This window comes from Leucoraja erinacea, chromosome 4 (genome assembly GCF_028641065.1).
Source record: "Leucoraja erinacea ecotype New England chromosome 4, Leri_hhj_1, whole genome shotgun sequence".
Classification (NCBI taxonomy): domain Eukaryota; kingdom Metazoa; phylum Chordata; class Chondrichthyes; order Rajiformes; family Rajidae; genus Leucoraja; species Leucoraja erinaceus.
The window spans coordinates 9,261,748-9,405,926 of record NC_073380.1 but is presented as its reverse complement, the minus strand read 5'-3'; the positions used below and the strand labels follow the sequence as shown (position 1 = coordinate 9,405,926).

General features: G+C 44.9%; 1 protein-coding gene across 3 annotated transcripts; it reads left to right on the top strand.

The window, feature by feature from the left end:
• The first annotated feature begins 23,551 nt into the window (after positions 1 to 23,551).
• Positions 23,552 to 142,802, top strand: cnbd1 (cyclic nucleotide binding domain containing 1). Of its 3 annotated transcripts, none has more exons than XM_055633641.1 (13): positions 23,552 to 23,684; positions 27,053 to 27,125; positions 28,397 to 28,504; positions 36,500 to 36,634; positions 81,073 to 81,218; positions 84,610 to 84,728; positions 104,664 to 104,789; positions 104,914 to 105,046; positions 109,607 to 109,716; positions 118,377 to 118,527; positions 119,500 to 119,567; positions 127,149 to 127,208; positions 141,852 to 142,802. In XM_055633641.1, exons 1-13 carry the CDS (start codon positions 23,621 to 23,623, stop codon positions 141,966 to 141,968), a joined length of 1,410 nt encoding a protein of 469 aa, XP_055489616.1. In that variant the 5' UTR covers positions 23,552 to 23,620; the 3' UTR covers positions 141,969 to 142,802. The 3 variants fall into 3 exon arrangements, with proteins under 3 accessions (XP_055489616.1, XP_055489615.1, XP_055489617.1); XM_055633640.1 differs by having other exon boundaries at positions 104,664 to 104,798; positions 141,852 to 142,799; XM_055633642.1 differs by lacking the exon at positions 36,500 to 36,634 and having other exon boundaries at positions 104,664 to 104,798; positions 141,852 to 142,800.
• The last annotated feature ends 1,377 nt before the right edge of the window (positions 142,803 to 144,179 follow it).

Below are 144,179 nucleotides of genomic sequence, written 5' to 3'. Positions count from 1 at the left end.
TCATTCATTACTTTAAGGCAACTCCTTATGTTGTTAACGTCTTTCAGTGCCCCTTTATGGGGAAATGTTTCGCTGTGTAGTGGGGCAGAGTTCAAACAGAACTTTCTTCAAGGACTCTATCCACTGAGAATCAAAAGGGTTTGCAGCCAAAAGGACGATCTCATCCTGGCTTAATGTCTTAATTTTTACAGCAAGAAGGTTAAGTAGCAAATCCTCAACAATAACCTTACTGTCAACAGTCTTGTCGATATCAGGCTTTACTCTAGACCGGCCAAGAATCAGGAGCAATGCCCGCCATCTTCACCAGCCGGTTGCCCGTGGCCGATGCACCGGCTCCCCCGCTGCCTCTTGCCCGTCATCACAACCATCTCAGTCTGAGGTGGAAAAGCGTTTGATTTGCGTTAATGTTCAAGTTTAATCATTCCAAGTCATCTGAATGCTGTCGGGTTAGGAAAAGGGGAAGTACAACGAGACCTGGGTGTCCTAGTTCATCTGTCACTGAAAGGAAGCATACAGGTACAGCACTTAGTGAAGAAAACTAATGGTATGTTGGCCTTCATAAAGGGGGGAGTTGAGTATAGGAGCAAAGAGGTCCTTCTGCAGTTGTACAGTGCCATGGTGAGATCACACCTGGAGTATTGTGTGCAGTTTTGGTCTCCAAATTTGAGGAAGGACATTCTTGCTCAGATTCAATTTTAATTGTCATTGTCAGTGTACAGTACAGAGACAACGAAATGCATTAATTGCTATTGATGGAGTGCAGCGTAGGTTCACGAGGTTAATTCCTGAGAAAGTGGACTATCGTATGATGAAAGAATGGAGCGACTGGGCTTGTATTCACTGGAATTCAGAAGGATCAGAGGGGATCTTATAGAAACATATAAAATTATTAAGGATTGGACATGCTAGATGCAGGAAACCTGTTCCAGATGTTGGGGGAGTCCCGAACCAGGGGCCACAGTTTAAGAATAAGGGGTAAGCCATTTAGAACTGAGATGAGGAAAAACATTTTCACACAGAGAGTTGGGAATTTGTGAAATTCTGTGCCTCAGAAGGCAGTGGAAGCCAATTCACTGGATGAATTCAAAAAAGAGTTTGATAGAGCTCTTGGAGCTAGCGGAATCAAGGGGTATGGGGAGAAGGCAGGAACGGGGTACTGCTTGTGGATGATCAGTCATGATCACATTGAATGGCGGTGCTGGCCCAAAGGGCCGAATGGCCTACTCCAGCACCTATTGTCTATGTATCTATGTACCACTGAATAACATAATCAAACAACTATCAACACGACTGTCTACAAAGTCCCCTCTAAATTATACACCATCCAAATTTGGAAACATTACACTATATCTTCATTCCTACTGGAATAAAATCCTGACAGTTTCCACTTTACAGAACTGTCCCAAAATCCTGCAGCAGTTCATGGAGGTATCCCACCGCTACTGCCTACTAAAGAGCCACTATACATCCCCAAATCATGTGTAAAAATAAAGAAAATTGGATAAACATTTTTTTTTTAAGGATTTTCTGTAGCATTAACACTATTGTTGATTAAATGGGGCCTTCCAAGCAATTTAAAGCTGAAAGATGTATTAGTGTGCAGCTATCTGTAAAATCCATCTATTACCACATATTGACATCTTGGGTTCATATTATATTATTGCCTCCCAGTTTGCAACCTTGCAAACCTTGCAAATGTATATATGCAATCATTGATGGTTTATAGTTGAAGCTTATCTTTGATGAGCGAAATAGAATCAAATGTATTTGAGAAACAATCATTCCAAGACAGCAGCAGTATTATTTGTGTTCACTTGCAGGCGATCAGTAAGCCGCTAAAACAAAATCAGTATCATTCAGTTTCCAGATGAAGAGACATCAAATAGCAATGGTTCGTTAAGCATTTGATTTTATTTGTGGGACAGACATTTGAAGAATGCAGTTGTTTTTTGATGCCATGCAATATAGTGGCACTCCGATGAAAAATTATCACGGTCATTGGCATCTACTGAAGTGTGATAAATTCAGTTTGAAGATGATAAAGTTCCTTAAGAAATCCAATTACAATTCAAAATCTAGCTCCAATTGAGTAAAAGAACATCTGTTTCAAAACTTAAGCCATGATTCGTGTAGCTAGAAAATGCAATAATAATACACAAATGATCAGCCGTGTTTCAATTCTAGTAAAAATGTAGAAACAAAGTCGGCGAGGTTCACGTGCATCTGATGTTCCCGATGTGGCTTACTGCCAGTGGCGGAAAACCCGGGGGGGGCCAGAGGGGACACGCCCCCCCCCGCCCCATGTTTTGAGAGGTGGGGGACGTCTACCCAAATTTTTTGTAATCTGGATTTTAAAACCCGGAGAAATCTCTGCTTTCCGCTATACTGGGGGTGGGACTGCTGATCAAGGGCGCGGATTGGATGAGAGAGACGTCGGTCAGCAGGCAATGGGGGCGGGACTTGATGATTCAGCGCGATCATTGGAGGAGGGAGACGTGCCCAGGTCATAGGGTCACAACGGCAGCCCTGGCCACCAAAGATCTTTGCTGGAAACCAAAGGTCCTATAGCGGAGCTATAGGATCTTTGCTGGACACAGACTTGTGCCTCATCCGCAACCAGGATCGATCTCGGCCGGCTCTCCATCGATCCAATCGCTGCCGAACCTCCACTGGATCATCCCTGTCCCCACCCCACCACTGCTCCCCCCCCCCCCCCCCCCCCCCCCCCCCCCACGCCCGGGGGTGGCCAGAGACATCGGGCCCACAGCCAGCGCAGAGAAGCAGCGCTAAATCCAGCTCAACTCTGCCTGTCCCTCCCTGCCTGGACTTAAGGGAAATATGGCCCAGGCTTACAGCCAGTGTGGAGAAGCAGCGCTAGCTCCACGGCTCCGGACTGGTGTCCCGTCAGTCCAGGCAAGGCTGTAGGTTAACCCAGCGAGACGGGCAGAGGTGAGCTGCATATAGCACTGGGTTGAGCCCCCAAAGCCTTGCGCGTGTGTGTGTGTGTGTGTGTGTGTGTGTGTGTGTGTGTGTGTGTGTGTGTGTGTTTGTGTGTGTGTGTGTGCGCGCGCATGCACGCGCGGCCGCCAGGAAATTCTGTCCCCCTTGTCCCCCAATCCCCTCCATATTTTGATAGCGAGTTCCATCGCTGCTTCCTGCACATCAACGAGACAAAGCGTAGACTCGGCGACTGTTTCGCCGAACACTTATGCTCCATCCGCCAAGGCCGACTGAGTCTTCCAGTTGCTCATCATTATAAATCCCCTTCCCATTCCCATACTGACCTTACTGTTCTGGACCTCCTCCATAGCCAGAGTGAAGCCACATGCAAACTGGAGGAACAGCATTTCATATTCCACTTGGGTAGCTTACAACCCAACAGTATTGTAGATGGTTTATGCATGCAACCTATAATGTAGCTACCTCATCACCATTAACACGCCCTCTCACATCAGTATAACTGATCTCCTCCCTTCTCCTCCTCCCATTTTGTCCTGGTACGCCTGAAGGCTGGGTGCAGCCAGTACTGGGACGTGTGTGCCATGTGCTATATTAAAGACTCTAGTAAAGGTTACAGTGTGTCAGACTAGACTTTACATGGTGTCAGATAGTTAGTTAGACTCGCGTCTCCCGTTTTACCGGTTTTATTTTATAATTTGCCCGGTATTCCCTATCAGTTCTGATGGCCTCCTCGTGCAGGAAACCCTCTCCCCTTGTCTTTGATGCGGACATTGCGGAGCGATGGAATACGTTTGTGATGGACTACACTCACTTCGTCAATATTGCGCACAGAAATGACCCTGCTGCGGACCGTGCCTCCCTCCTGCTTAATCTAGCAGGTCCCGATGCCATGAAGAGAGCTCGAGCTTTCGTTTATGATCCAGAGGTCCTGGATGCCAACGGCCAGATCGCCGTGCCAGCTGAATCTGCCGCCGACCCGGTATGTCTTTTACGTAAATTTGCCGAGATTTGCAACCTGCCCTCCAACCGCATATTGGGGCGATCTAGGTTTTTCTCGCGGAAGCAACAGCCAGAAGAACCTGTCGAGTGTTTCATCGCTGACCTGCGCTATCTTGCTCAGCGGTGCCGTTTCGAAAATATGTGTGACCAGCTCACGAGGGACATTCTAGTTACTGGCATGTTAGACCAGAAGTTACATGCTGATTTGCTGCAACGACCAGACCTGACACTGACTCAGGCAATGCATGCGTGTCGCATCGCCGAGGTGATAACCCCTACACATGGGGTGAGGGGATCTGACAGCCGCACTGTCAATCTGACTGGTGTTACAGGGCCACGACGTTTGCAGGACAGTTCCCGCCCTACACCGAGGCCCGCCTGCCCATCTCGGGACCCGCGGGCACCTAAGTGTCCCAATTGTAACTATGCCCACCCCGTGCAGTCTCAGTGCCCGGCTTTCGGAAAATCCTGCAATTTCTGTAAGAAATTAAATCATTTTGCTGCCGCATGCCGTTCCCGTGGGAAATTTCCACCAGCTACTAGGCAAATCCTAAACAACCTTCAGCAACTTGATAGTGAGATTGACTCTCTGTCTACTGCAGACACTGCCCACGACTCTGCGATCGAACATTCCATGGGAGAGTCAAGTGTTTACACTCTCCTTCACAGCCTCTCTAGCCTCCCCGATCCTTCTGTGCTCATTACGGTGAATAACAAGTCATTCTCTGCGAAGCTGGATACGGGTGCAAAAGTGAATGTTATGTCAACATCACTGTTCAACAAGATAAGAAAGAATGAGCTGTTGACTGCCGATCGCTCCGTTTTGCGTGCCTATGGGGGAGAGGAACTAACACCTGTGGGGAGGGCCACTTTCCACTGTGTGCTGCAGAAATCATCCTGTGACCTGTCGTTCTTTGTTCTGGGTTGCGACTGTGTCACCTTGCTGAGCAACCAGACCTGCCAGGATCTCGGTCTGGTGTCTTTCGACCGGACAGTTCACGAGGTTCAAGCTGTGATGGATCCGCTATCCGCATATCCAGACCTTTTTGACGGTAAGCTGGGGAAACTGCCGCTAGTGTACAAGATTGCAACTGACCCCTCTGTGGTGCCTGTAATTCGCCCGCCGCACAGAGTGTCATTCGCCATGAAGCACAAGGTGGAGGCTATGCTATGCGGAGGGCGCTCAGCATCACCAAGGACTGCTCTCACCCCAACCATGGACTGTTTACCCTCCTACCATCCGGGAGGCGCTACAGGTCTCTCCGTTGCCGAACCAGCAGGTCGAGGAACAGCTTCTTTCCGGCGGCTGTTGCACTCTACTGGGGGAGAACAACGTACCAGTGGGGGGGGACACTTTTCACTGTGTGCTGGCGGCGACCTGTCGCTCCAATGCCCCCCAATCCCCCCCCCCAGACCCAGGATCCCCCCCCCCCCCCCCCCCCCCCCCACGGACACTTATTATTTTTATTCAAATCGTTTGCTATGTCGCTCTTCAAGGGAGATGCTAAATGCATTTCGTTATCTCTGTACTGTACACTGACAATGACAATTAAAATTGAATCTGAATCTGAATCTAAAGGACATGGTCGATATGGGTGTTCTGGCGTCAGTCAGCGAGCCCACCGAGTGGGTCTCCACCATGGTCGCCACAATGAAGAAAGGAAAGAATGAGATACGGGTGTGCATCAACCCCAAGGACTTGAACTTGGCTATCAAGCGGCCCCACTACCCAATGCGGACCGTTGAAGACGTCGCCGCCCAAGTCGGACAAGCAACGGTGTTTTCCGTCCTCGACGCCAGGAGTTCATTTTGGCAAATACCCCTGGACAAACGCTCCTCTGACTTAACAACCTTCGGCACACCCTTCGGCAGGTTTAAATTCTTGAGGATGCCGTTCGGCATCAACTCCGCTAGTGAGGTATTCCAGCGCTCCATGGAGCAACTGTTTGCAGGTCTGCCCTGTGCAATTATTGTGGACGACATTCTGGTCTACGGCAGAGATGTGGCTGAGCATGACCGCAACCTCCGCAGAATCCTGGACCGCGCCAGGCAGGTAAATCTCAAGTTGAACCCGTCCAAATGCCGTTTCCGTGTACCTGAGGTCCCGTACGTTGGCCACATTTTCACGGCCAAAGGGTTGAAGCCCGACCCGCAGAAGACGAGCGCCATCTCTGAACTGCCTGCCCCCACTGATATTGCCGGTCTACAGCGCTTCCTGGGCATGCTCAACTACCTGGGAAAGTTCATTCCTGACCTCAGCGAGCTCAGCGCACCCCTGAGACAGCTTACTAAAAAAGAAATTGCCTGGTCCTGGTTCCCACACCACCAGCAGGCTTTCGACCTGTTAAAGAAAAGGCTGATCAGCACACCCACTCTGAGGTTCTTCGATTTAAAGCGTCCGGTGGTAGTGACGTGTGATGCCTCACGTTTTGGTCTGGGTGCTGCTTGTCTGCAGCCGCACAATGATGGATCGCACATGGTTCGCACAATGATGGTCCGCACATGACGGACACGGAGCAGCGCTACGCGCAGATTGAGAAGGAGCTGCTGGCAGTTGTGTTCGCTTGTTCAAAGTTTCGAGACTTCCTGTTTGGCAACAGTTTCACTGTCGAGACGGATCACCAACCTCTGGTGACGATCCTAAACAAACCTATCCACGTTGCTCCCGCAAGGCTGCAGCGGATGATGCTGCAGCTGCAGCGCTTTGACTTTAAAATCGTCTACAAAAGGGGCACCGAGATGCATGTGGCTGACGCGCTGTCCCGGGCCTCCCGGACCTCACGCGACCAGCACCCCTTCGAACAGGATGACCTACAGGTGCTGAACGCGAATTTCGTCCCTGCCAAGCAGCTCCAACGCCTGGCTGCGCACACCGCCGATGACCCCGATCTTCAGCAGCTTGCCGCTGTCATCAGGCATGGATGGCCCGTCAAACGCACCTCTTTACCTGCTGGCATTCACCCCTTCTTCCTGGTTCGTGATGAGCTGGTGCTCATCGATGGCATTATCATCAAAGGCCACAAAGTTGTCGTCCCTGCATCCCTCTACGACCTGTACTTCAATGCTGCCCACATGGGGCATCCGGGGGCTGACGCCACTATCTTGCATGCCCAAGAACAGTACTATTGGCCTGGCATGGCGAAGTACATCAAGGCCAGAGTGGCCTCCTGCCCGGACTGCAATTCTCTTGCCCCGCATCAGCAGCGTCAGCCGCTGCTACAACAGCCTGCCCCTGACATGCCATGGTCCTCGCTGGCTGCCAACATTTTTGAATGGCATGGAAAGCACTACCTCGTTTTGGTGGATTCTTACTCTAATTGGTTCGAGGTGGACCTTCTCCCTGCCATCACCTCGGAGATGGTCATCAGCTAGCTCCGCCGCCACTTCGCCACTTTTGGATCCCCTGTCCGGCTACAGACTGACAACGGCCGCCAGTTCACCAGCGCTGAGTTCAAAGCCTTCGCTACAAAGTGGAACTTCGATCACTACACCAGCAGTCCGGAGTACCCGCAGAGCAATGGCCTGGCTGAGCGCGCTGTGCGCAGTGCAAAGCACCTGCTTGAACAGTCCTATCTCTCTAATGATGATTTCTACCAGGGGCTGCTGAACCTTCGGAATGTATCCAGGGACTGTACCATTAAATCGCCTGCCCAAAGGCTTATGTCCCGCGTTATTCGCCCCCTGATGCCGATTGCCCAGCAAACTCTGGTGCCCAGGGTCCTGCAGCCTTCTGCCGTCCAGCAGCGCATTGCTCAGAACCACGAAATTCAACGCCGCTCGCACGACAAGTCCAGCCGTCCTCTCTCCCCACTACTGCCAGGCCAGGTCGTCCGTTTGCAGACGTCTACCGGTTTCTCCAAGCTCGCTACCGTGGTGGGGGTCGACGATTCGCCGCGTTCCTACTTGGTGGACTATGAGGGCACTGTCTACCGGCGCAGCCGTCAGCACCTGTTGGCGGTCAGAGAGCCGAAACCTCCTCCTGCTGCTCCTTATTCTCCTCCGCCTGCGGTGCCCCCCGCCCGTAACGTGCCCCCTGCCCGTAACATGCCTTGGTCGGTTCCAGTTCTCCGCTCTCCGGTCCGCTCTCCTCCTGCCCGTCTCTCTCTCTCTCTCCGCCTGCCGCCCGTTCCTCCCCTTCCCTCTCTCCTGGTTCTCCAGTTCCTGCCGGTTCCCCCTTGCAGCCGGGGTCCCCGCCGCCCTTCTCTTTCTCCCCTGCTCCTGTTCCCGGTCTGCCCTCTCTTCTTTCGGGTGGGGAGGGTGAGGGTGCTGTGCGCACCCGCTCGGGTCGGATCGTCAAACCTCCGGATCGCTACGGAGACTTTGCTTAGTTTTGCAGGTCCTGTATAATCAACCTGCTGTTCTTATAACTTTGTTTAAATTGTATGGGAAAGGATGTAGATGGTTTATGCATGCAACCTATAATGTAGCTACCTCATCACCATTAACACGCCCTCTCACATCAGTATAACTATGATCTCCTCCCTTCTCCTCCTCCCATTTTGTCCTGGTACGCCTGAAGGCTGGGTGCAGCCAGTACTGGGACGTGTGTGCCATGTGCTATATTAAAGACTCTAGTAAAGGTTACAGTGTGTCAGACTAGACTCCTTGACAAGTATGAACAATGAATTCTCCAGTTTTAGGTAACCTCTAACAACCCCCTGCACCCTCCCCTTTCACACCCACACCAACCTGGATTCACACTTATTTCTCCCCTTCCCCTCTATCTACATTCCTTGCATTGCTTCACAATTCACAACTCCAATCCTTTTGTCTTACACCTTGTTTTTCATCTCTTGTCCTGGCATCTGCCTATCATAAAACTCCTTTCCTGTGTCCACCTATGACCTGCCGTGCTTTGTCCTGCACCACTTTTCTCATAGCTTTTGTCCCATCTCCTCCATAATCAGTGAGAAGAAGGGTCCTCACTAGAAATGTCACCAAATGATCTCCAGAGATGCTGTCTGACCCATTGAGTTACTGTCTTTTTCAAAAGTAGTCTCCTTCATCTCTGGCAGGCAGGCATCAATTCTGGCTCTGCTCCAGGATAGGAGCCTGAAATATCTGTGCAATACTTAAATACTTCGGTGTTACAGAAAATACTGAATTTTGGATGACCATTTTACCACCATTTAAATGGTTAAAATTGTGAGAATTTTGCTTTGCAACCATTCAATAAAGAAATAAAATTATTTAAAAATTCACTGCATAACATTTTCTAATGCAACAATAGACAATAGGTGCAGGAGTAGGCCATTCGGCCTTTCGAGCCAGCACCGCCATTCAATGTGATCATGGCTGATCATCCCCAAATGTTCATGATTTGTGTGGTAGATGTACCTTAAGTAAGAAATTTGAAGAATGCGGAACAAAAGTAGAGAATTTAATTTAAAAGTAGAGAAAATTGGGTGGCATAGTGGTAGAGTTGCTGCCTCACAGCGCCATAGACCCAGGTTCGATCCTGACAATGGGTGTTGTCTATATGGTGTTTGTACATTTTCTCTACGACTGTGGGTTTTTTCCGAGTGCTCCAGTTTCCTCCCACAGTTCAAAGATATGCAGATTTGTAAGTTAATTGGCTTCTGTAAGTTGTAAGTTAATTGGCTTCTGTAAGTTGTAAATTGTCCCTAGAGCGTAAGTTAGAACTAGCGTGCAGGGTGATTGTTGGTTGGCGTGGACGATGTGGGCCGAAAGGCCTGCTTTCATTAAGTATCTCTAAAATCGAAAGTGATGTCTTAAATTGGGGTACAGATTAACCATCATCTAGCTAAGTGGTGAAACGGGAAGAAGGAGCTGCAGAACACATTTCTGTTCAAGTATTCCTAAATTTATGTTCTATCTGCCCGGGGAAGTAAAACAAATCTCTTAACTGTATTTGCAATAGAGTATGGAGACTCTCCTAGTCTCAGAGTTAATTGTAATCTACCAACATCAAATAAAATGGATTAACTGTTAATTTATTATGTTTGTGCTTTACAATTGGCCATTACATTTGTCAATAGTACAATGTTGACCATAAAGCATTTTGTTATGTCCTCTGGAAAAATATGAAAGTAGACATATGAATATGTACATTCATTTTTAATACAATTTAGCAGGAAAGCTGAGTGTTCTTGTTCACGTTTCTATGATGGCATTTTTTTAAAAATTTGTAAAAGCATATCCTGTTTCTATGAAATATCACCAATGGAACCAACAATTATTCTCAATAGAAAGCGATTTATTCTACGTCAATATTGGAAGATGTTCTATGTTCTTCGTGGATGTTTATTTGAAATTACTGCAGAATAGGAACCGCACAGAAACATTTCTCACATTAGGGTTCAGGGCGGCACGGTTGGCTTACAACCAGGTTCGATTCTGTCAATACAGAGTTTGTACATTCTCCCTGTGACCTGCGTGGATTTTCTCAGAGATCTTCAGTTTCCTCCCACACTCCAAAGACGTACAGGATTATAGGTTAATTAGTTTGATATAAATGTAAATTGTCCCTAGTGTGTGTAATATAGTGTTAATGTGCGGGGATAGCTGGTCGGTGCGGACTTGGTGAGCCCAAGAGCCTGTATAATTAACATAATGATAAATTAACAAAATTACTGCTACTTCTGGTGATGATGAGCACAAGATCCAGCATTACTGAAACCTACGCAAATCAACGAACTCTGTACAATTCCTAACAATTAGGACATTTAAATTGAGTGAACCATATTTAAAAAGAGAAAGCTTTTTATTAAGAGTCACGAATGTTTAATTATCAAATGCACTGGGACTGGAACAATGAAATTCTTATTTGCAGCAGCTTTACAAGAATATTAAACAATTATAATAAACACAACGACATAACAATTTGGCTGCCAATAATTGGGGCGGCATAGTGGAGTAGTGGTAAACCTACTGCCTCACACCACCAGAGACTCAGGTTCGATCCTGACTACTGTTGCTCTCTCTCTATGAGGTTTATACAGGGCCCTCCATAATGTTTGGGACAAAGACCCATCATTTATTTATTTGCCTCTGTACTCCACTATTTGAGATTTGCAATAGAAAAAGATCACATGTGGTTAAAGTGCACATCATCAGATTTTAATAAAGGACATTTTTATAAATTTTGGTTTCACCATGTAGAAATTACAGCAGTGTTTATACATATTTCCCCCATTTCAGGGCACTATAGTGTTTGGGACACAGCAATGTCATGTCAAAGAAAGTAGTCATGTTTAGTATTTTGCTGCATATGATTGCGTGAAGTCTGCAATTCATGGACATCACCAGTTGCTGGGTGTCTTCTCTGGTGGTGCTCTGCAAGGCCTGTTATTGCAGCGATCTTTAGCTAATGCTTGTTTTGAGGGCTAGTCCCCTTCAGTTTTCTCTTCAGCATATACAGGGCATACTCAATTGGGTTCAGATCAGGTGATTGACTAGGCCACTCAAGAATTTACCATTTTTTTAGCTTTGCAAAACTCCTTTGTTACTTTAACAGTATGTTTGGTATCATCGAGAGGGATAGACAGAGTTGATGTGGACAAGCTTTACATTTTGAGAATAGGGAAGATTCAAACAAGAGGATATGACTTCAGAATTAAGGGACAGAAGTTTAGGGGTAATATGAGGGGGAACTTCTTTACTCAGAGTGGTAGCGGTGTGGAATGAGCTTCCAGTGGAAGTGGTGGAGGCAGGTTCATTGGTATCATTTAAAAATAAATTGGATAGGCATATGGATGAGAAGGGAATGGAGGGTTATGGTATGAGTGCAGGCAGGTGGGACTAAGGGGAAAAGTAGGGGCCGTAGGGGAAAATGTAGGGCCGAGATGGCCTGTTTCCGTGCTGTAATTGTTATATGGTTATATGGTTATTGTCTTGCTGTAGAATGTACCGCCGGCCAATGAGTTTTGAGGCATTTGTTTGAACTTGAGCAAGATAGGATGTGTCTATACACTTCAGAATTCATTATGCTACTACCATCAGCAGTTGTATCATCAATGAAGATAAGAGAGTCAGTACCTCCAGCAGCCATACATGCCCAGGCCATAACACCCCCACCACCGTGTTTCACAGATGAGGTGGTCTGCTTTGGATCTTGGGCCGTTTCTTCGCTCCTCCATACTTTGCTCTTGCCATCATTGATAAGTTAATCTTCGTCTCATCTGTCCACAAGACCTCTTTCCAGAACTGTGGTTGCTCTTTTATGTACTTCTTGGCAAACTGTAACCTGGCCACCCTATTTTTGTGGCTAGCCAGTGGTTTGCATCTTGCAGTGTAGCCTCTGTATTTCTGTTCATGAAGTCTTCTGCGGACAATTCCGGACAACTGCGGTCATTGACAATTCCACACCTGACTCCTGAAGAGTATTTCTGATCTGGGGGACAGGTGTTTGTGGATTTTTCTTTCGTATGGAGAGAATTATTTTGACATCAGCTGTGGAGGTCTTCCTTGGCCTGCTAGGCCCTTTGCGATTAGTAAGCTCACCAGTGCTCTCTTTCTTCTTAATGATGTTCGAAACAGTTGATTTTGGTAAGCTTAAGGTTTGGCTGATGTCTGTAAAGGGCTTGTCCCACTTACGCGATTTATTTCGGCGACTGCCGGCATCCGTCGTAGTCGTAGCAGGTCGCCGAAAATGTTCATCATGTTGAAAATCTAGCGGCGACTCTTTGGGTGACTACTCTCAACCATACAGGCGTCACCCTGCGATCATGTGGGGACAGCCTAGTCACCTGTAGTCACCAAAAATAATTGTGTAAGTGGGACAGGCCCTTAACAGTTTTATTGTTGTTTCTCAGTCTCATAATGGCTTTTTTGACTTTCATTGGCACAACTTTGGTCCTTATGTTGATAAACAGCAATTAAAGTTTCCAAAGATGATGGAAAGACTGGAGGAAAGACTAGGTGCTGAGAGCTCTCTTATACCTGCATTAAGGAGGCAATTAAACACACCTGAGCAATTACAAACACTTGTGAAGCCATGTGCCCCAAACATTATGGTGCCCTGAAATGGGGGGGGGGCTATGTATAAACACTGCTGTGTTTATACATTATACATTAAACCAAAATGTATAAAAATGGCCTTTAATAAAATCTGACAATGTGCACTTTAACGACATGTGATTTTTTTCTCTTACAAATCTCAAATTGTGGAGTACAAGAGGCAAATAAAAAAATGATGGGTCTTTTTCCCAAACATTATGGAGGGCACTATACCTGCTCTCTGTGATTGCATGTGTTTTCTCTGGATGCTCTGGTTTCCTGCCACATCCCAAAGACGTAAAGGTTTGTAGGTCAATTGGCTTCTGTAGATTATCACTAGTCTGTAGGATGCGAAAGTGGGGTAACATAGAACCAGTATAGCAGTGATCAATGGTCGGCATGGACTCGATGGGTGGAAGGGCCTTTACCATGCTGTATTTCTAAACTGTATCTTTAAACAAATAAATATGCACTCAATTAAGTTATACTGGCTGGGGAGTGCAAGCCAAAGTATATAATGCAAAGTCTATAGTAGTTGGGTGTTGTGGTTAGGGTTGTGCATGGTGCTGGTTGATGAGAAGAAGCTGTTCTTCAATCTGGAGGCAATGGTTCTCAAGTTCCTGTCCATATGGTAGTAGCGAAGTCAGGGCACTTAATCACCATGGACGTGAGTCCAACAATCAGTAGTCCTTGAGGCAAGTCACCTCGGCCTTCTTGGGCACCGGAATTATGAATTTCATTTTAAGGCAGATGGAGACCTCCTTTGTAAGTGGTAACAATTGATAAATATTTGATTACTCAATATGTAGACCAGTTTTTACATTGATTCAGTAAATTGCTTTTCACCTGTGACTCTTGCTGCACAATAACAAACTTCATAAAAGGAAATCAACATCCAATTGAATCTAATAGGATTATCTGTGCAATCATTTTATGTGAAAGAATTATTTCTATTCTTAGCATTAACATTTGCATTTTATGTCCTAATCAACCGTACGTTTAATTGGACGTTAATCACATTTTTTTAGTAACAATCCACTGCTGGAAAATAGCTAGGAATTTGTACTTGACTTTAATTGTAAGATCAATTAATGAAGGAGAATAGCAGCATTATTTGCTGCACAAAGGGAAGTTGTTAAGTTCCATTGTCAAGGGACATAAATACCCAATGTACTCTTATATCTGCATAAGGGCAAGTTCTGAGAAAGAGGATGTTTGACTTGGTTTATTATTATTATTGTCATCTATGCCGAGTTATGGTGAAAAGCTTTGTTTGCATGCTATCTAGTCGGATTGCACTGCAATTCATGACCGCAATCAAGCCATCAAGCCATACACGAACGAGTACAATACATGGAGCAAAGGGTAAAATTCCAGCATGAAGAATTCGTGCTCCTCGCATTTTAAAGATATAAAATCAAACATATGCCAAGCGCTGCATGCGACTACGCTGCCGTAAGGTGCTAGTCATAAATTTGTGCACGTTATTCCAAATTGATTAGTAGGACTGGGTGTTACAATCCCTAAGATTTCACTACAATTGACATTCTTGGGTATGACCACTAGGTGAATTTGCTAACAATCAGACACATCTTCAGTTGTGTACCTCAATGTCACTGGGTGTTTCGGCCTTATATCACAAGACACCCTCAGTCGAGGCAGGCCCACCTGGGAACAGGTTCATCAGACTTGGGTGTGTGTCTTATTGATAGCCTCTAGATGGTCACGTGGCAGCCCAGACAGCATCTTTCCTCTTCAGCTAAAGCCAGTGACTGCTCCGTTCGGTGGCATTGGCAAGTTCTTTTATTGCCCTCCTTTGTGCCTGCCCTTTGACTCCTACTTCCCTCAGGAGCCTTGCGGTGGAACTGGCTACAAACACCCTGCACCCCACCTCCACTGGACACACCCTTACCCTCCAACCTCTCTCCTCTGCCTCTGCTACAAGGTTTGAATATCAAAGCTTTTTCCTTTCATAAGCCTCGTCCACAGCCTCCTCCCATGGGACCGTCAGCTCAATGATGAAAACACGCCGACAGGAGTTGGACCAGAGAACGAGGTCTGGTCACAGGTTGGTAACTGCGATTTCAACTGGGAACGAAAGCCTCTGGCCTAGGTCAACACGCATTTCCCAGTCCCTGGCTACGTTCAGTGGGCATGAGTTGAGAGGCGAGGGGTTAGTCCTCCGTATCTCTCCTTCCCGGATAAAGGATGGTATTTGCGGGAATGTTATCTGGGCATTGATAGGCATTGCGTTGGTGGTAACTCTTTTGCACTCGAGTTCAGCTGCCAAACACCTCAGCACCTGGTTGTGTCGCCAGATGTATCTGCCTTGTGTTAGGCTGCTCTTACAACCGACCAGGATGTGCTTGAGGTTTGCTGGAACTGCACACAGGGGGCAGGCTGGACCCTCTCGCAGCCAAAGATTTAGGTTTGTGGGAGAGGGAAGGACGTCATATGTGGCTCTGATAGTGAAGCTCAACTTATTTGACTCCATGGTCCACTGCTCTCTCCATGTGATCTTCTTCCTCTCAATGCCATCCCACGTCATCCAGCGGCCTTGTTTGGCTTGGGATATGGCTTTGGCACACCTGGCTGCTTCTTCCTGGTGCCGCACCTCCTCCACCACCAGGTGCCGATATCAGCTGGAGTAGCCTTTTGCCAGGTAGGTTTCATTGCTCCCAGGCCAAAGCCCCCTCGGCCTTGTTGGACATGGCCCACTATGTCCCGGTGTTGGAGGGCGGATTTTGCGTCCAGTACCACTGCTGCTGGAGTCCATTTCTTCCCTGTTGCTAGGGTTGGAGCGGCACCTCTTATTATTGGGTCCTGGGATTCTGTTAGTGTCACGTCCAGCCTCACTTTGGCACATTTGTACTCCTCCACCAGGCTTCAGACTGGCAGTGAGAGGGCTCCATTCCCATAGAGCCCTATGCTGCTGAGACATCTCGGTAGTCCAAGCCACTTCCTCACTTGTAAGTTCGTCAGTCTCTCCAGCTGGTTGACATGGGATAAAGTGACCTCGTAGATGGTAATTGGCCACATGAGTCGGGGCAGTAGACCAAATTGAAGGCACCAAAGCTTCAGCTTCCCTGGGAGAGCAGTGTTGTTGATTTGCTTGAGGCCACTGATTGTATCCTGCCCGAGTTGTTCCACCTGCTCTACATCTTTGAGGTATGCGGTGTACCATCGCCCAAGGCTTTTGACAGGCTTCTCCAGGACAGTTGGTATTATCTCGTTATTGTCACCTTTCGTCAGTGAGCCGGCCTTTGACGATGGAAATACTGCAGGATTTGCTGGGTTTAATCTCCATTTGTGCCCATTTGATGTAAATGAGCATAAATTAAATTTTGGTAGTATGTAGAGAATTACATTATTCAAAAAAACATGTGTATCACATAGATACATATCGCAACGTTTAAAAAACATTTAGACAGATACATGGGTAGGGCAGGTTTAGAGGGAAATGGGCCAGGTACAGGCAGGTGGGACTAGTGCAGTTGGGACATGTTGATCAGTGTGGGCAAGCTGGGCCGAAGGGCACGTTTCCACGCTGTATGACTATAAGAATAAGCAAATATATAATAAACAAAATAATCAATAAATGAATAACCATAAACAGCAGGTGCCTGTATAGAACATTAAAGCTATTAAAGTATTACAGTTGCAGAGTAAAAGTGCAAGATCCACAATGAGATAGGAGGGATGATTGGTACTACCCCCTTAGCTTATGGGAGGAACGTTCAGTAACAGGGAAGAAGCTGATCTTGAATCTGGTGGTACAGGTGCACAACCTTTTATCCGAAAGCCTTGGGACCAGACACTTTTCGTAATTCTGAATTTGTCGGCCTTCGGAATGGAAATTTTTTAGCGTAGATTTTAATGGCTGGCTCAGAGGTAGAGTGCTCGGCTCATTTCCGCAAGGTCGCGAGTTTGCGCCTTGATCCCGGCAGTTCCTCGGTCGCGAGGTTGAGTCTTCAATGTAGTTTTTTCTTGCAGAATAAATGTCTGTATGAAATGCAGTGTGTTGAATGAATTCCTGAATTTGTAAATGTGACCGCAGCATTGAATCACCTCTCGCACTCATGTCACACTAGCGGGGCTACATGCCCTAAGGCGACATTTTCACACTCTTATATCCGTGTGCAGCAGAGGCGACGTGCGTTTGGCGGCAAACGTGAGCTTTGGCGTGCCATGTTTAGGGCCAAACGTGAGCTTTGATGAGCTTTGGTGTGCAGACGACATCCTGGAAAAAATGTCCGGTTTCTTCCAGGTAGGCGATATACATATACCCTCCCGGGCAATATACCCTCCACTTCTCTTTTATGAAGGGGATTTAGTTCCCCTTTCTTCCAGGACCGACCGGAGGTTCCGCTATCACCTCTGCGGGCCACCCTCGGTGAACGCTCACTCAACTTTGTCTTGGGATTCCTACTCTCCCGCGCAATGTACCATCACCTTCTCTTTTATGAATGGGGATTTAGTTCCCCTTTCTTCGAGGACCGACCGGAGGTTCCGCTGTCAACTCTGCGGGCCGCCCTCGGTGAACGTCCTGTCTCCCTGTCCCTGGGATAGCAGGGGGCGATCAAACAGCACAATACCCCCCTCCCCCTCCAGAGGGATCCGCTCCCCGATGGGCCGCTACGGCGATAAGTGGCAGTTCGCCCACAGCACGAGCTGCGCCAACCCAAGAACAAGACGTACCTTGCACACCATCAGCTTCTGCCCATACGGGGAGCGTGTTCCTCTGGAGTTGGAGCGGGGCTGGGCTGGGGTTGCTGATCTGGGATCTCCGTGCTTGCAGTGGGCCTGGGGGTCGGTGTCCCGATGAGGGGGCACAGCTCGGGCTGTGAGCGAACTGCCACTTGTCGCCGTAGCGGCCCATCGGGGAGCGGTTTCTGGTGGTCCTGATGTCTCCGGCCAGTTTGCAGTTTTCCTCTGGAGTTGGAACGGGGCTGGGCTGCTGCTGGCTGTGGGTCTCTGGGATCTCCATGCTTGCAGTGGGCCTGTGGGTCGGTGTCCCGTTGGTCCTGACATCTCCGGTGACTGGCACTATATGCTGGCATCGCCGACGTGAAGACAATGCAAAGCCCCCGCGCCGGTGCAATGAGCGGGGAGCTGGAGAGGGGAGGGAAGGGGGTCACACACATGGCCGGGAAGCAGAGGGGTGTAGGTGGGGTGAAACTGAAGGGAGTGACGATATGCTGCTGTCTGCCCGCTGAGTTAAAAAGTTCCCACGCAAGACTCACAATACACTGAGTGGGAACTTTTTAACTCAGCGGGCAGACAGCAGCATATTGTCAATTATTAACCCTTCCGCGTAATATACCCTCACCTTCTCTTTTATGAATGGGTATTTAGTTCCTTTTTCTTCGAGGACCGACCAGAGGTTCCGCTGTCACCTCTGCGGGCCACCCTCGGTGAACGTTTTCAAGGACCTTTCTTCAAGGATCGAAAAAAATGTCCGCTATTAGGAGGTTTTCGTTATTTGGATCTTCGGATAAAAGGTTGTGCACCTGTATGTGCTTTCAAGGTTTTGAATCTTTTGCTCGATGGGAGAGGGGAGAAGAATCACTTGGAATGAATGTACTGATGGTAATTGGGTGGGGAGAGTGAAAATTGGGATTAAGAAGAAGCTTTACTGCGCCAGAGCTTTGATTCATTTTCCCATTTCATTTGATTAGTGCTTGTGAGGTACAAATTGTCCGAGAATACAATATCCCTTCAAAACTAAAACTTAGGTTTCAGTCTGAATTATAGCCAAGGACAGAATTTAAAAAATGCATTTATGAGCAGTTCCAGAAAAAGTGGAAAGTTCCTCGGGTGCTGTCTGTGTGGAGTTTGCACGTTCAACCTATGACCATGTAGGATTCGTCCGGGTGATCTGGTTTCCTCCCATGTCGCAAAGATGTGTAGGGTTGTAGGTTAATTGGCCCCTGTAAAACTGCCGCTAGTGTGTGGGGGATGCAAGAGTGGGATTACGTAGGACCAGTGTGATCGATGGTTGGCGTGAACTTGGAGGGATGAAGGGTCCATTTCCATGCTGTATATTTCAATCAAACATGGAACAATGAAATTCTTACTGGCAGAAGCATAACAGGCCTGTAAACACAATATACATTGACGCATTGAAGAGTGAAATACATTTCCAGGCACTGTTAGATATTAGTCAGCTTTTCTCTTTGTGTTATCTCTTCAATTTCAGAGTTGTTTTTGTCTAAGGAACTGAGGGAGTAAATTGACGAGCCAATGCATTCAAATAGGTCATGGTTAATTAGTATCCTAACTAAATGTGAATAATATCTGATTTGTTTTCCTTTTAAATGACCACTGATATTACAAAGCACAGAATAATTAAAAACCCTCCAAATCTCGCTGATGTACTGGTGTAGGGTGTCAATTTATGTATGCCAATGGACAAGGATAAATGCTTAAAGGAAGGTAAAATGGAAATTCTTCTACTGGTTATCTAGGTTGAAGAAAAAATATTTTATGCCACTTAAATTTTCAAATTAAACTAAAGCCACCGTTTCAAACTGTGGTGTAAGTTATGGTACCTGAGTATACTGAAATTAAATTTGGCCTGTTATAAGATTGGCTTCTGAATGAAGACGAATTTTACTCTGAAGGAGAGGCGAAGACATGAAAAGTCAGGCATTTCAATTGTGAAAATAATAGTGCATTATATTTTGTATAACAAAATGTTATTTCTGAGAACATTGCAATGGAAAAATGGAACATCATTTTAAGTAAGGGTATAGCAGGAGAAGCAAGATAATCATCACAGTAACAGTTTTCTGAGGACACAAATAGTGCAAAAACAAAGTAAAATGATCGATGAAAATCAAATCTTGTGCAAAAATGTTTTATTAATACTACAACCACAATACTAACTTGCATTTATCTGGCAGGCTTAATAGAGTAAAATATCTCATAGCAGTTTATATTAGCATATCAATAAATAAAAATGGTGCTTAGGCACAAAGGAGATGTTGAGCCAAAGTTTAAACTGCAGTAAAAGGTCAAAAAGGAGAGTATAGAGAAGCAGTTAAAGGACGAATAAAAATAGTTTGAAGAAGGGTCCCAATCTGAAACTTTACCTATCCATGGTCTCCAGGGATTTTGCCTGACCCACTGAGTTACTCCAGCACTTTGTGTCTTTTTCTTTTGTAATCCAACATGATGCAGTTGCATGTTTGTACAATAAACCAAGGCAGCTGAAGGCACAGCCACTCATACTGAAGAGCTTAAATTCACGGATGATTCGGAAATCAAAATTAGAGAAGTGCTATAGTGAGCGAGGAGTTGACAGAGATTTGCTAACAAATATGAAAGACTTAAAATCAAGAGGCTGCCTAACTGGGTTCCCAAGTAGATTCACGAGCATGGGAGCGAAGGAGTAATGAGATGAAGTGTGTTAGAACAAGGACTGCAGAGCAATAAATGAATATTGACAGGAGAGAGCTTGAAAAGTCACATCTAAAGATTACAAAATGTGTGAAGCTATGTTTCATGCCATATACTAGATACAGAACCAAAGATGCATACAGAGAGAAGAAACAAATCTCAGTCAGTGAGTCACAAATATCCCAAAACATAAGCAATTATAGAATCACAGCCACAGTCAGGCAATAATTAGTTGCATATTATATATCTTATAGAATATCAAATCTCTACCTCCTTTAAATTTTTAAATGCGATCCTTAATCTCTCAATTATTTTTCATTAAAAAAAATCAGAAATATTAAAAAATGTATAAGATTTGTAAAATAATTAATTCAAACCAACAACTGGAGTATCTCATTAGATTAAAATTCTATGTTACACCTGGCCCTGGATGAATCATTTGCCTATTCCATATCCTCATCATTGCATCCAATTTGCTGAAATTTTCTTCCAATCAAGTTTATTTGTACTTTCCCATTTTTTCCTTTAATTTTATTTAATTAATTAATTTAATTCTTTATCACTTGTCTCATATAATTGCCATTCCTCTGAGGTTGCTTCCATATATGTTTCCTTCTCTGCTCTAAGCAAAACAAACTCAACTTACCCATTGGTCCATCAAATTCCCTGTATTCCCGAGTGGTGGCGCCATCGAGTGTGGCAGCCTCGCCTGCAGCTGTTCGTACTTTCACCCTTTTTTTAATTTTTAGTCCGTCAAAAAGTTTTGTTGTGGAGGTCTTTTAGTCGTTTTATGGGGGGGGGGGGGGAACTGGTTTTCACAGTCACTACCTGGGTCCAGGATGCGGCTTTCCTCCGAGCCGCATCTTCGTCCCCTCCTTGCGGCCTACCACCTGGATTGGCGTGGCCTTTCCTGCCGGAGACCGGCCAGAGTTTCAGCTTCAGCGCAGGTGCAGCACTGAGGTACCATCGCGGAGCGGCCGATGCCTTACTAGGGTCGCCGTGTTGGAAGCTCCCGAGTGCTGGGACTGCTGACTTTGACACCGTGGAGCTGTGGTCTGTGGAGCCTCCAGCCGGGGGTGGCGCTGACTTTAACTTTGCGGAGGCCTGGGGTCTTTCACCGAGGTCGCCAGTGTTGGAGCTTCGCCTAGCTCGGCCTGTGGACTTCGGGAGCCACGGTCTCCGATAGGAAGTGGCCGTTTCAGAACTCCAAGTCTCTGAGAGTGTTCTTCCGACGACGGAGTACCATCATCCAGCGAGAGGGCCTGAAACATTTGGGCTGTCTGTAGCGGCGACTACGGAGGCCTCAAATAGGCCACGACCATGGGTGAACATAGAGGAGTGGACTGAACTTTTATTGCTTTCCCGCACAGTGGGAAACGTTGATTCCGCTGTGGGGGATGTTTTATGGTTTATGTTAGATTCTATAGTGTTGTGTTTATCTTATTTGTGTGCTGCATGGCAACTCAAATTTCACTGCACCAATTGGTATATGTGACAATAAATGTCCTTTGTCCTTTAAATCTCCTCTACACCCTCTCCAATGCATTCAAGTCCTTCCTACAGTATGGTGATCAGAACTGCACAGAGTACAGCAGCTGTTGCCTAAATAATTATTACTATTCTCTAGATGTTCATTTGACAACTTTATAGAATGGAACAGTTCTCTCCCTTGGTGAACAATGAGATGCAATGGCATCTTCACTGCTCATAGACAGCTCAGCATACAAAGTGAACTCTCCTTTCATTGGACAAGTTATTAGGGGCTGAATTTCATCTGCACTAATGTTCGGAAAATTGTTTGTTTCTTGCACGTCTGTCAGACCGACATGCATAATATTTCCTGGGATGCTGTTATGAATATTACTGACCACTAACTCTAACCTGAACAATTAACTATTTTTGTAAATAGGCATGTACAGTTCCTTGTATCTTATATGGACTATATTTGATTGTTCTAAGACGTATGGTGTTACGGTTAGCAATTTATTGTTTTTTTTTGTTTATAGTCATAAAGTATAACAAAGTATAGTCATAAAGTATACAGCATGGAAACAGGCCCTTCGGCCCAACTTGCCCACGCCGACCAACATGTCCCATCTACACTGGTCCCACCTGCCTGCGTTTGGCCCATATCTCTCTAAACCTACCTTATCCATGTACGTCTAAATGTTTCTTAAACTCTGCGTGTATACATACATCTACATTATCTACGTGTATTGTCTTAACAGGCCTGTTATATTGTTGCAAGTAAGAGTTTCATTATCCTGTTGTTCGTAGAAACAGCAATTAAAAACTCTTTGGTGCAAACCAGCATCTGCAGTTCCTTCCGACACTATTAAAGACTATAGATAGGCACCAAATGTTCAAGTAGCAGGTCAGTCAGCCACTGTGGAGAAAATGAATAGGTGACGTTTCGGGTCAAGACCCTTCTTCAGACAGTCAGGGGAGAGGGAACCGAGATATTGGTGTGAAAACGACAGATCAAAGCAGGATGACAATGAACCTAGTAGGAGAACTAGAGGGGGATAGCAAGAGTTAGGTTGACAAAAATGCTGGAGAAACTCAGGGGTGAGGCAGCATCTATGGAGCTAAGGAAATAGGCAACGTATTGGGTCCAGACCCTTCTCCAGCATTTTTGTCTACCTTCGATTTTCCAGTATCTGCAGTTGAGTTCCCTCTTAAACATTATTAACATTAGTATAGGAATGAACTGCTGGTGTTGGTTGACATCGAAGATGAACACAATATGCTGGAGTAACTCAGCGGGAGAGGCAGAATCTCTGGTGAGAAGGACCCTTCTTCAGACACCGAAAGTCACCAATTCCTTCTCTCCAGAAATGCTGCCTGTCCCGCTGAGTTCCTCCAGCATTTTGCACCTATTATTGACATTAAATTGGTTCACCCAAGCATTGGGGTGGGATGATTGCAACCTTGACGTGGTCGACCCTGTTTCGACTCATGCAATCAACCCGACGTGCACAAACAAAATATCAAATTGAACAAGTTGACCTACAACTATAGGCTGTGCACGCCATTCGCAAGAAGATGAATGAACCCAAGCATTTCCAGAGGAGGTGACAATTGAGGCAGAAAGTCATCTCCTTGCACGACCTTCGCCCACTCACCGTGGAAGGGTCTCGACCCGCAACGTCACCTATGCGTGTTCTCCATGAATGCTGCCTGACCCGCTGAGTTCATTGCAACATGTTGTGCCTGTTTTCGGTGAGTCCCGCCCGGGCCTGGCCTGGCCCTCGTTGCTCAGCCCCGGCCGCGTTGCCATGGAGACGGGCGGCGGAGGCAAATGGCGGCCCTGGTGCCCAAAGATCCCGCGGCCGTCTGCAGGATCCGCTCGGCGCCGACCGCCGGTAAGGGCCGGCCCAGGGGACATGTCCCTGCGGCTAGGGAGGGTCGAGGGGTAGTTGTGCCGGTGACAGCGATAGTGACAGTGACAGCCAGCCCGACAGAGGCTCCTTGCTCCAGTTCTTCCCCCGAGGAGGCAGGGGTGGAGTGGGGAAAGGGGCAGCGGGGGTCAACATTGGGGGACGGGGGCAGAGGTTGTGTCAATAAAAGTCCGCTCTATCATCTCTAATGTCAACAGAGGGGGCAATGGTGGGGGAGAGAGTCCAGGGGTTGTCGACAGAAGGGCAGGTGTGAGGGGGGAAAGGGGCAAGTGTGAGCAGAGGTGAGGGAGAGGTGTGGGGGAGAGGGGGCAGGGTGTGGGGGAGAGGGGGCTGGTGGGGGGAAGGAGGCAGGTGTAGAGGGGGGCACTGGTGGGGAGAGGGGGGCTGGTGTGGGGAGAGGTGGGGGGAGAGGGGGGCTGGTGTGGGGGAGAGGGGGGGCAGGTGTGGGGCAGAGGGGCTGGTGGGGAGAGGGGGCTGGTGTGGGGGAGAGGGGGAGAGGGGTGTGGGGGGAGAGGGGGCTGGGTGGGGGGAGGGGCTGGGGTGAGGGGGAGAGGGGGGCAGGTGGGGGGAGAGGGGGCAGGTGTGGGGCAGAGGGGCAGGTGTGGGGGAGAGGGGGGTGTGGGGAGAGGGTGTGTGGGGGGAGGGGGGCTGGGTGGGGGGCAGAGGTGGGGGGAGGGGGAGGGGGGGGCTGGTGTGGGGGGAGAGGGGGCAGGTGTGGGGGAGAGGGGGGGAGGGGGGGGCAGAGGGGGCAGGTGTGGGGGTGAGAGGGGGCAGGTGTGGGGGGCGAGGGGGCAGGGGGGGTGGGGGAGGGGGCAGGTGTGGGGGGAGGGGGATGGAGTGGGGGGCGAGGGGGGAGGTGGGGATGTGGGGGGGAGAGGGTGGGGAAGAGGGGGGGCATGTGTGGGGCGAGGGGGGAGGGGGGCAGGGGTGGGGGAGAGGGGGCAGGTGTGGGGGCGAAGAGGGGGGCAGGTGTGGGGGAGAGGGGGCATGTGTGGCGAGAGGGGGCAGGTGTGGGGGGCGAAGGGGGCAGGGTTGTTAACAGAAGGGGCAGGTGTGAGGGAGAGTGGCAGATGTGAGGGAGAGGAGGTGGGGAAGCGGGCAGAGGTTGTCAACAGAAGGCAGGTCTGGGGAGGGGGCAGGGGTTGGGGAGAGAAGGCAGGGGGTGGGGGAGAGAAGGCAGGGGTGGGGAAAGAGGGGCAGGGGTGGTCAGCTGAGGGGAAAAGGGCGGCGAGAGGGGACAGCAATGGGGGAGAGGAAGCAGAATGGGAAGACGGTCAGTGGTGAAGAGGGGTCCACAGTGGGGAGCGTGGTGGGGGAGGGAGCAGGGATGGCGGGAGAAGGGACAGGGTGTTTAAGAGACGGATGGCTGTGTGGAGAGTTTCAGCAGTCGAGAGGAGCAGTGGCGGAGAGAGCGGGCAGCAGTAAAGAATGAGGGAGGAACTGGGGCAAGGGTCAAGAGAGGAGCAGTGGTGGAAGGAGGGAGGGCAGTGATCGAGGGAGGTGGCAGTGACAGAGGGAGGAGGAGCAGAGGTTAAAAAGAAGGGCATCAATTCTGACAGCCCACAGATCAGCGTGGAATGATGTTCAGAATGGCCTGCTTGTGAGATATTGCAAAAGTCAGATCACTTTCGGTCACTCGCATCAAACAAGTGAACATATTTTAAAAATATGTGAATTTGTGAAATATTTTCCAGGAGTAATACATGTCATGTTCATTCGACCATCAAGCCAAAAGGAAAGTCTAAACGTTGTTGGAATAATAATAATAATAATAAATTTTATTTATGGGTGCCTTTCAAGAGTCTCAAGGACACCTTACAAAAATTTAGCAGGTAGAGGAAAAACATGTAAGGGGAATGAAATAAATAGTAGAGACATGACTAGTACACAAAGTAAAGACAGAATTCAATTCAAACACAATATGAGGCAATTAATGCACTGATGAAAAGGGAGGGGGACGTGGGGCTAAGGATAGGCAGAGGTGAAGAGATGGGTCTTGAGGCGGGACTGGAAGATGGTGAGGGACACGGAATTGCGGATCAGTTGGGGGAGGGAGTTCCAGAGCCTGGGAGCTGCCCTGGAGAAGGCTCTGTCCCCAAAACTGCGGAGGTTGGACTTGTGGATGGAGAGGAGACCGGCTGATGTGGATCTGAGGGACTGTGAGGGTTGGTAGGGGAGAGGAGGTCAGTGAGATATGGGGGGGCCAGATGGTGGAGGGCTTTGTAGGTGAGGATCAGGATTTTGTAGGTGATCCGGTGGGAGATGGGAAGCCAGTGAAGTTGTTTGAGGACTGGAGTGATGTGATGCCAGGATTTGGTGTGGGTGATGAGTCGGGCGGCTGCGTTCTGGACCAGTTGGAGTCGGGTGATGTAGGTGGAGCTGATGCCAAGGAGAAGTGAGTTGCAATAGTCCAGTCGGGAGGAGATGAAAGCATGGATGAGTCTTTCAGCAGCGGGAGGTGTGAGAGAGGGTCTGGGTTTGGTGATGTTGCGGAGATGAAAGAAGGAGGTTTTAATGACATGGCGGATGTGAGGCTCAAGGGAGAGGGTGGAATCAAAGATCACGCCAAGGTTGCGGGTCTGGGGAGATGGTGAGAGTGGGGTTATTGATTTTGCTGAGTGTGGCTTTGGAGCCTATGAGGAGGAATTCTGTCTTATCGCTGTTGAGTTTGAGGAAGTTAAGTTGCATCCAGGTTTTTTATAGCTGATTGATTCTGAATGTTGACCTGGCTAACTTTGCTGATTAAGTTTGTATTATTTGCTCTTTAAATTGATAGAAAATAAAGTTTCTACGGGGGAATGCTAGCCTGGCTTCAAACATTATGCGAATTATCAAGAAATAGAAACAAAGAACTGCAGATGCAGGTTTACAAAAAATACACAAAGTGCTGGAGTAACTCAGCGGATTAGGCAACATCTCTGTAGAAAAAGATTAGGTGATGTTTTGGGACCTTTCTTCAAACTGAATTATCAAGTTCCTTAATTTCTGCAGAGTTAAATTGTCACTGCTTGTAGTTATCAGTTTTGATGGTGGGATGGCTGTTTGTAAATTCTACAGCTCACACAGTGTTGGGATCATAGGCCTTAACCCATTGCTATTTTATGAGTTCAAAATTATATGTGCTACATTATTAACTCCCAGAAGATTTGATGGAGCTAAAAATATAGCTTCAGCGACTCTCATGAAAATTATGTCTCATTGCTTCTGCAGCTCTGCTTGAAATATATTTAGAAAAATTGTACAAAAGTAGGACTTTAATTGTAAGGATACAAAGCTTACCATGGCCATAAATATGGAGGATTTCAAACTAAAAACTGCTCTGTTTCTTCCAGGAACAAACTATTTTTTAGGAATTGACTATGAGAATGTGCAGAAATTATGCAACATCAGTGGTCTACAGAGCAGGTACCATTCAACATAGTAGAATTGAATTGATTATATTTTGTGAACTATTTAAAAATCTCAATGGGAATGTATAAACCCTCTATTTCTTGGCATTTGTGCAAAGCTCATATTAGTTTGTCTGCCATCAAGAGATAGTGTAAGTCAGCTGCACTTGTTTTCTAACTCTTAAAAACCTCACTCTGTCCAAGTGTTGCACCAGCTGTTATAATATTTTCTTGTGTGATTTTGTGTTAAATTGTGTTTGATAACTTGTATGAATCCATTGTTTTAAAGAGGCACCATTAAGCCAATATCCATTGTGCAAAGTACAAGGAGAAAGGGGTGGATTTAGGAAACAGCTGCAGGTAGCTACAGATATTGACAGATTAAAAAAGGCAGAAGCATATGGAGCCAGGCGAGGGCAGGGTGAAGGTAGAGCAGAAGCTGGTAGGAGATAGTGAATTTGCGAGAGACTGCTGATGCTAGAATCTGACAACGAAGGTAATAAGTGGATCCAGATAAGGGAGGGATGGTGGGCAGAGGATACCAGTAGGTAAGGGGATGAGAGCTCTTCATGGGTGACTGTCAGGTGGAATCTGGTGGGGAGAGGGGAACTTGGGTGGCTCGGTGGGTAGGAGTTGTGGGTATGAACATTGACTTTAACAATTTCAGGTAACCACACCCCGTCATCTCACTAAAGGATGTTAAGCCTGAAGCATGGCTGCTTTTTAGGACAACTTATTTCAATCTATTAAAATTTCATGTTACATGATATCATTTAAAATAGATGCAAGTAAATCTCATCCTAATTATCATGTTCATGTGGTCATAAGGAATAGGAGTAGAATTAGGCCATTCGGCCCATCAAGTCTACTCCGCCATTCAATCATGGCCGATCTATCTCTCCCTCGTAACCCCATTCTTTTGCCTGTTCCCCATAACCTCTGACACCTGCACATCAAGAAAGTTCAACTAAATACTGAGATAACTAAACTAATTTTCTTTGTTCCCTGCCACAAACTCTCTCACAATTTATTCACAACAGTGCATTGCTTGTGTCTAATACAAATTCAAAGATCATTATATATATATTTAAATTGAATTGATACTAATTGCCAATATGTTGTGTTTCACTGTATGATAGTTTCTGCATGTTTTCCTTTAATTACCTTACTGGAACTTTATCTGGATTATGTATTTGTCTACTGATTTGAAAAATGGAAGGCTTGTTTGATTTATTTCAGATACAGTTAACGAAAGCTTCAAATAACCGTGTTTTATTGACTTTTTAGAGATAATCCGCAAAGTACACCAGACGCTCACTGCGAATTCCTACAACAATATCGAAAAATATTCATTCAACCAAAACCTGTGTTACCCAAGATCCCTGTGTTTGCAAGGTGAGAAATTTAAATGGGTTTTGCAGTCATCCAGGAAGGCAATTTTATCATTTCAAAAAGGGAGGAGCTGCAGTTTCTTCCTAACCCTGAATATTGCTTGGAGCCTCCTGGTTTATTTCTCCAATAGATTAGGACTGCTAAAATGCAAAAATAGCTCAAGGCACAATTTGCATTTGCAATTTCACTTATGAACGAAGTGTATCAAATACGACTCAATGTCAGATATTTGTAGTGTGTCTAGCCTATTTATGAATGTTGTCAAAAGTAATTTTCAGGCCCAAGAATATTGAAGACCGAAAAAGGTGAATTTATTATGGGGAACAAGGAAATGGCAGATGAGTTGAACAGGTACTTTGGATCCGTCTTCACAAAGGAGGACACAAACAATCTTCCTGATGTAGTGGCCAGAGGATCTGGGGTGACGGAGGAACTGAAGGAAATCCACGTTAGGCAGGAAATGGTGTTGGGTAGACTGAAGGGACTGAAGGCTGATAAATCCCCAGGGCCTGATGGTCTGCATCCCAGGGTACTTAAGGACGTGGCTCTAGAAATTGTGGATGCATTGATGATAATTTTCCAATGTTCTATAGAATCAGGATCAGTGCCTGTGGATTGGAGGGTAGCTAATATTATCCCACTTTTTAAGAAAGGCGGGAGAGAGAAAACAGGGAATTATAGACCAGTTAGCCTGACATCGGTGGTGGGGAAGATGCTGGAGTCAATTATAGAAGATGATATAGCCGCACATTTGGATAGCAGTAACAGGATCGGTCCGAGTCAGCATGGATTTACAAAGGGGAAATCATGTTTGACTAATCTTCTGGAATTTTTTGAAGATGTAACTAGGAAAATGGACAAGGGAGAGCCAGTGGATGTAGTGTACCTGGACTTTCAGAAAGCATTTGATAAAGTCCCACATAGGAGATTAGTGGGCAAAATTATGGCACATGGTATTGGGGGTGGAATGCTGACATGGATAGAAAATTGGTTGGCAGACGGGAAACAGAAAGTGGGGTAGTGACAAGTGGGGTACTGCAAGGCTCGGTGCTGGGACCGCAGCTATTTACAATATTCATCAATGATTTGGATGAAGGGATTCAAAGTAATATTAGCAAATTTGCAGATGAGCCAAAGCTGGGTGGCAGTGTGAACTGTGAGGAAGATGCTATGAGAATGTAGGGTGACTTGGACAGGTTGGGGGAGTGGGCAGATGCATGGCAGATGACATTTAATGTGGAGAAATGTGAGGTTATCCACTTTGGTAGCAAATACAGGAAGGCAGATTACTATCTAAATGGCGTCAAGTTGGGAAAACGGGAAGTACAGCGGGATCTGGGGGTCCTTGTTCATCAGTCTATGAAAGTAAGCATGCAGGTACAGCAGGCAGTGAAGAAAGCGAATGGCATGTTGGCCTTCATAACAAGAGGAGTCGAGTATAGGAGCAAAGAGGTCCTTCTGCAGTTGTACAGGGCCCAAGTGAGACCACACCTGGAGTAATGTGTGCAGTTTTGGTCCACTAATTTGAGGAAGGACATTCTTGCTATTGAGGGAGTGCTGCGTAGGTTTACAAGGTTAATTCCCGGGATGGAATATGCTGAGAGAATGAAGCAGCTGGGCTTGTACACTCTGGAGTTTTGAAGGATGAGAGGGATCTTATTGAAACATATAAGATTGTTAAGGGTTTGGACACGCTGGAGGCAGGAAACATGTTCCCGATGTTGGGGGAGTCCAGAACCAGGGGCCACAGTTTAAGAATAAGGGGTAAGCCATTTAGAACGTAGACGAGGAAACACTTTTTCTCACAGAGAGTTGTGAGTCTCAGTTGTAGAATTCTCTGCCTCAGAGGGCGGTGGAGGCAGGTTCTCTGGATGCTTTCAAGAGAGAGCTGGATAGGACCCTTAAAGATAGCGGAGTCGGGGGGGATATGGGGAAAAGGCAGGAACGGGGTACTGATTGGGGATGATCAACCATGATCACATTGAATGGCGGTGCTTGCTCGAAGGGCCGAATGGCCTACTCCTGCAACTATTGCCTATTGTATAACAACTACAGATTTATCATTTTGTTAATTGCCTAGGTTTTTGTCATGCACAAGTAAGGTGATGCAAATACAAAGGTTACTTGCAGTATGAAGAAAGCTAAAAATATTATTAGAATAAATGTGCTTTACAAATTTGACTGAGATATTTCCATGTACTCTGGTCTTTCATAAGAAATAATTTTTGGTCTCAGTTTGCACAAGTGATGAGATCATCACAGTGTGTGACTCCCTTTTAAGGCTTTACTCTCAAATTGTTATTTTTATAGCAACTTGCCACCCTTGAGATTTTCTCATAGTTTAACTCAGTCCATCTCACTGCTTTGCAGCACTTTTTTGTGATTTCAAGGTACTGTCCATATATGGTTGTAGAAACGAGGAGTTGCAGTTGCTGATGTACACAAAAATCACAACGTGCTGGAGTAATTCAGTGACTCAGGCAGCATGTCTGGAGAACATAGGTGATGTTTTGGGTTGGGACCCTTCTCCTGACTGATAGTGGGGGAGGAGAAAGCTGGGACAGGACAAAGCCTGGCAGGTAATAGGTTGATACAGGTATGGGTTGTTTTGATAGGCAGATAGTTGGACAGAGACCAGAGATGAAAAGACAAGGTGTGAGTCAAAAAAGATTGAGGGCTTGCAAATTGTTGAAGTATTCTATTTAAGGTGCAAGGTTGATGGGGTGGTCAAGAAGGCTTTCGGTACATAGGCCTTCATCAATCGGGGTATTGAGTATAGACATTGGGATGTTGTGTTACAGTTGTACAAGATGTTGGTGAGACTGCATTTGGAGTATTGTGTTCAGTTGTGGTCACCTTGCTATGGGAAGGATGTCGTTAAACTGGAAAGAATGCAGGGAAGATTTACGTGGATGTTGCCAAAACTTGAAGGCCTGAGCTATAGGGAGAGGTTGGATGGGCTAGGACTACACCTTGGAGGGCAGTCGGCTGAGGGGTGATCTGAGGTGTATAAAATCATGAGGGGAGTAGATAGGGTAAATGCACAGTGTCTTTTAACCAGAGTTGGAGAATCAAGAACCAGAGGAAATGGGTTTAAAGGTGAGAGGGGAAAGATGTAACTGGAACCTGAGGGGCAACTTTTTGACAGAAAGGGTGTTTGCTATATGGAACTAGCTGCCAGAGGAGGTTATGGAGGCAAGGGCTATAATAACATTGCAAGACATTTGGACAGGTAAATGGATGGGAAAGGTTTAGAGAGATATGGGCCAAATGCAGACAGGTGGAACTTGGGTAGATGGGGCATTGCGGTCGGCATGGGCAAGTTGGGTCAAAGGGCCTGTTTCTGTGCTGCATGATTCTAATTTGTGTTTTCTCTATGGGTATCTGGTTCTGTGTCACATTTTCAACACTTGTATTTCTGGGTAGTAAATATGATGATTTGCACTTCCTGTACTCTGGTAGCCACTGTGCTTTAATTATAGTCACTGTTAGAAGCATAGAATATGGGTGCAGAATGAGGCCATTTGGCCCTTCGAGGCAGCACCGCCATTCATGTGATCATGGCTGATCATCCACAATCAGTAACCCGTGCCTGCCTTTTCCCAATATCCCTTGATTCTGCTAGCCCCTAGAGTTCTATTTAACTCTTTTAAATGCATCAAAGTGAATTGGCCTCCACTGCCTTCTGTGGCAAAGAATTCCACAAATTCACAACTCTCTGGGTGAAACGTTTTTTTCTCATCTCAGTTTTAAATGGCCTCCCCTTTATTCTTAGACTGTGGCCCCTGATTCTGGACTCCCCAAACATTGGGAATTTTTTACCTGCATTTAGCTTGTCCAGTCCTTTTATAATTGTATATGTTTCTATAAGATACCCTCTCATCCTTCTAAATTCAAGTGATTACAAGCCCAATCTTTCCTCATATGACAGTCCCGCCATCCCGTCCTCAAATTAGCAGATCAAAACTGCACACACTACTCCAGATGTGATCTTACCCTGTACAACTGCCGAAGGACCTCTTCACTCCTATACTCAAATCCTCTCGTTATGAAGGCCAGCATGCCGTTATCTTTCTTTACTGCCTGCATGTTTACATTCAATGACTGGTGTACAGGGACACCCAGGTCTTGTTGCACTTCCCTTTTTCCTAATCTGACACCATTGAGATAATAATCTGCCTCCTTGTTCTTGCTGCCAAAGTGGATAACCTCACATTTATTTACATTATACTGCATCTGCCATGCATCTGCCCACTCACTCAACCTGTCCAAGTCACCCTACAACTTCCTAGCATCCTCTTTGCAGTTCACACTGCCACCCAGCTTTGTGTCATCTGCAAATTTGCTAGTTTTACTTTTAATCCCATCATCTAAATCATTAATATATATTGTGAATAGTTCCGGACCCAGCACCGAGCCTTGCAGCACTTCACTCGCCACTGCCTGCCATTCTGACAGCGACCCATTTGTCCCTACTCTTTGTTTCCCATCTGCCAATCAATTCTCTATCCATGTCAATACCTTGCCCCAAATACCATGTGCTCAAATTTTGCCCACTAATCTCCTGTGTGGGACCTTATCAAAGGCTTTCTGAAAGTCAGATCCACTCCATCTACTGGCTGTCCTTCATCCATTTCAACTTGTCACATCCTCAAAAAATTTCAGGAGATTAGTCAAGCAGGATTTCCCCTTCATATTCCCTTTAATATAGCAAAGATGAGCGGGAAGCCAGAGCATTGGGAGACTTTTAAAGAGCAGCAAAAGATAAATAAAAAGGCAATATGGGGAGAAAAGATGAGATACAAAGGTAAGCTAGCCAAGGATATAAAGGGGGATAGTAAAAACTTCTTTAGGTATGTGAAGAGGAATAAATTAGTTAAGACCAAAGTTGGACCCTTGAAGACTGAAACAGGTGAATTTATTATGGGGAACAAGGAAACAGCAAACGAGTTGAATAAGTACTTTGGATCCGTCTTCACTAAGAAAGACACAAACAATATCCCTGATGTACTAGTGGCTAGAGAATCTAGGTCAGTGGTTGGCAAACTTGTTCTGCATAGGGGCCGGGACATATGTCTGTGAGCGGATGGCAGGCCACATCTATTACGTGCACACATGGATCCCGCCCGCATCCCAACCCGGATGGCAGGCATGAAATCATGTGTTCACAGAAGGTAGACAAAAATGTTGGAGAAACTTAGCGGGTGAGGCAGCCTCATGCAACCCTTGCATGTTTCTCCCTCTGAGTTTCTCCAGCATTTTTGGCAGCGCCTGCAGTTCTTTCTTAAACGTGTTTACAGAAGTTGCGCGGCAGTACCGGCGGCTTTGCGCAGGATGCGGTACAGCCAGAGCTCAGCCGCTGCTCGGGGAGCCTGGCCGCTGCTCAGGGCGCTCGGCAGGCCAGATGATTATGGGGGGAAAATCCGACTGCGGGCCAGATGATTTCTGTTTACGGGTCGCATTTGACTCGGGGGCCATAGGTTGCCGACTCCTGATCTAGGGTGATGGAGGAACTGAAGGAAATTGACATTAGGCAGGAAATGGTGTTGGGTAGACTGATGGGACTGAAGGCTAAATCCCCAGGGTACTTAAGGAAGTGGCTCTAGAAATCGTGGATGCATTGGTGACCATTTTCCAATGTTCTCTTTATTCAGGATCCGTTTCTGCAGATTGGAGGGTAGCTAATGTTATCCCACTTTTTAAGAAAGGCGGGAGAGAAAAAACAGTGAATTATAGACCAGTTTGCCTGACATCAGTGGTCGGGAAAATGCTGGAGGCAATTATAAAAGATGAAATAGTGGCACACTATTTGGATTATAAGCACATTTGGATAGCAGTAACAGGATCTGCCCGAATCAGCATGGATTTACGAAGGAGAAATCATGCTCGACTAATCTTCTGGAATTTTTTGAGGATGCAACAAGTAAAATGGACAAGGGAGAGCCAATGGATGTAGTGTACCTGGACTTTCAGAAAGCATTTGATAAGGTCCCACATAGGAGATTAGTGGGGAAAAAAATAGAGCACATGGTAGTAGGGTACTGACATTGCTAGGAAATTGGTTGGCAGACTGGAAACAAAGAGTAGGGATTAAAGGGTCATTTTCAGAATGGTAGGCAGTGACTAATGGGATACCACAAGGCTCGGTGCTGGGACCACAGCCATTTACAATATACTTCAATGATTTAGATGAAGGGACTCAAAGTAACATTAGCAAATTTGCAGATTACACAAAGCTGGGTAACAGTGTGAACTGTGAGGAGGATGCTATGAGGATGCAGGGTGACTTGGACAGGTTGGGTAAGAGGGCAGGCAGATGCATGGCAGATGCAGTTTAATGTGGATAAATGTGAAGTTATCCACTTTGGTGGCAAAAACAGGAAAGTAGATTATTGTCTGAATAGTGTCAGGTTGGGAAAGGGGAAGTACAAAGAGATCTGTGGCTCCTGGTTCGTCACTCACTGAAAGTAAGCATGCAGGTACAGCAGGCATAAAAAAAAAAGTTAATGCCGTTGACCTTCATAACAAGAGGAGTTGAGTGTATGAGCAGGTCCTTCTGCAGTTGTACAGGGCCCCAGTGAGACCACACCAGGAGTATTGTAAGTAAGTAATTAATTAAGTTGTATTTATATAGCACGTTTTAAGTCAACTCGCATTGACACCAAAGTGCTTTACATAAATTAAATAATAAGTTCCATTACAAACCATAGAAAAAGGTTAAACAAAAAAAAGAAGATAAAAAAGAATAAAATGGACACAACATATTATAGAGTTCAACACAAACATCCCCCCGCAGCAGAATCAAAACTTTCCACTGTGGGGAAAGGCACCAGAAAGTTAAGTCCCCTTCCTCTGTGAAACACCCGAGGTCGGGGCCCATTTGTGGCCGTGCAGCCAGTCCGATGATTTTCAGGGCCCTCTTGCCGTGAAGATGGAACTTCGTCGTCGGGTGAAACATTCCTCAGCGGCTTGGAAAAGTCTGGAGCGGCTGCCTCCTCCCTGGAGACCGGGGCACTCGTAGTCCTCAGGCCGTGCCGGCTGGAGCTCCGACCCCAGTGAACTCGATCCCTGGCTCTGCGGCGCTCCAAATCCAGCGCCGCCCGCGGCCGGACGCCCGCAGCCCCAGCTCCGCGATGTTGGGATCGACGGCCACAACACTCCGGAGCCTACCGCAAGGCGACCCGGCAAGGCATCGCCCGCTCCGTGTTGGTATCCCAGCGCTGCGCCACCGCCGCCGAAGCTGTAGTCCCGGCTGGTCCCGACAGGAAACGCCGCTCCACTCTCGATGGTAGGCCGCGAGGACGGGGCGAAGAAGCAGCTTGGAGGGATGCTGCCTCTCCGACCAGGTAGGTGACTAAGAAATAAAGTTTCCCCCTTCCCCACCCCCACCCCCCACATAGAAGACCTCCACTAACATTTTTTAACAGGACTTAAAACGGGACTTGTGTGCAATTGTGGTCTCCAAATTTGAGGAAAGCCATTCTTACTATTGAGGGAGTGCAGCGTAGGTTCACTGGTAATTCCCGGGATTGCGGGACTGTCATATGTTGATAGAATGGAGCGGCTGGGCTTGTATACTCTGGAATTTAGAAGGTTGAGAAGGGATCTTGTTGAAACATATAAGATTATTAAGGGATTGGACATGCTAGAGGCAGGAAATATGTCCCCTATGTTGGGGGAGTCCAGAACCCGGGGCCACAGTTTAACAATAATGGGTAGACCATTTAGAACGAGATGAGGAAAAACTTTTTCACCCAGAGAGTTGTGAATCTGTGGAATTCTCTGCCTCAGAAAGCAGTGGAGGCCAATTCTATGGATGCTTTCAGGAGAGAGTTAGATGGAGTTCTTAAAGATAGCGGTGTCAAGGGATAGGGGAAGAAGGCAGGAATGGGGTACTGATTGTGGATGATCAGCCATGATCACAATGAATGGCGGTGCTGGCTTGAATGGCCTACTCCTGCACCTATTGTCTATAAATGTATGTTTTGCTTTAAACAGTGTAATGATCAAGAGGCCAAAGAAAAAGGTATCAGATAAAGATGTTGAGAGGCATCTGGAGAAACGATACATGGATGATGTACCTCGTCATCTCAAAGAAGATGTTAAAACCTTAAATGGAATACTTAGTAAACAGTAAGTATCATTATTTTGAAAACAAGTAGATTAACAGTTCTGATTTTAAGGTAACCAGTAATTAAAGGCAGATGAATTAAATTGTTATTATGACCCATGTAAAACATGCAAAGACTGGTGGGGAGGTCGATACCTGTGATGGACCAGGCAAGTTGAGGATCCAATTACATAAGGACGAGCAGATATCCAGTTCCCTCAGTTTGACAATAAGTTGAGAGAGGTGGTGGGGTTGATTGCCGAACTTAAGGGTCGAGTTGTTTTTGTACTTGATCAATACAGTTTTGGGTATACAGGGAGTAGAACAGAGGACTGAGTAGACAACCATGAGGTTCAGGGTAGACAAAACTTTATGAATGACATTTGCTGATCAGGAAGGCGAGAATCCAGTTGCAGATAGAAACCCCAAGAACAATCTTGAAGTTTAAGAATGAGCTTATTCATTATTATTGTGTTAAAGGCTGAGCTATAGTCTATGAATTGCATCTTGACCTAGGTGCTCTTCTGGTCGAGGTGTTCCAGAGCTGAATGTAGTGCAAGAAAAATAACGTCCTCCGTAAACCTATTTTTTTCTGTATGCAAATTAAACTGGGTCTAGATTGTCTGGAAGACTGGTGCAGATGTGGGTCAGTATCATTGTTGCAAAGGACTTCATTATGGTTGATGTTAGAACTGTTGAACTGTTAGAAATGTTGGTAGTCATTGAGAAGGGTCACTTTATTTTTCTTGGGGACAAAATATGTCATTGCTAGAGATCATCCCTGATGGCCAACAATGGGCCTGATAGTCTCTGCCACAATTGTCTATCATTTGTTTGATTGTATTCAGAGTGGGATTATCTATAATAATTAAAAGTCTCATCTTGACAAATTCCTGTCTGCGCTATATATTTAGAAAAAACGCTACCATATATCGCTATGATTTTTGGCCATCTTACTCAGTCGTCCTCCGCTGAGCAGGCCCCGAGGAATTTTCCCATCGATTAAAAATAAAAAAGTTATGAGGGTTTAAAAAAAAAACTTGAGATCCTCTCGCCTGTCAATTACCGCGATGAAGGTAACGCCCGTTCCGGGGGGGAGGGGGGGGGGGGGGGGCGGGGGGGGGGGGGGGGGGGGGACAGGACCATAAAACCGCGGATGCCTGGACATGACTTAGTCACTCTGCAAGATCGCGAGGGAGAGACCACGACTCTCATTCTAAGCTGTGAATCAACTGAACTGTGAGTCTGCAATGTACTTGCAATAAATGATTTGTTAGCCCATAATGAAAATGAAATGAGTTGTTTGGCCCGCCCTGTGCTTGAAACTGAAATGGCAATGGAAATGAAATGAAAATGCAATGAGCTGTTTGGCTTGGCTTGGCCTGCTCTGTGCTTGAAACTGCAATGGCAATGGAAATGAAATGAAAATGCATTGAGCTGTTTGGCTTGGCCTGCCCTGTGCTTGAAACTGCAATGGCAATGGAAATGAAATGAAAATGCAGTGAGCTGTTCGTCCTGCCCTGTGCTTGAAACTGCAATGGAAGTGAAATGAAAATGCAGTGAGCTGTTCGTCCTGCCCTGTGCTTGAAACTGCAATGGAAGTGAAATGAAAATGCAATGAGCTGTTTGGCCTGCCCTGTGCTTGAAACTGCAATGGAAATGAAATGAAAATGCAGTGAGCTGTTCGGCCTGCCCTGTGCTTGAAACTGCAATGGCAATGGAAATGAAATGGAAATACAATGAGCTGTTTGGCCTGCCCTGTGCTTGAAATTGAAATGGAAATGAAATGAAATGAGTTGTTTGGCCTGCCTGAAACCACTAATTTTGGCCCACAAGGCCCCTATTAGCTGAGAAACCAGTCCTTTTTGCCCAAAATGCCCATATTAGCCCAGTAGAAATATTTTGGCATTTTGGTTCCAGGCCAGGAAAAGTCCATAAAAAGTGCCTTTCACTGAGATTTCAATCAGATTTTTTTTAAAGAGCCCCTTAGGCCCATCAGGCCTGTACTAGCCTAGGATGAGTCCCTTCGGCCCATCAGTAAGTATTCCCCCTGCAAGTATTAAACCTCACCCAAGTATTTTTCTCCCTCCCTTCATTGGCTCCCTGTGAAATCCAGGCCAGGATAGACTTTCCTCCATTGCTGTGATCTGCAGAAAAAGATGAAAAATGTCCAAAATTGATTCTCCACCCTCTCCCCCTTCTCTCTCACAGAGTCACCCGTTTTGGGCAGAATTTCTGGCAGTTTCTGAGCTGCCTGCCCACTAGGCCTGAGCTGAGCTGCCAGCCCACCAGGCCTGAGTAACTGAGCTGCCAGCCCACCAGGCCTGATTGACTGAGCTGCCAGCCCACCAGGCCTGAGTGACTTAGCTGCCAGCCCACCAGGCCTGAGTGACTGAGCTGCCAGCCCATGATTCTATTTGGCCCACAATTTCCATACTAGCCCTCGGGAATCCAGTCCTTTCGGCCCACAACACCCATACTAGCGCTCCAGAAAGCCCCCCCCCCCCCCCCCCCCCCCCCCCCACTGGCCACCAATATTGGAATGGTGGAGAGATGGAATATTGTGTTGGGGGGCCGACGAGTCCCACTTAGTCTAGCCCTCCTTAAAAGCCTTGAATAGCCTGACCTGTGGTGGGGAAGATGCTGGATAAAAGATGAAATAGCAGCACATTTGGATGGCAGTAACAGGATCAGTCCTAGTCAGCATGGATTTTTGAAGGGGAATCATGCTTCACTAATTTTCTGGCCCGACTTCGGGCTGTGGTGGTGTTCCGGCGGTGGCTACCCGACTTCGGAGGCTCGGACGCGGGCCCAGTGGACGATAGCGTCAGGAGCTCACAGGTCACAGGTTGGTGACCTGTTTTTCCGGGGCTCCCGCAACAACATCTTCGTCCGCTGGACTGGAGGGCGGCAGCTTCGGCAGCTTTGACCGCCCCGGGCGGTGGAGTTTGAACCGGCCCATTCGCTGAGCTCGGATTCAGCCGCGGGACTGACTTACTTACCATCACCCGGCATGGTCACAACATCTGAAGGAAAGTTGGGGTCATAGAATACGAAAACCGCATTTTTGGCAAAGTTCTTCTACACAGTTTTGCTGGTAGAGATTGCTGTTAGTATTTTTTAGCTTTAAATGTTTTGATTTTATTTAAGTGTTTTTAACTTTTAACACTTTCTAGGTGTGTGTTTCTGAATGTCAGAAATTAATTGTATGTTGATCCAGCGGCAAGGCTGACAATTTTATTTTAGCATTTCCATATGACGTTGTTCTTGCATCAGTCTCCCCTCCGCTCGGCCTAAAAAGACCACGCACTATGATGAAATGCTAGGAACATGGGGATAGGTGAGATTGGAGCTGAGGCTTTGTGGCAAATACATTTTAAGAGATTGTTCAAGGTAATCTTTTTTTTGTGAGTCAGGGCACATTTGGGGTGGGGGTTAAATATTGGCAAAGAAAGTGGAGCTGAATTCCCTGCACTTCAAAATAGTTGATCGGAAACGTTTATGCCCACCTAAGAGAAAATAAATCTGGGCCTTGATTTAATGTCATATGTGAAGTACAGTACCTTTGACATAATACCACTACTTCAATTCTGCACAGGTTGTCTGCTTTGATCTGTCGTTTTCACTCCTTACCCTTCCATATCTCTAGTCTCCCTCTCCCCTGCCTATCAGTCTGAAGAAGGGTCTCGGCCTGAAACGTCACCCTTTCCTTCTCTCCAGCGATGCTGCCTGTCCCGCTGAGTTACTCCAGCATCTTGTGTCTATCTTCGATGTAAACCAGCATCTGCAGTTCCCATTGTATCGTTCCTACACATTTATTTTACCTGTTGGCCAGACAAGAGCACTGGGTATTATCCAAGTGATTTCCTCTTCAATTACTGATCTCCTTTGAGTCTGCGTAGCTGTCTGTTCACAAGAACCATGATTCTTTGCTCCCACCTAGCTGGCAATCTAGAAAGAAGTACATTGGCAATCAGCACGCCATTTAAAAAAAAAGTAATAGTCATACAGCACAGAAATGCGCCTTTTGGCGCAACTTGTCCATGCCAACTAAGATGCGCCCCAATCAAGCCAGCCCATCTCTCTGGTACTTAATTCCCCTGGTTTGGGTAAAAGATTGTGCATTCACCCTATCTATCCCCTCATGATCTCGTACACGTCTATAAGATCAACTCTCAGCCTCTAGCACTCCGACTAAAATCCTAGTCTGCCCAACCTCTCTGTGTAGCTCAGGCCCTCCAGTCCTGGCAACATCCTCGTAAATTTAATAGTTAGATTTTTGCTGAAGGAAAAATTAATCGTTTGGATATGGATTAATAAGATATACATTTTTGCTCTGGAGCTGGTACTTTAGCTTTGATTTACGAGCAAGTATGATTGGGAATCAAAACGCAAAGTTGAAAGGTCAATGGAGTTGCGGTCTTCAACGAGTAAAGAAACAAATCTGATGCCAAGCTAATGAAGGCTATTTTGGTTCTGTTCATTAATCATGTATGATTACTGTGAAACACAAAAAAGATAAATTGCTTGTAAATCTGACCTCACCTCTTTGGGTTGTCCCAAAGCTTTACACTTAACCAATTTTGTTGTCTTTATAGTCACTGCTATTATGCAAAAAATATTAAAGATAACAAAACAGAAACAAGAAAAATGTCGATAACAGCTGAAGTTCTAAAGAGTTAGTTTTGGTGCAGACATGTCTCAAGAAAGGAGGCTAATGGGCCTTTCCCACTTAGGCGATTTTTCAGGCGACTGTCAAGTCATAGCAAGTCGCTGAAAAACCGGTGACTGGAACGACGACCGTCAGAGTGGAGCACATACACACACATCGCTTTCTTCACCAGCCAGTTATACAGGGCAAGCGGGGGGAACGCTGTCTGAGTGAAATTCACACGGTGCAAAGTCAATGTGATACAGACACACACCACGATGAACAGGAAGGTTGGCACTGTAATTAAGACGGTGAAAGCACAGTGTACACTTAAGTCCTTTAAAAGAGGGGGGGGGGAGACGGGGTGAGGAGGAGTGGAGACAACTTTTAAGAAGTCAGAGATACATGACTGTGAAGCTCGGCGGACATTAACTTTACCGGTCGGTTATCCTTGGTTCTGAAAACTACTGTTTACGTTTTTTTCTCCCAATGATCCACTGAAATTTACCGGTCAGCACCGGCGACAACCTACGACAGCCTATGACAACCTACGACCTTCTGGCAACCCACCTACGTCACGAGAATCCTTGCTACTCTCCATGGTGTCAAAATTCAGGTCGCCGCTAATTTTTCAACATGTTTGAAAATGAGTGGTGACCAGAATGAAGCCGCGACGAGTTACGAGAATGCGGGAACTACTCACCACCATGCAGGCGATACCCCAGCAACCTCCGGCGAAGATGTGGCGACCATGTGGTGACCTCGTAGTCTCCCGTAGTCGTCTAAAACGTCGTGTAAGTGGGACAGGCTTATTTCCATCCTATTTTGTGTAAGCAAGTGTTTTGGGTAGATTGTTCAAACAGCTAACCCACTGCCCATTGAAAAATTTAAGGATTTGCCAATTAGCAAATCACTTACTTCCAAATACGGGCACTTTGGTAAAGCCCATTCCTTGCTTTGTGTTCTGCCTGGAGATTGGAATCATCTGGTCTTTTTGTTAATGGGAGGGCTTCACTGCCAGCGCACCAGACAGTGCTTGGGTTTTGAGTGTCCTTGGATTACTGATTGGCGGCAGGACTCCGGCTGATTAAGACCCTTGAACACGGTTGTCGTTTCTAGCTCAGTTTTATGAATGATGGGGATGGTGGGAGGGGGGAAAAGAAGTTGAGATGTGCAGGAGCAGCACATAGAATGTTGATTATTGATCTGAATATCCGGACTATGAATCATTCATGACGAGACAAGAAAGGAAATTACATATTTGAAGCTGAACAAAAATGGAAGAAAATTCAGCTTTATACAATTGCACAAAAAAAACATCAAACTGAATGCAGGAGAATGCACAGAGGTTCGTAGGGTCCCCCTCGGTCGTGACTGACCATGGGTGATGCATCCTAGTTGTTGGCTGCTTACTCCAAACCTCGGCTAGAACAGCGTCGCTTGTGGCTGAAGAGACCAATTGGTCTCTTGTTGCTGAAGTTGTAACAAGAAACCAATGAAGTGGCTGAAGTTGCTGCGCTCCATTCTGCGCGCCCGCTCGTCTGCCCCTGTGTTTCAACCGTTTCTCTTCCCCCATTTTGAGATGTTGGTTCATCTCCACACATCGATGTCAAACGTGTTCAAAATGTTGGTTACCTCTCCACACATCGATGTCAAGCGCCTTCACATCTCTCTTGCAGACATCCTTTTAACGTAGCTGGGGACGGCCGATGGTTCACCTCCCAGATGTCAGCACTCCATAGAGGATGTCTTTTGGAATACAGCCATCCTCCATGCAGTGGACATGGCCCAGCCACCGCATACTGCGCTGCCTGAGTAGAGTGTACATACTAGGAAGGCCAGCACGAGACAGGATCTCGGCGATGGACACTCTGTCTTGCCAGGATATGCCCAGGATACGGCGGATGCTTCTCAGGTGGAAGGTGGTGAGTCTTCTCTCCTGCCTGGCCTATGTAGTCCATGTCTCACTGCCGTACAGCAGCATGCTGTAGACACAGGCATTGTAGACTGCTATCTTTGTCTTAACTGTCAGCTTTGGGTTGGTCCGCACTCGAGTTGTGAGGCGAGCGAGAGTTGTAGCTGCGTTCCCGATTCTCTTATCAATCTCTGTGTCCAAGGAGAGATTGTCGATGATGGTGGAGCCGAGGTACGTAAACTGATGGACGGCATCAAGTTCGTAGTCGTCGATGGTGATGACAGGTGCTGCCTCTGTATCCTACCCCAAGATGGTCAGCCCGAAGTCCTTGCATGCCCGATAGAAGCGGTCCATCAGTGTTCTGTAAAGATGTTGTCATGAACACACTGTGTCTTTACTACTTTTATTGATATCACATAACCGTTGCTGCCCTAGCTGTACATGGTCTGTCACAGGAGCTAGAGAGGGATCAATGGGTGGGGAGGTTGCAATTATACTTCTGATATGGGGAGTGGTTAGTAGTGGTGAGCTCACTATATTAAAGGTACATGCACATGTCATCTACATCCTTCCCCTTGGAAACAAAGCAATACAGTAGTGACGGGGCGACCACGTCTCATACGCTACGAGCATGTAAGCAAACAGATGAGCAACCAGCTAAGCAAAATCACCATAGCGGACAGGCGGCTTAACCAGCCGGCCGGACCGGGTACGCAGCTCGCCATCTCCCCCCTCTGCAGGAAGAGCAGGAGCCGGAACTGGGGCGGGCGACCGAACCGGGGATCCTGGAGGAGAAGGAGTCGGCGGAGGCAGAGGAGGGGACGCAGGCGCAGCAGCGGTTGGACAGGGGAACAAGGGCTGTCAGGCGGAGAGCGGGGCTGGACGAGCTGAGATGGCAGGGAGCGAGGCATGCGTGGGGCGGCGGGCAGTGTAGCGGACAACGGAGGGGAGAAAGGGTCGGCAGGCGGTGGTGGGGGCTCTTTGACAAGCCGCAGATGTTGGCGGGACTGGCGGTAGATGGTACCATCGTGGTCGACCAGGTGGGACCGCGGCGAAGCAGCATCACCGACGACGGTGGCAAGTTTGGAGTGACCGGAGGGGGACTGCATCCGGACGACTTGGCCGGGGAATAGATGCGGCAGGGGACGGCTGGACTGGTCGTGGGAGCGCTTTTGCACTGCGTGCTTGAGGGCAATGCGCTCCTGGACAGCAGCAGGCTGGAGAACAGAGGGCACGAGGGACTGCTGGGTCACAGGGAGTGGAGGTCTCGTTGTGCGAGCCATCAGCCGCTGAGCTGGCGAGCCCAAGGCAGTGTCGCGGGAGATGTTCCGAAGATTGAGGAGGGCCAGGTAAAAATCGGATTTGGAAAGTCTGCAATGCTCCAGCAAGTCCTTAGCACTGCGGACAGCGCGCTCCGCCAGGCCGTTGCTTTGCGGGTACTCGGGACTGCTGGTGTAGTGTCGGAAGTTCCAGCTGGCAGCGAAACCCCGAAACTCGGCACTGGTGAACTGGCTGCCGTTGTCAGATTGGAGGCTCGCCGGGGAGCCGAAAGTGGCGAAGTGGCGGCGCAGCTTCCCGATGACGGCCGAAGAGGTGAGGGAGTGCAGCTGGTCGACCTCGAACCAGCTGGAATAAGAGTCAACAAGGACCAGGAAGTGCTTGCCACGCCATTCGAAAATGTCAGTGGCGACTGCCATCCAGGGCAGTTCAGGGACAGGCTGTTGCAGAAGCGGCTGACGTTGCTGATGGGGAGCGAGGCTATTGCAGGTAGCGCAGGCGGAGACCCTCTCCCGGATGTCTTGGGCCATGCCGGGCCAGTAGAACTGACTCTGGGCGTGGGACAGAGTGGCCTCGGCCCCAGGATGACCGCGGTGGGCGGCTTGAAAATAGTGGTCCCGCAGCGCGGCGGGCACAACGACTTTGTGTCCTTTCACCACCACACCGTCGTGCAGGACAAGCTCGTCACGGACCAGGAAGTAGGGCACAGCACCGGCCGGCAAGGATGAACGGCTGTCTGGCCAGCCCTGTCGGATGACGTCGGCAAGCTGCTGCAGGGCAGGATCCTTGGCAGTGTGCTTGACCAGGGACTGCATCTGCTGTGAAGGCACAATGTTGACGTTAAGCCCCATCAGGTCAGACAATTCGTATGGGTGGCGATCAGTGGACGATAGTGGTGCGCGGGACAGCGTGTCGGCCACGAACATGTCCTTGCCCTTGCGATACACATTTTTAAAAGTGAAGCGCTGTAGCTGCAGCATCATGCGCTGCAGCCGGGAAGAGGCAACGTGGATCGGCTTGTTTAGGATGGTGACCAACGGCTGGTGGTCCGTCTCGATCGTGAAGTTGTTGCCCAGAATATAGTCCTTGAACTTGGAGCAAGCAAATACCACGGCAAGCAGTTCCTTCTCAATCTGAGCGTAGCGCTGCACGGCAGAGGTCATGGTGCGGGACGCATAGGAAACGGGCAGCTGCTGGCCATCGTGGAGCTGCAGGCAGGCGGCACCCAGACCAAATTTGGAAGCGTCGCAGGTGAGAACGATGGGACGCTGTAGATCGAAAAATTTGAGAGTGGGGGTACTGACTAGTCTAGACTTCAGGACGTCGAAGGCTTGTTGGTGATGCGGGAACCCAGACCCAGGCAGTGTCCTTCTTGATGAGCTCCCTCAAGGGCGCACTCAGCTCGCTGAGGTCAGGGATAAATTTTCCCAGGTAGTTGACCATGCCCAGGAAACGCTGCAGGCTGGGCACATTGGTGGGTGAGGACATCCCGGAGACAGCAGCCGTTTTTTGCGGGTCAGGCTTCAGCCCCGAGGCAGTAAAAACGTGGCCCACGTAAGTGACCTCTGAGACGCGGAAACGGCACTTCTTTGGGTTGAGATTGAGGTTGATTTCACGGGCCCGATCTAGGACTTGACGGAGGTGAAGGTCATGCTCAGCCATGTCCTTACCGTAGACCAGAATGTCGTCAACGATGATAGCACACGGCAGACCTGCAAACAGCTGCTCCATGGTTCGCTGGAATACCTCGCTGGCAGAGTTAATCCCGAATGGCATGCGGAGGAATTGGAACCTTCCGAAAGGCGTGCTGAAGGTCGTCAGGTAGGAGGATCGCTCGTCCAGCGGTATCTGCCAGAAAGAGCTCTTGGCATCGAGGACCGAAAAAACAGTGGCCGGACCAACCTGTGCAGCGATGTCCTCCACTGTTCGCATTGGGTAGTGTGGGCGTTTGATGGCCAGGTCCAGGTCCTTGGGGTTGATGCGAATGCGAATTTCAGTTTTGTCTTTTTTCGCGGCAACAACCATGGTGGAGACCCACCTGGTGGGATCGCTCACCTCTTTCAGTATACCCATGGTGACCATGTTGAGCAGCGTAGATTTCACCTTGTCCTTCATGGCGAAGGAGATGCAGTGCGGCGGGCGGATCACCGGTTCAACGCTTGGGTCGACAGCAATCTTGTAGCAGCTGGGCAGCTTGCCCAGCTTTTCGTCGAAACGGTCGGGGTATTTGTGCAGGGGGTCCATGAGGGTCCGCACCTGGTGGATATCACGGTGAAAAGAGACCAAACCGAGGTCTTGGCACACCTGGGCACCCAGCAAGGTAACGTTGTTGGAGTCTAGCAGGTAGAAGGTGAGGGGCCGAGAGGCCTTCAGGACCTTGCAGTGCAGGGTTGCCTTTCCCACGGGAACGAGTACGGCTCCCCCGTAGGCATGCAGGCGGGAGTTGGCAACAGTCACTATCTCATTAGTTCTTATCTTTTTGAAAAGGCTTGTTGACATTACATTGGTTACGGCCCCCGTGTCGAGCTTTGCGGAGAAGGTCGAACCATTGACAGTGACCCGAACCGAAGGGTCCGTTATCAAGGCATGTGCATCCAAGAGTGAAAAAATGCTGGTCTCCCCCTGGGATGAACTGGTATCAGACAAAGGGAGTTCGTCAGGCTGAGGCTGGGAACCTTGCTCAGGCTGATAGCGAGCCTGGTTGATTAACATTCTCCGAAGAGGGGTGGCCGGCTTCCCACGAGAGCATCAAGCTGCAGAGAAATGGTTTAACTTCTTGCAAAAATTGCATGTTTTGCCCAAGGCAGGGCACACATTACACTGATGGGAGGCAAAATTGCAGTTGGGGCAATGTCGTGGGCTCCCGCCCCCGGGTGCAGGGGAACCCTGTTGCCGTGGCGGGCCAGCGTTCGGCCGGCGGCCAGCAGCAGTGGCAAAGTTAATGTCATGATCAGCAGGCGACAGTGCCGAGGTGACAGCCTCAGCCATGCGGGAGGCGTGCAGAGCCTCGTCCAGAGACAGGTCGGGCTTCCGCAGAAGTTCAGCCCTTAGCTTCACAATGAGAAGGCCATATACTAGGATGTCCCAGGTCACTTGATCGGGGGTCAGAGCGTCCAGGCGACAACGCCTGGCCATGTGTCGCAACGCGGCGATATAGTTGTCGATTGAATCAGAGTTCTGTAAAGATGTTGTCATGAACACACTGTGTCTTTACTACTTTTATTGATATCACATAACCGTTGCTGCCCTAGCTGTACGTGGTCTGTCACAGGAGCTAGAGAGGGATCAATGGGTGGGGAGGTTGCAATTATACTTCTGATATGGGTAGTGGTTAGTAGTGGTGAGCTCACTATATTAAAGGTACATGCACATGTCATCTACATCCTTCCCCTTAGAAATAAAGCAATACAGTGGTGACGGGGCGACCACGTCTCATACGCTACGAGCATGTAAGCAAACAGTTGAACAAACAGATGAGCAACCAGCTAAGCAAAATCACCATGGCGGACAGGCGGCTTAACCAGCCGGCCGGACCGGGTACGCAGCTCGCCATCTCCCCCCTCTGCAGGAAGAGCAGGAGCCGGAACTGGGGCGGGCGACCGAACCGGGGATCCTGGAGGAGAAGGAGTCGGCGGAGGCAGAGGAGGGGACGCAGGCGCAGCAGCGGTTGGACGGGCAGGGGAACGAGGGCTGTCAGCGGAGAGCGGGGCTGGACGAGCTGAGATGGCAGGGAGCGAGGCATGCGTGGGGCGGCGGGCAGTGTAGCAGACAACGGAGGGGAGAAAGGGTCGGCAGGCGGTGGTGGGGGCTCGTTGACAAGCCGCAGATGTTGACGGGACCGGCGGTAGATGGTACCGTCGTGGTCGAACAGGTAGGACCGCGGCGAACCAGCATCACTGACGACGGTGGCAAGTTTGGAGTGACCGGAGGGGGACTGCATCCGGACGACTTGGCCGGGGAATAGACGCGGCAGGGGACGGCAGGATTGGTCGTGGGAGCGCATTTGCACTGCGTGCTTGAGGGCAATGCGCTCCTGGGCAGCAGCAGGCTGGAGAACAGAGGGCACAAGGGACTGCTGGGTCACAGGGAGTGGAGGTGTCGTTGTGCGAGCCATCAGCCGCTGAGCTGGCGAGCCCAGGGCAGTGTGGCGGGAGATGTTCCGAAGATTGAGGAGGGCCAGGTAAAAATCGGATTTGGACAGCCTGCAATGCTCCAGCATATCCTTAGCACTGCGGACAGCGCGCTCCGCCAGGCCGTTGCTTTGCGGGTACTCGGGACTGCTGGTGTAGTGTCGGAAGTTCCAGCTGGCAGCGAAACCCTGAAACTCGGCACTGGTGAACTGGCTGCCGTCGTCAGATTGGAGGCTCGCCGGGGAGACGAAAGTAGCGAAGTGGCGGCGCAGCTTCTCGATGACGGCCGAAGAGGTGAGGGAGTGCAGCTGGTCGACCTCGAACCAGCTGGAATAAGAGTCAACAAGGACCAGGAAGTGCTTGCCACACCATTCGAAAATGTCAGTGGCGACTGCCATCCAGGGCAGTTCAGGGGCAGGCTGTTGCAGAAGCGGCTGACGTTGCTGATGGGGAGCTAGGCTATTGCAGGTAGCGCAGGCGGAGACCCTCTCCCGGATGTCTTGGGCCATGCCGGGCCAGTAGAACTGACTCTGGGCGTGGGACAGAGTGGCCTCGGCCCCAGGATGACCGCGGTGGGCGGCTTGAAAATAGTGGTCCCGCAGCGCGGCGGGCACAACGACTTTGTGTCCTTTCACCACCACACCGTCGTGCAGGACAAGCTCGTCACGGACCAGGAAGTAGGGCACAGCACCGGCCGGCAAGGATGAACGGCTGTCTGGCCAGCCCTGTCGAATGACGTCGGCAAGCTGCTGCAGGGCAGGATCCTTGGCAGTGTGCTTGACCAGGGACTGCATCTGCTGTGAAGGAACAATGTTAACGTTAAGCCCCATCAGGTCAGACGATTCGTATGGGTGGCGATCAGTGGACGATAGTGGTGCGCGGGACAGCGTGTCAGCCACGAACATGTCCTTGCCCTTGCGATACACAATTTTAAAAGTGAAGCGCTGTAGCTGCAGCATCATGCGCTGCAGCCGGGAAGAGGCAACGTGGATCGGCTTGTTTAGGATGGTGACCAACGGCTGGTGGTCGGTCTCGATCGTGAAGTTGTTACCCAGAATGTAGTCCTTGAACTTGGAGCAAGCAAATACCACGGCAAGCAGTTCCTTCTCAATCTGAGCATAGCGCTGCTCGGCAGAGGTCATGGTGCGGGACGCATAGGAAACGGGCAGCTGCCGGCCATCGTGGAGCTGCAGGCAGGCGGCACCCAGACCAAATTTGGAAGCGTCGCAGGTGAGAACGATGGGACGCTGTAGATCGAAGAATTTGAGAGTGGGGGTACTGACTAGTCTAGACTTCAGGGCGTCGAAGGCTTGTTGGTGATGCGGGAACCAGGCCCAGGCAGTGTCCTTCTTGATGAGCTCCCTCAGGGGCGCACTCAGCTCGCTGAGGTCGGGGATACATTTTCCCAGGTAGTTGACCATGCCCAGGAAACGCTGCAGGCTGGGCACATCGGTGGGTGAGGACATCCCGGAGACAGCAGCCGTTTTTTGCGGGTCAGGCTTCAGCCCCGAGGCAGTAAAAACGTGGCCCACGTAAGTGACCTCTGGGACGCGGAAACGGCACATCTTTGGGTTGCGCTTGAGGTTGATTTCACAGGCCCGATCTAGGACTTGACGGAGGTGGAGGTCGTGCTCAGCCACGTCCTTACCGTAGACCAGAATGTCGTCAACGATGATAGCACACGGCAGACCGGCAAACAGCTGCTCCATGGTTCGCTGGAATACCTCGCTGGCAGAGTTAATCCCGAATGGCATGCGGAGGAATTGGAACCTTCCGAAAGGCGTGCTGAAGGTCGTCAGGTAGGAGGATCGCTCGTCCAGCGGTATCTGCCAGAAAGAGCTCTTGGCATCGAGGACCGAAAAAACAGTGGCCGGACCAACCTGTGCAGCGACATCCTCAACTGTTCGCATTGGGTAGTGCGGGCGTTTGATGGCCAGGTTCAGGTCCTTGGGGTTGATGCAAATGCGAATTTCAGTTTTGTCTTTTTTCGCGGCAACAACCATGGTGGTGACCCACCAGGTGGGATCGCTCACCTCTTTCAGTATGCCCATGGTGACCATGTTGAGCAGCGTAGATTTCACCTTGTCCTTCATGGCGAAGGAGATGCGGTGCGGCGGGCGGATCACCGGTTCAACACTGGGTTCGACAGCAATCTCGTAGCAGCTGGGCAGCTTGCCCAGCTTTTCGTCGAAACGGTCGGGGTATTCGTGCAGGGGGTCCATGAGGGTCCGCACCTGGTGGATATCACGGTGAAAGGAGACCAAACCGAGGTCTTGGCACGCCTGGGCACCCAGCAAGGTAACGTTGTTGGAGTCTAGCAGGTAGAAGGTGAGGGGCTGAGAGGCCTTCAGGACCTTGCAGTGCAGGGTTGCCTTTCCCACGGGAACGAGTACGGCTCCCCCGTAGGCATGCAGGCGGGAGTTGGCAACAGTCACTATCTCATTAGTTCTTATCTTTTTGAAAAGGCTTGTTGACATTACATTGGTTACGGCCCCCGTGTCGAGCTTTGCGGAGAAGGTCGAACCATTGACAGTGACCCGAACCGAAGGGTCCGTTATCAAGGCATGTGCATCCAAGAGTGAAAAAATTCTGGTCTCCCCCTGGGATGAACTGGTATCAGCCAAAGGGAGTTCGTCAGGCTGAGACTGGGAACCAGGCTCGCTATCAGCTTGAGCAAGGTTGATTAACATTCTCCGAAGAGGGGGGGCCGGCTTCCCACAAGAGCGGCAAGCTGCAGAGAAATGGTTTAAAAGTTGCATGTTTTGCCCAAGGCAGGGCACACATTAAACTGATGGGAGGCAAAATTGCAGTTGGGGCAACGTCGTGGGCTCCCGCCCCCGGGTGCAGGGGAACCCTGTTGCCGTGGCGGGCCAGCGTTCGGCCAGCGGCCAGCAGCAGTGGCAAAGTTAATGTCATGATCAGCAGGCGACAGTGCAGAGGTGACAGCCTCAGCCATGCGGGAGGCGTGCAGAGCCTCGTCCAGAGACAGGTCGGGCTTCCGCAGAAGTTCAGCCCTTAGCTTCACAATGAGAAGGCCATATACTAGGATGTCCCAGGTCACTTGATCGGGGGTCAGAGCGTCCAGGCGACAACGCCTGGCCATGTGTCGCAACGCGGCGATATAGTTGTTGATTGACTCTCCAGGAATCTGACGCCGGCTGAACATTTTAAAACGCTCTAAATTGCAGTTGGTGGGTATGTCACACTTCTGACACCATGTAAAGATGTTGTCATGAACACACTGTGTCTTTACTACTTTTATTGATATCACATAACCGTTGCTGCCCTAGCTGTACGTGGTCTGTCACAGGAGCTAGAGAGGGATCAATGGGTGGGGAGGTTGCAATTATACTTCTGATATGGGGAGTGGTTAGTAGTGGTGAGGTCACTATATTAAAGGTACATGCACATGTCATCTACATGTTCCTGCTGGGTTTATTAGTTCCTGCTGGGTTTATTAGAATCTAAACTGTCCAAGAATCTAAAATGTATGGCTAAGGTTTGTGGTGTTAATGACTTTTTAATGTCTATGTAATAATTCAGATCTTCTGCTTACACAATCAGAATTTCCACTCCATTTAACTGGCATTTCCTTTGTTTAACGCAGACTTTCAAAGTATGCTGGAAACTTTACGCACTTAATTTAATGTTTTTATGTATTTAACCAAGTGGAAACTTGGCCAGTGTGTAGACTGAATTTCAGCTTTTCGCTGCGATTAAATTTGTGGTCTCCAGCCACCTGCACTATTCCCATGGAATTCTGGTTGCCACCCAGACAGACATTGCAGACTTTTGCAAATTATCTAGCTTAAAATTTTGAAATTAGTTCACTGAACCTGTGGTACTTCAGACCTGATGCAAGTACAGCACCCCCTTTAAATCAATAAAAAGAAACAGTTACTGACAAGCTTGAAACAGTTCAGAGAAGATTTACCAAGATATTGCCAGGACTCGAGGGACTAAGCTATTGGCAGAAATTTAGCAGGCTGGGGCTTTATTCCTTGGGGGAGGGGGAGAACAAAGGGAGACCTGGTGCAGCTACTATGAATACTTTGTTACTTTGTCAGCGCCCGTATGTGGTGACTATTTGCATACCATAGGTGTAGACTACATTCATTAATTGGAGGGAAGGAGGATGAGGGCTGACCTTACGGAGGTGTACAAAGTCGTGAGAGGAATAGATCGGATAAATGCACAGTCTCTTGCCCAGAGCAGGGGAATCGAGGACCAGAGGACATAGGTTTACGGTGAGGGGTTAAGATTTAATGGGAACCTGAGAGGTAACTTATTTACTCAAAGGATGGTGGGTGTATGGAACACGCTGCTGGAGGAGGTCATTGAGGCAGTTTCCGTAACAATGTTGAAGAAACATTTAGATAGGATAGGTTTAGAGGGATATTGGCCAAAAGCAGGCAGGTGGGACTAGTATAGATGGGACATGTTGGTTGGCCTGGGCAAGTTGGGATGAAGAGCCTGTTCCAAGCTGTATGATTCTATGAGATAACGGTAAGAAGGTCTTCAGAGGTTGCTGTTTAGGTCTCCTAAGTGGGACAGGGGCTAACTGAGCCAACTAGAAAGATAGGTTGAGGGAAGAGTAGGTGAATATCCAATCCAGTAGTGAATTAGGCAAAGGCTAGCTACTGTGCTCTGATACAAAATAATTGACCTGAAATTTTTAGTTTCTCTCCACTTGATGAGTATTCCAATAGCTATTATTGCTATGCTCATCTCCATATTTCTGGAGTCCCAAAGCTATGAAATTGTGTTTCAGTTGAATGTTGCTAGCTACTTGCTGGCACTAATTTGAAGTAAGTAGTATGATCTTGGACTGACTGTCGGGCGGCACTGTGGCAGTGTTGCTGCCTCACAGCCCCAGAGACCCAGGTTTGATCCTCAATACGGGTGCTGTCTGTACGGAGTTTGTACCTACTCCCTGTGACCGTGTGGATTTTCTCCGGGTGCTCCAGTTGTCCCCACTCTCCAAAGACATACAGGTTTGTTTCTTAATTGGCTTTGGTAAAATTGTAAATTGTCGCTATTGTGTGCAGGATAGTGTTATGCCCCTGTCCCACTTAGGAAACCTGAACGGAAACCTCTGGAGACTTTGCGCCCCACCCAAGGTTTCCGTGTGGTTCCCGGAGGTTTTTGTCAGTCTCCCGACCTGCTTCTACTACCTGCAACCTCCGGCAACCACCTGCAACCTTCGGGAACCGTACGGAAACTTTGGGTGGGGCGCAAAGTCTCCAGAGGTTTCCGTTCAGGTTTCCTAAGTGGGACTAGCGCATTAGTGTACAAGGTGATCGCTGGTCGGCACAAACCTGGTGGGCCAAAGGGCCTGTTTCCGTGCTGTATTTCTAAACTAAACTGAACTAAATTAAGAAGTTATTATTATGACCTCTCTATTTTGAGCTTTGTGCGGTTTGGTCCTGCAAATATTATTTTTTAAATTGAATGAAATAAGTCAAATTCAGAAATAAAATCACATTGCACCCTTGCAATCATTACAGAAGCTATCCTTCCCCAATTTTATTTGCACGTAATGCCACAGAAACATAGATGATCAGAAACATAGATGCGCACATTAATTTTACTTCAAGTGCTTTACTTTAATTTTCATGTACTACGCTGGGTCCAATATGCTGTCTTCCAGCTGGCATGCAAGTATGGGCTTCTGCCTTTCATTTCAGTGTTATTTAACTGTTCAAGTAGACCAAATAAAATCTTATAAGCTTTTTCACACTCTACTTGAATCCGTCAAATTTTGCATCATGGATCCATGTGACATCTTATCTATCTATCTATATTACTAAATCTCTGATCTTGACCGCTTTTGGCCTACTGTGCTGCGATTTCCGACAGAACCCGCCACCTACAGCCGTCATTTTTGGCCACCTCGTCCAGAGCCCCCCTCCGCCTTACGGGTGTGGAGAATTTTTCCCATCGATGAAAAAATCAGAGAGATATTAATGTTTTAATAAAAAATCACCATTCTCTCTGCTGCCCTTGCTGGAGGGAGGGGGAGGGACTATAAAACCAGGAAGTGGTGTGCCTCACTCACTCTCTGCAATATAGATGAAGCCAAGGGTCACATCTCTCTGAGCTCTGAATAACACTGAACAAATGTCTACACAACTGTGAGTAACCTTAATGTGGTTTGAAAATGAAAATACGGTTTGTTTGAAGTAAAAAGGCACTGCCTGCAAATGGTTGTTTGGATGCTTTGGCTAGAAGTTGAAAGGCACTACTTGCTGCAAATGTTGGCTTGGGTGCTTTGCTTGAAATTGAAAGGCACTACTTACTGCAAATGGCGGCTTGGGTGCTTTGGCTTGAAGTTGAAAGGCACTACTTACTGCAAATGGTGGCGGGTGATTTGGCTTGAAGTTGAAAGGCACTACTTACTGCAAATGGTGGCATGGGTGCTTTGGCTTGAGGTTGAAAGGCTTACTGCAAATGGTGGCATGAAGTTGAAAGGCACTACTTACTGCAAATGGTGGCTTGGTGGCTTGGGTGCTTTGGCTTGAAGTTGAAAGTCAACACTTACTGCAAATAGTGGCTTGGGTGCTTTGCTTGAAGTTGAAAGGCACTACTTACTGCAAATGGTGGCTTGGGTGCATTGGCTTGAGGTTGAAAGGCACTACTTTCTGCAAATGGTGGCGTGGGTGCTTTGGTTGAAGTTGAAAGGCACTACTTACTGCAAATGGTGGCATGAGTTGAAAGGAACTAGTTACTGCAAATGGTGGCTTGGGTGCTTTGGTATAAAGTTCAAAATGCACTACTTACTACAAATGGTGGCTTGGGTGCTTTGCTTGAAGTTGAAAAGCATTACTTACTGCAACTGGTGGCTTGGGAGCTTTGGCTTGCAGTTGAAAGGCACTACTTACTGCAAAGGGTGGCTTGGGTGTTTTGGCTTGAAGTTGAAAGGCACTACTTACCGCAAATGGTGGCTTGGATGCTTTGGGTTGAGGTTGAAAGGCATTACTTGCTGCAAATGGTGGCTTGGGTGCTTTGCTTGAAATGGAAAGGCACTACTTACTGCAAATGGTGGCATGAGGTTGAAAGGCACTACTTACTGCAAATGGTGGCTTGGGTGATTTGGCTTGAAGTTGAAATGCACTATTTACTGCAAATGATGGCTGGAGAGCTTTGATTTAAAGTTGAAGAACTACTTACTGCGATGGTGGCTTAGGTGCTTTGGCTTGAGGTTGAAAGACACTACTTACTGCAAATGGCAGCTTGGGTGCTTTGGCTTGAAGTTAAAAGGCACTGCTGCAAATGCACTTACTTCCTGTTTGCACTGTATATTGATTTTAGATAAAACACTACTCTTACGGCTGTGATTTTTGGTCATCTTACTCAGTCCCCCCTCCGCTGAGCAGGTGCAGAGAATTCTTCCCATCAATGAAAAATAAGTGTTATTAGTGTTTAAAAAATGTTGAGAATCTCTCTCCTGTCAATCACGCCCTGAAAGCCACACCTTTTCAGGTGGGAGGGGGAATGGTTATAAAACCCGGAAGTGTGGGTGTGGCTCAGTCTCTGCATGATAGTGGAGTGAGAGGTTATGACTGAGCTGTGAATCAACTGAACACACTGAAGGTCTACTGAACTGTGAGTTTGGTGTTTTGTGTGGTTTTATGGTGTTTTCACCCTGTATGAAATGGTATGAAGCTGCATTTGAATTTGGTGGCCTTGGACCCTGCTGGAAGTCGAATAAAACTGCACTGAATTTGGTGGTCTTGCACCCTGCTGAAAGTTGTATGAAAGTGCACTTGTATTTGGTGGCCTTGGATCCAGCTTGAAGTGGTTGGAAACTGCACCTGAATTTGGTGGCCTTGCACCCTGCTTGAAGTGGTTGGAAACTGCACTTGAATTCCGTGGCCTTGCCCCCTGCTCATAGTGGTAAGAAACTGCACTTGAATTTGGTGGTGTTAAACCTTGCTTGAAATGGCAGGAACATGGATTTGAATTTGGTGGACTTGCACCCTGCTTGAAATGGAATTTCAAGGAATAGTCATGAGTCAACTGCCAGCCCACCAGCCGTGAGTGAGCTGCCAGCAGATCAGGCTTGAGGGACTGAGCTGCCACCCCAAGAACCCATACCAGCACTCCAGAAAGCCTCCCCCACTGGCCACCAATATTGGAATTGGTGGAGAGGTGGAATATTGCGTCGGGGGACCAGCCCTCCCGTGTGAACATGGGACCCAACGGGTCCCACTTAGCCTAGTATATTACTAAAAGTCTGATCTTGACCGCTTTTGGCTTGCTGTGCTGTGATTTCCGAGAGAACGCCGCCACCGACGGCCGTCATTTTTGGCCACCTCGCTCAGAGCCTCCCCTCTGCCTTCCTGGTCCGGAGGACTTTTCCCATCGATGAAAAATCAGAGAGATATTAATATTTTTTTTTTAATTGCCATTCTCTCTGCTGCCCCTGCGGGAGGGAATATAAAACCCGGGTGTGCCTCACTCAGTGTCTGCAAGATGGAGGAAGCCAGAGGGTCACGTCTCTCTGAGCAACAATAAACACATGTCTACTCAACTGTGAGTACCCTTAATGTGGTTTGAAAATGAAAATATGGTTGGTTTGAAGTAAAAATGCACTGCAAATGGTGGTTTGGGTACTTTGGGTTGAAGTTAAAAGGCACTACTGCAAATGGTGGTTTTGGTGGTTTGGATGCTTTGGCTTGAAGTTAAAAGGCACTACTTTCTGCAAATGGTGGTTTGGGTGCTTTGGCTTGGTTAAAAGGCACTACTTACTGCAAATGGTGGTTTGGGTGCTTTGGCTTGATGTTAAAAGGCACAACTGCAAATGGTGGTTTAGGTGCTTTGGCTTGAAATTAAAAGGCACTTCTGCAAATGGTGGTTTGGGTGCTTTGGCTTGAAGTTAAAAGGTACTACTTTCTGCAAATGGTGGTTTGGGTTCTTTGGCTTGGTTAAAAGGCACTACTTACTGCAAATGGTGGTTTGGGTGCTTTGGCTTGATGTTAAAAGGCACTAACTGCAAATGGTGGTTTAGGTGCTTTGGCTTGAAATTAAAAGGCACTTCTGCAAATGGTGGTTTGGGTGCTTTGGCTTGAAGTTAAAAGGTACTACTTTCTGCAAATGGTGGTTTGGGTTCTTTGGCTTGGTTAAAAGGCACTACTTACTGCAAATGGTGGTTTGGGTGCTTTGGCTTGAAGTTAAAAGGCACTACTGCAAATGGTGGTTTGGGTGCTTTGGGTAACTTCCTTTTTGCACTGTATATTGATTTTAGATAAAACGCTACCACTTACGACTGTGATTTTTGGCCATCTTACTCCGTTCCCCTTCGCTCAGCATGTGGAGTGGATTCTTCCCATCAATGGAAAATAAAAGTGTTATTAGTGTTTTAAAAATGTTGAGAATCTCTCTCCTGTCAATCACTCCATGAAGGCCACACCTTTTCTGGTGGGAGAGGGAGGGGTTTTAAAACCTGGTAGTGTGGGTGTGGCTCAGTCTCTGCATGATGGGGGAGGGAGAGGTCACAACTCTGTCTGAGTTGTGAATCAACTGAACACACTGAATGTCTACTGAACTGTGAGTTTGGTGTTTTGTGTGATTTTATGGTGGTTTCACCCTGCTTGAAATGGTATGAAACTGCATTTGAATGTGGTGTCCTTGCACCCTGCATGAAATGGTATGAAACTGCATTTGAATGTGGTGGCGTTGCAACCTGCATGAATTGGTAGGAAACTGCACTTGAATTTGGTGGCCTTGCACCCTGCTCGAAGTGGTAAGAAACTGCACTTGAATTTGGTGGCCTTGCACCCTGCTTGAAATGGGAGGCAAATGGGTTTGAATTTGGTGGCCTTGCACCCTGCTTGAAATGGAATTTCAAGGAATAGCCATGAGTCAACTGCCAGCCATGAGTGAGCTGCCAGCACATCAGGCTTGGGGGACTGAGCTGCCACCCCAAGAACCCATACCAGTGCTCCAGAAAGCCCCAGCACTGGCCACCAATATTGGAATTGGTGGAGAGGTGGAATATTGCGTCGGGGGACCAGCCCTCCCGTGTGAACATGTCCCAACTGGTCCCATTTAGTCTAGTTCTATCTAAAGACAAACTAGTTTCTGTGACAGGTCGGTCCAACAACATCAGCGTGAGGAGTAAGTGATTGTTGGACTATTGGTTAGCGAGTCGATTAGCAGTAACTTTATTTGCCATGTCGCTCTTTTGTATTGGCTGGTGCAATGTTTATGTGCTAATTTATAATTCCTCAAGATAACCTGAACAGGTATTTCCTCTAGAAGTTTGACTTGTGTCAGTGACCTATTTCTATGTGCTCGAACAACATTTTAATGGCTGAAGGATGGACACAGTAAACGCTGAAACAACAACGGAAGAAGCCTATTGGTTGTTTCCGTATTAGAGGAAGCATGTACAATTGCTAGATCTGTGTTTTCTGATAGCAGTACTCAAGCAACCGAATAGATCATTGGTTGTAATTAATTGGATTTTCATAACGTACATTTTTGTCACATGTTATTTCAAATGAAGATTTATAACCTGTGTTTAAGAAGTATTTTGAAGTATTATGAGCATCAATAAATCACAACATTGCATGATTACTTGATTACAAATGGGAACAAATAAAATAATTTAAATTGGGTTGTATGCTCTTTCATTCTAAACATAAGCACCGACTGATCATGTATAATGTATGCAAATCACTGAAATTCTTGCCCTTGATGATAGAATAAAACTATTTCCTGAAAATAATTGTTGAAGCTCCCAAGAAAATCCAGAATCGGACATTAAAGACAAATTGAAATATTTGCTGCTTGTTTATGGAAATTCTTGTTTCTTTGAGTTGACAAAATAAAGACTTGAAGACGCGGTAATCGTAAGAATTGTCAAACAGTGGATAATTGCATCTTATTTGTGGATGGTAAAAAAGGGGAGGGTTGGGGAGCTGAAATCCCAGGACATGCTGGATCATCCGAAGGGATGAGAAGACGTCTTATTTTGGAAGTAAAAATGTGATTGTCTTGAAAAGCACACAGTATGAAGCTTGCCCTGTCTCTTTTTTACCCAAATGGTGCTGGGTATATGGAAGGAGCTGCCGGAGGAGGTAGTTGAAGCAGGAACTATCACTATGTTTAAGAAAGATTTAGACAGGTACATGGATAAGATAGATTTAGAGGGATATGGGACAAACGCAGGCAGGTGGGGCTAATGTAGATGGGACATGTTGGTCGGTGTGGGCAAGTTGGGGCGATGGGCTTGTTTCCACGCCCTATGACTTTGTGACTATGACTCTTCTGCAAGAATTTTGAGGGCAGCAACTGAGAAGTGGTTTCCATGCTTGCCATGCTTGCTTTGAGTTTTCATCAAGTTTCCTGTAATCTTTTGTACTTTTCAGAAGCCTTCTTTTAGTTGTGGCATGAATTCAGTCAACATTGGCTAATTTCAGTTGGCAATAGGACTCCAGAAATTACTCCTTCTGCTGTGGCTCGTGTTTAAGCAATTGGAGTTGGTTAGAGGTACACAAGAACCATGCATATCTTTGAAATGGCTTTGCCTTCTCGATTACCATGTGCTCTCATGCACATCAAATCTGCAAATATTTAAATAGCACAGGTGCAGACTTTAGTTTGTTATTCATAACTCATTTCCTGTGTTGTCCCACAATATGCTATGTCACAACGTGCCAAGGGAAGCGTAGAGAAGGGCTGCATGTTGATTGCCAGCACCGCTGTCTCTCACACAACCTCTTGTAACCTTTCTACTCTCAAGCCTCAACTGTTCTGTGTTCCTGAACTCTGTAGCCTCTTCCTGGTGCTTCAGGAATTTAAGACATTTGTCATGGTCCAAGATCGCGGTACATGTTAATATAATTCCAGATGATGATCAAAAGTAATTGAATCCCACAAAATCGTATGTTTTTTCTACTATTTCCTTCAGACATCAGGAGCCTTGCGAAACTACCACTTGGCAAGGATTCCAGGAGGAAGTGGTGATGTTCTTTAGATTTCATTGTTTAATTAGTAAATGCCTTTACTGCTGGAGCGTTGGCAAGTAATATATTAAAAGCTTTCTGTGTGTGGTCCATCTTGTGCTTCCAGGAAATGTTCTGCTTGCTAGCTAAATCATGTCTACTAACTAAAATCATGCTGGCTGTTATCTCTCAGCTATTAACCATATGCTCACCAAATCCGATGGAAATCAGGGAAGTTCTGTAACAGAACCACCAATTTTACAATATTAACAAAAATTAAAATTCTTTCTTGTGTTTATTATTTGTGCTTAATCATGTGGGGAAGGAGCATACGTCAGGCTGTTGTTCATAGACTACAGCTTGACATTCAACACCATCATCCCCTCTAAACGTGTTACCAAGCTCTGTGAACTGGGTAACACATTCATTAGCAATTGGTCCATGACTTCCCCAGAGTTGCTGCCTTACAGCGCCAGAGACCCGGGTTCAATCCTGACTACAGGTCTGTGTGGAGTTTGACAAAAATGCTGGAGAAACTCAGCAGGTGAGGAATCATCTATGGAGCAAAGTAGTTTGTACATTCTCCCTGTAAGTGCACGGATTACGGTCACCTCCAAATATGTACAGGTTTGGAGATTAATTAGCTTTGGTAAAAATTGTAAGTTCTTAGTGTGTAAGATAGTTCTAGTGTATGGAGTGATCACTGCTTGCTGATGACTCGATTGACCGAAGGACCTGGTTCTGCACTGTATCTCTAAAGTAACTTCAAGTTTCTGGGCGTGCATATCTCTGAAGATCTGGACGATTGAGGAGATTCGGCTAGTCGACAAATCCTCTCTTGAACTTCTACAGGTGTACGGTAGAGAGCATATTGATTGGGTGCATTGTGGCCTGTTTCAGCAACTCAAACACCCAGAAATTAAGGATTTTTTAATTTAATTTAATTTTTTATTTTTTTTATTTTAATTATTAGTAAGTACAATACAGTGGTACCTTTTTTCCAGGTTCCCAAAATTATGTTAACATAATACATTCTTTGTACAACCCTTTAAAGAATAGAGGAAAGTCTAGTGTGTGTAAAAAAAAAAGAGAGAAAAAGAGCTAGTAAAGAAAAGAAATAAGTAGGAAAGTGAAGCAGGAGGGCGATTATCCACTCGCCACAAGGAGATACTTTTTTATATTATTGATCATCTTTCACCCATACCTGAAACTTTTAATTTTTACGATACTGTTGCACCACATGAATCCAAAAAATCAATAAATGGAGACCAACTCGTTAAGAATTGGTCTTGTTTGTCTATTAGGAGGAGTCTCATTTCTTCCAGGTGGGCTGTGTCCAACATATTACTGGTCCACATTTTAAATGTTGGTATAGTAGCATTTTTCCAAAATGTAAGTATGTTTTTTTGCTGTTATTAAACCATAATTAAAAAATGAATTTTGGGGTATATTTAATTTGTTCCCGTCTCCCATTACTCCGAATATAATCATTTCAGTATTAGGTTCCATTTTTATCTTAAATAGACTAGTGAATATATCAAATATATAACACCAACATTTATGAAGTTTTGTGCAAGAAACAAAAGAACCCAGAAATTATGGATGATGGGGATTATAAAAAAAAAATGGTGAACATTGCCCATCAAATATGGTGAACATCAGGGGTACTGACCTCCCCACCTTCAAAAGGATCTCCAGGAGGCACTGCCTCAAGTGCAACCAGCATCATCAAGGACCCACACCGCCCTGGCCACACTCTCACTTCACTCTTGCCACCTGGAAAAGGCATTAATGCCTGAAACCAGCTTCTTCCCAACAACTATGAGGCTATTGAACACTGCGGACTGCAACTAAACCCTGAGTTATGAACTTCCATGATTGCACTGGGGACTTGGGGCTTTTTGTTTTTGCACTATTTTTTAATTTGTATTGTATATTGAACCTTTTTGTTGCTCTCAATGAGTACTGTTGTGCTGATGCAAATACGAATTTAAGTGTTCTGGTTGTGGGACATAAGACAATAAAACACTCTTGACTCTAGGGCGCAAAAAAGGTGACATCTCAATCCTGCATTTGAGGATCATTTTAAACAGAAGGTTGCAGTCCCCAGCCTGTCAAAACTTAAGTAGATTTGTATTGATCAGTCAATGTTGAAATATGAGTGCAGAGGCATTACGATTTAACAGCTTTAAGTCTGTAATACCATTATACCACTTTCACAGAACTGGCAAATGCGAAACCATTGGGATTCCATCGCCTTCTGAATATTTTTCAAAAAATTGAATAGATTCACCTTGTCATCACAACTTGTGGTATATAACTTGAAAATTAATTTCTGAAATAGATCGAGAAAAGTATGTATTTAAGGTGTAGAGAGAAAAGGAAATGAAAAATATATATTTTATGTTGCAGATAATACTCTGTTAGAAACCCAGTATAATTTAATTGGAGACATGCACATATATATTTCTAAGTGCCAAAGTGTTATTTGTGGTATATTTACTTACTTTATATATATAAACTTTATATATTTACTAGACCAAGTGCAGTCCCGTTGGGTCTGTTCCCGCAACGCGCTGTTGCAAGGGGGGGGTGGCCTGACGTCATCGCGCAACGCCACGCGCTAGGCATACGCTGTCAAGATGCTGCGTACGACGTCGAGACGCGGCGTACGCCCTCAATGCGCCGTGCGGGAAGGGGGGTGATGGGCCGAGAGGGAGGAGAGAGAGGGGGGAGGTGGGGGGAAGGGAAGGGGGTTATGAGAGGGAGAAGGGGGGTAGGGGAGAGGAAGGGGGGGGGGTTTATGGGAGAGGCAGCGCGGGGGGGGGGAGAGAGAAGGGGAGAGAGAGGGGGGGGGATGGAGAGAGAGGGGGAGGGGGAGGGGAGAGAGAGAGAGAGAGGGGGGGAGGAGAGAGGATGTGAGAAGGGGGGAGGGAGGAGAGAGAGAGAGGGGGGGGGGAGAGAGAGGGGGGGGGAAGAGAGGGAGAGGAGACAGAGAGGGGAGGGGGGGGAGGAAAGCTCGATTGCCTGCTCGTAAGATTTTTTTCAAAGGGGTTCAGTTTGCAGCTGTGTTCGAGCAGCGGCTGTGAACGCTCGTTTTTCCAAAGATCCTATAGCCGTTTAGCCGCTATGGGATCTTTGGTTATTTCTGCGCAATTTGAACAACAGGGAGGGTTTGAGCGGGCAGGCAGGCAGGCGTGGGGACACGAAGGCACACAGAGAGAGACAAAGAGGCAGGGGAGCTTCCTGCCTTTTGGAGCTGGGGTTTCCGATTTGCAGCGTCTATTGAGTGGGCGACCATGCTGGTGCGAGGGGAGCGATGATCAAATGCAGCAGAGGGCCGGCCGATGGAGGGAGAGGGGAGAGACAGAGCGTCTGCTCCTCTATAATCTTTGCTTGGAGGCATGCTGGGGGCAGATTGGTTGGCATGTGGGATTGTGACGTCAGCAGCTCGTTTTAGATTTTAAAATGAGTGAGTGTGGTGGGGGGGGGGGGAGGATTTTATTAAAAAACGTGTACATAAAAATGTCCAAATGTTTTGAGGAGTGGATGAGTGAATGTAAAAGTGAAATCGCTAGCGAAATGGAAAAGATCTCAGAGTTTTTCGTTGTGGTTTTGTCAGACCAAGGAATCAAAGACCATCTGACACACCCACAACAAACCACACACACACACACACACACACACACACACACACACACACACACACACACACACACACACACACACACACACACACACACAGAACACACACACACACACACACACACTATGCCACTACTGAGTCTTAATATATAGATAGATAATTTTGTGTTTTAGAACAATGTACATAGCTGCTCTTGAAAAACATTATTTACTATGCCACTAATTTTTTATTTTAATAATTTTCAAGGGACCCACAATGTTCCCTGTTATACTAATGCAATATTAAAAAACTATTGTTGACTTGTTTTCCTTGAAATTTCTCATCATGTTCCATGTTGGCAGTTGGCTATTTCACACCTCTTGGTGTTCTCTATATCATTAAGATCAGTTTTTCATTTGCATTTTTATGGGGTTTTTTTTTACCCTTTTAGTTTTATGTAGACCTTTAGGCGTTCATGATTAATATGTTAAGCTCTTTTCCCATGGTAACATAATGATTTGGCTAAAAAATTGGCTGATTAGCAGACGACTCAAAAATTCGCAGTTGTAGATAGTGAAGAAGATTGTCAAAGGATACAGTGGGATTTTGACCAGTTGGAAATAACCATTGGAAAGGATTGGTAGGTAGAGTTAATATGAACAAGCGTTATTTTAAGACGTCAAATGTAAGAGGAAATGTAAAGTGCAATACCTTTCGGAGCACAGATATACAGAGGGAACTTGCGTTCTGCAAGTTTTTTGCCACCAAAATGGATAACCTACATTTATCCACATCTCTGAAGCCTATCCAAGTCACCTTGCAGTCTCCTACACACCTAACACTGCCCCCCAGGCGTTCATGATACATATGTGGTTGGAAAAATGCATTTGGCTAAAAAATTGGCTGATTAGCCTCAAAAATTTGCAGTTGTAGATAGTCAAAGGATACAGTGGGATTTGACCCAGTTGGAAATAACCATTGTTGGTAGGTAATAGTTATTTTGAGAGGGAAGTAAGAGGAAATGTACAGTAATACCTTTCGGAGCACAGATGAGGGAACTTGCGTTTCAGGTTCAACTTGAAGGTGGCAACAATAGATACAGTGTTGCATTACTTGCACTTAGGACTGGAAGGATGTACATGGTTAGGCAACTTGGAAATTGAGTGCAGTGCAAAAGGATGTGGTGGCATTGAAGAGGGTGCAAAAGAGATTCGCAAGGATGTAGAAACAAGGAACTGCCGAAGCGGGTTTACAAAAAAAGGCACAACGAGCTGGAGTAACTCAGAGGACCAGGCAGCACCTCTGGTGAACGTAGATAGGTGACATTTTGGATTGAGACACTTCTTCAGACTTAATTCTTCATTCACAGAGATATTATTAGCTATACCCAAAAGTAAACTTGGATTGTTTTCTCAGGAGCATTGTGGGCTGAGGGATGGCCTGATAGAACATTTTGAGAGGCATAAATGGGGTAGACAGTCAGGATTTTTTTCTCAAAGTGCAAATGTCAAGTACTAGACAGCTTAGGTTTAAGGTAAGAAAAACAGTTTAAAGGAAACTTGCAAGACCAATGTTTTACACAGTGGTAAGTGTCTTGAGCAAGCTGTCAGGGGAAGTAGTAGAAGCAGATATAGTAGCAACATTTAAGAGCCATTTAACCAGACACATGAACAGGCATGGAATGGAGGGGCATTAATCATGTGCAGCAGATATACAATTTCAATCGGCATCATGGTCAGTGTGGGTATCGTGGGCTGATGGGACTGTACTTATATGATATAACTTTATTTATCCCAGGAGGGAAATTGGTCTGTCAACTGTCATAAAACACAACAAGATACTGTACATGAACCATGAAATTAAAGTGACGGGTGGAAAGCCAACGATTGGGGATGCACAAGATTTGGGGGTGGTGGGGGGGGGGGGGGGGGGGAGGGGAGTATCTCCTGTGGCTTCTGTTCTGTTCTATGTGGTAATGTTCTGTTTTATGTACACTTTTTTAAAGCCTAATGCACTGATCTGCAGTTTGCACATACCAATGTAGTTTGTTACAAAATCATACCTGTTTTGTATTTCTCCATTCTAAATACCCTATTGAACTCTACATATATGATTGCTATTAATTGAATGTTCGTACATGACTGCTAGTTAAATCTAATATTACATTTAAGCTGGGCTTTCTCGTGTTGAGTTTTAGAATATATGAAAAATAATTCCAAATTACCTCAAACAATCCTACCTTTCTGATATGATCTAATTTGTTTATCACATTCAATATGAAATTTAGCATTCCTCTTCAAAACCGCAGTGTTTTAACTGCGCAACTGTCTAATGTCGGTGTCTATCCATTTTGACATGTCTCAACAAGGGACCAATATAACTCCCACTAATCTTTTGAATGTTTTCCCTTCTACATTAATTTTCCCCATAAAATCTAAATATGAACTCCATTCCCTGCTTACATCTTGTTAAATCCTGTTTCAACATTGAAGCAATTTCATCTTTAATCATGACGACTACTTCTCTCTAATATCTTGTCAATCTTTTCTGCAGTCCTGAGAAAGTACATGAAATACCCAGTCCTTAACCTACTATAGCCATGTCATACCTTACATCTTAATTTTACACCTGCAATTCATTTTTTTTAAATAATACCCATTTGATTGAATAAAGATAGCAGTTTTGGGCCATGCATTTAAACACTGCTGCCCTATTTTATTTACATATTGTTATTCTCTTATTTTAGTTTGATAGCTTCATTGCCATTATGAGATGAGCTGTTTGCAACAGATTTATTTAATTGATTTGTAGAATTTTAATTTCCAATTTGTTTGATGGGATTCTATTCTGGGATCATTAATCCAGTCCACTGTTATTAGTTCAATGGCACAACCACTGTGGTACGCTACCCTTTTTCTAAATAGCATTCTTTTTCCACAGGCCTTCTCCATTTCACCTTCTGTTGCAGGTGTGATGTGCTGCCAAGAAACATTCTGGTATGCCTCCATCCTGCTGGTTTGTTTAAAAGACTTAAACGTTCCTTAAACCCTATATTGTAAAATGAACTCTGCTGAAAAATGTGCTGGGAAGTTACTGACAATCCGAGAGATGTGAGGATTCATCAAGTTTAGTTTAGTGTAGAGATGGAAGCAGGCCCTTTGGCCCGTTGAGTCTGTGCAAACCAGCAATCACCCCCATACACTAGTTCTATACTGCACTCTAGGGACAATTTACAGAAACCTATTAACTTACAAACCTGCACGTTAACCTAAGCCAATTAACCTACAAACCTGTGCGTCTTTGTGATGTGGGAGAAAACCAGAGCACCCGGAGAAAACCCACACGGTCACAGGGAGAACGTGCAAACTTTGTGCATGCAGCACCCACACTCAAGATCGAACCTGGGTCTCTGGCATTGCAAAGCACCAACTCTACCATTGTGCCACTGTGCCGCTCTAAAGTGTGGGGAATCTGATGTCCATTCCTATGAAGCGCATCTTTAACTTGCCCCATTCTTAACTGGGTATTTTATTAAGGTGGTATTGTTGTATTTCAGGAAAATGAAAGCCCTATGGGAAAATTCAGTCACCTTAAATGATGTTGTTGCTGCTCATCTGCTTCTGACAATAATCTTATGTTTACAGCAAGCAGTTTCTTTTTATGCTGCCAAATGTGCCTCAATGAAGCAACCAAGTTTGCATCTTAGTCTTGTTAAGTCAAATCATATTTATTGTCATAGGCACAAGGACGGTGAGGTACCGATACAATGAAGATTAGCAGCATCACATGTGCAAAGACATTACAGAAAAAATAATTATACGTAAATTATACAAAATGCATACAAGATGGTGAAAAGTACAAGATATTGAAAAGAAAAGGACTGCAAAAACAAGAGAGTAAGGAAAACAAGTCCATGGTAATGCAAGAACAAGTATGTGGTGTGTTGCTGAGATAATATTCGGATTGAGCAGATTGGTTCAAGAATCTGATGTTTTTTAGGAAAGTAGTTGATTTAGAACCTGGTTGTATTGGACGTCTTCTGGACCTCCTCCAGAAGGTGGTAGTGAGAGGCGATCATGGCACAGATGGTGGGAGTCTTTGTGCAGGAAGGAACAGATAGCACAATGGGCTAAGAGTTCGGCTGGCGACCGGAAGGTAGCCGGTTCAAATCCCGCTTGGAGTGCATACTGTCGTTGTGTCCTTGGGCAAGACACTTCACCCACCTTTGCCTGTAATGGAATGTTACGGCGGCAGGCGCGGGCACACCGCGACGCCCTGTGTCTCCCTTTCAAGGGAGATGCTAAAAATGCATTTCGTTGTCTCTGTACTGTACACTGGCAATGACAATAAATTGAATCATTTCATTTCATTTCATTTCAACTGCAGATGCTGGTTTAAACTGAAGATAGACGCAAAATTCTGGAATATCTCAGCGGGACAGGCAGCATCTTTGGAGAGAAGGAATGGGTGACGTTTCGGGTCGAGACCCTTCTTCCGACTAGCTATGGATAAGGGAAACGAGAGATATAGACGATGATGTAGAGGGATAAAGAACAATGAATGAAAGATATGCAAAACAGTAACGTTGATAAAGGAAACAGGCCATGGTTAGCTATTTGTTGGGTGAAAACGAGAAGCTGGCCTGTTTCCTTTATCATCATTACTTTTTGCATATCTTTCATTCAACTCACCTATTCCTTCTCTCCAGAGATGCTGCATGTCCTGCTGAGTTAATCCAGTTTTTCGTGTCTAACTTTGGTGGGAGTCTTTGCTGGATTGTGATAGATATTACTCTTTCTCAGAGTATATACACTTGTTTCCATACCACATATACAAGCCAAATACAGCTCCTCCCTATTGGTTCTATATAACGTACGATGATTTATTAAAGTTGTCAAGATGGCAGCTATAATTATGGAGGTAATCTCTGATATTATCTATGCAGCATCTTCAGTAAACAAATTACATTGTTATATATTTTACCATGATTGAGAGTGCTAATGAGATGCTGGAATACGACAAGTTACATTTAATTCCGTTCACAGCCATTTGCAAGGTGACATACATTCTGAGAAGCTCCTTAGATTCTCTCAGTGAAATTGGTTTCATAAATAACACTGTTGTCACCATCTCGGAGCATCAGTTAATTTAGCTGTGCTATCTCATTTTGTCATAAAAGGCAGCCTAACTATAATAAACTAGAGTAAACCATTTTTTTTAAAACCAGAGTACCGTACAGCTGCAAGTGGATTCTGCAAGCCAATAGTGCTGGTCACTGACTGTAAAAGCTCAGGCACTTTGGAAATTCTTAAAACAATAATAATAAAAAAATAATTTTAAATTAAAAAAGCCTGCCTGAAGGTCCTTTCATATTATCTGACTATTCCCCGAGTTTCCTCCGTAATCCCTTTCCATCTTTTGCCTTCTGGAACATGAGCCTTCAATCTGAAACCTCAAATTCACTGGCAAGTTTGTAATGTAGGTGTTAGGGACATTTAGCTGAAGTTTATACTACCGTCTCCAACTCGGCGAGTTCAGCTTTACCCGCTGTTATCATACTGTGGACAGATCTCTCTCAACCCAAGGGTGTAGTCCTGATCTCCAAACCTACCTTGCTGCAGACCTTGCTTTTTTTTTTACCTGCACTTTCTCAGCAGCTGTCACACCACATTCTGCAATCTAGTTATTTTCCTCTTTGCCCCACCTGGTATATTTACGTATGGCTTGATTTAAGTCATTTAACTGATCGCGCACAAAGTTTTTTATTATTTTAGGTATACGTGACAATTATATACCAATACTGCAGAAGATTTGACTGCCTTGCAATGAATTGCAATGAGCAACTTCTGTACTCTTGGAAACACATGAGATCCTGACGTTGAAGTCAGTTTTGGGAATTGTCATAATAAATGCTACACTTTTTAGAGTCATCCGGCATGGAACCAGGCCCTTCGGTCAACTCATCCATGCCAACCAAGATACCCCATCTACAGTAGTCCCATTTGCCCATGTTTGGCTCATATCCCTCTCCAGATACCTCTCCATGTGTTTTTTTAGATGCTGTTATTGTACCTGCCTCAACTTCCCTTTCTCAGCTCTCCCTCAGCCCCCTGGCTCCTTGTGTTCCTTTCTCCTTTCTCCCCCCCCCCCCCCCCCCCCCCACCCCCCAACACATCATCTGAAGAAGGGTTTCGGCCCAAAACTTTGCCTTTTTCCTTCGCTCCATAGATGCTGCCTCACCCGCTGAGTTTCTCCAGCACTTTTGTCTACCTTCAACTTCCTCCTATGGCAGCTCATTCCTTATAAGCACCACATGCCAAGTGAAACAGTTTGCCCCTCGGGTTCCTATTAAACATTGCCCCTCTCGCCTAATAAACCCATGAACTATGGTTTTTGATTGCCCTACCCTTGGTAAAAGACTGCGCATTCACCCCATCTATTCTCGTGATTGTATACAGTTCCATAAGATTGTGAAACCGTTTTCCCCTCAGTTTCCTGTGCTCCTAAAGAATAAAGTCTTCGTCTGCCCAACCTCTAACTATAGTCTATTTTTCTTTACTAAAAAATACTAGGCCATGCTCAGGTTCTTCTATAAAATTCAGCTCTGATCATCAGTACATTTCCATGTTAGAATCTTGTGTTATTCATTCTCAAGAAAAATTGCCATTTATTTTGTGGAGAACCTAATAACCCTGTGAGTACCATATATGTTATCATGTTAAGTCTTGTCAAAGATTACACATTTGCTGATCGGTGCTAGATTTAAAAGTGATCACTTCTGTGCAAACCTTCAAACTAACCAATTATTCAGAACATATACTTTCCAATTCATGAATAGGAACATACTAATCAGGGAAGAAAAGCAGGAATATCCTAAATGAAAAGCAGCATGGATGCCAGCATCAAAACCTCAGAATTTCAAAGACAATCATAGGCAGTACTACTTTTAAATTACATGAGAGGACTGTTGCTATTGTAGATTTCTATATTGTTTTTCAAAGCTGCAATCTGAGTTTGAACTTGGTGTAGACTGATGAAAAAATGTAACTGTTGATGATGTACATGTAAACTTCTGATGATGGAATTTTGTGGGAAAAATCCAATAAACAGGATGGAGGGCCCACTGAAGATTCTGTCCATTATGCGAACACAAATGTTGTTGATAATGAAGTGGAGTCGTACAGCATGGAAACAGGCTCTTCGGCCCACTAACTTGCCCCATCTACACTAAACCCATCTGGATACTCTGCATGTTATGCATAGTACTAGATGCGATGCATATTATTAGAATCAAAGTATAAAATCTGGAACTGATTACTGATCTATAATCATTTCCTATTTAGCTCTTGATGCGAGACATGCATGCAGTATTCCATGGCTTCTACAGTGTGAAGCATGACATTTTAATGACCAGGATTCATTTGACATTTCGTGGGTGACCTTGCCATCCTCATTGTCTGCAGAATAAGACAGCTCACAATAAAACTAACACTGTATTTTTGCCACTGGAGCAAGGATGTATGTATGCATTCTGACTTACTGATGAAACTATGATGACAATTACTTGATTGGACACAAGCAAATGTTAAGAGGCAATAATAACACATAGCAAAATTAATTGCCTCTTGGAAATTTACAGGGTAATAAATGAATGTATGCAAAGACCTATTACAGGTATAATCTTGTCTAACTTTAAATAATGTTTTGGTATTGAAATGGTTCAGATTCAGATTCAGATTCAGAAAACTTTATTGTCTGTCGTAACAGAAAATCTTCTGTTGACAAGAGTGAACCATTATATGATATGTATTTTAAAGGGTTTTTGATAAAGGGGTGGCTAATAAACTCTCAGCACATGTATGATAAAACTCTGGGATTAGATTAGCAGCTATAGTATTTTTGAACAAACATAATGGGAATAGAAAGCATGGAGGACAATTGTATGGTTACTTTTCAAACTAGAGAGAAGCACGTGAATATGTTCAGTATTAGGGAAAAGGTTCCTTTTGAAATAAGTTAGGCCATAATTTCAAACTTTGCAGGTGTACAGAACTTTGAAATGCAACAAGCCATCGGAAGATTGTAGCAGATATTGGGTAAAGTCAGTCACAATGGGAAGGGTTATGACATTTAAAGCAAGGGTGTTTCAAAAGCTGAATTTAAAATAAATCAGGAATTCCGGAAATACACAGCTGGTCAGGCAGCATTCTCAGAGTTTACGTTTTTCCAGGTTTTTGTTTTATCTTCATCTATCATCAACATGTGCAATATTTTGCTTTATTTTAATTTTTCAAGAAAACTTCGCTCTCTGTATCATTAATTTAGTATTAAATGTTCTCTGTACTATGAATTTTTTTTAAATTGAAATATTAACTTTTTTACTTGAGATGCCTGATCTGCTGAGTGTTTCTGGCATTTTCTGTCTTTATTATTTGTGATTAAACTATAATCGGTCATGCTAACATGGATATTTGAGAGGAGGAGGTACAGCCATAAAGATAAGAACATTTTACTAAGCACGAACAAGGTGCTGAGTTCCTCTAGTAAGGAAATAAGAATGGCATTTGCACTCTTAGCTTGTTTCTGTACAATTCACAGCTTACAGCATTAATATGTCCAATTCCTGGAAAATTCACAACAGTTACAGACCAATTGAATGCAAAGACTTCTCTGTCCAAATTAATGTAGATTCATTGAAAGAGACCTTAACAAATGGCAAATTGAGAGCACAAGACAGGAACTTGTCCATGATTCAGCGTTCACAAATGTGTTAGAACAAATGGAAAGACGATTAGTACACATTATGCTGCCATGGAAAAGCAGCCATCGTAATCAAAGATTTGGAACAATCCTGGTCGTTCTTTCTTCTCCCTGTGATTGTCGGGCAAAAGGTACTGAAGCTCGAAAGCGCACACCACCAGACTCAGAAAATGCTCCTTCCCCTCTGTTATCAGGCTTTTGAACAGTCCTTCCATAACCTAAGGTACTGTCCGATTCAGCTTCCCCCATTGCGGACACTGGACTTTGTCTCTGGAACTGTTGCTCTACAATGTCCGGGAACATTACCATCTGGTTTGGGAATTGCTCTGCCAAGGACAAGAAGGCTCTGCAGAGAGTAGTGCGTTCGGCCGAATGCACTATGGGAACTTCACTCACCCTCCTGCAGGAACTATACAACAGGAGGTGCAACTCCAGAGCAAACAAAATCATGGGAGACCCCTTCCACCCCTGCAACGGACTGTTCCAGCTGCTACGGTCAGGCAAACGCCTCCGTTGCCATGCGGTGAGAACGGAGAGGTTGAGAAGGAGTTTCTTCCCAGAGGCAATTCGGACTGTAAACGCCTATCTCACCAGGGACTAACTCTACAGAACGTTTTTCCTTCCACTATTTATTATGTAAAAGAATATGTGTGTTATGATTGTATTTATAATTTGTTTGGTTGTTTTGTTGTTTGTCTTTTGCACAAAAATCCGCGAGCATTGCCACTTTCATTTCACTGCACATCTCGTATGTGTATGTGACAAATAAACTTGACTTGACTTGACTTGACAATGCTGAGAACTATATTCTGTACTCTGTATCTACATCTACCCTTTTGCTCTACCAATGTACTTGAGCTTGACATGATTGTATTTGTATGGAATATTATCTGATAGGATAGCATGCAAAATAAAACTTTTCACTGTATCTCAGTATATGTGGCAATAATAAACCTAAACACAAACCTAAACTCACTTCTCCCTAGAGGATGTGTTTTTGATCCTCTTTTATTTGCAAAGTTTCCAGCATAGAACTGCACTGAAAGATCCCAGTGTGGCTTTTTTATCGGCCTGTTATACATATTGTTACCCAGACAATTGATAACTTTTGACTTTTTCACATCATGGCAGACTTGTGGAAGGCAACCAAGGGAGCTTAGCAGAAGGCTCACTTCAGTCATGATTTATAGACTGAAAAGTTCCAATTTATAAAAACAAACAAAATGATTTACAGGAGCATCCCGGTGTTTTAGATTAGATGTTGGGTATATGGGGCAAATTCCATGAGGATGGCACTGTAGAAGCCCAGAGTGGAGGCATGTAATGTGAAAAATGATTAGAAAATTAGGCTATGTGAATAAATGCTGCCAACTACAAACCGTGCCAACCATTAAACTTCTAAAGCAATCACTCAGGGTGCAGAGAAAACGTCTAGGTGTAAGTTTGTTCAGCTTGCAACTACATCGCTGGCTTGAGAATTAAGATTGAAGATAATTGTTCCCATTGTTTGGTACTGATCTGGAGTCTGGAGACATAAAAAATAGGTTCCTACTAGACGAGAGCATTGGTTGTGAGAGATTGTTCTGTATGATCTCTTCTGCTGCCTCTGTCAAGAACTATACCTCAAAGGCAGAGAGGTGTTTATCCAGTTTATTGCTTACAATATAATTCTAAATACAGAACAAATTACAAATACAATAAAACTGCACTGAGAAAATAGTGAGAAAGAGCAGGCTATAAGAAAGCACTCATGCCAGCAATAATTGCAGTGCAGTGGTTCATTGCTATTAGGCTTAACGGAGAAAGCCAATGGGTTCACATAGGATAGGTGCATTTTAACTGTTAATGTTAGTCTTGGAAAAATTAATCTCTATGTATGTAGTGACTATCACAAAGAGTGCATTGGACAATCTCCATGTGGATGAATAATGGAGGGACTTAAGCAGTGTCTATCCAAGAAGCACAAACAACTTTCCTAAAGAAATAAATCAAGGCAACCAGGGAAAATGATCCACTTTAACAACCTTTGAAACATGGAGCAATGGTGAAATTTTCTATATGTATCTGTAATACAGGATGTGTTATTCTTGTACATGCTTAATTTGGAATGGACATATTTAATAATAGCAACTAGGCCATCTATGTTAGATTCCTATTGATCAATTATAACTCTGACTTCAACGCCATAACCCTGGTCAAGCTCACCTCGAAACTCCTGGTCCTGGGAGTCGCCACCCCCTTGAGTCTCAAACCCCCAGACTACAATCAGTGAGGATAGATGATAACACCTCCGCCATGACAATTGTCATCACTGGTGCCCCGCAAGCATACACTTTCACTCCCCTTTTATACTCCCATACTGTACAGCCAGATTCGGCCCTAACTCCATATACGAGTTTACAGATGACACCACTGTGGTGGGCTGGATCTTGAACAATTTCAAAACTGGAATACAGGAAGAAGATAGAGAGCTAAGTAACATGGTTTCAGAACCCCAATCTCTCCTTTAATGTCAGCAAGAGGAAGGAGCTAGTTATCGACATCAGGAAGCATGATGAAATACGTATACGCCCCAATCAGCATCAATAGTGCTGAAATGGAAATGGTTGAGTGCTTAAAGTTTGTTGGCATTAACATTATCAATGATCTGCCGTGGACCAACCACATTGAAACAACGGCCATGGAGGCACATCAACACCTCTACTTCCTGAGGAGACTGAGGAAATTCAGCATGTCTCCAATGGCACTTACAAACTTCTACAGATGCACCACAGAAAGTAGACTGTCAGATTGCATCATAGACTGGTTTGGGAACAGCTCTTCCCAAGACTGGAAGAAATTGCAGAGAGTTGTGAATGTAGCCCAGTTCATTACACAGATCAGACTCACCATGGTTGATTCCACTAGTACGTCACACTGCCTTGGAAAGCAGCCAACATAATCAAAGACTTTTCCCACCCTGGACATTCCTCTTTTTCCGAGTTCCTATCGTGTACAAGATACAAAAGCTTGAAAACGTGCACCACCAACTCGGGAATGGCTTCTTCCCCTGTCGAAAAGGCAGCTGAGGAAGCACAATCTGCCACAGGCAATGATGGTCCAATTCTACACGGCCATCGTAGAGTCTGTTCTCACCTTCTCCATCATGGTCTGGTTTGGCTCAGCCACCAAGCACAACACCTGGAGAATGCAGCGAATCGTCCGATCAGCAGAGAAGGTTATTGGCTACAACCTTCCCTCCATTGATGAACTGTACACTGCAAGGGCCAGGAAGCGAGCGGGCATGATCATCTCTGACCCCTCTCACCCTGGCCACAATCTCTTTGAATCACTTCCCTCTGGAAGGCGACACCGGACTGTCAAAGCTGCCACAGCCAGACATAAAAACAGTTGTTATCCACGAGTTGTTGCTCTACTCAACAGCCAAAAATCGTCTGAAGAAGGGTTTCGGCCCGAAACGTTGCCTATTTCCTTCGCTCCATAGATGCTGCTGCACCCGCTGAGTTTCTCCAGCTTTTCTGTGTAGCCAAAAATCTGTAGCCTCCCTTTGATCTGGTATTTTGTTGGTTCACATGCTTGATCAATGGTGTTTTATCATTAATGTTTTATTATTATTATTAATGTTTAGTGTTTTCTGAGTCATTCGTAACTGTCACTGTATGTCATGTTTATCTTGTGGGCGGAGCACCAAGGCAAATTCCTTGTATGTGAATACTTGGCCAATAAACTTACTTACTTAATCAGGCTTCTGAATGAACCTTCCATAAGTCTCTTCCAGTGACAAAATCTATATCCGATTCCCCTCTACCTCATTGAAGACATTAGACCATCTCTGGAACTGGTGTGCTATAATGGTGAGCACTATATCCTGCACTCTGTATCTTTGCCTTTGCTCTGCCTTTTGTACTTGAATTTAGCTTGATTTATGCATAATTTTATCCGATTGAATAGAATGCAAAACAGATCGTTTCTCTGTACATGTGACAATTATAAACATAAACATAAGTGTTTTTAACATACATCGGCATCAGACTTGCTGAATTCCGCGAGGATTTAAGGGTCTCTTTACTGAGATATGCCACATGGTCCATCCACAATTCCAAACATGGAACAGAGTGAGGTTTGTTTTGGCAGTGGCTGGCAAGGCCAAGCTGGCCATCAGGATTTCGCATTAGGCTGGTTGCTAGCTGGAGCTGGGGATAAGTACAATAAACTGCAGCGCAGTGGCACAGGTGGTGTAACCGCTACCTCATAGCACCAGAGACCCGGGGTCGATCCTGACTTCGGGTGGTCTCTGTGTGCACATTCTCCCTGACTCTATGTGTTTCTTCTAGATGCTCCAGTTTCCTCCCATATCCCCAAAATGCGTGGGTTTATAGGCTTAATTGGCCTCTGTAAATTGCCCATAGTGTGTAGGGAGTAGATGACAAAAGTGGGATCAAAACTAGAACTAGCATGAACAGGTGATCGATGGTTCGTGCTGCATCTCTAAATATCATAGTTTGACAGATTATTTATAGGGGGCGGAACAGATGCTGGTCAAAACAAACTAAATTAATTTCCTTCCCCCATGTTAGAGAACAACAGATGGAGCTAGTATTGTATAAGGCTTTGTGGGAATTGTGTACTTCCCCATGCACCAGAGTACCACATTTTATAATGTTTACACTTTTGTGCCATTTGAAGCATTTAGATGAAAACTCAAAACTGTATCTCAACTGGAAACAATTCCGCATCATGTAAGTCAGTGCTGGATATCCTTCATCCCTTTAATCAGCGGCATTCTGGCATGTCATCGGCATTGGAAACAACATAATAAATGAAATGCTTGCTCTTGGATGATGAAGCTACCTGCTAGCCATTCGCCTCTTGACTTTGCTGCATATAACCCACACTCGCATGGGTAATGGCTGTAACAAATATTCATGCTGCCGTCAGCAATCTGGCAGGAAAGAACATTGGCATGCCTAAGATAGACACAAAAATCTGGAGTAACTCGGGCCAGGCAGCATCTCTGGAGAGAAGGAATGGGTGATGATTCGGGTCGAGACCCTTCTTCAGACTAGTCTGGGAAAAGGGAAACGAGAGATATAGACTATGTTGCAGAGAGATAAAGAACAATGAATAAAATATATGCAAATAAGTAACGATGGTAAAGGAAACATAGAAACATAGAAATTAGGTGCAGGAGTAGGCCATTCGGCTCTTCGAGCCTGCACCGCCATTCAATATGATCATGGCTGATCATCCAACTCAGTATCCCGTACCTGCCTTCTCTCCATACCCCCTGATCCCCTTAGCCACAAGGACCACATCTAACTCCCTCTTAAATATAGCCAATGAACTGGCCTCAACTACCCTCTGTGGCAGAGAGTTCCAGAGATTCACCACTCTCTGTGTGAAAAAAGTTCTTCTCATCTCGGTTTTAAAGGATTTCCCCCCCTTATCCTTAAGCTGTGACCCCTTGTCCTGGACTTCCCCAACATCGGGAACAATCTTCCTGCATCTAGCCTGTCCAACCCCTTAAAGAATTTTGTAAGTTTCTATAAGATCCCCTCTCAATCTCCTAAATTCTAGAGAGTATAAACCAAGTCTATCCAGGCCATTGTTAGCTGTTTGTTGGGTGAAAACCATAAGCTGGTGCGACTTCTGTGGGGGAGGGATAGAGAGAGAGAATGCCGGAGTTATGGAGGCGCAGGCAAGCGCAGAGAAAGCACACGTGGCTGTGGTAGCTAGTTTGGGTTAAAACGTGGTAGTAGAATTGGAGAGCAGGAGGAATCACAGAGGGGGAGCAGCAAGTGAGGATGTTGTCAGACTCTCAAAGTTATAATTTAGCTAAGACATAGTGAAGCAGCCCTACAGTACCCAGCTGAGCATATCTCAGAATTTGTGATGTTGTGTACCACAGAAACCTGCACTCATAATTGCCCAAACCTTGCTCTTGGATATAAAGGATGCATTTGTCCAGCAGAAGGAAAAGAATGGGAGCCATTTCCTGACTGATCAGTCCATGACTGACTCTTTTGTGATACAAGTGTCCTTCTATCACAGAGGTGTTGAGCAACTCCATTACCAAACATATATACTAAACCACTGGTAAATGTATCCTCAATTCCCCATTCATCATACCATTCCTCCTTTGGTGATTGTTAAAGCATCCACTAGATGACAATGCCAGAAAATCAGATTTATACATCAAGCCATTACAAATGCCAAATGGTAATTCAATAATACTCCATTTGTGGCTTTTACAAAATTGCTAACTTTTTGTGGAGGACTCTGCAGGCCCTCTCTAGATAACAATGCCAAAAAAGCTGGAAAATCAGCGGGTGCAGCATTATGGAGCGAAGGAAATCAAGGGCCGAAACCCTTACAACTGATCGGGGACGGCCAAAAAGGTAAAAGGAGGAGGAGCCCGAAGGCTGGGGGGTGGGAGGCACATAGGAAGGGGAGGAGACTCAAGGATTTGGGAGAATTCGATTTTCATACCCCCGGGATGCAAAAACGAATATTGCTGTTCCTCCACCGGTTTGCTCGCTGTGGAGGACTCAGGACAGAGAGGTCGGAGCCTCTCAGCTTGGTTAGCGGACCGACGGAGGAGTTGAATAGCTTTGTGTCTAGCGGAATCTAATTCAGACATGACTTTACCAAAATACGATAACTGGGTTTCAGCATGACATTTTGGTAGAGTGGCAATGGTAGAGTCATAGAGTCATGGAAACAGGCCCCTTGGCTCAACTTGCCCAGCCCGACCAAGATGCCAATATACACTTGTCCCACCTGGCTACATTTGGCTCATATCCTTCTAAACATTGTCTGAAAGGGCATGCAACCTGTAGGACACCTTACTGGGTTGAGCAGTGCTATTCGTAAAATGATTTCCTGGGCACCTGAGATGCTGCTGAACCTCTCGCAATGTCTGGATGTTCATAAGTTCTCAGAGCAGAATTAGGCCTTTCAGCTCATCAAGTCTACTCCATTCAATCATGGCTGATTTATCACTCCCTCTCAACCCCATTCTCCTGCCTTCTGCCCATGACCCTTGACACCCTTATTAATCAATTTTGTCCTTGAAAATATCCATTGATTTGGCCTTCACAGCCGTCTGTGTAATGAATTCCACAGATTCACCACTAATGACTAATGAAATTCCTCCTCATCTCCTTTCTAAAGGTACGTCCTTTTATTCTGCAGCCATAGCCTCTGGTCCTAGACTCTCCCACTAGTGGAAACATCCTCTCCACATTCACTCTATCCAAGCCTTTCACTATTCGGTAAGTTTCAATGAGGTCCCGCCTCATCCTTCTAAATTCCAGCGAGTACAGGTTGAATGCTGTCAAATGCTCATCATACGTTAACCCAATCATTCCTGGGATCATTCTCGTAAACCTCCTCTGGACCCTCTCCAACTCCAGCACATCCTTCCTCAGATATGGATAATGTCTGTACCCCTCTGGATATAGGACACCCCTCCTCTTTGTGTCTTTCACCAAAGCTTCTGAAATATTTGGAGTCCTGTCTGTTCCATGTGGTGCAACATCTACGAAGGTCTTAACGAGACTTCCAAACTTGCTGCAGTTCCAGTATTGCCCCTTCCAAATCAGTGACAATCATAAAATTGATCCCACGTGGGCAGGTGGAGCTAGTGTAGATGACGCATCTTGGTTGGCATAGACAGGTTGGGCTGAAGGGCCTATATCTGTGCAGTACGACTATGACTCTACAGATGTGCTAAGAGTCAACTCAACATTGGATGAATTTGGTGCATTGTTTACTTTAGCAAATTGTGATTCCAACATTTTCTTTGCGGGGTTATCCTCTAAATTTTGCCTCTAAATTTACCATAATACATGTGCTTATTATTGAAATCTGAAGAACTGTTGATTTCTGAAAACAATAACTTGGGTTAAAGATAAATCTCAAGGAAATAAAAGCAGTCTGAGCCTATATTCATTGCAATTTATTAGAGATATTTGTACAATTGATAGAAGAAAATGTGTTTAACCATGTGTGTGACAGGAGTACAAATGCATGTTAAGATTCTCGTAGTAATCTATGAAAATAAACAAAGGAGATAAAGCAAGAATGCTATTGATTTGTTATGTCAGACGTCAGATTACTTTCTTCTCAAATGCTTTTCAATTTTTTTAGTCCTTATTACAGAACGCGCTCAGAGCGTCTGATTACATATAAAATACTGGGGCTATTTCCAGCAATCAATAAACGGTTTGCAGACGAAGAGCTGAAAGACCTCAGTGCAAAGATAATCATGGAATCATGGGAGAAAAGTTGCATAGGTATTGCTTTTGTACATTGCTTGTATTTTGATAAGATATATTATTTATGTATTGACCGTTTTTATCTGTTGAGATTTTGTTCTTTATATTGAAGTAAGTATAAATGTAAGTGGTTTAAATAATTCAAGATTTCAGTCACCTACTGTTTTTATGACTAGTTCAAGTTCAAGTGAGTTTATTGTCATGTGTCCCTGATAGGACAATGAAATTCTTGCTTTGCTTCAGCACACATAACATAGTAGGCATTTACTACAAAATAGATCAGTGTGTCCAAATACCATTATATAAATATATACACACATGAATAAATAAACTGATAAAGTGCAAATAACAGAAAATGGGTTATTAATGATCAGAGTTTTGTCCAAGCCAGGTTTAATAGCTTGATGGCTGTGGGGAAGTAGCTATTCCTGAACCTGGTCGTTGCAGTCTTCAGGCTCCTGTACCTTCTACCTGAAGGTAGCAGGGAGATGAGTGTGTGGCCAGGATGGTGTGGGTCTTTGATGATACTGCCAGCCTTTTTGAGGCAGCGACTGTGATAAATCCCCTCGATGGAAGGAAGGTCAGAGCCAATGATGGACTGTTTACTACTTTTTGTAGTCTTTTCCTCTCCAGGGCGCTCAAGTTGCCAAACCAAGCCACGATGCAACCGGTCAGCATGCTCTCTACTGTGCACCTGTAGAAGATAGAGAGAGTCCTCCTTGATAAACCGACTCTCTGTAATCTTCTCAGGAAGTAGAGGCGCTGATGTGCTTTCTTGATAATTGCATTAGTGTTCTCGGACCAGGAAAGATCTTCAGAGATGTGCACGCCCAGGAATTTGAAGCTCTTGACCTTTTCAACCATCGACCCGTTGATATAAACGGGACTGTGGGTCCCCATCCTACTCCTTCTAAAGTCCACAATCAGTTCCTTGGTTTTGCTGGTGTTGAGGGCCAGATTAGTGTGCTGGCACCATATGGACAGTTGGTCGATCTCTCTTCTATACTCTGACTCATCCCCATCAGTGATACGTCCCACAACAGTGGTGTCATCAGCGAACTTGATGATGGAGTTCGCACTGTGATTGGCTATGCAGTCATGGGTATAGAGTGAGTACAGCAGGGGGCTGAGCACGCAGCCTTGAGGTGCTCCCGTGCTGATTGTTATCGAGGCTGACACATTTCCACCAATACGAACTAATGCCATTGGCCACCAGATAATATAACATGAATAACAAAACAGGGATAAGTGAGCAAATTCAATGTCAGTAACCTTATGCATAAATATAGGAATTGATTATTTTCCCTTTTTAAAAAAATAGAAGATACTATAAGTTCACTGAAGAATCTGCTGAAAGTATCCTCACATGTCAGCCATCCAAACGCTATGATACTTCAGAATTAAAGGACATTCTTTTAGGAATGAGATTTTAGTCAGAGGGTGGTGACATTTCTTTAGTCAGAGGGTGGTGAATCTGTGGAATCCTTTGCCACAGGTCGCTGTGGAGGCCGTCAGTGGATATGTTAAAGGCAGAGATAGATAGATTCTTGATTAGCACAGGTGTTAGAGGTTATGGGGAGCAGGCAGGAGAATGGGGTTAGGAGGGAGAATTAGACAGCCATGATTGAATGGCAATTTAGACTTGATGGGCTTAATGGCCTAATTATACTCCTATTCCTTATGACCAAATTACCTTATTGTACTCCTTCAAAGTAGACATTGACGTGGTGTTGGAGCTTATCTGAAGAAGGGTCTCAACCCGAAATGTCACCATTTCCTTTTCTCCAGAGATGCTGCCTGACCTGCTGAGCTACTCCAATATTTTGTGTCTACACAGCCTCATTCATCTGCTTGAATCTTTGACATAAATTGGAACGGGACCTTATTGCAGACAGAGCCGTTGCACACAGCTTTGCTGCCCAGTACACTCGACATTTCATGATATATGACCCTCTGCCTTTGGCAGCCAGGAACATCTGCAATATAGCCTTCCGTGGCAGAAGTAGCATGCACTATAGAATTGGACAGATTTTTCTCCCATATGTTTGAAACTTTAAGTAATTGCTTGTGTTGATTATTTCCTTGTCATTGCAGGCCAGCACTAACAGCATTGCAAACACCTGCATTTCTGCACTTGTGCCCAGTAATTCATCAACTAAAGGCCCCACCTTTAATCTATCACCTGAAGTATGTTTGGTGCTAGTATCTGACCAGCAAACCCATTAGTTGCTGGTGCTCATTTTGTTCAAATCTATCAAAAGATAACATGCCATACATTCATCCCAACTTAAGATAACATTGATCCTGCATGCTGTTCTGAGTTCTAAATTTGCTCCATTTATATCAAGAGCTTCACTCTTACCAAAGTAAATAATTTGTGAGCATTATACATTTATCACACTTTTCAAAGCTGTTCCTCCAGTTATGGATGCTCTGTGTGCTACTAAGTTGTGCTAAACTACATCACAACTGATTACCATACTATTTGACCAGCCTGTTGTGTGAATTGGTGATTGTATTATTTGGTTTGGTGTTTAAAGTACAGTGAAACCTTCTTCCAAAAATATTCACCAATTTATCATTAGTGTTTCAACAATGTGGCAGATTCCAAGCGAATAACATAAGCGTATAAGCAATCATTTTACAAAGTAGCGACATAATGGGGCTGCTGTTAGAACTGCTGCCTCACATAGCCAGAGACCTGGGTTTGATCCTGACCTCATGTGCTGTCTGTGTGGAGTTTGCACATTACCCCTGTGACCGTGTGGGTTTCCGCAGGGTGCACCTGTTTCACCCACATCCCAAGATGCGCGAGTTTGGATATTAATTGGCCTCTCAAATTGCTCCTACTATGTAGGGAGTGGATGAAAGTATGAAGGGGTTATCGATTGTTGACATGGCTCAGTGGGCTGAAAGGTCTGTTTCCATGCTGTTTCTCTAAACATAACAAAATAAGGAGAGAAACCCTTGAACTTCCCCAGGACCTCTCGAATGCAATGAGCATAAGTGTAACCGTAGGCTTATTAGTTGCCTGAGTGACGAATAAGAATTTGTGGTTGGAACTTTGCATATTCCAATCAACAACAGTTATACGAGCGGCCATTTTTTTGTGAGTTTTCTTGGTACTAGCATGGGAATCTTCTGGGATTTTATTAGATAAGTGAAAAGAAGCATAACATTTCAGTGCCCAGTAGGAATGCGGTTCAAAGCCATGATTTTGAGCTCTGAAGATTTTGTACAATTTTTTATCAGGGAATATTTCCTTGTTAATTCTGTTAGACTCTTGCCATAGTTATATTTGAGATATTTGGGTTCTTTCTCACTTTTCTCTGCCAATTCATCTGGTCAAGTTTAGAAAAAAATATAGTTTTCTTTTAAAACAAAATCACTTCTATTTTTTTTTTTACAGTTTTTGGATACCAGTCATTCTATTTAATCCTAAGAGGATGTGCTAAGCCATATTCGTTGCTTGGTGAACCATTGAGGCCTATCCATCCCCCTCCTTGGCTCGATCCAACACTGAGTATGGTAAGAAAAATCTATATTGTATTAGACTAAGTGGGACCCGTTGTGACCCATGTTCACACGGGAGCGCTGGTCCCCAACGCAATATTCCACCTCCAATATTGGAGGCCAGTGGGGGGAGGGGGGGGGGGCTTTCTGGAGCGCTATTATGGGTGTTGTGGGCTGAAGGGACTGGTTTCCAGAGGGCTAGTACGGACATTGTGGGCCAAATGGATTCTTGGGGTGGCAGCTCAGTCACTCCAGCCTGATGTGCTGGCAGCTCACTCACAGCTGGTGGGCTGGCAGTTGGCTCATGGCTATTCCTTGAAATTCCATTTCAAGCAGAGCGCAAGGCCACCAAATTCAAATGCTATTTCCTACCATTTCAAGCAGGGTGCAAGGCCACCAAATTCAAGTGCAGTTTCATGCCACCAAACAGGGTGCAAGGCCACCAAATTCAAGTTTCATACCACTTTAAGCAGGGTGCAAGACAACCAAATTCAAGTGCAGTTTCATACCATTTCAAGCAGGGTGCAAGGCCACCAAATTCAAATGCAGTTTCATACCATTTCAGACAGGGTGCAGTGCCACCAAATTCAAATGCAGTTTCGTACCATTTCATGCAGGGTGCAAGGCCACCAAGTTGTCAAGTTTAGACATTTAATCATTTGCTGTGCTTTATTTCAAACCAACCATTTGCTGTGCTTTATTTCAAACCGACCACCACCAACCATTTGCTGTGCTTTATTTCAAACCAACCACATTTTCATTTTCAAACCACATTAAGGGCACTCAAGGACAGTAAAACCACACTCACAGTTTAGTAGACATGTGTTCAGTGTTAGTCACAGCTCAGGCTGAGAGACGTGACCCTCTCGCTCGCCCATCTTGCAGAGACTGATCGAGGCACTCAACACTTCCGGGTTTTATAGTCCCTCCAGAAGGGGCGTGGCCTTCTGGAGAGAGAATCTCAACATTTTTAAAACACTAATAACTCTTTTATTTTTAATCGATGGGAAAAATCATCTTGTCCTGCACAACGGAGGGGGACTCTGAGTAAGATGGCCAAAAATCACAGCCGTAAGTGGCAGCGTTTTCTAAAAGCAATATACAGAACAACAGGAAATGGTCAAGATCAGACTTTTAGTAATATAGATTTTGAGAAACGGAAGACATAGGTTTAAGGTGAAGGGGGAAAAATGTAACAGGAATCTGAGGGGTAACTTTTTCACACAAAATACAGTGGGCGTATGGAACAAGCTGCCAAAGGAGGTAGTTGAGGCAGGGACGATCCCAACGTTTAAGAAACAATTTGACAGGTACATGGATAGGTCATGTTTGGAGGGATATGAGCTAAATGCAGGCAGATGGAACTAGTGTAGATGGGACATGTTGGTTGGTGTGGGTAAATTGGACCGATGGGCCTGTTTCCATGCTGTATGACTCCTTTGCTCTATATACTTTATCCAACTAAAATCCAACAATGCAAGACATTATACATTTTGTCAAAGACACAAGAAAATTGAATGCAAAGAAAAGCTTGATTTGTTTTATGGGTTTTGTCGATTCTGCAGCTGTTTATAAAATTTAATTCACTGCATGTGTGTTGGATTACTGAAGGCTGGGGTCTGTGTTCCCTTCGTGCCAACTTGCTCACATTATATTGAAAAGGGGTTCACGGATTTTTTTAACAAAAAGTCGGTACACTGTCTAGTTTCAGGAAAAGTGAGCAGTTTGCCAGCGCGGGTTCCATTCTGCTAAGGAATTCAATGTATTCGGAGAGGAGGTACTGAAGAACATTTACCAGTGTATGCTGAACTTCAGACAGACTCCACACCATTTCCATACTGGCAGATGTGCTGAGGCTCATCTTGCTCAAATCTGCCTGAATTTGGAGAACTTATTTGATGTTGCCACAGAATAAAAGTTGAATATACCTATAAGGATCATGTAATAAAAAGGAACTGCAGATGCCGGTTTATACCAATGACAGACACAAAATGTAGGAGTAACTCTGCGGGTTGAGACACTTCTTTGGTCTGAAAAAGTGTTCCGACCCGAAACGTCACCTATCTCATACTTGCCAACTACTTTGATTTTATCGTATTTGTTCCGATTTTTAAGTTAAAAAAAGTGTAAAAAATCAGAACAGTACGATTTTGAAATGAGGGGAAAAAACGACCAATTGACCGCTGTCTCCAAGGGGATTGCGTCCAATCACCGACCAGCATCCCATAAAATTCCCGTCCGACCGGCCGGTGTCTCCAAGGGCATTGAGTCCAATCACATAATGCTCTGGTCACTTGGCGGCCAATCAGCCGCTGTCTCCGAGGGGCTTTGCGGCCAATCCCTTATTGAAGCAGAAGATGGCTGCCTCCAACACTTTGTCTCCGTTGTTTGCACGCAGTGCTAGGCAAAGAGGCATTTCCGGTGTAGGTGTGTGTGTGTGTGTGTATGTATGAGGGGGGGGGGAGGGGAGAGAGAAAGGGGGGGAGGCAGGGAGAGAGGGGGGGGGGGAAGGAGAGAAGGAGGGGAAGGGCGAGGAGGGGGGGCAGGTTACAAATACTTGAAAGCACATACCACCAGATTCTGGTGCAGCTTCTTCCCCTCAGCTATCAGACTTCTGAAGAGTCCTTTTTTAAGCTGGGATACAGTCCCGATTTTGCAACCTTCCCTATTGCAGACATTGTGTTTAAGAAAGAACTGCAGATGCTGGAAAAAATCAAAGGTAGACAAAAATGCTGGAGAAACTCAGCGGGTGAGGCAGCATCTATGGAGAGAAGGAATAGACGACATTCCTACTCTTGAGTTCCTTCACCAGAGTTACTCCTACATTTTGTGTACCTTGGGTATGCAGACTTTGGTCTTTTTCACTGGAACTATTATTGTATTATACTACTATCTATATTACTAAAACTCTGTTCTTGACCGGTTTTGGCCTTCTGTGCTGCGATTTCCGAGAGAATGCCGCCACCCATGGCCATCATTTTTGGCCACCTTGCTCAGAGCCCCCCTTCGCCGCATGTGTGCTGAGGATTTTTCCCATCGATGAAAAATGACAGAGATATTAATGTTTTTACAAAATTCTCCATTCTCTGCTGTCCCCTGCTGGCGGCAGGGGGGAGGGACTATAAGACCAGGAAGTGGTGTGCCTCACAGTCTCTTCAAGATGGAGGAAGGCAGAGGGTCACGTTTCTCTGAGCTGTGAATAACACTGAACACATGTCTACTCAAATGTAAGTGTCCTTAGTGGTTCTAAAACGCTTGCAGAATGTGTCTATTGGTTCTAAAATGTTTGCAAAAAGTGTCTATTGGTTCTAAAATGTTTGCAAAAAGTGTCTCTTTTTGTTCTACAATGCTTGCAGAATGTGTCTTTTTTGGTTCTAAAATGTTTTTTAGGTTCTCCCCCCCTTTCCTTCCCTCTCCCCCCCCCCTTCCTCTCCCCCCCCTTTCCTCTCTACCCCCTCTCCTCTCCCCCTTCTCCTCTCTTCCCCCTCCCTCTCCCTCCCCTCCCTCTCCCCTCTCTCCTCTCCCCCTCTCCTCTCTCCCCCTCTTTTCTCCCCCCCTCCCCCCTTCCATCCCCTCACCACCATTCGTCCCCTAAAACCCCCCTCCCCTCCACACACCCCCCCTAGCCCCTTCCCTCCACCCTCCCTGCTCCCCCTCCCCTCTCAGCACATCCTCTCTCTCCCCCCCTCTTTCCCCTCTCTCCCCCCATTTCCCCTCTCTCCCCCTCTCTCCCCCTCTTTTCCCCTCTGTTCCCCTCTCTCCCCCTCTTTCCCCCTCGCCCCCCTCTTTCCCCTCGTTTCCCCCCTCTCCCTCTCCCCCATTTCCCTCTCCCCCTCTCTCTCCCCCTCTCTCTCTCCCCCTCTCTCTCCCCCCCTCTCTCCACCCCGCGCTCCCCCTCGCCCTCTCCTCCTCCCCTTCCCCCCCCCCCTCCCATCCATACCCTCCCCCCACCCTCGCTCCCTCCCCTAAACCCCCTCCCCCTCCATACCCCCTACCCTCTTCCCCCCCACCCTACCCCCCTGCCTCCCCGTCCCTGCTCCCCACCTCTCCCCCTCACCCCCCTCTCAGCACCCCCTCTCTCTCCACCCTCACTTTCACCCTCTCTCCTCCCCTCCTCCCCCACCTTTCCCACCTTTCCCACCCTCCCTCTTCTCCTCTCCACCCCCCCTCTCCCTCTTGCTCCTCTCTCTGTGTCTCTGTCTCTGCCCCTTCTCTCTCTGCCCCTCACTCTCTACCCCCCCCCCCCCCCCCCCTCCCCTCTCTAGGTGTGACTGCAAGTTGGGGGCTATGTGCCAGTAGATAGGGTGTTTATGGGGTAAAAGGAGCAAATTAATAATATTAATATAATATCAAGGAGGGTAATTAGCGTGAGTGCGGGGGGGTGGGGGTATAGTTAGTGTGTGTGACGCTGCGTGCCGCCCCCCCCCCCCCCACACAACCGCACGTTGGGGGAACAGACCCAACGGGTCTGCACTTGGTCTAGTCTAGAATCTATATTCTACACTCTGGATTTTTTCTCTCTGCTCCACCTGTTGTACATGTATTTTGCTTGATTGTATTCAAGTACAATATTATCAGATTTGATTGAATAGCACACAAAGGTTTTTCACTGTATCTTGGTACACATGACAATAATGAACCTAAACCTAACCTTCTGCACACGTCAAGCAATGTGATCAGTATGCCATTGGGTCCAAGTACCATGGTGTCTATTGCAGTAGAACACAAAAGTGATGGAAACAAAGAAACATAGAAAATAGGTGCAGGAGTAGGCCATTCTTCCCTTCGAGCCAGCACCGCCATTCTATGTGATCATGGCTGATCAACCAAAATCAGTACCCCGTTCCTGCTTTCTCGCCATATCCCTTGATTCCTTTAGCCCTATGATCTATATCTAACTCTCTCTTGAATACATCTGAGTAACAACAGCAGAATAGGCAGTATCTCTGGAGGTCATGGATAGGTGACGTTTCGGGTTGGGACCCTTCTTCAGCTGCCTCTCCATATCCTCCAGAGTTTCTACCTGACCCGCTGAGTTACTCCAGCACTGTCTTCTACGCAAAATTCCAGCATCTGCAGTCCTTGTGTCTGTCTACTGTGGTACCCTGACAGCCAATGCCAAAAGGGTAAAGCTAGGATTCCAGTTGAACACCATTTACAACATTCTAACACGGTGAAATATCATTCGGAGGCATTGAAAAACTATTCAAACTGAAGTAGTAATTAATATGAATGAATGAATGAATACTTTATTGTCACCTGTGACAAGTCACAGTGAGATTCTTTGCTTGCATACCCAAGGTATGCAAATAGTTGCCACATAAAGGGCGCTTACATAGTTACAAGTATTCCAGCGCCAGGTCCCCCTTTGTTCTCCTCCCTCCCCCTCCCTCTCGATGGTCCCCCCACACTGGGTCCTCCATTGTTCTTCCCCCTCCCTCATAGCAGCCCCCCAATGCCGGGTCCTCCATTGTTCCTTCCCCCAGCGGAACCTTCGATGGACACCCACGTGGTCCATCACCGTCTGTCAGTCGGCGTCCTCATCGACCGCCGCACCGAACTCACCACTATCACCATCGGGTCCTCTCCGTACGCCTCCGTGGCCCTGACCCAAGCCCCAGCTGCGGGCTCCGATCCGCGAGACTCCAGCGTCGGCTTCTCCACGGCATGCCGGGAGGTGTCTGCCACCGCAGTCTGCCGGGAGGCGTCATAAAAGGAACCATTAAAATAAATACCATGAAAATTAAATTTAGATGATTAAATCACACGAAACATTACAAGGTAATTAAAAAGACTAAATTAGAATCATGGTTTCTTCTAAGCCTGATTTACAGACATACAATCGGCATTAAGTTAATGGAGTTTCAAGTGCAATGCCAGGTCTTAACATAGGATCCAGTTGGCAATTCCTCACAATCTTACAGGATTGGCTCTGCTACTAGACTCCATGGGGTGATTGAGCAGTGGAACAGGCTGACAGATTCAACTCCCAAATCTGTAGTTAATTTTGGATTCATTACATATTTGCATAAGTCTCCAACTTATTTCAGTTTAAGTCGCTGAACACCTGTTCCAAAAGGAACCAATGGCCAGAAGCTGCATAATTTGACCCCAAATTCAGAGCAAGCAACATCTGTTAAATGCTCAAGAATGCAATATACTGCCCTGGGGAAAAATGAGATATTATAGTTGAGAAATTAGATCATGTACTGCTGATTTTTCACTGCCACGTAGGTCATGTAAGCATTAATTTCTAGGTAAAATATTGCCAATCATGACATTATTAATTTGCACACTTATAGTTTGCAATCCGCTTTAGGAGGCTTGACCTTGTCCCAGTGACATCACTATTCTTACAATGCCCATTTTGACCCAAATAAGCATTTTTTGGGGGAATTCAAAGCTCCACACTATATGTAATTAAAGAAAACTGGGGCGGCCACGTGGTACAGTGGTGCAGGGGTAGGGACCTGGGTTCGATCCTAACCAAGAGTAGGTGGTGTCTGTACCGCATTTGTATGTTTGCTTGTGACCGCATGGGTTTTTGCCAGGTGTTCTGGTTTCCTCCCACAAAGATGTGCAGGTTTTGTAGGTTAATTTGCTTCTGTAAATTGTTCCTAGTGTGCAGAATAGAACTAGTGTACAGGTGATTGCTGGTCAATGCAAAATCGGTGGCCCGAATAGCCCATTTCCACTCGATATCTCTAAACTATGAACTAAAACTAAACTAAACTAACATTTACAATGCAGAAGGAAGTGGGGAGAATTGATAAGGTGAATGCACGGAGTAGAGGAATCAAGTAGCAGAGGACATAGGTTTAGGATGAGAGAGGAAAGATAGGACCTTGAAGGGCAACTTTTCCATTCAGAGGGTGGTGGATATATAGAATGAGCTGCCAGAGGAGGTAGTTGAAGCAGGTACTTTAAACCCATTTAAAAGACTTGTGGATAGGTACATGGTTATGAAAACTTTAGAGTGATATGGGCCACACGCTGGCAAATAGGACTAGCATAGCCTGGCGTATTCTACCCAATATTGCTGTATCTATGATCAGAAGACTGGTGATTTTGGCTTGGGAAAATATGTTAGTGTTGATTGCTCTGGCATTGGTTTGATTATCCTTTGGAAAATGTTACATCTATATAATTAAAAGTGTCATCTTGACCACTTCTTGTCTGCGCTGTATATTAATTTAAGAAAAAACGCTACAATATATTGCTATGATTTTTGGCCATCTTACTCACTGTCCTCCTCCAGAGCAGGATGAAAAATAAAAAAGTTATGAGTGTTTAAAAAACCATGAGATCCTCTCGCCTGTCCATCACCATGCTGAAGGTAACGCCCCTTCCGGGGGGGGGGGGGGGGGGGGGGGGGGGGGGGGGGGGGGGGGGGGGGGGGGGGGGGAGTTCTATAAAATGCAATGTTTGGCCTGCCCTGTGCTTGAAACTGCAATGGCATTGGAAATGAAATGAAAATGAAATGAGTTGTTTGGCCTGCCCTGTGCTTGAAACTGCAAGGGTAATGGAAAAGAAATGAAAATCCAATGAGCTGTTTGGCCTGTCCTGTGCTTGAAACTTCAATGGCAATGGAAATGAAATGAAAATCCAATGAGCTGTTTGGCCTGCCCTCTGCTTGAAACTGCAATGGCAATGGAAGTGAAATGAAAATGCAATGAGCTGTTCGGCCTACTCTGTGCTTGAAACAGCAATGGCAATGGAATTGAAATTAAAATGCAATGAGCTGTTCGGCCTGCCCTGTGCTTGAAACGGCAAGGGCAATGGAAATGAAATGAAAATGCAATGTGCTGTTTGGCTTGGCCTGCCCTGTGCTTGAAACTGCAATGGAAATGGAAATTCCAAAACTAGAATTGATGGAACAAGAGGAACTGGGAGCACAAATTACATCTAAGGAAATAGAAGACACAATAAACACATTAAAGAATGGAAAAACACCAGGACCAGATGGATTCAGTAATCAATTTTATAAAAGTTTTTACGACATAGTTACACCACGTTTACAGAAAATGTATGGATATGGTTTTAAACAACAAATCCTACCTGAAACTCTAGCAGAATCATCGATTACATTAATACTTAAAAAAGATAAAGACATAGAAGAACCAGGTTCATACAGAGCTATTGCATTGTTAAATACGGATCAAAAAATATTAGCGAAAACACTAGCTAGAAGACTAAGTAAATATGTTAGTAAATTAATAAATGTGGATCAAACGGGATTCATACCCAAGAGCCACTCATTTAATAACCTGAGACGTCTGCTTAACATAATGCATTCACACAAACCTCAAGAACAAGAGTTATCAATCATTTCATTGGACGCAGAAAAAAGCATTTGATCAAGTAGAATGGGATTATATGAATAAAGTATTGCAAAAATTTCAAATGGGAGAGAGCTTCATCGCATGGATAAAATTATTATATAACAAACCTACGGCTAGAATATTAACTAGTAATATACTATCTACGGAATTCCAATTATCAAGGGGCAATAGACAAGGATGTTCATTGTCACCGCTGTTATTTACTCTGGTAATTGAACCTTTAGCTGAAAGAATCAGAACACAACCAGATATATACAGTTATAATACAAAATATTCAAATAACATAATATCTTTATATGCAGACGATGTACTGCTGTACATCACAAAACCCCAAATTAGTATACCAAACATACTAAATCTAATTGAGGACTTTGGATCTTTCTCAGAATACAGAATAAATTGGAACAAAAGTGAAATTATGGTGATAAAACCAAAAGACGCAACACATCTCTTAAAATTCCCCTTTAAAATAGCCACAGAAAAATTTAAATATTTGGGAATTGAAATTACTAGAAATTATCATGCTATGTTTAATGCCAATTATAGTCCCTTACTTAAGAAACTAAATACTCTAATCAAATTCTGGAAAACGCTCCCGATGTCTTTAATAGGTCGAATAAATGCCATAAAAATGATCTTTCTACCACAAATCCTATATCTATTTCAATCAATCCCTATATACCTTCCAAAAAAGTTTTTCAAAAAACTGGACTCAGACATTACAAATTTTATATGGGACTATAAATCCCACAGAATACAAAGAACACATCTGAGCAAACCCAAAGAGCTGGGTGGTCTAGCACTCCCTAACTTTATGTACTATAATTGGGCAGTAAATATTAAAAATATGATTCACCTGCTGGTGGACTGGATTGTAATGGAGAGAGAGGACTGCTCTCCGTGCAATATAGGAGCGACTCTCCTCTCACCAATTAATCTGAATAACAAAAATTACAATAAAAATCCAATTATGCATAGCACAATTAGAACTTGGAAACAAATAAAACAGAATCTAAAATTAAGAAATCCATCTCTTTTATCGCCAATAGTCAATAACCCATCGTTTAAACCCTCTACTATAGATAAATCATTTACACAATGGGAAAAAATAGGAAACAAAACGCTCGAAGACTTGTATGAATTTGGAAAATTACTATCATTTCAACAATTCCAACTGAAATATAATTTGAGAAATAATCAATATTTTAAATATCTTCAAATGTGTGACTATCTGAAATAATACACAAAAGACTATCATAATATGCCTCCAGACTTACTGGACGAAGCAATGAAGACAAAGGCCGAATCAGCAAACCTAATATCATACTTATATAACACTATTTTAAATATAGAAATACCTACAACTGACGGTATTAGAAGAGACTGGGTACAAGAACTAGCTATAAAAATTTCAAAAGAGAGCTGGGATAAACACTTACTATATGTGCATGAATGTTCGATCAACGTAAGACACTTTAATTCAATTAAAAACATTACACAGACTATCTATCTATATTACTAAAAGTCTGTTCTTGACCGGTTTTGGCCATCTGTGCTGCGATTTCCAAGAGAATGCCGCCACCTACGGCCGTCATTTTTGGCCACCTTGCTCAAAGCCCTCCTCCGCCGTATGTGTGCCGAGGACTTTTCCCGTCGATGAAAAATGCCAGAGATATTAATGTTTTTACAAAATTCCCCATTCTCTCTGCTGCCCCTGCTGGCGGCAGGGGGAGGGACTATAAAACCAGGAAGTGGTGTGCCTCACAGTCTCTTCAAGATGGAGGAAGGCAGAGGGTCACGTTTCTCTGAGCTGTGAATAACACTGAACACATGTCCACTCAAATGTAAGTGTCCTTAGTGGTTCTAAAACGCTTGCAGAATGTGTCTATTGGTTCTAAAATGTTTGCAAAAAGTGGCTATTGGTTCTACAATGCTTGCAGAATGTGTCTTTTTTGTCTCTAAAATGTTTTTTTAGGTTCTACCCCCCTTTTCTCTCTCCTACCCCTTCCTCTCCCCCCCCCCCTCTCTCTCCCCCCCCCCCTCTCTCCTCCCCCCCCTCTCCTCCTATCCCCCCCCTCTCCTCTCCCCCCCCCCCCCTCCTCTCCTCCCCTCCTCCCTCCTCATCTTCTCTCCCCCCCCTTCTCTCCTCTCCCCTCCTCCCCTCTCTCTCTCTCCCCTCGTTTTCTCCCCTCCATCCCCTCCCCCACCATTCCTTCCCTAAACCCCCCTCCCCTCCACACATCCCTACCCCCATTTGTGATAAATGTCAGTCTCAAGAAGCTACCATAGTGCACTCTTTTGTTTTTTGTATAAAAATCCAAAAATTCTGGAACTAAATATTTGAAATCTTCACAAAACTATTTAAAATAAAACTGATACCAAAAGCAGAATGGATTATCTTTGGAATAATGGAAGGTAGCCCTGAACTAAACGTGTTTCAAAATAATTTATTTAATTACGAGCTAATAACGGGAAAAAAGCTTATACTCCAATTCTGGAAAAACGCTCCTATACCAACAATAAAAATGTGGATTTCAAACATGTTCGGAACATGACACCTGGAAGATATGAGACTCCTCCTCTCAGGCAAAGCAGACCACTTCCAAAAGATGTGGTCTGCATTTATGGACTTACTACAAGCATAAGGTGCAACAGTAATTAAAAAAATAAATGGTGTCAGGATCTGGGAACGGGGGGTGAAAAATATGGTTGGTATATCCCTTTTTGCGGAATTTTTTACAATAGAGCAATAGTTTCTCTTTCTTTTTTTCTTTTCTAGGGTCTATTTCTTAACTATCTTCTCTAACTCTCTTTCTAATGGGCTTTCTTTACCCTACACTTTCCTGCACTATCACAACTCTTTCTCACTTTCCTTACTTCTTTTATTTCTATCTTTCCTAAAGCTCAAAAAATGAATGGGTACAAAAAATGTGATAAGATATATGTGGTGTGTATTACTGTAACTTATTGTACTTCTAATAAAAATAAAATAAAAAATAAAAATAAAAAAAAAGGAAATGGAAATGAAATGAAAATGCAATGAGCTGTTTGGCCTGCCCTGTGCTTGAAATTGAAATGGAAATGAAATGAAATGAGTTGTTTGGCCTGCCTGTATCCACTAATTTTGGCCCACAAGGCCCCTATTAGCCGAGAAACCAGTCCCTTTTGCTCAAAATGCCTGTATTAACCCAAGAGGAGCATTTTGGCCCAAAAGGCCTGCGCCAGGCCAGGAAAAGTCCAGAAAAAGTGTATTTTACAGATTTCACTCAGATTTTTTTTAAAAGAGTCCCTATGTCCCATCAGGCCTGTACTAGCACAGGAGGAGTCCCTTTGTCCCATCAGTAAGTATTCCACCAGCAAGTATTAAATCTCACCCCAGCATTTTTCTTCCTCCCTTCATTGGCTCCCTGTGAGATCCAGGCCAGAATAGACTTTCCTCCTTCATTGCTGTGATCTGCAGAAAAAGATGAATTGATTCCCCACCCTCTCCCCGTTCTCTCTCACAGAGTATCTCACCTCTTTTGGGCAGAATTTCTGTCAGTTTCTGAGCTGCCAGCCCACCAAGCCTGCGTGACCGAGCTGTCAGCCCACCAGGCCTGAGTGACTGAGCTGCCAGCCCACCAGGCCTGAGTGACTGAACTGCCAGCCCACCAGGCCTGAGTGACTGAGATGCCAGCCCACCAGGCCTGAGTGACTGAGCTGCCAGCCCAGGTATCAATTTGGCCCACAATGTCCATACTAACCCTCTGGAAGCCAGTCCCTTCGGCCCACAACACCCATACTAAACCTCCACCCCCCCTTCCCACTGGCCACCAATATCGGAATTGATGGAGAGGTGGAATATTACGTTGGGGGACCAGCCCTTCCATGTGACCTAACGGGTCCCACTTAGGCTAGTTAACCAATAAATCTACAATAGAACCATTCTCAAAAGATCCCTGTCAAACATGGCAACGTTATTGCCCTCACACTTTCCTCATTCATTGTTGCAAAGTTACTGGGGTGTAAGCGAGGAGATGCAACACCTGTCCCTTTACCTCCCCACTCGACTCCATCCAAGGACCCTGACAGTCTTTTCAGGTGAGGCAGAGGTTCACTTGCACCTCCTCCAACCTCATCTACTGTACCAAGTGTCAACTTCTGTACATCGGTGAGACCACGCGCAGGCTTGGCGATAGTTTCGCTGAACACCACCGCTTAGTCCGCCTTAACCTATCTGATCTCCCGATTGCTCAGCACTTTAGCTCCCCCTCCCATTTCCAATCTGACCTTTTTGTCATGGGCCTCCTCCATTGTCAGGGTGAGGAACAGCACAAATTGGAGGAACGACACCTCATATTTCGTTTGGGTAGTTTACACCCCAGCAGTATGATCTGAGCATAACTTCAAATTGACTTCTCTAACTTCAAATAGCCCTTGCTTTCCCTTTCTCTCCATCCCCTCCCCCTTCCCAGTTCTCCCACCAGTCTTACTGTCACTGACTACATTCCATCTCTGTCCCGCCCACTCCTCTGTCATCAGTCTGAAGAAGGGTCTTGACCCGAAACGTCACCCATTCCTTCTCTCCAGAGATACTGCCTGTGTCTAGTTTTGCATGTTGTGTCTAGTTTTGATTTAAATCAGCATCAGCAGTTCTTTTGTACACATAATAAAGCTAAATTGGCTTCTACTAAACCTCAAAACTATTCAGTCAAGAAAATAAAATACAACATCCTAAATTGCTTCCTATCTGAATTCCCAAACATGTTGCTAATACAATAATTAAATTGCATGACTGAAGAGTATTTAATACAAATGCTACAATAAGCATCCCATTCCTAATTTTCCGAATCTGCCAAAATTAGGGATACTAAAGGCTCCTGTAATTGAATTAATTACAGCTGTAAGGGATTTAAGGCAGATGTGCCACAAATGCAGCATTAAACATGTATCTTCAATTATGTTAAAATTTGCAAATCCAAGGATCCTATTTGGTGATGAAAAAGTTATCTGAATGGAAAGAACTCTGCATTTTCCCAGGCATGACGGGCTGGGAATATATGAGAAAAATAGTTCTCTGGCATCATAAGTGTCAAGGTACAACGACCAGCGATTCCCGCACACTAACAGTAACCTACACACACTAGGGACAATTTATAACCATACCAAGCCAATTAACCTACAAACCTGTACTTCTGGAATGTGGGAGGTGCACCCGGAGAAAACCCACAGGGAGAACGTACAAACTCCATACAGATAGCACCCGTCACGATCGAACCCGGTTCTCTGGCGCTGTAAGGCAGCAACTCTACCACTGAGCCACTATGCCAGCATGTCTTTGAATGGCTTGGCAATCAGTTAAATGGATCCTTAGAACAAAGATCAATCAATTTCACAGACAGCATGAGGTCTGCATTACTGCAATTAGTGATACAAAACTACGACTGCGGCCAAATGGTGGGTGTAGTTTGCATCAAGTTAAAATTTAACTACCAGCAGAACCTCAACATCAAACCAGCAGCTATTTTATGAAGTGAAATTGCATTTTGAGAAAATGAAATAATAGAATTATCATGCCGAAGCATCGTAGAAAGAAATACCAGTTGCACATATTACGAGGTTTTGCATTGAAAATGAGGCTGTTCACATCTATGAGCAGACATTACTAAAAGCTTCCGGAATTATTGAAAACGGAGAAACTTCCAAAGTGATGTGATGTTTACGGAAAGAAATGGGAAGATCTATGAGGATTCCTCGTATGTTGCAAAAACATACTTGGCTAATAAAGTATGATTATGATTTTGATTTGTTTGTGTAACAAGTTGGGCAAATTTAATCCTACCAGTATGCCCTTGGGGTGTTGGAGGAAACCACGCAGTCCTGGATAGAATAAATATAGAGAGGATTTTTCCACTCGTGGGAGAGTCCAGGACCAGAGGCCACACAGCCTCAGAATAAAAGGATGTACCTTTAGAAAGAGTATGAGTATGAGGATGTCCAAAGCAAGCGCTGTCTGCGGAGGGCGCTCAGCATCGCCAAGGACTGCTCTCACCCCAACCATGGACTGTTTACCCTCCTACCATCCGGGAGGCGCTACAGGTCTCTCCGTTGCCGAACCAGCAGGTCGAGGAACAGCTTCTTTCCGGCGGCTGTCACTCTACTCAACAACGTACCTCGGTGACTGCCAATCACCACCCCCACCCCCCGGAGACTTATTATTATTTATTCAAATCGTTTGCTATGTCGCTCTTCAAGGGAGATGCTAAATGCATTTCGTTGTCTCTGTACTGTACACTGACAATGACAATTAAAATTGAATCTGAATCTGAATCTGAGGAGGAGGAATTTCGTTAGTTAGAGGATGGCGAATTTGTGGATTTCATTGCCCCAGAAGGCTATGGAGGCCAAGCCAATGGATATTTTTAAATTGGAGATTGACAGATTCTAGATTAGTAAGGTTATGAGGAGAAGGCAGAATGGGGTTGAGAGGGACAGATAGATCAGTCATTATTAAATGGTGGAGTAGACTTGATGGGGCGAATGGCTCTTCAAGGCCAGAACGTATGAACTTATGAACAGTCTCAAGGCCAAGTGCAACTCCACACCATGGGTCAAACTTGGGTTGCTGGGGCCATAAAGACGCAGACCTAAAATCTGCACCAATGTGTTGTGTTATTTAATTGGAAAATGCTGCTGAGGCCCTGAGAAATTACTTTGAGCGTAGGCCAAATTGGCTTGCATTTAATAGCTCCACCTTGCTGTGAATGGCAACAGTTTGAGTTAGCTGGCTGAGAATACTCTAAGGCATTGGTTTGGTTGTGCTGAGATCATGAATGTTGTTATTCTGAAAAAGGACAGCCAATTTGTTCTTGATAACAATGTTTCAGCAATCTTAATAATCTGTTGGAGGACTGATTGCTTTAATTGTAATTAGTCTTTTAAAGCAATTTTGAACATTTGTATCCAGAATATTAATGGAACTATTGTTGGCAGCAAGTCTGAGCCTACAGAAGTCAGAGCATCTACATCAACTCCCATTTTTTGGTTCTGCTTGTATTGGAATTGAACCTGAGACTGTGAATATAATAATCTGCTTGATAGTTACATCTACATGTGTTGAACTTGGACTGGCTACAACTATCATATTGCAAAGGGTGGGTTTCAGGTATTCCGCAAGGACATTTCGAACTAAAACCAGGATTCACACATTCTCATTGATATTTCATGTATGTTTTTCAACCAGGTCAACATGTGACACAAGCATCTTGTTATGCTACTAATCAACGTTTGGCTGTAGCTGTCATAGAGTCTCTTGCTCAGAGAAGGTGAATTGAGGACCAGAGGACATAGGTTTAAGTTGAAGGGGAAAAAAATTAAAAGGAACCTGAGGGGTAACGTTTTCACACAAAGGGTGGTGGGTGTATGGAACAAGCTGCTAGAGGAGGTAGTTGAGGCTGGGACTATCCCAACATTTAAGAAACGGTTAGACAGGTGCATGAATAGGACAAGTTTGGAGAGATATGGACCAAAAACACTAGAAGGTGGGACTAGTGTAGCTGGGACATATTGGCTGGTGTGGGCTAGTTGTGCCAAAGGGCCTGTTTCCACAATGTATCGCTCAATGACTGTAGATTCATAGAGTTATATAGCACGGAAGCAGGACATTTGGCCCAACTTATCCGCACCACCCAAGTTGTCTACAAAAGCTACAACCATTTAACCCCATTTAGCCTACATTATATGTAAAATAGCCAGTCACTCGCACAACATGGTACAACATATTTATTAAAGATTACTTACAGTACACGTCAGCATATTGTTAAGGCACGCGTAGCAGCTATTCGATTAACACTATGAACTGAATTCTGATGACATAAACCGCTTGGTAGGCAGAGCCTCTACTAATAAACACTGCAATTGGTTAGCGTGAAGTAAGCAATCTACATCTTTCCTTGTAGAAATGAAATAAAACACAACTAAATGCGAGCCAATAAGCAGAAACACATTAATACATGATGACTAAATAATACGGTACCCAAAGCGCTAATAATGCATACCGGGATATATGGATGGTTACACAAAATATCCATATCTAAGAGGAGGACTATGGACCTGTCCGGCGCGCGTGCGGTATAAATCTGCATCTCCTCCTTTCACCGGGGAAGTAATCGTGGATGGTGCTGGAGATCTGTAGAGTGGAGGCGACAAAGCGGGCGAAGCGGGTGTAGCGGGCGAGCGGGGTGCCGAACGCTGTGGAGAAGCCGCAGGTGGCACGGTTAGCGGTTGCTCCGCAGTGACTGGGCGCGAGGGAGCAGTCGGCCCAGCAGTGGGAGGGTACATCAAATTTGTGACCTCTGGATACGGAGCCGCAGGACGTGGTTCCTTCACAGGAAGGAGATGTTGACGGTTGCGTCAGTAAAGGCCTCCGTCCGCACTTACCAGGTAAGAGCGCTGTTCTTTGGCAGGGCAGTGAATGTGACCCAAACGGCCATGGCCCATGTCGGTTTGAAGACAAACAACTTGCCCACTGGAGAGAGGTTTAAGTGGTTTGCTGGACTTGTTGAAAGATTGTTTCTGTGCATCGCATTTCAGTTGGAGTTGTTTCTGAACAACGGGAGGTGAATGGACCTGTGGCTGAAACAGCTGCTGGGGCACGGGCAGTGCAACACGGGTTTGACTCGACATCAGGCGTTGAGCTGGAGACCTCAGTATTGGGTCGCAGGCGATGTTCCATAAGTTGAGCAGGTCCAGGTAAACGTCGGACCCAGCAAGATGTGAACGCTCCATTAATTGTTTGGCTCTCTGAACAGCCCATTCTGCAAGTCCGATGGACTGTGGAAATTCAGGGCTGCTGGTGACATGGCGAAAATCCCATCGATGAGCAAAGTTTTTGAAGCACTGGCTGGTGAACTGACTGCTGTTGTCAGATAGGAGATGTGCACGGAGAAGTGAAGTGACAACTTTTGGATGACTGCTTCAGATGTGACGGTTTGAAATAGGTCGATTTCGAACCAGCCCGAATACGAGTCGACAAGGACCAGATAGTGTTTTCCACGCCATCCGAATATGTCGGTAGCGACCGTAGGCCACGGAGAGGAGGAACCGGGTGCAAGAGCAAAGGTTGTTTATGTTGGTGTGGTGCTAGGCTGTTCCAGATGGCGCAGACTTAGACTTTTTGCGTATATACTTGGTCATACCAGGCCAGTAAAACATGCTTTGTATTTGTTCTAAGGTTGCTTCCACGCCGGGGTGGCCCCTGTGGACGGCATCATAGTACATGTCCCGAAGAACAGCTTGGATGACTGCTTTGTGACCCTTAATTATAATCCCGTCCTGCAGTACCAGTTCGTCATGAACTATGTAGTGTAGGCGAATCGCAAGTGGGGTACTGAGTTGTTTATCCGGCCAGCCACACCGGATGACTGCAGACAGCAATTGAAGAGTCTCGTCAGCAGTGTGTGCTCTGCCAGGCTGCTTAGGCAATCAGTGGGAACATGCGATACTTTCATAACCGAGAACTGGTCCTGTTCAGAGGGCTGTTGTTAGCAGGTTTTGCATGGGGCTCTTGCTAGCTTGTCAGCTATGTGCAAGTCCTTGCCTTTTTTGTAGACTATGGTGAGGTTGAAACGCTGTAGCTGCATCATCATCTGTTGCAGGCGAGCTGGAGCGGTGTGGATGGGTTTGTTCAGCATAGTTACCAGCGGCTGGTGGACTGTTTCCACAGTCACAGATTTTCCAAAAATAAAGTATTTGAATTTTGTACACGCAAAAACCACGGCAAGTAATTCCTTTTCGATTTGGGCATAGCGTTGTACAGTTTCAGTCAGGGTGCGGGAGGCGTAAGCAACAGGCCTGTAGTTGCCATCAGTGGAGGTCTGTAGGCAAGCAGCGCCAAGTCCATACTGGGACGCATCACATGTAAGTGTCACTGGCAATTTTAAAGCAAAGTAGGCGAGGGTTGGAGCACTGGCCAGTTGCAACTTGAGGATTTTGAAAGCTCTTTGGTGCTGTGGGTACCAGGACCAGCCAGTGTCTTTGTGTGTCAATGCCCGCAAAGGGGCAGATATATCGCTGAGGTTGGGAATGAATTTTCCCAGGTAGTTGACCATTCCCAGGAATCTTTGTAAACTCGTAACATCAGTGGGAACTGGCATCTCGTTGTTGGCAGTGGTCTTGGATGGGTCTGGTCTGAGACCATCACTGTTGAAAACATGCCCGACATAGTTGACTTCTGTGACCCAAAATCTGCATTTTAGGGGGTCGAGCTTGAGGTGGATATCTTTGGCACGGTCTGGTACTTTTTTTAGATTGGCATGATGTTCTAACAGGTGCACATTTTGTCTTGGGAAAGAACTAGCCGCGCGAGAACGGCAACATTTCATCAAGTACATTATCGCCACTGATCAAAATGTCAATCCTGTGGTCCGAGCACCACACTGTATTCCGCATGCTATGCATGACAGAGTATACAATGAGCTCCAGTGGATGGTGTCCGTGGGTGTCATTGCTATGTTTACCGACCCATCTGACTGGGTTTCCACCATGGTGGTTGCAACAAAGAAAAACAAGGAAGAAATCCGCATCTGCATCAACCCCAGAGACCTAAACACAACGATCAAACGCCCACACTACCCGAGGCGTACAGTAGAGGGAGTTGCTGCTCAGATAGGCAGTGCATCCGTGTTCTCTGTTCTGGATGCCAATAGTTCGTTTTGGCAGATCCCACTTCTGACACCATGTAAAATAGCCAGTCATTCGCACAACATGGTACATCATAGTTATTAAAGATTACTCACAGTACACTTCAGAATATTGTTAAGGCACGCGTAGCAGCTATTCGACTAACAGTATGAATTGAATTCTAATAATATAAACCGCATGGCAGGCGGAGCTTCTACTAATAAACACTACAATTGGTTAGTGTGAAGTAACCAATCTACAGTATATCCCTAAAAACCTTACCAATCTATGTACCTGTCTAAATGTCTTTTAAATGTTGTAGTTGTCCCCACCTCAAAATCTTCCTCTGACATTGCATTCCGTATACCCAGCACTCTCTATGTGAAGAAGTTGCCCCTCAGGTCCCTTTTACATCTTTGCCCCTCACCTTAAATATATGTTCTCTAATTTAAGACTCCCCAATCCTGGAAATAAGACTGACCCTTCACCTTATTTATGCCCTTCATGTTTTTAATATAACTATATAAGGACATCATATATATATATATATATATATACATCAGCGGTATGAAAATTGACATCTCTAACTTTAAGTAACCCTTGCTTACCCTCTCTCTCCACCCCTCCCCTTCCTAGTTCTCTGACCAGTCTGACTCCGCCAATTACATTTTATCTGTTTGCTTTGTTGTCTCCTTTCCCTGGCTAACAATGATCTATTCTACATTTCCCCTGATCTACAACTCTTTTGATGTTTCATTTTCACACTTTACCCTTCCTTTTCTCGCTGTCTCCCTCTCCCCCTGACTCTCAGTCTGAAGAAGAGTCTCGACCCGGAACGTCACCCATTTCTTATAAACTGATGATTATTCGTGATATCGTGAAGACGAAGTGCTTCCATTCAAGTTTGAATTAATACTTTTCAGAAGGTCATTCTTATTTGTGTTTCCAGTTGGCCTTTGGAGACAGTTTTGGTTCTTTGCTACCCATGTCGGATAACGCCGGTCACAAGGTTCTATCAGTACTTACAGAGTCTAATTGTCAACTTGTCAAAATTTCTACTGGACAGTTTGAAAATGTAAGAGAGGTGAGCGTTTCACTTTGCTGTCATTTGTTGGACTACTATTTATTTCTTCTCTTTAAAATTAGCAATATGAATAAGCAAGCTAATAAAACACAAATTTCTCTTTTTTGTATTGAAGGAAATAATAGTGCGTAATTATACAATGAAAGAAAAGCTAATCCAAGCCTGTCGAAGTTATCAGCATTGGCCCAAACTGTCTCTCAGTAAACTGGTTCAGCTAATCAACTGGAAGAAATATCCAAAAGATTATGGTTGGTATCTTTATCTAAGTGCACCGTGTTCAATAGATTTACTTGAAACAAATGCTATGAAGTATTCAAATGAATCATAGGCGCATGAAAATTAACAGCACCGAAGCAGGCTCTCCTGACTCAACTTTTCCATTCTGACTTTGATGCCAACCTATGTTAATCCATTTTCCCACTATTAGGCATGTATCTGTATATGACATGATACAATACAATAGAACTTTATTCATCCCAGGAGGGAAATTGATCTGCCAACAGTCATAAAACACAAAATCCATGAAACATGAAATTAAAGTGACGAGTGAAAAGGATTGGGGATGTGCAAAGATTGGGGAGGGGGAAAGGGGAATCGGTCTCCCCCATGACAGAAGGGGGAGGAGTTGTACAGTTTGATAGCCACGGGGAAGAAGGATCTCCTGTGGTGTTCTGTACTGCATCTTGGTGGAACCAGTCTGTTGCTGAAGGTGCTCCTCAGGTTGACCAGTGTGTGATGGAGTGGGTGAGTTGTATTGCCCAAGATGCTCTGCAGTTTGAGGAGCATCCTCCCCTCCAAGACCACCTCCCATGAATCCATCTCTGCCCCCAGGATGGAGCCAGCCTTCCTGATGAACTTGTAATTCCAAACAAGGTAATACACCTTTGCTATCCAACTACCTGTAAACATTGTAATCGTGTTTACCTCTACCACACATCTGGCAGCTCATGTCAGATAATCAGCACCCAATTTGTGTAAATGTTTGTTCCTCAGATTCTCGTTAATACTCCCCCTTTCAGTGTAATTTGTGATTCCAAAGATGTGCTGGTTTGTAGGTTAATTGGCTTCTGTAAATTGTCCCTAGTGTGTTGGGTAGAACAAGTACACGTTGCTGGTTGGCATGGACTCGTTGGGCCAAAGGGCCTGTTTCTATGCTGTATCTCTAAACTAAACTAGACCACACCAAAATGGCAATGCACAAGGACAATGACAATGATTTTAGCTCTTAGGGCTAAAGGAATCAAGGGATTTGTGGAAAAAGCAATAACAGGGTATCGATTTGAGATGATCAGCCATGATCATATTGAATGGCGGTGCTGGCTCGAAATGCCAAATGGCCTACACCTGCAACTGTTTTTCGATGTTTCTATCAATTTGTTCAGCTGGCACTGGAGGATTATTTATTGTTGTGGGAAAGTTAATGGATAAAAATGACCGACGATATAAATCAGTTTATTTTCTTGCTTTTTCACTCTCATCCTGTCTATCTGGGCCTAAAATTCTCTGCTGTTTAAACACTTAATTTTTGAGTTGAAGTTTAAAATTAGTGCATAAAATTCTACTGCACTCAGATCATTGGGGCTAGCATTCAGATTTAATTCTGATTCTGGCCTAAGATTGCCCCTTTAATAAAGAGACTAATGGGCCTGCCCCACTTAGGCAATTTTTGAGGCATAACCCTAACCCTAACCCTCAAGTCGCCGGCAGTCGCCTGAAAAACCGGCAACTGGAACGGCGACTGTCAGAGTGCGCGCACACGCACGCACGCACGCACGCACACACGCCTTCCTTCACCAACCCGTTATGCAGGCAGTGGACAGGGCAAGCGGGGGGAGCGCTGTCTGAGTGAACTTCACACGGTGCAAAGCCAAGGTGATACCGACACACACCATGATGAACAGGAAGGTTGGCGCTGTCATTAAGATGGTGAAAGCACAGTGTAGGGGAAGTGTCACATAAGTCCTTTAAAAGGGGGGGGTTGGGAGAAGGAGTGGGGACAACTTTTAAGAAGCCAGAGATACACGGCTGTGAAGCTCGGCGGGCATTAACATTAACGATCGGTTATCCTTGGTTCTGAAAACTACTGCTTAGTTTTTTTCCTCCCAATGAACCAATGATATTCACCAATCAGCACTGGCTATAACCTACGACAACCTACGACAACCTTCGACCTCCTGGCAACCCACTACCACTGGATCTACGGCACGAGAATTGTCACCACTCTCCATGGCGGCTTCATTCTGGTTGCCGCTAATTTTTCAACATGTTGAAAAATTTGTGGTGACCATAATGAGGCCGCGACTAGTTCCCAGAATGCGGGAATCCTCACGCCCATGAAGGCGACTATCCGTCAACCACCTGCGAACATGTGGTGACCATGTGGCGACTGCATAGTCTCCTGCAGTCGCCTAAAAAGTCGCCTAAGTGGGACAGGCCCATTAATGTAAGTAAACATTTTAGTGATTCCCGTTGGGAACACAAATCATTGAGGTCACTGATATTGCTCACATCACAGCTACTATATTCATCTCTTAAATTTTAAACAACTTTAATTTACTAATTAAAGTGGTGGTCTTGAGAGCGGAAGTGAAATATTGCCAGTGGGCAGTAGACGTGACATTTGTAGCAGTGGGTTATCGGAGTTGCTTGACTGAGCCGCTATATTAATGTTATTTTCAGCTTTCCACTTAGATAGACCAGGGCATGAGGTACACAAATCAATTTCAATTCCAGATATCATTACATGGTATTGTAAGCAGTCGTTGTGTTGTTAGGTTGGCTGCACAATACACAGAACTCTGAAAATGGACTTTAGATACACCAATTTATTTGTAAGGTTCAGTAGCCTAAAAAGTCAAGTTGGTTGAGCCTGTGCACAAAAAAGCAGATGTTAACAACTAGGCAAAACCCTATAATTGTGCTACTTAGAATGTTCATTAATTATATACACATTGAATACAATGAGATCGATAAATGGACCTGCATAATCAAGGACGAGTCTCTCCGCGGACACACCCTCGTCTCCCCTCTCCCATCAAGCAAGAGGCACAGAAGTGTAAAAATGCATACCTCCAGATTCAGGACCAGTTTCTTCCCAGCTGTTATCAGGCAACTGGACCATCCTATCACCAACTGGAGAGTGGTCCTGACCTACCACATACCTCATTGGAGATTTTAGGATTATCTTCAATTGGACTTTACTGGACTTGGTCTTGCACTAAACGTAATTCCCTTTATCCTGTATCTGTACACCGTGGACAGCTTGAATGTAAAGATAGATAGTATTTCCCCTGACTGGATAGCACGCAAATAAACAAAGCTTTTCACTGTATCTCGGTACACGTGACAATAAGACTAAACTGCAAAGTACTGTGTGAAAGTTGTTGGTCAACATCTCCAATAGGTTGTTTCAATGGCTCAGTGTTCTATTACAGATCCCTGAATAAATAAGCCTAAATGTAATTCCATAATTTGCATAAGAGAGTGATCTCCTTGCTTCAGCTCCGATGAAGCAGGGACCAATTGTGTAAGAAAGTTCGAAGCCCCTGAACGACGGGAAACCAGTGGCCCCAGGCCCACAGCCAGCGCATATGTGTTATGCATAGTGACCTTTGACCTAGGCATGCGCAGTCCGGAGCAGTTGGAATACCAAACTCGCTTATTGCAGCCATCTTTAGCTTATGCTTGTTTTGGGGGCTAGTCCCCTTCTGTTTTCTCTACAGCATATAAAATAATACTACCATCAGCAGTTGTCTCATCAATGAAGATAAGTGAGCCAGTACCTTCAGCAGCCATACATGCCCAGGCCATAACACCCCCACCAATGTGTTTCACAGATGAAGTGGTCTGCTTTGGATTTTGGGCAGTTCCTTCTCTTCTCCATATTTTCCTCTTGCCATCACTCTGATATAAGTTAATCTTCTTGTCATCTGTCCACAAGACCTTTTTCCAGAACTGTGGTTGCTCTTGTAAGTACTTCTTGGTAAACTGTAACCTGGCCATCCTATTTTTGCGGCTAACCAGTGTGTTGCATCTTGCAGTGTGCCCTCTGCATTTCTGTACATGAAGTCTTCTGCAAACAGTGGTCATTGACAAATCCACTCTTGAAGAGTGTTTCTGATCTGTCGGACAGGTGTTTGGGGATTTTTCTTTATTATAGAGAATTCTTCGGTCATCAGCCGTGGAGATCTTACTTGGCCTACTAGTCCCTTTGCGATTAGTAAACTCACCTGTGCTCTCTTTCTTCTTAATGATGTTCCGAACAGTTAATTTTGGTAAGCCTAAGTTTCGCATGTGTGTCTAACAGTTTTATTCTTGTTTCTCAGTCTCATAATGGCTTCTTTGACTTTCATTGGCACAACTTTGGTCCTTGTGTTGATAAACAGCAATAAAAGTTTCCAAAGGTGATGGAAAGACTGAAGGAAAGACTAGGTGCTGCAATTAAGCATTTAAACACACCTGAGCAATTACAAATACCTGTGACGCCATGTGCCCCAAACATTACGGTGCCCTGAATTGGGGTGGGGGACTATGTATAAACACAGCTGTAATTTCTACTTGGTGAAACCAACATGTATAAAGATACCCTTTAATAAAATCTGACGATTTGCACTTTAACCACATGTGATTTTACAAATATTACAGATATTACAAATCTCAAATTGTGGGGTACAGAGGCAAATAAATAAATGATGGGTCTTTGTCCCAAACATTATGGAGTATCTCTGCTATATTTTTAAAATAATCTTGCCTGCGGCCTTTAATGCTCCTCGACTGCCTCGTATTTATCTAGTATTTTTTACTTTTAGTTCTAGCAAAGGAAGGTGAAATCAGTTCAATTGTAGGATTCATAAAGTCTGGCCAATGCTACATTTTCAAAGACATAGAAGGCCTGGAGAAACTTCCACTAGGACGAGTGGTAAGACTTTTTATTTCAATTGTACTTTGTGTTATGTAGAGTATAATTATATTAACTACAGCTGATTTTATTATTGTTGGTCACTCTGTGTAAAGGACATACTTGATTGTTGTGTTTGCAATCAATCAATTTGTGATTACACGGCAAGATCTATTATTATTTAATTTACAATTTCCAGATATCAAAGAGATCGAGTATAATCAAAAGCATGCAAATCCTAGTATTTTAACAACATATACCAGATACAGCAGAATATAAATGAGCAAGTGGAATGAAAACAAAAGTTATGGTAATTAAAATGCAAGCTGATAGTGTCAGCTCAGCTCTTAATTTGAAGGAATTAAGTTTCTTTGCTTTTGATTTCTGAAGTAAAGTCACAAGCTGTTACATAACCAAGAGAGCAAACCCATTTCCTGCTATAGCAAGCAGGCTGATGTCTTAAAGGCTATTACACTGTTCAATACTGCTTTATTTCCCCCTACACCTTCATAAATGTATCCCATAATGATACAGTACTTAGGAATTTAACTTTAAATTCCAAAGCTCAGGCAAAAATATGGTATAAAAAAATCAATCACGGCATCTCCAACAACTATTAGATGTTCTGCTGATACTTTCCAGGAGCCCGGAGGCTTACCTAGTTTCATATTTTTCAATTTAACATTATATCTGAATTTAGTAGAAATTAGTCATTCCAGCACATCTGTTCGCATGTATGGACTACAAGATAGACACAAAGAGCTGGAATAACTCATCTCAGTCTGAAGAAGGGTGTCGACCCAACACGTCACTTATTCCTTCTCTCCAGAGATGCTGTGTGAAGCGCTGAGTTACTCCAGCTTTTTGTGTCTATCTTCAGTGCAAACCAGCATAAGCAGTTCCTTCCAACACATACTAGACCACAGGTATATACTTCCCCGGAGTCTCGTGGTCTTGTCTTTTCAGGTTCAAGCGAAATGATGATAGATCACTGTACCTCCAGTACACATGACAATAAATTAAACTGTAAGTGTAAACTGTAAACTGTAGATCTTCAACTTGTAACTTCCCAAAATGTTATAGTGCATGCATTGAAATTACACATTTATAAATCCTTAACTTAGAGTAGCTTCAAATTTTAAGAAGATTTGGGTGGATTACAAACAACAGTCGATTACGCAATACATTGACCATTTGATGAGTTCATGTATGATCTGATTGTAACCTCAAATATGCATTCCCATTGACCTAAGATAACCTTTCACCTCCTCATCTACTAAGCATCGATCTAACTCTGCCTTAAAAAATATTCAGGTATTCAATCTCCACATCCATTAGAGGAAGGGAATTTCGCTAACGCTCAGCGAGAGAAATCTTTGCCTCATATCTGCTTAACTGACACGCCTTATTTTTCAACAGTGATTCCTAGTTCTAGATTCTTCTATAAGCAAAAACATCCTCCCATTTTACTCTGTCAAGATCCCTCAAATGTTTATAAATTTCTATCGTCCCCTCTCACTCTTCTAAATTCCAACGGTTGCAAGCCTAGTCTGTCCAATCTTTCTTCGCACCACACTCACTTATTGAATGCTTGCATCCTTCCCCAAATAGTTATTTTCAAAGAACTCAATATAATGTCTCAAGCATTGGCTCCTAATTTTCATGTTCAATTTCTCTCATAATAATCAATAATTTTCTGTAGTTTTCCTAATTACTTGCTGTAACTACGTTACAGCCCTTTGTGGATCATGCATGAGAAAACCAGATCCTTCCACATCCCAGAGCTCTGCAATCTCTAATTATTTGCATATTATACTTTTTTTCCCTGATAAATTGGGCAATTTCTCATTTTACAACATTTATCATTTATAATTTCTCAATTAACCTGACCTTTGCCCACTCATGTAACCTACATATATCTTAGGAAGGAGATGAGGAGGCACGGGTTATTGATAAGGGACGATCAGCCATGATCACAATGCTGGCTCGAAGGGCCGAATGGCCTCCTCCTGCGCCTATTTTCTATGTTTCTATGAAGTTCTTTAGTCAGAATGTGGCGAATCTATGGAATTCTTTGCCACAGAATACGAGGCAAAGTCAGTGGACATATTTAAGGCATAGATTATTGATTAGGAAGGGTGTCAGAGATCATGGGGAGAAGGCAGGAAAATGGGGTAGGAGAGATAGATCAGCCATGATTGAATGGCGGAGTAGACGATAGGCCGAATGGCCTGATTCTACTCCTATCACTTATGATCTTATGATATATCTGCTTATGTTCTGCTTATATTCTCAGCGCATCTGTGATCAGAGAACAGAGTTAATGCTTCCAGTTAGTAACATCCCTGCATAGTTAAAAAGATTCCCAGCCAACCTTCCAGATTGATTTCACATATTTTTTGATGATTAGTCACCGATAGCCTAGGAAGGTGAATAATCCATTTCAACCTAGGTTTCACACCTGAGATTTTAGACTGATTTTCCGTGAAAAGTTTGTGTGTGTGTGTGTGTACTGACTGTTGTCATGCTGTCATATCTTTTCTTCTGCAGTTGACAACCATTACCTTATTCCATATTATACACTGTTTACCTCTCTGGCTTTCTTCAAGAGCTTTCCCCTTTCGCTATCTATGTGATATAATCCTCGTCATTTTCTGATAACCTGAAGCCAGCTGCAATTTTATCGATGGAAAATCTACACTAATGTCTCAATATTAGGATAAAAATATTGAACAGGACAATTCTGAAAAAGGGATTGGAGCAAATAGAAAGACTGTAATCTGGTTAGCTCACTTAGGCTGGAGGATGAGTTTATCATACTCTACAACTAGGTATGTTACAAAACCTACCTGAATCGTCGATGAGAATCTGCCCCCAGGCCGTGTGCATGATTTTGGCGCTGTTTAGAGGGGGCGGGTTTAAAACGCGATTTTTACTAGGCTGTTGCAATCGAAAATGTTCAGCCTAGTAAATCATTAACGGAAAATCGCTGAAAGACCCCGTCGCAAAAGGTATTATTAGTTTTTATGGCCTTGTATAATAGTTATAGTAGTTTAAAAATCACTCTCTAAACCCGCGACCTCTCGCAGCCCCAGGGTTTTATAAAGCAAACAATTAAAGGTATGTACCTTATTTTTACATTAAAAGGGGCTTCTTAAGAACCCTGTATATAAAGTTTACTATAGCGAGTAGCTCATTTTGGGCTTTTTATATCCCGCAGTATTTTTCTGGGCATTTGAGGGTACAAATCCAGCGCAATGTGAACGTTCTAAACCAGCGCAATGTGAACGTTCTAAACCAGCGCGTTCACAGGAACCCACTAGAAAGCCGGTTTAAAATAGACTTTAATTTACAGCAATTGAACACTAAATTCCTTCCATTTGGCCTATAAATTGATGTAAATGAGATTTAAAAATCATGTTTTATTGTGAATTATTTGTGAATATTATTTGGACACTTAGGCTATTTAAAATGTTAATCATTTATTAAGAAATGGATAGATGTTTAGATCTAGTAATTGAAGTTTGAAATTAGCTACAATTGGGTAACTAACTAATTATATGCTTTAATTTCAGGTCATCCAAGTAAGATTATTTTATATTTGTTTCAGAATGCTTCAATCTATGATAACTGAAAATTTCATTCAGTTCTCTTCATTTTTAAGAAGGTTATGGGCTTTTGACTGTCCATGATCACAGCTTTTTTGTTATGTCCATAGAAAATCAATAGGGAACAAGATGCTAATTTCCGAGTATGAAAATGGCCATTACTTTTTTATTACTTGAGATATGAAAGTGAATTAGGTGTCAAATTAAACTTATTGTTATAGAAACATAGAAACATAGAAATTAGGTGCAGGAGTAGGCCATTCGGCCCTTCGAGCCTGCACCGCCATTTAATATGATCATGGCTGATCATCCAACTCAGTATCCCGTACCTGCCTTTTCTCCATACCCTCTGATCCCCTTGGCCACAAGGGCCACATCTAACTCCCTCTTAAATATAGCCAATGAACTGGCCTCAACTACCCTCTGTGGCAGAGAGTTCCAGAGATTCACCACTCTCTGTGTGAAAAAAAGTTCTCCTCATCTCTGTTTTAAAGGATTTCCCCCTTATCCTTAAGCTGTGACCCCTTGTCCTGGACTTCCCCAACATCGGAAACAATCTTCCTGCATCTAGCCTGTCCAACCCCTTAAGAATTTTGTAAGTTTCTATAAGATCCCCTCTCAATCTCCTAAACTCTAGAGAGTATAAACCAAGTCTATCCAGTCTTTCTTCATAAGACAGTCCTGACATCCCAGGAATCAGTCTGGTGAACCTTCTCTGCACTCCCTCTATGGCAATAATGTCCTTCCTCAGATTTGGAGACCAAAACTGCACGCAATACTCCAGGTGTGGTCTCACCAAGACCCTATACAACTGCAGTAGAACCTCCCTGCTCCTATACTCAAATCCTCTTGCTATGAAAGCCAACATGCCATTCGCTTTCTTTACTGCCTGCTGCACCTGCATGCCTACCTTCAATGACTGGTGTACCATGACACCCAGGTCTCGCTGCATCTCCCCCTTTCCCAATCGGCCACCGTTTAGATAATAATCTGCTTTCCCGTTTTTGCCTCCAAAATGGATAACCTCACATTTATCCATAATAAACTGCATCTGCCAAACATTTGCCCACTCACCCAGCCTATCCAAGTCACCTTGCAGTCTCCTAGCATCCTCCTCACACCTAACACTGCCCCCCAGCTTAGTGTCATCCGCAAACTTGGAGATATTGCCTTCAATTCCCTCATCCAGATCATTAATATATATTGTAAATAGCTGGGGTCCCAGTACTGAGCCTTGCGGTAACCCACTAGTCACTGCCTGCCATTGTGAAAAGGACCCGTTTACTCCTACTCTTTGCTTCCTGTTTGCCAGCCAGTTCTCTATCCACATCAATACTGAACCCCCAATGCCATGTGCTTTAAGTTTGTATACTAATCTCTTATGTGGGACCTTGTCGAAAGCCTTCTGGAAGTCCAGATACACCACATCCACTGGTTCTCCCCTATCCACGCTACTAGTTACATCCTCGAAAAATTCTATAAGATTCGTCAGACATGATTTACCTTTCGTAAATCCATGCTGACTTTGTCCAATGATTTCACCACTTTCTAAATGTGCTGCTATCCCATCTTTAATAACTGACTCTAGCAGTTTCCCCACTACCGATGTTAGGCTAACTGGTCTGTAATTCCCCGTTTTCTCTCTCCCTCCCTTCTTAAAAAGTGGGGTTGCGTTTGCTACCCGCCAATCCTCTGGAACTACTCCAGAATCTAAGGAGTTTTGAAAGATTATTACTAATGCATCCACTATTTCTGGAGCTACTTCCTTAAGTACTCTGGGATGCAGCCTATCTGGCCCTGGGGATTTATCGGCCTTTAATCCATTCAATTTACCCAACACCACTTCCCGACTAACCTGGATTTCACTCAATTCCTCCACCTCCTTTGACCCGCGGGCCCCTGCTATTTCCGGCAGATCATTTATGTCTTCCTTAGTGAAGACGGAACCAAAGTAGTTATTCAATTGGTCCGCCATATCCTGGTTCCCCATGATCAACTCACCTGTTTCTGACTGCAAGGGACCTACATTTGTTTTAACTAATCTCTTTCTTTTCACATATCTATAAAAACTTTTGCAGTCAGATTTTATGTTCACTGCCAGTTTTCTTTCATAATCCATTTTTCCTTTTCTAATTAAGCCCTTCGTCCTCCTCTGCTGGTCTCTGAATTTCTCCCAGTCCTCCGGTATGCTGCTTTTTCTGGCTAGTTTGTACGCATCATCCTTTGCTTTGATACTATCCCTGATTTCCCTTGTTATCCATGGATGCACTACCTTCCCTGATTTATTCTTTTGCCAAACTGGGATGAACAATTTTTGTAGTTCATCCATGCAGTCTTTAAATGCCTTCCATTGCATATCCACCGTCAACCCTTTTAGAATTAATTGCCAGTCAATCTTGGCCAATTCACGTCTCATACCCTCAAAGTTACCTTTCTTTAAGTTCAAAACCATTGTTTCTGAATTAACAATGTCACTCTCCATCTTAATGAAGAACTCAACCATATTATGGTCACTCTTGCCCAAGGGGCCACGCACAACAAGACTACTAACTAACCCTTCCTCATTACTCAATACCCAGTCTAAAATAGCCAGCTCTCTCGTTGGTTCCTCTACATGTTGGTTTAGATAACTATCCCGTATACATTCCAAGAAATCCTCTTCCTCAGCACCCCTGCCAGTTTGATTCACCCAATCTATATGTAGATTGAAATCACCCATTATAACTGCTTTGCCTTTGTCGCAAGCATTTCTAATTTCCTGTTTGATGCCATCCCCAACTTCACTACTACTGTTAGGTGGCCTGTACACAACACCCACCAGCGTTTTCTGCCCCTTATTGTTTCGCAGCTCTACCCATACCGATTCCACATCCTCCAAACTAATGTCCTTCCTTTCCATTGCGTTAATCTCCTCTCTAACCAGCAACACTACCCCACCTCCTTTTCCTTTCTCTCTATCCCTCCTGAATATTGAATATCCCGGGATGTTCAGCTCCCAGCCTTGGTCACCCTGGAGCCATGTCTCCGTGATCCCAACTATATCATAATCATTAATGGCTATCTGCACGTTCAACTCATCCACCTTATTACGAATACTCCTTGCATTGAGACACAAAGCCTTCAGGCTTGTTTTTACAACGCTCTTACCCCTTATACAATTATGTTGAAAAGTGGCCCTTTTTGATTTTTGCCCTGGTTTTGTCTGCCTGCCACTTTTACTTTTCACCTTGCTACCTATTGCTTCTACCTTCATTTTACACCCCCCTGCCCCTCTGCTCTTGTACCCATCCCCCTGCCACATTAGTTTAAATCCTCCCCGACAGCAGTAGCAAACACCCCCCCAAGGACATTGGTTCCATTCCAGTCCAGGTGCAGACCGTCCTGTTTGTACTGGTCCCACCTCCCCCAGAACTGGTTCCAATGCCCTAAAAATTTGAATCCCTCCCCCTTGCACCATTTTTCAAGCCACGTATTCATCTGCAATATCCTCCTATTTCTGCTCTGACTGGCCCGTGGTACTGGTAGTAATCCAGAGATTATTACCTTTGAGGTCCTACTTTTAAGCTTATCTCCTAGCTCCCTAAATTCATCCTTTAGGACCTCATCCCTTTTTTTACCTATATCGTTGGTGCCAATATGCACCACGACAACTGGCTGTTCACCCTCCCCCTCCAGAATGTTCTGCAGCCGTTCAGTGACATCCCTGACCCTTGCACCAGGGAGGCAACATACCATCCTGGAGTCTCTTTTGCGGCCGCAGAAACGCCTATCTATTCCCCTGACAATTGAATCCCCTATTACTATTGCCCTTCCACTCTTTTTCCGCCCCTCATGTGCCGCAGAGCCACCCATGGTGCCATGAACTTGGCTGCTGCTGCATTCCCCTGATGAGCAATCTCCCTCAACAGTTTCCAAAATGGTATACCTGTTTAGGAGGGAGATGACCGCAGGGGACTCCTGCACTACCTGCCTACTGCTTTCCTGACTATGCTTTATCTGATGGGATAAATTGCAGACTTGATTTTTTAAATCTCAAAATTTTGTAACATTGCTACTACAACACATAACACACGAGAATCTGAAGAAGGGTTTCGGCCCGAAACGTCGCCTATTTCCTTCGCTCCATAGATGCTGCTGCACCTGCTGAGTTTCTCCAGCATTTTTGTGTACCTTCGATCTTCCAGCATCTGCAGTTCCTTCTTGAACAGAATAATTGTTTTGTTTGCTCCACTTTGTAGCAGCTGAATTAAAAAGTCAATAGTAGTAGTTTTTCCTACCTCATAAAAGCTAACATTGAAAAATAGGGCCAAAATTAATACTGCCTGATATTCTGCACCAAGATTACATGGGCCTGACTGACATACCCCTACTAAGATAGTGTAAGACTGGGGCATTATTTTGTACCTGTACATACTGTGCCCGGATTTTTGCACTGAATTTCATTGAGCCCCATTTTAAGTAGAAATTGAATTTGTATCACTTTAGTTAGAGATGCCCCTGGCTTATATATCAGATTTGACTTTCCTCTTCCAGGATAGCGGCATTGTAGTTTGAAATTTCGACCCACAAAGTCTGACTTTCGATCACCCGATCACACTAGTTCTAGGTTATCCCACTTTCTCATCCACTCCCTACGCACCAGGGGCAATTTAACAGAGGCCAATTAGCCTACAAACCCGCATATCTTTGGAGTGCTGGAGGAAACCGGTGCACCCAGAGAAAACCCACACAGTCACAGAGAGGACGTGCAAACTCCACACAGAGCAGCTCTACTAGCTGTGCCACTGTGCTCCCCTCAGTGAATTGAAAGGAGTACATCCAATCCAAAGGAAGTTGAGCCCGGTTGTGAAACGAGATGTGTGATTTATCCTGACCTCCATTATACATTCATTTCTAATACAGGACTGATAGAGGCTTGCTTCTGCATACTCTGGATGGACAGTGCTGTATATTATATCTGTGTGTGGCTTGTACTTTATTTTACACCTGTTTTATCCACTAATTTTGAGCCAGGCATGTCATTTGTTTTGTGCCTTTTACTTAAGCTGACTTGCGCATCACTTTTTTCTCTAGCAAAGTGAAGTGAAGCATATTATCATGGGAAAACTCAGTAGTAATCAATCCTTCGGAGAGATCAGCATTCTTCTTAGAAAACCATTCACCTGCACGCTTATCACAGCAACAGAAGTTGAACTTGGAGTTATTTCTGAACGTGATATATTAGGTAATGATAAATAACTAATTATTTTAATTTACTGAATGTCCCGATGTATTGGTTTGGCGAGACGGCACTGGAAATATTGTGGATAGTTTCTAATTTCTTACCTGAAGAAAGATTTTTTTACAGCTGACCAAGACGTTGCTAAAGCCACATCTGTAGTACTGTGTGTACAATTCTGGCTTCTCTGCTAAAGGAGGGATGTCATTAAACTGGGAAGGATACAAGAAAGTTTTGTGAGGATATGCGTTTTAAGGAGAGGATAGATTTTAGTTTAGTTTAGAGATATAGCGCGGAAAGAGGCCCTTTGACCCACCGAGTCCGCCTTGACCAGCAATTCCCGCATATTAACACTATCCTACGCACACTAGAGAATTTTTTACATTTACCAAACCAATTTACCTACATACCTGTACGTCTTTGGAGTGTGGGAGGAAATCGAAGCTTTCGGAGAAAACCCACGCGGATCAAGGGAAGAACTGTACAGACAGTACCCATAGCCGGGATCGAACCCGGGTCTCCGGTGCTGCAAGCGCTGTAAAGCAGCAACTCTACTGCAGTGCCACCGTACGGCCCTGGGCATGGGACTTTTTTTCCTTTGGATGGGTGACCATATGGAGGTATATACAATTATGAGTGGCATAGATTAGGTGAATGGCCACAGACCTTTTGCCAGGGTTAGGTAATTTAAAATTAGAAGGTATAGGATTAAAGTGAATGGGAAAATAATTAACAGACATGTTCCTATAGAGGGGGGGGGGGGGGGGTGTACATGGAGGCAGTGGTATAGTTTTGACTTTTAAAAGACACTTGGGCAGCTACATGGATAGGAAATGTTTGGATAGAAATAAGCCCAGGCACAGGCAAGTGGGACTAGCTTGGTTAGGCAACTTGGCTGGCATTGACGAGTTGGACCAAAGGGCCCGTTTCCGTGTTAGATTGCTCTATGGCTGTATAATTCTATTTTTATTTTCACAGGACTTGAAGAAGTATATCGAATGCTTCTTCAACAAACATCAGAACCAATCTTGGTCAACCTTACTCAGGTGAATGAAGCAGTGCATTCATTTTTAACAAATAGTTGTTATACATTATAAGGCCTTATTACATTTTATTGGTGAGTATAAACCTTGGTGGAATTGTCTAAGAGCTGGCCTGCAAATTATATTTGAATTTGACAATATTATTTCCACTCAATAAAAGAGAGATACAAAAGGTATTTTAAAATACTTGCAAAATCTAATGAAAATATAAAGCTAAAATAAAATGCTAGATAGACACAAAATGTAACTCAGTGGGACAGGCAGCATCTCTGGATAGAAGGATTGGGTGACGTTTCTGGTCGAGATCCTTCTTCAGACTGGGAGTCAGGGGAGAGGGAGACACAGATAAGGAAAGGGAAAGTGTGAAAATGAGACATCAAAGCTCAAGGAAAACATAGAATAGATCATTGGGGAAGGTGACAACGAAGCATACAGAGATAAAATTTAATCAGGATGCCATTTAGACTGGTTGGAGAGCTAGGATGGGAAGGGATAGAGAGAGAGGGAAAGCAAGGGTTACTTGAAGTTACAGAAGTCAATATTCGTACCACTGCGATGTAAGCTGCCCAAGCGAAAATTAGGGTCTGTTCCTCTAATTTATGCTGGACCTCACTCGGACAGTGGAGGAGGCCCAGGACAATTTCACCAAAATAAATTATGATAACTTTATTTAACAAAACTGCAAAGTATTTTTTAATAATAATGGCTCCTCTCAAAAATTAAAAATCATTTTTGCATGTTTACTTGCCCTCTGTTTAGTTTTTTAGTTTAGAGATTCTAGTGTTTTTTAGTTTTTAGTTTATAGATTTTATAGATTTTTTAGTTTAGAGAATCTAGTATGGAAACAGTCTCTCCCGCCCACCAGGTCCATGCTGACTATTGAATACCTGTTCACACTATGTGTCGGAAAGAACAGCAGATGCTGGTCAGTCTGAAGAAGGGTCTCGACCCGAAACAGCACCCATTCCTTCTCTCCAGAGTTGCTGCCTGTCCTGCTGAGTTATTCCAGCATTTTGTGTCGACCTGTTCACACGAGTTCTATGTTATCCCATTTTCGCATCCACGCCCTACACACTGCGGGGAATTGTTAGAGCCCAATTAGCCTACAAACTCCCACAAACATTGGGACGTGGGAGGAAACCAAAGCACCCGGATAAACCCACACGGTCACAGGGTGAATTTGCAAACTCCACACAGACATCACCCGAGGTCAGGATTGAACTCTGTGAGGCAGAGGATCTACCCAATGTGACACTGTGCTGCAATCTTGAGAAATCTTTTGAATCCATATGCATCTCTAGAATATCTTGGCAATTCTTCAGTGACAGTATAAAATTACAAGCAGCTGTTTTTTCCCTTCCTAAACTAGGGAAGCAGAAAACGTAACCAATGAATATAGGAGCAAAGAGGTCCTGCAGTTGTACAGAGCCCTAGTGAGACCACACCTGGAGTATTGTGGGTAGTTTTGGTCCCCTAATTTGAGGATAGGACATTCTTGCTACTGAGGGAGTGCAGCGTAGGTTTACAAGGTTAATTCCCGGGATGGCGGGACAGTCATATGCTGAGAGAATGGAGCAGCTGGGCTTGTACACTCTGGAGTTTGGAAGGATGAGAGGGTATCTCATTGAAACATATAAGATTGTTAAGGGTTTGGACATACTAGAGGCAGGAAACATGTTCCTGATGTTGGGGGAGTCCAGAACCAGGGGCCACAGTTTAAGAATAAGGAGTAAGCCATTTAGAACGGAGACAAGGAAACACTTTTTCTCACAGAGAGTGGTGAGTGTGGAATTCTCTGCCTCAGAGGGCAGTGGAGGCAGGTTCTCTGGATGCTTTCAAGAGAGAGCTAGATAGGACTCTTAAAAATAGCGGAGTCAGGGGAGATGGGGAGAAGGCAGGAACTGGGTACTGATTGGGGATGATCAGCCATGATCACATTGAATGGCGGTGCTGGCTCGAAGGGCTGAATGGCCTACTCCTGCACCTATTGTCTATTGTCTATTGATGTTGATAAATAAAATTGCCTGGGCATAAAGTTATGGGGCATTAGAATGAATTGTAAATATTTAGGATAGGAAGGTATTTCAAGTTGAAATATGCAAGCCTTGCTGCAGGAGCTGGTAATTTTCATTGATGGAATTAGATAGTGCATCTGATCATTGGTGATATAGTTAGTATTTGAACTATTCATTTTGTTTTCATAGAACATGAGGCATAGAACGGTACAGCACAAGAACAGGCTCTTCGGCCTATCATGTCTGTGCTGCACTTAATGCCAAACCCACTTCTCATCTGCTTGCATATAATCCATATCTCCCTATTGTCAGCATGGTTTGATGGTGTGAGAGGGGAATTGGCTTGGATTGACTGGCAAATGATACTTAATGGGTTGACGGTGGATATGCAATGGCAAAGATTTAAAGATCGCATGGATGAATTACAACAATTGTTCATCCCTGTCTGGCGTACAAATAAAACAGGGAAGGCGGCTCAACCATAGTTAACGAGGGAAATTAAGGATCGTGTTAAATCCAAAGAAGAGGTGTATAAATTGGCCAGGGAAAGCTGCAAACCGGAGGACTGGGAAAAATTTAGAATTCAAAGAAGGACAAAAGAGTTAAGTAAGAAGGGGAAAATAGAGCATGAAAGAAAGCTTGCGAGGATTATAAAAACTGACTGTAAAAGCTTATTTATATATGTGAAGAGGAAAAGATTAGCGAAAACAAATGTAGGTGCCTAATCGGCCTGTCCCACTTGGGCGATTTTTCAGCGGACTGCCGGTGACTGTCAAGTATCCGGCAGTCGCCTGAAAAACCGTCAACTGGTACGGTGACTGTCAGAGTGGAACACCCACACAAACACATCGCAAAGCCGGGGGCCAGGGCAAGCGGGGGGAGCGCTGTCTGAAATTCACACGGTGCAAAGCCAAGGTGATACAGACACACACCGCGATGAACAGGAAGGTTGGTCCTGTATTTAAGACGGCTAGCACAGTATACGGTAAGTCCTTTAAAAGAGGGGGGTGGGGAGGGGGGGAGAAGGAGGGGAGAAGGAGGGGAGAAGGAGTGGAGAAGGAGTGGAGACAACTTTTAAGAAGCCAGAGATACACAGCTGTGAAGCTCGGCGGACATTTAACATTACCGGTCGGTTATCCGCGGTTCTGAAAAGTACTGCTTACAGTTTGTTTTTTTCCCCCAATGAGCCAATGAAATTCACTGGTCAGCACCGGCTACAACCTACGAGAACCTAAAAGAACCTTCGACCTCCTGGCAACCCACCTACGGCACGAGAATTCTCGCTACTCTCCATGGCGGCTTCATTCTAATCGCCACTAATTTTTCAATATGTTGAAAAATTCTCGGCGACCATAATGAGGCCGCGACTAGTTCCCAGAATGTGGGAACTCCTCACGACCATGAAGGCGACTCCCCGGCAACCACCCGCGAACATGTGGCGACCATGTGGAGACTGCATAGTCTCCTGCAGTCGCCTAAAAAGTCGCCGGCGTGGGACAGGCCCATTACAGTCATAAATTTACAGGTAAATTTATAATGGGAAACAAGGAAATGGCAGACCACTTTGGTTCTGTCTTCACTAAGGAAGACACAACCAATCTCCCAGAAATACTAGGGGACTGTGAATCTTGTGTGAGGGAGGAACTGAAGGAAATTCCCATTAGTCGGGAAATGGTGTTAGGTAAATTGTTGGGACTGAAGGCTGATAAATCCCCAGGGCCTGATGGTCTGCATCCCAGAGTACTCAAGAAGGTGGCCCTTGAAATCGTGGATGCATTGGTGATCATTTTCCAATGTTCTATAGACTCTGGATCAGTTCCTGGGGACTGGAGGTTAGTTAATGCAACCCCACTTTTTAAGAAAGGAGGGAGAGAGAAAACAGGGAATTATAGACCAGTTAGCCTGATATCGGTGGTGGGGAAGAAGTAGTCTGAAGAAGGGTCTCGACCCGAAAGGTCACCTATTCCTTCGCACCATAGATGCTGCCTCTCCCACCGAGTTTCTCCAGCATTTTTGTCTACCTTTGGTAGTGGGGAAGATGCTCGAGTCGATTATTAAAGATGTAATAGCAGCACATTTGTAAAGGCAGTGACAGGATCGATCAAAGTCAGCATGGATTTATGAAGGGGAAATCATGCTTGACTAATCTTCTGGAATTTTGAAGTGCTTACGAGGAGGATGCTATGAGGCTGCAGGGTGACTTGGATAGGTTGGGTCAGTGGGCAGATGCATGGCAGATGCAGTATAATGTGGATCAATGTGAGGTTATCCACTTTGGTGGCTAGAACAAAAAACAGAATGGTGTCAGATTAGGAAAAGGGGCAGTGCAACGAGACCTGGGTGTCCTTGTACATCAGTCACTGAAAGTAAGCATGCAGGCTGTGAAGAAAACAAATGGCATGTTGGCCTACATAGCGAGAGGATTCGAGTATAGGAGCAAGGAGGTTCTACTACAGTTGTGTAGGGCCCTGGTGAGACCACACCTGGAGTATTATGTGCAGTTTTGGTCTAGTTTGATGAAGGACATTCTTGCTGTTGAGGGAGTGCAGCATAGGTTTACTAGGTTAATTCCCGGGATTGCGGGACAGACATATGATGAAAGAATGGGTCGACTGGGCTTGTATTCACTGGAATTTAGAAGGATGAGAGGGTATCTTATAGAAACATATAAAATTCTTAAGGGATTGCACAGGCTAGATGCAGGAAAAATGTTCCCGATGTTGAGGGAGTCCAGAACCAGGGGTCACAGTTTAAGAATAAGGGGAAAGCCATTTAGGACTGAGATGAGAAAAAAACCTTTTCGCCCAGGGAGTTGTGAATCTGTGGAATTCTCTGCCACAGAAGGCAGTGGAGGCCAATTCACTGGATGTTTTCAAGAGAGAGTTGAATATAGCTCTTACGACTAATAGAATCAAGTGATTTGGGGAGAAAACAGGAACGGGGTACTGATTCTGGACGATCAGCTATGATCATATTGAATGGCCGAATGGCCACAACCTGCAGCTATTTTCTATGTTTCTATATTTATGTGCCTATCCAAAAGTCTCTTAAGTGCCACTATTGTATCTGCCTCAACCACCACCCATGGCAGCGAGTTCCAGGAACTCACCACTTCCTGTGTCAAAAAAAAACTTGCCCCGCTCATTGCCTTTGCCTCTCTCACCTTAAAGTTTGCCCCACCTAATATTTGATTTTCCATCCTTGGAAAAGGGTACTGAGTCTATCCTACCCATGCCTCTCATACTATGACATAATTCTGTCAGGTCTCCCTGCAACCTCTGTCGTTCCAGAGAAAACAATCCAAGTCTGTCCAACCTCTCCCAGTAGCTAAAACCCTCTAATCCAGGCAGCATTATGGTAAACCTCCTCTGCACCATTCCCAAAGCCTCAATATCCTCCCTGTATTGGAGTGGCATAACTGCATGTAATACTCCAAATGCAACCAAACCAAAGTCTTATAAAGCTGACAATGCCTAAACCTATAAATACAAACATACTATATGCCTTCTTTACTACTCTATGCACTTGTGTTGCCACTTTCAAAGGTTTCTGGACTTGGACCCCAAGATCCCTCTGTACATCAATGCGGTTAAGAGTCATGCCATTAATTATATATTTTCCCCATACATTTGATTTCCCAAAATGTAACACATCACACTTGCACATTGCTGTCGCAGATCTATTTCACGCTGTATATATTAACAGTCTTTCCTCGCAGTCTGTGACTCCTACAATCCTGGTGGCAAACTTATTGACCAATCTGTTTAGTTTCATATAATGGTCATTTATATATATATATACTAGACTAAGTAGGACCCGTTGGGTCCCATGTTCACACGAGAGGGGTGGTCCCCCAACGCAATATTCCACCTCTCTACCAATTCCAATATTGGTGGCCAGTAGGAGGGGCGGCACCCTTCAAGCAGGGTGCAAGGCCACCAAATTCAAATGCAGTTTCATGCCATTTCATGCAGGGTGCAAGGCCACCACATTCAAATGCAGTTTCATACCATTTCAAGCAGGGCAAAATCACCATAAAACCACACAAAACACCACATAAACACCACACTCACAGTTCAGTAGACATTCAGTGCGTTCAGTACATTCACAGCTCAGACAGAGTCGTGACCTCTCCCTCCCCCATCTTGCAGAGACTGAGCCACACCCACACTTCCAGATTTTATAATCCCTTCCCTCTCCCACTGGACGTGACCTTCATGATGTGATTGACAGGAGAGAGATTCTCAATATTATTTAAACACTAATAACACTTATTTTTCATTGATGGGAAGAATCCTTTGCAGCTGATGAGCAGAGGGGGACTGAGTAAGATGGCCAAAAATCACAGCCGTAAATGGTAACGTTTTATCCAAAATCAATATACAGTGCAAACAGGAAGTCGTCATGTTTAGACTTTTAATCATTTGCCATTTCAAACCAACCACCACCAATCATTTGCTGGGTTTTATTGCAAACCAACCATCACCAACCATTTGCTGTGCTTTTTCAAACCAACCACATTTTCATTTTCAAACCACATTAAGGGCACTCAAGGTCAGTAAAACCACACTCACAGTTTAGTAGACATGTGTTCAGTGTTAATCACAGCTCAGACAGAGAGACATAACCCTCTCGCCCCCCCCCCCCCAACTTGCAGAGACTGACTGAGGCACTCATCACTTCCGGATTTTATAGTCCCTCAGGAAGGGGCGTGGCCTTCAGGAGAGAGGATCTCAACATTTTTTAAACACTAATAACTCTTTTATTTTTCATCGATGGGAAAAATCCTCTTGTCCTGCGCAGCGGAGAGGGACTCTGAGTAAGATGGCCTAAAATCCCAGTCGTAAGTGGCAGCGTTTTTTTCTAAAATCAATATACAAAACAACAGGAAGTGGTCAAGATTAGACTTTTAGTAATATAGATATCACAAACAGCAGAGGTCTCAGCACATACTATATCTCTGCGGAACTCCACTTGTCACAGAATATTGCCCTTCCACCTTTCGGTTCAGGAGTGAGTTTATTTGGTTTCTGCCAAATTGGGAAGGGTTGCTGACTTGCAATGTTAACTCTGTTTCTCTTTCTGCAGAATTTTCTCTGGCTACCATTGTACCCTAGCAGTATGGAATCTGGCTGCCATCTGCTCAATACTTAATTGATTGTTAAAATCGGGACAAGCTATTGTTAGCATTTCACAATCAAAAATAAGAAATAAACGATGTTTGCAAATTTTGAATTATATGTTTACAGGGCAGCATAGTGGCGCAGCAGTAGAGTTACTGCCTCACAGAGCTAGAGACCTGGGCTTGATTCTGACTACATGTGCTGTCTGTGTGGAGTATGCATGTTCTCCGTGTGACCGCCTGGTCCCCCTCTGGTCACTCTGGTTTCCTTCCACGCTCCAAAGACATGCGGAATTGTAGGTTAATGGTCTTCTGAGAATTGTCAATTGTTAATTTCCCTAGTGTGTAGGATAGTGCTCAGTGGTCGGCGCAGACTCAGTGGTGCCAAGTCTAATGTCTAAAAATTAAAAAGACATTTGTTTTATTTAGATTTTTTTTAAATTGCAGGAAGAAGTCAATAACAGATATATTTCGCTGGAAAAAGAGAAACAATGGAAACGCTTTAAGGTAAATGCATTATTTACAGATGCTCTTATTGAACTGGATTGAGATCAGGCCATTTCATTTTTTATTCTGCAAATGCTAGTGTGGTTAACAGATGTTTTCTCAGAATTTTATGACTGAAGAATTCCTTCAACTAACATTAATGCCAGGATTCTAGATAAGGGGGTGCCATTCATCAAGTAAAATGCAATCAGATTTAAAATTCTTGAAAAACAGAAAATGGAGTTTTGAAGAAAATGGAGGAAATTATTCCAGACTAGTTTTAAGAGCTTCAAATTTTTAGGAGGGAATTAGAACCCTAGAAAATAAATTGTATCTGGATCCAGCCTAAGCTATTTAAATTTGGTTTTAGCAAAATCAGTGATCGGCACCCTACGGCCCCAGGGCCGAATGCGGCCCGCAACCCGCAATCACCTGGCCCGCAGGCACATTTTTTCCCCCGTAATCATCCGGCCTGCCAAGTGCCCCGAGCAGCGGCCTGGTGCTCCACGCAACATCGCCCCGAGCAGCGGACGAGCGCCCCGAGCAGCGACCAGGCACCCCACGTAGCAGCGTCCCGAGCCGTGACCGGGCGCCCCCAGCAGCAGCACCCTGAGCAGCGGCTGAGCTCTGGCTGTACCACATCCAGTGCAAAGCCGCCAGCACGGCTGCGCACCTTCTGTGAACACATTTACGAAAGAACAGCAGATGCTGGAAAAATCAAAGGTAGACAAAAATGCTGGAGAAACTCAGCAGGTGAGGCATGCAAAGATTGCATGAGGCTGCATCACCCGCTGAGTTTCTCTACATTTTTGTCTACATTCTGTGAACACGTGATTTGTTGCCTGCCATCCGGGGCGGGATGGGGGCGGGATCAATGTGTACACGTGATAGTTGTAGCCCGCCATCCGTTCACAGACATGCGTCCTGGCCCCTATGCAGAACAAGGTTGCCGATCCCTGGCCTAAATGATATCATGAAAACATTGGGGCTAACCCAACTTTTTTAGAACTGAAATAAAAGTAGAAAATGTTGAAATCTCTCAAGGTTGCAGTTAAATGCCACTTTAATTCTACCTCCCACCCCCATTCTGACCTACATACTTATGTCCTCCATTACTTGACGGCCAATATGAGCTTGAAAAACAGCACTTCACTTTCTTTCCTGGAATATTGCAGCCTGCCTTACTGAGTGCAACATCTCCATACGATACGATACGATAGAACTTTATTTATCCCAGGAGGGAAATCTAACTTACTCTCGATATTTGTACCAGAGTTGATCAATGGGTCATCTATCATAGCTACTATCTACCTCATTAAAGATCCACGACTGTCTTTAATGGGACTTTACTGGACTTTATCTTGCACTAAACATTATTCCCTTTATCATGTATCTGGACATTATAGACAGCTCAATTGTAATCATGTATAGTCTTTCCACTGACTGGTTACCATGCAACCAAAAGCTTTACACTGTATCTCGGTACACGTGACAATAAACTAAACTAAAATAACATTGGCACAGTTTCTCTCTATTATTATGGCCTGGTCTGCTTAATATTCCCTGCTTTTCTTAGCTCTTATATTTCTTTGTAGGTATCTGCTTTTTAGCTATCCTTGACAATTCCTTAACCAGGTTACTTCATCAATAGTTTATCATCAGGGTTGCCACGTAACCAGTGACAACCCCGATATCACCATCAGAAAGATTCCATTTGTTTTATCCATCGCTCCCTCGGCCTGGCTGCATCTTAAAATTAACTTGCATTCTCTCTTTCTCTGTGCTGACGAAGGGCTTTTGACACAAAATGTCAACTCTTTTTTTCTCTTTCCACAGATGTTGCCTTCCATTTCCAATATTTTTTTTGTATTTATTCCAGACCTTCAGCATCTGTAGCTTATTCCATTTTTTTTTCAATATTGACATTGCCAAATCCGTTTCTCATGCTACCCTAATTATTCTTGTCATCAGTAAAACATATGGTCCCCCTGTTTGATTTTTCCATTTAGTATGGTCTTGGCCTTCAGTTCCTGAGCTCCAGGAGCAACACTTTATGTATACCTTCCATGCCGTTGTTTTGGATATCCATTTCAAACTCCTGTTGGACTACATCATAGTTATCAGATCTCACTCTCTTCCGCCAAAAAATATGACTATTGTATAAAATAAAGATGGACACTGGTGTCAGTTCTGCACTACTGTTTGTCCGCATAGTCTTCTTTCCTTCCTTTCACCTCACTCACATTCCAGACGTTGTCCTACCTCTGATTCTTGCTTTGACCTTCAACCTCTTTGCTCTCTCTCTCTCATGCCATTGCTAAACATAATCTGCACATAGATCCACATTTAGCTGTCTCGACCTGACAACATTGCTGATTGATTTAGTGCAAAAGCTAGCTGATATAGAAAATGGCTTAGATAGACATAAAATGCTGAGTGACTCCAGCATTTTGTGTCTATCTTCGGTGTAAACCAGCATCTGCAGTTCCTTCCTTATATATAAAAAATGGCTTCTCTCTTAAGGTACTGGGTATTTCTCCCTATCAATATCCTGCTCTTTTTGTCAGAAATAATGTTAAACACATTTGAAAAATAGTATAATAAATAGTGTAACATATATAAAGGTATAATTTACACGGTCAGATCAATGAAATGGTCTCTAATAAGCCAGGATACAGATTCGGTAATTGTGCATGAAGATAAGGACATTCAATCTTAAAACGTAATTCAGATTTTCAGGTCATTAACTTAAATAACAAAGTCAGAAATGCTATCCTTTGGATGGGCTAACTCGTCATTGATTTTTTTGTCCGATCTAATTAAGCTTGGCTTGTAAGATTTAGCCTAAATCTTCTTTGGTTAATGAGGCTGCATCTCCAGGATGTGAGATACAGTTCCCATCTGTTGCAGAAATGCATACTGGACCTAACATAACTCTTCTTTTAATAGTGCGATAGTGGGCTCCTCTTCGGATTAATATGGAACATAGCTGTGAGAGAATCCTATGTTGTTTGCAAAAGGAGATTTTGTTTATATATGTTTAAGAAAGAACTGCAGATGCTGGAAAAATCGACCCGAAACATCACCTATTCCTTTGCTCCATAGATACAATACAATACAATACAATACGGTTTTATTCGTCACATTGCACATAAAGTGCAAGTGAAATGAATTTGCCAGCAGCGGTACAATGATAAAGAACACCCAAAACACTAAAAAAATGTAACACAAACATCCACCACAGCATTCATCACTGTGGTGGAAGGCACAAAATTTGGCCAGTCCTCCTCCACATCTGGACGCTGCGGGCGTGTAAAAGTCCAGGCAAGTCCAGAGTCGGCCCTTCCCCACCGGAGACTGTGGCTTTAGGTTGGTGTAGGCCGCAGGTTCGAAGATTTAATGTCCCCGCCGCGCCGCAGCCAGAAGCACCGCAGACCGCAGGGCCGGTGGTCGGAGCTCCCCTCCAGGGGTGATGGTAAGTCCATGCCGGTCCCGCAGTGGAAGTAGGCCACGGGCCGGCAGTGGTGGCTTCTTCTTCTCCCAGGTCCTTAACGAGGGATCCCGGGCTGCGAACGCAACGCCAGCTGGAGCTCTGCAGACCGCGGCTTCAGGTTGCCGCGGGCCATCGAAACGGAGCACTCCCCTCCAGCGAGCCCCAGCGAGGACTCGCCCGCTGCACGCCGAGAGTCCGCGCTGCGCCCGCCGCTAAAGCCCCGGGCGCATCTCCGGGAAAGGGCGCCCAATCCTCAATGTTAGGCCAATGGGGAGGCGACCTAGAAAAAGTCGTCTCTCCGTGGAGGAGGCGACCGAAACGGTTTCCCCCTTACCCTTCCCACACCACCCCCCACACAAGACACACAAAGAAACATTAAAAACATACATTAAAACATACTAAAAAAACAAAAAAAAGTTGAAAAGACTAACACGCTGCTGACAGGGCTGCCAGCTTTCAGCGCCCCCACCGAACTGCCTCTCCCGCTGAGTTTCTCCAGCATTTTTGTCTACCTTTTGTTTTATGTCTTCTCTTTGTAATGCAGTGCTCTGCAAATGTATGTACAATCATGCTTTTAAAAAAAATTGCATGGTACTCCACTACTGTAGGGAGGCTGGCATGAGGGATTAATAGGTATCCTTTTGTATGGTATTTCAAAGTCAGAAATTACAGAGCATGGGAATTTTAAGAGACTGCAGATGTTGTTTATTTGAGCAAAAAAAAAAATTGCTGGTGGAACTCGTATGTGTAGGAAAGAACAGCAGATGCTAGTTTACACCAAAGATAGAACACAAATTGCTGGAGTAACTCAGCGGGTCAGGTAGCATCTCTAGCGAGATGGAATGGGTGATGTTTCGGGTCGAGACCCTGCTGGTGGAACTCAATGGGTCAGGCAGCATCTGTTGAAGGAAATTAACAGATGGCGTTTCAGGTTGGAACCCTTCTTCAAACTGATTACTGAGCATGTTTTGGGGCAAACAACTTTTAATAATTGTCTGTTCTTTCAATTAGCCGACCAAAACTTTTTTCTGCATTGTAAACCTATGCAACGAGAATTGGGTGCTCCACTAATTCAAATCTGTTTCCCTAACTCCTCATCAAACTAAACAAAATCAGAGAAATCGTTTTCACAATGATGCATGCTTGTGACCTCTGAGAAAAGAGAACTCCAAACTGGTATGATTGGAGATTTTGGGATCACAAATGAGATCAGCACAGGTCAATTGTTAAAGATTTACAGACAATGGGTGCAGGAGTAGGCCATTTGGCCCTTCGAGCCAGCACCACCATTCAATGTCATCATGGCTGATCATCCCCAATCAGTACCCCGTTCCTGCCTTCGCCACATATCCCCGCAATTTGTAATGTTAATGATTTTAAATGTTAATGAGAGGGGTTGTATTGCGGAAAATGAAATTCAAATGGAACTTTGCTTTGCAGAATTCATTCCAGGTAGTATTAATCTCGCTTTCCTGGTATAGTGTATGTTCCAGAAACAGACCTATTAAAGCTATTAAACCTATTAAGGGCTGTCTATTTCATATTTCCAGCATTGGCAGTTTTTTTTGTTTCAATGACCTTGATGTTTGTAGTCCCAGGTGATGATAAGATTATTTTTATTTAAATCATTTGCCCTTGGCATATTTATACATCCAAAAGGATTTGGCCAACTTTTGATTTGGAGTAAACTCATCCTGGGTTAGATATTGGATAGTGATGCCAAACATGCTAGGAATAGGACGCACAGTTTATATTTACACGATGGCATCTTTGCCTGCCAGAAAGCAGCTTACCATTAAGAATCGATCACAAAATAAATGATGAGATCCACTGGCTGACTCTCACAAAATGACACAACTACTCATAATATATGTTAATAGTTTCATAACAGAGTGGTTTATGTTCACTTCTCCTTAGAAGTTGGCTCATAAAAGCTCAATCAGCCAACTGAACAATCCTACCAACAACTAGAGAGCAGTCCTGAGCTACTAGCTACTTCTTTGGAGACACTCGGACTATGATCGGACTTTACAGGACTTTATCTTGCACTAAACGTTATTCACGTTATTCCCTTTATTGTGGATTTGCACAAGGTGGATGGCTCAATTGTAATCATGTATTGTCTTTCTGCCGACTGGATAGCACGCAATAAAAGCTTTCCACTGCACCTCGGTACAATAAAGTAAACTCAACCAAACTAAATTTGATAGTAAAAGCCTGCTGAAGAAGTAAAAATCTTGGGAATACTTGCTCTGTGGTCAAATGTTTCAGGACCCGTGGTTCTGTCCATGACCGCATAGATTTTCTCGAGGAGCTCCAATTTCCTCCTTCATTCTAACAGTCGTACAAGTTAATTATCTATTATCCATCTTACGTTACCCCTAACTGTAGGATGTTAATATGTGTCCGGAAGTGGCGGCGCTGCCCTGGCAGCAGCGGCTCACCTGCAGTCCCGTTGTTTTTGCTTTTTTGTGTTGTTTTTTTCGTTTTGGTTTGTCTAGTTGTTAGTTTGTGTTTTTGGGGGGGGGGAGGGGTTGAAACAGGGCTTGCTGTCTCTCCCTGCGGGGGAAATGCGACTTTTTTGTCGTATTCCCCTTCTCTGCGTCCGTCTGCGCTGAGGCCTAATGGCGGAGCTGGCGACCTCGAGGCTCAGGAGGCAGAGCCCGCCAGGACTCGCCCTGAGCTCGCTCCCGTGAGGGCTGTCCGGCTCGGGGCTGGAACAGCGCTCCCGTGAGGGGCTGTGACGCTCCCGTGAGGGCGGCCAGCCCGAGGGTGGAACGATGTTCCCATCAGAGTGGCCAAGCTCGGGGAGGTGCGGCGCTCCCAGCCCGAGGGAGCAGCGGCGCACATGTCGGGGTGGCCCGGTCCGAAGGAGAAGCGGTGCCTGTGTTGGGGCGGCCCAGCCCGGGGAAGAAGTGGCGCCCATGTCGGGGCGGCCCAGCCCGGGGAAGAAGTGACGCCCATGTCTGGGCGACCCAGCCCGAGGCTGAGACGGTACGGTACTCACGTGAGGGCGGCTGGGACGGTGTTCTGGCGGCAGTGACCTCTGCGTCCACTGGACTGGAGGGCGGCAGCTTCGACCGGGCCGCGGTGTTTGAGCCGCGGGACTGTTTGTAACATCGCCCGGTGGGGTATCGCCTCAGCGCAGAGAGAGAAGAGGAGGGGAGAGACTGCAGACCTAATACTTTTTGCCTCCATCACAGTGAGGAGGTGCTGAGTGGACTCACTGTGGTGGATGTTAATATGTGTTTATTGTTGTTTTTATTGTATTGTATGCATGACTGCAGGCATGAAATTTCGTTCAGACTTGTCTGAATGACAATAAAGGGTATCTGTATCTGTAGGTAGATGATAAAAAGAATGAAAGGGAAGGATGATGGGGATGTTTGAGAGACCATAAATTGCTGGGGTTCAAAGAAGTAAAGAGAGGGAAATGGGACTGATGTAACTGCTCCATCGAGCCAGCATGGACTCAGTGGACTGCATGGCTGCCTTCTGTGCTATTATAAGGTGGGAAGATACATGACCCATTGGTGGGCTTTAATTATAACTACAATTTCTGCTTCAAGTAGGTCTTTTGACATGTTTCTTTGAAAAGTTACCTTTCCAGTGACTAATTCTCATCCATTCTGTTAGGCATTTTCGGAAAGCCATGAACTGACAGCTTTCGATTACAATTGCAACTCTATTGCATCTGGACCTCTGTATTTGTGGTGTAGCTTAAACCGAACAGAGGCTTGGCATTACATCTAAACAGCTCAGACAGAGACATTTCCCACAGGAATTCTCTGACCCAGGAATTTCAGTCACCATAAGAACATATGCTCTGACACAGATGGCTGTGGAGGCCGTGTCAATGGATATTTTTAAGGTGGAGATTGATAGTTTCTTCCTTAGTATTGGTATAGGGGGAATGCAGGAGAATGGGGTTGAGAGGGAAAGATAGGTTAGCCATGATTGAATGGGGGAGTTGACTTGATGGGCCGAATGGTCTAATTCTGCTCCTATAACTTTTGAACATGAAAGGTTACCTTGATATACAATTGGTTAGGAATGGGTGTGTCGAGGTATCTTTAGTTAATGAAATAAACTATTTCAATTGTCAAATTATAAATAATTGCTCGTGAATAATGAGCTAAATTTAAAATGCTGTTCCATGAACCAGATCTTTGAGTCTACATTTGAATGCAGTGAAGGAAGGAATTGCATTTCTATCCTTACTCACCTGATCGGGGGTTGTTCCAAAACAGTTCAGAAACTAAGCGCTAATGAAGTATTTGAGAAGTCTAAAGGGCCTGTCCCACTTGGGCGACCTAATCCGCGAGTTCTGGCGAGTTTGCCCTCAACTCATAATCGCAGCATGGTCGACACGAGGTCATAGGAGGTCGTCGTAACTCTCCTTCACGCTCAAGAGTGGTCTCTGCGTACTCAAGGCCTCAGCGGCGGTTTTATCAATATGTTAAAATATGCCTACGAGTAAAAAAAGGTCGTCATGGAAAAAATCGATACTTTTTTTACTCATAGGTTTAGTTGTAGTAGGTTGTAGTAGGTCGAATGTTAGTTGTAGGTAATCGAGGGTAGTTAAAGGTAGTCGCAGATAGTCTTCATCATAGTCGAAGGGAGGTTGAAGGAGATCGAAGGAGGTCGTCTTCACTCCACTATTCGGTGTCCAATTTTCCCGAAGTTAGTCATAGCTAGTCGTAGCTAGTGGAAGCTAGTCTTCAACAGAGTCGAAGGAGGTCGAAGGAGATCGAAGGAGGTCGTCTTCACTCTCCACTGTTTAGTGTCCAAAGTTAGTCATAGCTAGTCTTCAACATAATTGAAGGAGGTCGAAGGAGGTCTTCTGCAGAATCGAAGGAGGTCTTCAACATGTCATTTTTTCAAACTCTTCTAAACTCGCCAAGTGGGACAGCCCCTTAATAAATATTGTGTGCAGCAGCCAGTTAACAAATAACAGGGTACCACTGGCAGCAATGAAACAATGGCAATATTCTTGTGTGATAAGTGCTAGGCAGGAAACTGGGAAAAACTCCCTTGTTCTTCTTTGAAAACGTGCCATGGGACCTTCTATATGTGCGTTCACCAGTAACAGAATGTGTGGGCTTGGTTTAACATTACATCTGAAAGACAACACCTCTTTAATGTTTAATCAATAATGTTTTATTATTAATGTTTAATGTTTTATGTATCATTCTTAACTGTCACTGTATGTCATATTGTCACTTGCAGGCAGAGCACCAAGGCAAATTCCTTGTATGTGAATACTTGGCCAATAAACGTATTCATTCATTCATTCAATCATTCATTCATTCATTACACAGCATTTAAGTCTCCGTCTTTCATATATGATCAGATTTACTTTAGACTTTTGGAGGCACAGCGGAAGAGGTGCTGCCTTACAGCGCTATAGACCCGGGTTCGATCCTGACTACGGTTGTTCTTTGTATGGAGTTAGTACGTTCTCCCCATAACCTGCGTGGGTTTTGCCCTGGATCTCCAGTTTCAATAGACAATAGACAATTCGGCCCTTCGAGCCAGCACCGCCATTCAATGTGATCATGGCTGATCATCCCCAATCAGTACCCCGTTCCTGCCTTCTCCCCATATCCCCTGACTCCGCTATTTTTAAGAGCCCTATCTAGCTCTCTCTTGAAAACATCCAGAGAACCCGCCTCCACCGCCCTCTGCGGCAGAGAATTCCACAGACTCACCACTCTCTGTGAGAAAAAGTGTTTCCTCGTCTCCGTTCTAAATGGCTTACTCCTTATTCTTAAACTGTGGCCCCTGGTTATGGACTCCCCCAACATCGGGAACATGTATAAAAATTAAAGCGAAGAAGTACAACGTAGCAAAGATGAGCGGGAAGCAAGAGGATTGGGTTATGTTTAAAGAACAACAGGAGATAACCAAAAAGACAATACGGGGAGAAAAGATGAGGTACAAAGGTAAGCTAGCCAAGAATATAAAGCAGGATAGTAAAAGCTTCTTTAGGTATGTGAAAAGGAAAAAATTAGTTTAGACCAAAGTTGGATCCTTGAAGACTGAAAAAGGTGAATTTATTATGGGGAACGAGGAAATGGCAGATGAGTTGAACAGGTACTTTGGATCCGTCTTCACTAAGGAGGACAAACAATCTTCCTGATATAGTAGTGGCCAGAGGATCTGGGGTGACGGAGGAACTGAAGGAAATCCACATTAGGCAGGAAATGGTGTTGGATAGACTGATGGGACTGAAGGCTGATAAATCCCCAGGGCCTGATGGTCTGCATCCCAGGGTACTTAAGGAAGTGGCTCGCGAAATCGTGGATGCATTGGTGATAATTTTCCAATGTTCTATAGACTCAGGATCAGTTCCTGTGGATTGGAGGGTAGCTAATTTAATCCAATTTTTAAGAAAGGCGGGAGAGAGAAAACGGGGAATTATAGACCAGTTAGCCTGACATCGGTGGTGGGGAAGATGCTGGAGTCAATTATAAAAGATGAGATAGCTGCACATTTGGATAGCAGTAACAGGATCGGTCCGAGTCAGCATGGATTTACGAAGGGGAAATCATGCTTGACTAATCTTCTGGAATTTTTAGAAGATGTAACTAGGAAAATGGACAAGGGAGAGCCAGTGGATGTAGTGTACCTGGACTTTCAGAAAGCATTTGATAAGGTCCCACATAGGAGATTAGTGGGCAAAATTAGGGCACATGGTATTGGGGGTAGAATGCTGACATGGATAGAGAAGTGTTTGGCAGACAGGATACAAAGAGTATGGATTACTTTCAGAATGGCAGGCAGTGACGAGTGGGGTACTGCAAGGCTCGGGGCTGGGACCACAGCTATTTACAATATACATCAATGATTTGGATGTAGGGATTTAAAGTAACATTAGCAAATTTGCAGATTACACAAGGCTGGGTGGCAGTGTGAACTGTGAGGAGGATGCTATGAAAATTCAGGGTGACTTGGACAGTTTGGGGGAGTGGGTAGATGCATGGCAGATTAAGTTTAATGCGGATAAATGTGAGGTTATCCACTTTGGTAGCAAAAACATGAAGGCAGATTACTATCTAGATGGCGTCAAGTTGGGAAAAGTGGAAGTACAACAGGATCTGGGGGTCCTTGCGCATCAGTCCATGAAAGTAAGCATGCAGGTACAGCAGGCGGTGAAGAAAGCGAATGGCATGTTGGCCTTTATAACAAGAGGAATCGAATATAGGAGCAAAGAGGTCCTTCTGCAGTTGTACAGAGCCCAAGTGAGACCACACCTGGAGTATTGTGTGCACTTTTGGTCCCCAAATTTAAGGAAGGACATTCTTGCTATTGAGGGAGTGCAGCATAGGTTTACAAGGTTAATTCCCGGGATGGCGGGACTGTCATATACTGAGAGAATGGAGCAGCTGGGCTTGTACACAGGGAGTTTAGAAGGATGAGAGCGAATCTCATTGAAACATATAAGATTGTTAAGGGCTTGGACAAGTTAGAGGCAGGGAACATGGTCCAGAACCAGGGGCCACAGTTTAAGAATAAGGAGTAAGCCATTTAGAACAGAGACAAGGAAACACTTTTTCTCACAGAGAGTGGTGAGTCTGTGGAATTCTCTGCCTCAGAGGACGGTGGAGGCAGGTTCTCTGGATGCTTTCAAGAGAGAGCTAGATAGGGCTCTTAAAAATAGCGGAATCAGGGGATATGGGGAGAAGGCAGGAATGGGGTACTGATTGGGGATGATCAGCCATGATCACATTGAATGGCGGTGCTGGCTCAAAGGGCCAAATGGCATACTCCTGCACCTATTGTCTATTGTCTATAGTTTCCTGCCTCTTGCGTGTCCAAACCCTGAACAATCTTATATGTTTCAATGAGATACCCTCTCATCCTTATAAACTCCAGAGTGTACAAGCCCAGCTGCTCCATTCTCTCAGCATATGACAGTCCTCCAACACTCCAAAGATGTAGAGGTGTGTAGGTTATTTGGCTTGGTAAAGATTGTGAAAGAGTCCCTAGTGTGTGTAGGATAATGTTGGGGTACAGGGTAACAGCCGGTCGGTGTGGGCTCGGTGGGCCGAAAGGCCTGTTTCCGCACTGTATCTCTAAACTAAACAAACCTTTTGAAGATACAACCCGGAGACAGGCCTTCCGGCCCACCTAGTCCATGCCGACCAGCGATCACCCCGTACCCCAACATTATCCTACACACTAGGGCGAATTTCACAACTTACCAAGGCGGATTAACCTATTAACCTACAAACCCATGCGTCTTCGGAGTGTGGGATGAAACCGGAACACCCAGAGAAAACCGATGCCATCAGAGCGAGAACGTACAAACTCCGTACAGACAGCACCCATAATCAGGATCAAACCCGGGTCTCCGTCTCTGTAATGCAGCAACTCTACCTTTACAGCACTGTACCACCCCTCAATGATCTGTGGAGTAAGATTGAATTCATATCTTCTATCCAAGTGATAAAAGGACGAGCAACGTGTGAAGTCTGGAAAATTCTTTCATTTGAGGATGAGCAGTCTTGTGGTATTGATTTTAGGGTTTTTGAATTGAATGGATATTAATTTCTTTTGAAGAGAAAAATTAAGATTGAAAGTTCAAATTCGCCACTGTGTTGAGATCAAGTTCTCTATTAAATTAATTGATGTCAAATGGGCTAAAATGTAAGTGTATTATTCTGGTCTGCTTCTAAATAATAAATGAAAGCTCATTTGATGATCCCAACTGGTAAATTTTGTGCTAAGCTTCACTAAACGAACCTGACCTAATATCAAACGGTTGTTATTGATATAGATTCTCTCTGAGATATCATAGGTTATATTGTTTGTACTGTTTTCTGTTCTCTTATGGGAAAAAAAGGGGTATTATATAAACAAACTAATAATTTGCAATTGCCCAATCTGCAGTACTTCCTTAACTAATTTAACATTGTGAAGTTGAGGACCAGAAATTTATAAAGGTCATTCCTGGGTTAAGGCAGGGTTCCATTAGTAACGAGAAATTTAGACTTTAGACTTTGGAGATGCAGTGCGGGAACAGGCCCTTCGGCCCACCAAGTCCGTGCCCACCAGGAATCACCCCATTGGCTTTGACCAAGCCAATTAACCAACAAATCTAGACATCTTTGGAGCCACCATCCGGTGGCCCTTACCTCGGTAGTCATGAAATGCTTTGAGAGGCTGGTGAAGAAACACATCTGCGCCTTCCTCCCTCGCAACATGGACCCGTTACAATTTGCATACCGTCCGAACAGGTCCACGGACGATGTGGTCTCCCAGGTTTTGCACACCGCTCTCTCTCATCTTGACAGCCAGAAGGGGGGCTACTTGAGGATGCTGTTCATATACTTTAGTTCAGCCTTCAACATGATAGTCCCCACCAGACTGGCCGAGAAGCTACTGGAATCAGGGCTCAACACCCCCCTGTGTGCCTGGGCCCTGGACTTTCTCACCGCCAGGCCCCAGGTAGTCAAGATGGGAGGGAATACATCGAAGTCCCTCACCCTGAGCACAGGATCGCCCCAGGGTTGCGTCCTCAGCCCCCTACTGTACTCCCTGTACACACATGACTGTGTGGCTAGGTTCAGCTCCAACTCAATAATCAAGTTTGCTGATGACACTGTGGTGGTGGGCCTGATCTCAGACAACGATGAGAAGGCCTACCGGGAGGAGGTGGCTGATCTGGCACTCTGGTGTCAGGATAACAGCCTCCTCTTGAACATTTAAAAAACGAAGGAGCTGATCGTGGACTTTAGGAGGGCACATCATCCGAGGACGTACACTCCATTGAGGATAAATGGGGATCCTGTGGATAGGGTGAGCTGCTTTAAATCTTTAAATACCTGGAAGTCCACATCTCTGAGGATTTGACATGGACATCACACGGCGCAGCACTCGTGAGTAAGGCAAGGCAGCGCCTTTACCACCTCAGGCAATTGAGGAAATTCAGAGTGTCTCCGAGGATCCTCCAGTGCTTCTATTCAGCGGCTGTGGAAAGCATCTTGTCCGGAAATATTACAATCTGGTTTGGGAATTGCTCTGCCCAGGACAAGAAGGCTCTGCAGAGAGTAGTGCGTTCGGCTGAACGCACTATGGGAACTTCACTCGCCCCCGTGCAGGAACTATACATCAGGAGGTGCAACTCCAGAGCCAATAAAATCATGGGAGACCCCTTTCACCCCTGCAACGGACTGTTCCAACTGCTACGGTCAGGCAAACGCCTCCGTTGCCATGCTGTGAGAACGGAGAGGTTGAGAAGGAGTTTCTTCCCAGAGGCCATTCGGACTGTAAATTCCTATCTCACCAGGGACTAACCTTACTGTACCACTCTACTCCTTTTTTTTTAAATTGCTGTTTTTTTCTCTTTTTCCTTCCGCCCACAATATTTAATATGAAAAAGAATATGTGATTCTGTTTGTAGTTTGTTTGGTTGTTTGTCTTTTTGCACAAAGTCCGCGAGGATTGCCACTTTTCATTTCACTGCACATCTCGTATGTGTATGTGACAAATAAACTTGACGACTTGACTTGGAAAGAATGATTCAATGAATGAACGAATAAGTTTATTGGCCAAGTATTCACCTACAAAAATTTGCCTTGGTGCTCCGCCCGCAAGTGACAACATGACATACAGTGATGGTTAGGAATGATACATAAAACATTAAACATTAATAATAAAACATTATTGATTAAACATGTGCATTAACTTAAATACCAGAGCTAATGGAGGCAACAGATTTTTGGTTATTGAGTAGAGCTACTCGTGGAAAAAAGGAAACCGGAGCTCCCGGGGAAAACCCAAGCAGGTCACGGGGAGAACGTAAAATCTCCGAACAGACAGCACCAGTAGTCAGGATCGAACCCAGGTCTTTGGTGTGTAAGGCAGCACCTCTACCACCGCGCCACCATTCCGCCTTCTTAAGGGGAATTGGGGATGGCAGTAATAATCGAACCTGTCTGCGATGCCCACAACCTGAGTTTAAGTAAAGAATCATGCTGAAGATTTATTAACACCAGTTTAGAATTATTAACTTCCAAGCCACTGTGCACTTAAGTAAAATAACGTGGTATTAACTGTCCTGTGCACTTAAGTAAAATAACGTGGTATTAATACTGGAGAAATGTTACTCATTATGTTTGATAAAGAAGAATTTTGATTTTTTTTGTTCCCATCTTTCCCAATAGAATAAAGTGATCAAGGAAACCATTTTGTACAGAGGAATAAAACCAGGCGTTGGAAAATGGAACTTTAAATGCAGTATAAAGGACAACTCAAAGAAAATTCCCCCTCCTTCATTTTAAGGGGTTAACTACACGATGAAGGGTAGAAAAACAGGATGTATCCTAATCATCTAATTTTCACTGACTATCTGGAGTCTGACATTTGTGCTGCCACTTCTCATTATTTTAGCTAAGAGGATTCTTCTTTCTGTACAACAGGAAACCAAATATTATCCTAATCATTTCCTTTACGAAGTACTGCTATGGCAATGAATGACTCATAAACGATGTGCCTGATGTGATTTTTCATAATTTTCTTCCCTTTCCCCACTTTGACTTCATATCTTGAGCAGAAACATAATTATTGATCAACCCTCGGGCAAATTAACCTTCAATGAAAGGCACATGCTAAAAGATATGTCAATTAAATCGATGTTTCTTCATTAGAGTTATGTTTTTATGCCTGGTATTATTTATTAAAAATGTTACTTTGCCGAATCTTAACCTTAAAGTTATATGACGTGTGACCACTAAGCTGTTAAGATAATCTCATAACAACCAAGAGGTTCTCATAACAGCAACAATACCAATTTAACTTAATTGAAGAACAGAGCCAGTACATACACCAAATCAAAGCCAATTCTGAACATATGTATAAAGATACAAATCAGGAACCAGGGTGGGCCTCATGGTCTCTCAAGCTTGCATCATTCATTAATAAGATCATGACTGATCGTGATTATTTATTGAAAAGGACACAAGTGCTGGAGTAACTCAGTGGGACAAGCAGCATCTCCAAAGATATTGTCTGACCTGTTGAGTTACTCCAGCACTTTGTGTCCTTTTTTGTAAACCAACATCTGCAGTTCCTTGTTTCCACGTGATTGGTTATAAACCATCAATTACAATATATATCTGTTGTTTGCAATATATAAAAATGACTTGGACGTAAATATAGGCAGGTTGGTTAGTAAGTTCGAATGAATGAATCATTGAATTAATACTGCAACCAGAGAGCAGTCCTGAAGTTTGCATGATTGCCGGGGTCATGGACTGTGAGGAAGGCTGTCAAACTATATGGATGGTAGCTATCCGCATGCTATGTTGAGCAAAACCACAATAAATTGTAGGTAGTAGTTGATGTAGCCCAGTCCATCACACAGACTAGAATTCCCACCATTGATTCCATCTATACTTCACACCGTCTGGGAAAGTAGCCAAGTCAAGTCAAGAGTGAAGTCAAGAGAGTTTATTGTCATGTGTTCCAGATAGGACAATGAAATTCTTGCTTGCTGCAGCACAACGTAATATTGTAGGCATAAATACAGAACAAATCAATGTGTCTATATACCATAGACTATATATATACACATAAATAAACCAATAAAGTGCAATAGGCTGTTATAGTTCAGAGTTTGTTTGAAGTTGTGTTTAATAGTCTGATGGCTGTGGGGAAGAAGCTGTTCCAGAACCTGGATATTGCAGATTTCAGGCTCCTGTACCTTCTACCTGATGGCAGTGGAGAGATGAGTGTGTGGCCAGGATGGTGTGGGTCCTTGATGATGCTGGCAGCCGTTTTGAGGCAGCGACTGCGATAGATCCCCTCGATGGTGGGGAGGTCAGAGCCGGTGATGGCCTGGGTAGTGTTTACAACTTTTTGCAGCCTTTTCCGCTCCTGGACGCTCAAGTTGTCGAACCAAGCCACTATGCAACCAGTCAGCATGCTCTCTACTGTGCGCCTGTAGAAATTCAAGAGAGTCCTCCTTGACATACCGACTCTCCGTAATCTTCTCAGAAAGTAGAGGCGCTGATATGCTTTCTTTATAATTGCATCAGTGTGCTGGAACCAGGAGAGATCTTCGAAAAAATGCATGCCCAGGAATTTGAAGTTCTTGACCCTTTCCACCATCTTTGATATAAATGGGATTGTGAGGCCCTATCCTACGCCTTCCAAAGTCCACAATTAGTTCCTTGGTTTTGCTAGAGTTGAGAACCAGGTTATTATGCTGCCACCATTTGGTCAATCGGTCGATCTCACTTCTGTACTCTGACTTGTCCCCATCAGTGATACGTCCTACAACAGTGATGTCGTCAGCGAACTTGATGATGGAGTTCGCACTATGTCCGGCTACGCAGTCATGAGTATAGAGTGAGTATAGAGGGGGCTGAGCATGCAGCCTTGAGGTGCTCCCGTGCTGATTGTTATCAAGGATGACACATTTCCACCAATACGGACATACTGTGGTCTGTGAATGAGGAAGTCGAGGATCCAATTGCAGAGGGATGCGCAGA

Excerpts from the sequence above, each read along its gene's own strand:
- cnbd1 (XM_055633640.1), top strand. The coding sequence starts at position 23,621 with ATGGCGGCCCTGGTGCCCAAAGATCCCGCGGCCGTCTGCAGGATCCGC. Across the intron at positions 23,685-27,052 it reads CCGCTCGGCGCCGACCGCCG|GAACAAACTATTTTTTAGGA; the intron begins GTAAGGGCCGGC and ends TGTTTCTTCCAG. Across the intron at positions 118,528-119,499 it reads TTCTGAACGTGATATATTAG|GACTTGAAGAAGTATATCGA; the intron begins GTAATGATAAAT and ends TTATTTTCACAG.